The 144,179-nt window shown below is 35.8% G+C and overlaps 1 protein-coding gene across 4 annotated transcripts; it reads left to right on the plus strand.

Moving 5' to 3' along the window:
• Window positions 1–1,020: 1,020 nt before the first annotated feature.
• On the plus strand, window positions 1,021–116,196 carry LOC149542732 (ubiquitin receptor RAD23b-like). 4 transcript variants are annotated; one of them, XM_089797613.1, is made up of 12 exons: window positions 1,021–1,187; window positions 11,652–11,813; window positions 41,635–41,691; window positions 41,838–41,920; window positions 56,641–56,679; window positions 70,712–70,889; window positions 88,462–88,614; window positions 88,697–88,768; window positions 88,959–89,006; window positions 89,091–89,200; window positions 115,511–115,589; window positions 115,669–116,196. In XM_089797613.1, exons 1-12 carry the CDS (start codon window positions 1,122–1,124, stop codon window positions 115,783–115,785), a joined length of 1,164 nt encoding a protein of 387 aa, XP_089653739.1. In that variant the 5' UTR covers window positions 1,021–1,121; the 3' UTR covers window positions 115,786–116,196. The 4 variants fall into 4 exon arrangements, with proteins under 4 accessions (XP_089653739.1, XP_089653740.1, XP_089653741.1 ...); XM_089797614.1 differs by having other exon boundaries at window positions 41,859–41,920; XM_089797615.1 differs by lacking the exon at window positions 56,641–56,679.
• Window positions 116,197–144,179: the final 27,983 nt, after the last annotated feature.

Consider the following 144,179-nt stretch of genomic DNA (forward strand, 5'->3'; position numbering starts at 1 on the left):
TATTCTTAGAAAGTAAATATATATAGATTGCTACAATTTTAAGATGGTATCATTAATGAGTCCATACATTGCAAATAAAAGTAGAATTAAATTTACTTTCTCATGATGAATATCCCCTAAATTGAGGACTTGTCATAAGTAAAAGGTTGTAGAAAAGATAAGTATCATTAATAATTTATCTTATTGATGATAATTTCTTTCTCAAATTTAAAGAACCCCTTCAATTGTTCTCTTCTATCTTAGCTCCATTTTGCACATCCCAAAAATAAACATAATTGACAATTCAAAAAATCAAAACTTCTATTAGTTCATTGTTGTAGTACAAAAGTGTGCAACTATTAGTTTAATTCTTGCTTCCATCTTTTCGTATAGGAGAAGAGATCCAGTAATCGATAGGGGGTCCAATAACTGCGACAAAGTAGATGTCATAGATACTTCCCAATAACCAATGACACATGTACTAATAGCCAATCATTTTTAACTTTTTTGGTTGGTGATTGACCCATTTGTGCACCATTATTGGGACATTCCATAACTACTACTTTAACATTTTACCACAAGTAATGGTGTTTTTCAGTGAGAGATTATTGGGGGGTGAACCTAACAGGGTCAGACAAATGTTTTAAAATGACAAATTTTGACCACTTTGCATTCTATTGCCTTTATTGAGAGATACATATATGCCCAAACATGAAAACCTTAGTTTTAAGCACTTGAATCACCTACAAAGATACACCAATTTTTTTTTGACATAATTCATCCTACGATTTAGAAAATCCAATGCACAAAAAATAGCCTAAACAACTACTACAATTTTGCCCGATATATGTTCAATGCAAATTCAAACAATCTTCCACTATTTAATACATTAAAAACAACTAAATCGCCCTAACCCAAAATATAAAAGGGAAACAGCACCTTTCCGGTGAATAAAACAAAACCAAATGGGCAGCAACAGGGGCTCATTGAGGGGTTTTGACGAGTGCATATAAAAAGGACTTAAATTTGTTTAAAACGGTCAAGATTATCAGCTCATTCATCTTGAATTTTGTTTTGGTTGTCATACTGGGAAGAATACCAGTCGTTTACAGGACTCGCTGGAGCACATTTTGGTGGCGAAGATGAAGATAACCATTAAGACTTTGAAGGGAAACATCTTCAGCATTGACGTACAGCCCTCCGATACTGTGAGTTCTCTTTTCGCGCTTTGTTTTACAGGTAAATTAAAACCCTCAGTTTGTTAAACAGGCTTTCTAGTCTTTGTCACCATGCTCGCCATCTAGTATGTTTAGCGTAATTCACTCTAGATTCGGTCTTTTCTCGTAAATTTCAAATTTGATGTAGGGTTTTCTAGGGTTTCTATCTTCTTTGATTTAGGGTTTCGTAAACCGTTATGTGCCAACATTTTTCAGGTGGGAATGTTCAATTAATGTATTCGCTACGTTTTTGCTCCATTTTTAAAGTTTACTCTGGAATTCAAACCCGAGAAGTTTTGGTTTATAATTGTTTGTTCTTTTTGAATGTGTGTCCGATTGAGTGCTTTTCTACGAGTGTCCTTACGAAAGGGACAGTGTAAGAAGAAATCCGTCAAATTACCAAGCTTTCTTAAATTTTCTCTTGGAAATAAACCATTGTGAACAAGGATAGAGGTTACGAAATTAGCATGAGCTGATGTATACTTATCTGATTCTGTAGAGTTGAGTACACATTCCAAAATTACGCTTTTCATCTATCCATCTATCCAGAGCAATTAGTAATAAGGTTTCTGTGGAAGAATTATATAGGCGAATGCTTGGGTGTGGGGTTCTGAAGGTGTTTTTATATTAACATAATTTCAATAACATAAATTGTACTGCATTTGGCACCAAGGATGTGCTTTTATATCAGTTTGAGTAGTTACTTTTGCCATGGTACAGGGTCCAGGCTGTCCAATGCAATTATATGTGACGAGTTCTGATAATGTCTTGCATCAGATTTGGAAACACCAACCTTATTAATCACCACAGATGAAGCATTATTTAAATGCTCTGATGATAACTCTTGTTCGCGAGGTAGTGGCTAGAATTATACCAGGAAGATAGGTGGTTAATTAAGTCACATAGTTGAGATTATAAGGATTTTTTTGATATCTGAATCTGATTATATTACTTCACAAAGAATTTTGTTTATCATTTACATACAGATTGGAAATTAGGTGCGTGAAAATTCCCTTGAATTGACTAATTTATAAACTTTGATGTGCCTTTATCCGATGACAAAGTTCTTAACAAAATGAAATCGAATTTGCCTAGATGTCAATCAATCAGATGTCATTTGTTTGTGACGCAGTGCAAGGCAGGAGAATCACCAAAGGAGATGTCCTAGCCCCCAGCTATACAACTATGCAGCGAAACACAATAATAGGAAGCAATAACACAAGGACAAGGAGCAATAATGCAAGATCTGATACCAAATCATAATAATATATTCATAAAATATAACTGATTACATGCAAGGCCTTCCTGGTTACAGCCAAATACAAAGCAAGTAATAGTTCTGCAAGATCCCTCAAGATCCAAACCCAAACCCGAGCTAGTCCAGATCCACACTCTTGTAGAAACCTCCAAGGAAGATCTCAACTTGTGCTCGCAAGCCCACCAAGCAATCTCCTTGTTTTCCAAGCCGCAGCTACTAGCCCTTCTCAAAATTCGCTCTTCCAAGCTCCTCCACTTCTCCACGATGGATCAATAATGCCTAAAGACTTCCCTACAACCCCTACGTATACCAATCTAAGCCACAGGTCGGCCCAAAACACAAGTTAAATACAAATACATAAATTAAATGCCAAAGTCGGCCTCCTACAACAATTAAATTCTCAAAATCGACGTCTTAGTAAAATTGTGATATCTCCTAGCTCTGAATGAATTAGAACTCGAGCTTCGAACCGTAGTTACAAATCTAGGCCCTCTTCCATCCGTAAAATTTTCATCCTCTAACTCATTGTAGAAAATTAGTTACACGACTTGCAACAGGCACCAAATTTCCAAACCATGCCGAGCTCGCAAGACCATGCCGAGCTCCCAATGTATGCCAAACACCAGTCCAAACACCCTCCAAAGAAACTACTGAGCCTCCTCCCATGAACTCCAAAGTAGTCACCAAGTAAATCCAAGATGCTCATGCATCAGTTTGTGCTCATGTGCATGACATAAAAAATGAAAACAGTCAAATAGAAACTAGATCTCTTAGTAATCTTTGTTGTTATGGAAAACCTATTTCGGTGTAGATATCTTTTCCATGGATGTATGTTTTGGGACTCCTGTGTTTATATAATTGGTTCTCCTTGGATCTTGTGGAATATATCATGCTTCTCATACTGCATGTTCTTTCTGCAGTTTACTATCATTGGACTCTTAATAATGCTCCTGATTACAGATATAATGGTTACTGTTTATAATGTTGTACTTGTTTTATATCGTCATCATTGATCACTAAATCTACATTTAGGACAGGGCGAATGTGATCAGGTGATCATCAATGTATATACATACATGTTAACAATTGAGTAGGTAAAATTGAGAAACCAAACTGAAAGATGGTTTTGGATATACTCATTGTTGAAAAGAAAGGTGAATCTTGATGACGAACCACACAGAGTGTGATCTGAAATTTTGATGACTTTTTTTTTTTAACACAATCTACCCAGAAGAAATCTCAAATAACCTATATGGATTGTGGAAATTTGCTATCATCAGAAATGTGAACTTACGCCTTCTGGAAAAATTGTCAAATGTGCTATTTTAAAGTGTTTAAAATGAATAAAAACCATGTTTCTTGACTGCTGGAAGATATTTTGTCTCAGTATTGCCATATCATTGTGTGCCTATTGAAAGTAATTTTCAATTTAACCACATCATTCATAATGACTCTGGTGCTAAAAGTTGGTAGCTGTGTCAAAATATTTTGATTCAAAGAAGATTTACTTAGTGAGGGTTTATCTTTGTGTTTGATTAATGAAGAACTGCTAGTTGGATTTTCTGCAATTCCTAGTCATCTTATCTCAATATCGTGGTTGCAGTAGCAATGTGTTTAAACTTTAAATGATACTTTCAAGGATCATTTTAGGTTTATAAAAATCCAAACTTAAATGGATCACTGTGAGCTCCTAAGCAGGTTGGTGGCAGGTGCTAACCTTTTCAAATCTCTAATTTTAGAATAAGTGTAAAGCCTATTTTATAACTAAGTATTCAATTTTCTTAAGGAAAAGTTTTGATTGAAAAAATTCATCCTCTTTGCTTCCATCTTGTTTGTCTTTCCATTGATGCTGATTTTTTGGGTTTGGGCTAATGCATCATGCAAATAAATAGTATATTGACCAAATTTCCTGCCAAAAATGTGAGATAAGTTGTCCAAAAAGTCAATAACTATGTTACCGGGTTGGCTGCAAGAGGCCTCTATACCTAGCATAATGGGTCCAGGTTCATGTTCCCTAGGGGTCTGCCTTGGGCACAGCATTGACTATAGTTAGGACTCAGGAGCCTTGAATATATATAGGAAATGCCATTAAAATAATGCTTTTGTAACTTGTCAATAAAAAAGAGATTTATATAAAAAAGAAGATGCTCCCGGTGTTGTGTTTCTGGGTCTGGCCGCAGCTATATGCAGGTGGTTGGATGCTTGCTGTTGGTCCTCTTCTAATGAGTTTTTAAAAAAGCTTTTACATAAAATTCTTGTGGGCATTGAGGTTGATTGAGGTTTGCACATACGATTTGGGGTAGCATTTTGTCCATATTATTATTTGGATCGGCATCTCCATTATGATTGTTATATCATTATTAATTATATCTATAAAATTTCAATAGAATTCTATTTCTGGAGGATATGGTAAATTGCAATGATACAAGTGGTGCGGGGAAACAAAATGAGAAAAGAGAGTGTAGAGAGCAAAATGATCTTGTATTGGGCAAAATGATGCTTTTAGGGCATTTCAGGGTTTTTGGATGCAAAGACAGTTGAAAAACGATTTGTTAATAGAATGTCCTTTGTATGCATCCAGGAGAACCTGTACCCGGTACAGATGCAGGATGCCTTAAGGGTGTTCTCTGTGTCTAAGATTTGACATATTAATAATTTTATTGATATTGATATGTTATATTTATGTCATGACATAATTTTATAAATATAATCTTAGGTATTAAGAGACAAATTATATTCACACACACACACACACACACACACACACATATGTATACATATATATACACATGCGCGCGCGCACACACAGATATATATAAAATTGTCCGGCCACACCCAACTGTACTAGATCTGGAAAACAAACTCTATTGTCCTGGCAAATCCTACTCTAAACTCATACCTGAGCCATCAACATAGGTCAATGAATAATTTGGTTAACTGGTTGTGGCTTGCACTAGTTGGAGAATGATATTGTGGGAATCAGTTTGGGCAATAGTCAGAGAATGATGTGCACCTTGGATTTGGAAGGATGCTGTTTTGGTGTATGTGCCTGAGTAATTTCTTTTTGAAGTGTCAGTTTTTACCTTCTATTGTTACTCTTCCTGTTAATTTGTTGGGCAATTATTAGCTGATAATTGACATTAAAATGACAATATTTAAATATTAACCAAAATGTTGAAAAATTCAAGACCATAAGAAATGTACAAAGTTTAATGGAGAATTCAGAATACAGCGTATAATTGATTATCAATGCCAATTGTCAAGCCATAAATGTTAATAGATAAATTAAAATGGTCTATTATTGTACTTGCATTACTTGGAATTGGTACTATGAAATTCTGACTAGAATTTAAATTGGAAAAGTAAAAATGTGGAAAAATTTATGAAAAAATGAGGATACAATTTTTTTTGTGTTCAAAACAGATTACTTTTATTTTTATGGCATTTTCATCAGATTATGCGCATTATTCCATTTTAAAGTTTTTTTGTAACAGTGCTGTAGGTTGATGAATACAAATATTTCTTAAGAACTTGGGCTTCTTTTAGTGCATTGTTTGGTTACCAATTTGGCACTTCATTGTTGTAATTTGTTTGGCTCATGGACTTTGAACTTCTTTCCACTTCTACTTAATCATTTATCCTTGTCCAGCTTCTGACATTCATCAGTGTTGATATAATTCTTTGTTGTTAATTTCCTTTTTGGGATAGATCAGGCTCTCATAAGCAATCTCTAAGGTTGCAGACGATGCAACCCAGATCATCTTTCTTAGGATTTCCCCAAAAAGATCTATTAAGGTGGCTGTGCTTGTAATATGCTCTTCACCTTTTTTGATTGATAAGCTCTCCATTTGGGTTACCTTTGTCTGAGATGCCACAATATCGGACTTGCATTTGGCTCTGTCCATTTGGGAATGCCACACTTTGGACTGAATGCAGTACTTTTTCCCATCATATTTGAACATTTAAACGTGTAGTGTGTTTTGTTGGGAATTTAAACATGGGGCTCTACTTTAAAGCTCCCATCACATATGAACATTTAAATGTGTAGTGTGTTTTGTTGGGGATTTAAACATGGGGCTCTACTTTAAAGCCTTGATAATTTACATTGCGAATATTATTGGCATCATATTTTAGACATGAGGGAAATCATTGAATATTATTGTAAAGTGCAATTATTAAATTATTACATAGGTAGTTAATGCTTACTTATAGTACATTCTTTGTAAAGTTGAGTCTCACATGCCTCTCTAAGTATGTCTTCTGTTCACTTGTGAGCACGAGTTGATTAGAGGGATTGATTTATTGTTTTAGTGGTCTTGAGAAGATCTAGGAGGTTAGAGGTGTGAACTTTGACCTGAACTCTTGCTAAAGGCAAATGAGACCATGTTTATGTATTTATCAGTTGTGATACGCTAATGGAAGCTTCCAAGTATTGTGTGATATCTTCATGAGTACCTGATTTGCATCTGTATGTTTGTATGTAATCTATATGGCAGCACCAGACTTTGGTTTTTGTATCTTTGTGCACTTCAAGTGAGATGAACTTTCAGATTTGCTGTTGTAGCAGGCTGGTGCAAGGGCTGGAAGGCCATAGAAGAAAATTGACCCAATCTCTTTTCATTTGATAATTGTTAGGTTAAACATGTGGCTTGTAGAGAACATGGGGGTGGGATTAGATCATACACCAAGTTTCTTTCATGGAAAAACGTAGGGGTGGGATTAGGTCCATGAATTGTAATAGATGCAAACACTGCCTCAAGGTGTTCCTGTGAATACAAGGTGCCCTGCCTGTGGGAATGGAACTTCTATTATCTATTTCTCTTTCTGACCCCATTGGACTACATTCATCATTTTGTTTATTGATTTTATAAAGTGATTATGTTGGGAGGTGTAACTATGGTGGCAGCAAGGATGGAATCTAATGTGGTTTGCACGTTAAAATTTTATTAAAGAGCTGTCATATTTGAAGAAAAAACTAATTTTTTAAAAATAACTCGGAAATAAAATAAAATGGCTCTTAGTAAATAAATTCAAATAAAATAATCCCTAAATAGTTCTAAACTAGAACAATATTTCCTCTATATCAATAAAATAAAATAACTTTCAGTAAATATTAATAAATGTAGGATACCTATGATCAGAGGAATATAGGTAAAGTATGCTGAAAGATAGCCTAGTTTTCATTATTGTACTTAAAATATTATTACATTGTAATTAATATTAAATAGTTATTATATTATGATATTGCAATCTATATTAAATTATTTTTAATGTACAGTTGTTTTATTAATTTTTAATATATATATATTTTTGCTATATTGTTATGTTTCCATTAATCTCTTTACAAAAGCAAAAAAATATTGTAGTATCAAATTATCATTATATTATTATGTTTCAATATTTTTACTACCTCTTGAGAAAAGCAAAAAGTCCTATCAAGACTAATTTATATCTTATTGTAGTATATTATCGTATCTTTATATTTTTATTACACTGAGAGGTGTATCTATACAATGACATCACACTTTATTACTTGTGTCATAGGAACAAAAAGCCCGATAATTATAATAAAGTCTTCTCGACAATGATATCTCTTGATGTAGTTTACCTGTATTTTGTTATATAGGTATTAATATTAATATAATAGTTTATTACATATATTTTTAAAGGTTAAGAATGTTATACTTAAATATTTAAAATTATGCAGATAATATAACATTCTGTTAAAGGATAATAATAACATTAACAATAACAATAAGAATAACAATATTTCTGAATGTATTTTATTCAATTTTTAAAATAGAGCCATGCTAGTTCTATATTCAAATTTCATTCTTATTTTTGAGAAAAGAAAGTAGATTTTATTTAGGAATACTATTAGTGTAACATGAGCACCGAGGGACATCAGGACAGATTTCCCGGATGGGGAAAAGGGTTTCAATTTGGGGACGGCGACAGGGGGTGGTGGTGGTGTAGTAATATACTATATATATGCTACTTGAAATGGTAGTTATGGAATGATGTATAACAGTATAAGAACTAATAAACTTTAATACCAAATACTTGAACATAGCAAAATTGCAACAGGAATATCAAAATGAAAAGTATCGTAAAGATGATTACAATGAGTAGCATGATATCAAAACAAGTACAAAATAATGTACATACATTCACAAATATGTATATTGTGTGTGTGTGCGTGTGTGTGTAGCAGTGACCTTTATATTAGCCAATAAATTCCCTTTCTGTCACAAGTGCTGCAGCAGCAACTTTTGCTTGCAGAAACCCCAAGTGGCAAGATGGTGGCATGGATATTAGCATACCAATCTTGTAATAAAAATTATATAAAATAAAAAATAGTAATAAAATGTTAATTGTTTTTCATGCATGACGTGTCACAAATACATCAAATTAATGCATCTAGTTTTCATTGAGAGGACACTTTGCATCCATATGCTAGTATAATATGCCTTTGATTTAATAATGCTTAATTAAAATAAGACACTCTGTAAGTGAACAAAATACTGTAAAATAACTCTGTTTAAGTTAAAAAAATAGCTCTTAAAATAAAAATAAACTAGACTAAATAACTTTTTAGCAAATAAAAGGAGTCTTCAGTAAATATTTCCATAGTTTGCAAACTCTGCATGTACTCTTGGAGTTTCTGAGTGTTTTAATATAGTGGGTGGGGGTGCTGTAATATACTATATATATAGTACTTGAAATGCTAGTTTGAAATGATGTGTATTAGTATAAGAATTAATAAATTATAATACCAAATACTTGAATATAGAAAAATTGTGACATGAATATCAACATTGAAAATTTTCATAAAGCTGATTACAATAAGTGGCACAGTATCAAAATAAGTACAAGATGTATTTACATACATTCATAAATATGCATATGTAGTGTGTGTGTGTACCAGTGACCTTTACAGTAGCCAATAAACCCCCTTTTTATCACAAGTGCTGCAGCTACAACTTTTGACTGCAGAAATCCCCGGCAGAGAAATGGTGGCATGAATGGTAGCATACCAATCTTGTAGTAAAAATTAGAGATATATAAATAATAATAAAATGTTCTTTTATTTTTCATGAAATTTACTGTCACAGATACAACAAATTATTGATGGGACACTTTGCATCCATATGTTAGTATAATATGCCTTAGGTGTAATAGAGCTAACTAAGTTCTAAAGTAAAAGAAGATAGCTCTTTAAGTGAACAAAATACTGTATAATAACTCTGTTTAAGTAAATAAAAATAAACTCTGTTTAAGTAAATAAAAATAGCTCTTCAATTAAAAATAAAGTAAACTAAATAATTTCTGTAAATCAAATAACTCTTCGGTTAATATTTCCATATTTTGCAAACTTTTCTAGTACTTTTGGAGTTTCTGAGTGCTCTACTTTTTTGCTCTGTAAGTTCTTACGATGTTTTACTTGCTAGTTTTTATAGACACATTAAATCTGAAAAAGTGGGCGTAAATGTCTACACAGGTAAAATACTGGTTAAAACACATTTTCACACATTTGTTTGGTAATCTATGCATTTTCTTTTTTTAGATGTATAATTTTAAGTATGTTTTTTTTTAAAGAAAGTTAATTTTTTTAGTACTTACTCAGTTGCCGAGTTTTTGCCGAGTATTTTCTGAGCCATAAATTTTAGGCTTCCTGAGTGTTCTCTGAGTCCGAGTGTGCAAACTATGAATATATTTATTGAAATAAAGATAATTGAAGCAATGCAATTAAAATAAAATAAATTTCAAATAGTTCAAAAGTATATAAAATAAGATATTAATAAATATGATAGCTCATAATTTACATCTCTTGGCATTTTTAAGATAGATATATGTAAGATACCCATGCTAGTTATTGTTCATGATAATATGTGCTACGCCTATGATGAGGGTAGCATGCAATTTTAATTTGCTGTTAAGGCTCTCTACGATGTTTTCTGATTTTTAAAAAATACTATACTGAACCAAAAATGATACATACATGGACATTTCTGTTGATTGATATAAAAAAGAAGGAACTGTACGGTCAATGCATTAATCCTAAAGAAATAACAAAATGCAACTAAACTGGCATGCTTTTGATTGTTACGTGATAATTTGGTTCTGCACAAATACAGATATAAATCAATGAAGAAATCATGTCATATTCATGGATCATGAAAGTTGCCAATTATTGTTGAATGATATGGTTCACTACAAAATTAATTATTTTCCTGAAAGTCTGAAAAAAATAAAAAGAAAGGGGAAAAGAAAAGGGACTATACGCAGTGAAAATGATTTTTGCCTAGTGGTTTTGTTGAATCTGTATCTGTTAGATAGTGAGTGGACATTTCTGTTGATTGATATAAAAAAGAAGGAACTGTACGGTCAATGCATTAATCCTAAAGAAATAACAAAATGCAATTAAACTGGCATGCTTTTGATTGTTACATGATAATTTGGTTCTGCACAAATACAGATATAAATCAATGAAGAAATCATGTCATATTCATGGATCATGAAAGTTGCCAATTATTGTTGAATGATATGGTTCACTGCAAAATTAATTATTTTCCTGAAAGTCTGAAAAAAAATAAAAAGAAAGGGGAAAAGAAAAGGTACTATACGCAGTGAAAATGATTTTTGCCTAGTGGTTTTGTTGAATCTGTATCTGTTAGATAGTGAGCGGCAAGAAGTTTGATTTTTGAGTAGTTGATTTCTGAATTGACCATTACCCACATTGTGAATGATGGTGTACTCTGAGGGAGCAAACAATGTATCTAGTGTGTCTATGGAAGTGTAGCTTGTGCATCGCTCTGAGTACTTAGTACAGATGAGTTCAAGACGGTTTCTATAATATGCTAGTTTTAGTTTCCAATAATGTGATTGCTCACCATTCTAATGGATTTCCATAATTATTTTTCTTCAAACTCTTTTTGGAATTTCTAGACCATGTTTAGAGTTTTACAGAAAACTTGTTCTTTTTGTTGGCATGTTCTTTTTCTCTTCATGTTGGCACTTATATTGTGCTTATTTCTTTGTTCTGATGATTTGGTGACATTGCAGAGTTTTTGCAATAACTAATATTTAAGCCTCAAAAGCTTATGTATGCTTCTCTTTTAATATTACTAAGTGTAAACAATAACTATTAATTGAGTGTATATCCTTTTCTCAGAAGCTGAGTTGTTCCTTGACAGGTTATTGCTGTTAAGAAACGCATAGAGGAAACTCAAGGTAAAGATGCCTATCCATGTGTACAACAACTATTGATACATCAGGGTAAAGTGTTGAAAGATGATACAACAATTGAGGAGAACAAGATTACTGAAAATGGGTTCCTGGTTGTTATGCTAACTAAGGTACGATTTTTAGGAACATAATTTTTTTTGAGTAATGCTATTAGTTTCATCTCTTCTTGTTTACAAGTTGTAGCTAATAATTAGGAATTTTCATTTTTTATTTGGATTTGTCTATTTTATGTCCTTATCAAGAATAAGGAACATTGAAGTATTGTATGTTATGCTGCAATCTCAAGCAAGCCATATAAAGTAGTTATTAAGATTATCACAAACCATGGAAATATACAGGTTTTGGCGAATATAGATTGTAAATGTGTAAGTGCTTTTTAGCTTATATGCATAAGGGATATTTGGATGCTAAAAAGATGGATGTTTGTTTGGTAGAAAAATCCTTATCATTTGATCTGTACAATTAAATAAAAAGGAAGATTTTACTTTTTTATTTGTCAACAATTAGACTGTACAATATTTGGTGTAAAGAACTAGAAACGTAATTGTTGTGAGAGTTTTTGAGAAAGTTTTTGGTCGCAAATAAGTAAGTGGCATGCCATAACACCAGAGGCGAAGGGAACTCAACTCCGATCACTAGGCAAGGGGGTCAAGATTCCATCAGGATCTGTTAGATCTTGATTAGCTTTTTCTGGGATAGGTTTAGTCTTCGCCACTTTTCTTCGTGGGGATATTTTTAAGTTGAAAATTAGTTTAATCAACAGAGATTCATTATTATGATCACTAATTTTGTATTAATTTGTGTAAGATAGGCTTCTTTCTGCTTCCTCCTTTGCTTTTCAAACAAGGAGGCAACAAATCTCAGGGATTATTGTCTTTTGAATGCTCTGATTACTCCCTACCTTACCAGCATTTTTCAATGAAGGGTTTCGAGTATACTCATTGAACTCTTGGTTTTTAGATGACATCCTACCACTGAGTTGCAAATTAATTTTTTGGGGTTGATATCATCCCATACTCTATGGGGACTGAGTTGGAGTACAATATCCTAGAGTTGGGTGGGGGTGTGTTTATCAGTGATATGAGGCAATGCATCAATTTTTAAAGCCAAATTTATATAACAACTCGAGTGAAATGAATGTAGATAACAACTTAAAGACAAGACATGTACATGTAATTGTAACGAAGTTGCCAATTTGGATTTGGGGACGGGTTTGGGTTTGAGAATCCGATTTGTGGATTTGTGATTTTCCCCCCAATTATGATTCATACAGATTCGTGTGTTTGTTTTTATATATATATATATACACGGATTTGTATCTTTGTTTATATATATATATTCTGATTTTAAACCTCTTGGTGAATAAAACTGCTTGAAGTGCCTCACTGGCTTAATCTGAAATGTCAATTTACCATGTCTCACTCACAATTCTCTCACTCACTGGCTTTACAGCTCACTACAATGTTCCATATATATATATATATATATATATATATATATACACGGATTTGTATCTTTGTTTATATATATATATTCTGATTTTAAACCTCTTGGTGAATAAAACTGCTTGAAGTGCCTCACTGGCTTAATCTGAAATGTCAATTTACCATGTCTCACTGACAATTCTCTCACTCACTGGCTTTACAGCTCACTACAATGTTCCATATATACGGAGTGAGAAAATCTGATCTTGTATAGTTGCTACTATCTAGTACCATACGTCATTGAACACATCGAGATTTTGTGTTGAACAATATATTATACAAATTTAAGCTACTATAGCCTCAATTAGGTATATGTGATCAGTATATCTTATTGTGCACAAAAAACATAAATGTATTTTATCAAAAACCAAAATGCCCTGTCTGCATCTTCTCAATATCCTTCACTGCTCAAGATATAGGATATCACAAAACAGATAAATTGAAATAAATCTGATCATAGGAACCGAATACAACCGTCTGAGAATGCCTCATCACATCTAGGAATGTTTCCATATCATGTCTTTCAAATGTCAATGTATAAATGTTTCAGGTTCATCATTATAAAATATAATGATTACTAGTCACTTATTCCAAACTTAATAAAACCTTTAATGCCTTGTTTTTTAATATAAAATATTATCCTTGTATAATGTATCTCTGTCATAATACTATTTTTCTTATTGAATAAACATATGCTATCTGCAACTTCTAAATTTCCTGTCATTAATTCTTTCCAAAACCAAATTCTTTAATAACTGCTTTGAACAACTCTAAACAAATTTTAAAAATCTCATAATCAAACTCTGATCAAAGGTTTGTTTAAACAAACTCTGGCTCAAATAATATGAAGATTGACACAAACGCAACCATAATCCACACTTGGGTTTGACAACAAAGACCTTACATTGTAACAGTCAGATAATACTTGAAGGACACGATTAATTTGAATGGTCATAGACATACAAGAGTGAGACTAAATAAATTCAACAGTTACAGAAAGACTATTGACATGTATGTATGACTGTAGCATCACATAGTGAGGGAACTAAAACAGTTTACATCCTTTGAAAACCTCAAACCCTTGACTAGGGTTGTTACTAAAAACAATGAATGAATATAACATATGCCGGGTTAGGGTATTATAAGAAAGAACTATGATATATCTTTAGCAAGATTAAATTGTAAACAACTATACCCCCAAAAAACTTTCAATTGGCTCAACCCATGAACAGTGACTTTTCCAACTTGAAATATGACACATCGAACTCAAACATGGGTTAACCAATGACAATAATAAACCTGAGAAAGGCTTCTTTTCAAATCAAGAAACGTTAAGCACATATCTTCATACATAATGACATAATAGCATGTAAAAACCTTTAAAAAAACTTAAATGTAGATAAACCGAGCAGGGTAGTGGAAATGAGTACGCTTGGTGACGAATCTCAGGTACAAATCTTCTGCAAATCTCGGTTACTTTGCCTTCACAATGCTTCACATTAACAAATGCAACCATCGACAACATGATCACTGATAACTGCTCAGCTGATTCTCTGTCAACTTTCTTTCAAGAATTGCCGATAACCAAAATTGTTCCAGTGTGTTGTGCCCCAGCTCGACTGAGTTAGGATTTAAAAAAAATGAAACCCAAATATGAATAACACAAACAAAATCTTTGCTGTTTCTACATACTGTAACAAGTATGGTCATTTAATGCTTCACTAAGCAGTACACATCAACTGCACTTTGAATATTGTTGACACATGAAGGATTGCTAGGGGGGCGACCAAAAGGCATTCTTAGCATAATAACTGAATGAGTGCCATGGTCACAATATTGATGCTTAGTCACATTAGTGACTTTAAATTTGAATAGTTGATACACCCTTAACATCATGTCAATGCTTTATACACATACAACCAAAATTTGAACATATGAATGATGTCTGCAAACTGAAATATATCTCTGTAAGTATGTTTCTTCATGACTGATTGTGCACTAATGTTCGCACAACACTGAATGCACTAAATATGATACTCAACTTTATTGCAAACTGATAACTGATATTAAACAACTGATCAAACTTGTTCGTGTATCCATAATGACTTCAATACGCTATTTTTCACTGAATGATGCACTGACATGCACTGATCATGATGCAACATGAAACTGAATTGTAACTTTATTTATATTCTGATGATGATGCAAATTCAATGTATCAAGGTGCAATATCATTCCCATGTATCCACTGATCTCATAATCACAATATACAATAACTGAACCAATATACATAATTACATATGCACCGATCATAATCATAGTGATCCTAATCATCATATGCATTTGATCAACTGATTTTATTCAAGTTATCCTATTATGTGCTTTTGATATTAAGGACGACTAGGAGAGGAGCAACAAACTCCCCCTTTGTCCTTGGTGGCAAAACTCTAATCTTCTCCCCTATTAGACCGTGAGGACAAAGAAGAGGAAGCAGAATACTATAACTGTGAAACCATGAAAAAACATCAGTATACCTGTAGCCCGCCAAAGGATCTGAATAAGTTAGAAGTAACCCTGTAGCATCATGAAGTTAAGAACATCAGTAGTCATCAAATCTGAGAGAATCATCAATACAATCATAGTATTGAGACCAACTGTCAAAATCTGAATGATTCTATGCTGCAAGAAAATAATCAGATAGCCAACCAAGAAAACTGAAATGCTGAGAACCAAACACGTGTCCTGAATCTGACCATGACTACGTCTGCTAATCAAATAAAGCAAGAATTGTAGAAACTAGAGAGATATCTTATAGACTGTGATGAGGGGCTGAAATAATTAATAGTAAAGAAACCCCCCCCTCAATGTATTGCCTGAAAAGCGAAAAGATTGTTGCAACAAAGCAAAAGCCAAGAAATGTATTAAGATCCAATATAACAACTGTGATAAATAACTCATCATAATGTGAAGATAACTGCATCATGAAATGCCAACCAATAGTATCAGAAACTGCACTATGCTAAAAATGCAACAATCTGTCATCATTGTGTTCCTGATTTTTCATGTTGTAATCAATGATATTCTTGTATTATAAAGTCAAGATACATAATCACGGAACAAAGAAACTGAAGAGTGGATCTTAATAAAGCATTCACAGAGTTAAAAAATTTCAGATGAAGACTTAAAAATACAGACACTGTTCTTGATATCCAATCTGATCACCCCTGTCATGCTATTATCACTAAATTGTAGCAACTGTCACTAGTAGATCCAAGAGTAACGATTACTTATGTAATGTTATGTCTGATTAAACCTTGATTTACAAATTTTATTGATTATTATAACTTACTGATTGTAAGTTTTATAAATAACATAGAGATATATGATAGCTTTGAAGACTACGAGTAGAACATTAAATAATCAATTTTTTGAAGAATCCAAGATGTAATAGAGTAACAATACAAAGTGTGATCACAAAACGAGAAAGAACCACTTAGATTTATTCCAAAAATATCCTTCCAAAACTGCATGTAGGTGTACATGGGATGGAGGATTTAGTTCCCTTGGTATATATGCATTTTGATTACATGATGGAAGACCATTTGACTTTGTGTCTTGAATAAAATACAGAGACCTTTTGATGTGGACTGTTTATCATTAAATGATTCTTCATATTCTGTGTATGTTCCTTCAAAATATTTGAATTTCCAGCATATTTGGCTAATATTGCTGTTAACCAAGAAACATCACTATCAAACTGTTTACATTTTTAGGTAAGCTGCTGTTTCAGATTCAATTTTGACCTTGTAGCTTCTATTCCATTGCAAAGATACGTTTTTGTGCTATCCAAATCATTTTCTGTATTCTGACATTCTGCTAGATTAAGTTCCAATTTTCAAATATGTTCTCTAAGATTTTTGATTTCCCTTTTTGCATCAATTAGTTGCCCTTCATAATCAATTGTGATAATTTTTACAAAACAGTCACTCTGAAACAGATTTCATCATTGGCTTCTGGTAATACAGTTTGTAAACTATAAACACTTCCTTCAGTCTTGAATCCTGTAGCAACAGCTTTACCATTTGTTTCCATAATTTACACCTAAGAGCTGTGAAGACAACTGTAAGATTTTGCCCATAAATTTGACTAACGCTTAGCAAATTATGTACCTTTCCTTCAACATCAAAAGCATTATTACTGGTGTATAATTGTCAATTAGAATACTACCATCTGAAAACATTCATTGCCACCAAATCTGACTGATCCAGCATCAAATAATTTGAGTTCTACAAACTTATTTTTATTACTAGTCAAATGGTGGGAACACTCACTATCTAATATCTAGACATATTCTATCTTGGAAAATGACATGTTTGTGCAGCCATAGCAACCTTTTTAGGATTCCAAACAAATTTTGTTTTGGAAACTGAATTAGATTGCTTTAACATGGATCCTTTACAGAACTTTGCAATGTATCATATTTTACCACATTGAAAACATTTAAGTTTTCCATTAACTAAACTTGTATTTCTTCTAGCTGGAACTTTGTATTCATGAGACATGTTTCCACAAGGCCAGGAATGTCCTTGGGCCTCAAAGGCCTCCACTCGGACTTTTATGAAAGCGGTGACATTGGTGCAAAAAATTGTAGAAGAAGCCAGTTGATTAATCACAAGTTACTAAGATTCTGTATAAAGAGGTTTAATGTGCCTGCAAAGTGCACATTTGAAGTTGTTGTTCCAAAGTCTTTTGGGACTACCCATAGTCCTGCAAAATATGCCAATAGGTTGGCTGTGGAAAAGTTCACCAAATACAAGAAGTGCACCATATACTTGCATTTAGCTATTATCCAGACACAATGGTGAGATTGCCAAGGGTTTTTTAATCAAGCAAGACACAAGAAGACTAGTACTAGAGGTATAGCTCACATAGATTTTGCATGCAAAAATTATGACCTGTAGAGGTCAAGAACCAAAACAAGTTGGAACAATGGCAAGATTACTGTCATTTAATATTGATGAAGAAAACATGTGTGGAAGTGATAAGGTGATCCTGTGCTGACCGTGCATGTGCTCTGATCTGGAAGGATACTGTACTTGTTAATTGAGTAGTGAGGTAGTTTTTGAAAGCCAGAATATGCATTGATGTAGACAAATAGCATGACATGCAGTGCTGATGTGAAGAGTGCATGCATGCATAATAAAATGCCTTCCTAGGTTTTGAGTTATATCTCGTGTTGCTAATGCATTTGTAACTTTGTCCTGAAATCTTGAATGTCCATTGATGTACATTGTAGACAAATAGCTATGATCTGCGGTGCTCATGTGATGAGTGTATCATACATGAAAAATGCCTCCCTAGGATTTGAATTATATCTCTTGGAGTTGCTAATGCGTTTGTAACTTTGTCCTGCCAAACTGATCTATGAGGTGGTTCCTGAAAGCCTGAATGTGCATTGATGTAGGCAATTAGCTATGACATGCGGCGCGGATGTGATGAGTGCATGCATACATAAAAAATGCCTTCCTAGGATTTGAATTATATCTCTCGGGTTGCTCATGAATTTGTAACTTTGTCCTGCCAAATTGATCTGTGAGCTTCAAACTCGTTTGGGGATTGAGTTCGTAACTTGCTTGCCACTTTTGAAATTGGGTTGTGCCATGCTTAATGTCTTGTTTCAGATGTGCCAGTCACTCTGGCCAGTGGCTGTGAATACAAGGAAAATGGGATGCACAAACATTGTAGTAGCTTGATTTCACTGAAAAAATTTGGATCAAATTTTCCCTCATTTGACCATTATTTTATCTGATAACATAGTAAAATAATGACACAATTATGGGTTTTAAAATCTATGTAAAGTCCAACCCATGATGAGGGGAAGGCTTAAAAGGGGCTGTTGATCAATATAGCAATTTGTCATGTGAGCTCTCTAGCATTGGTTACATTGTGACAATGTGCCAAAGCAATTCTTATTGATGTGACGTGGTAAAACAATTTCTGTTAATTACTGATTGAGGAAGAGCCTCTTCAATAAACTTCCTAAGTTGCTAACTGGGGTAGAATCCTGTACAGAGAGTTGATGACCACGAGGGAATCCCCTTAAACTGCTAATTTCTGCACTACGATGTATGATGCAAAGCCATTCTTGCAACCACAGCTTCCCGTTCTACCTTGTTATTTGTTGGGTGATTGATTATAAATAAATTTTTATGCACAAAACTATCCTCCTCCTGATGAATGATAATTCCTGCTTCTGCACATTTTGGATTTCTTTGAGAAGCCTCTTCAAAATTCAATTATCCAAGTTTAGGTGGGGGAGGGCACCAAGTTCACTTTCTAACTGATTCCTTCTTCATGCACTTTGAAGGGCAAGATGAGTCTTTGTTTATATCCGATTTGAGTTACTTAACCTTTCAATGGGTGATTTTATTTAAATACTTCAACTCAAAATTTAAATTTACAGTTTTAAGTTTATATTATTTTGTTTTTGTAATTTATGCAATTGTATTGTAAGTTTTTTGAATTTTTGCGGATTATGTATACTTAATTATTGTGGTATATTTATTATAAAAACTATTTTTGGCTATATTTATTTTTTTGATATTTGTATACATTTATTAATTTTTTATTAATTTTATTTTTTCAAAGTCAAACTTTGGCATCATTCTTTTCTCCAAATTTTATTAACTTAGGCAGGTGTCCCATGAGGGGGGCTTGGGCTCTAGTTTTAGGGAAGAGAGGTCCCATGATAATTTTTTTGCAGGGTTAAAGGATTGTTGAGAATCTTTTCCTCCAAAATAGGAGATCCTCTTTTTTAGCCCTCTTAATTTGAGCTGGTGAAAATGTGGTGGGCGTGGAAATAGCTCCACTTGTTTAGGAAAAAGTTCTGTCACCTATCAAACGAAATAAATAAAATTTAGAAGGAAAACAAACTTTATACTTTATAATAGTTTAAATTTAAAATCTCCCCAACTTTCTTCAATTTAGAAGCTGAAATTTTTAATCTTCAATACACTATATGATTCATGGAACCACTCACCTTTAAACATTTCTAAAACATCTCAGCAGTCACTCCCCCATTTTTAAGGAAGCCTCCTCCATGGGGACCCCAGTCTTATAGGCTACAGGTTTGGGATGACTTTCTTATTCTGGTTACATTCATACAATTTTAATTTTTTTATAAACATATACATAATTGCAGTCTAGTGTTGAGACATGGTAGCTTCGGTCAGATGTGAGTGTGACTGTTTGTATTATTTGTATATGTGCATGTGTGTATGCATATAATGCACTCATACAGAGTTCTCTTACACAGATAGAATTATCATGTCACACACCTTGAATCCTAACAATCATTCTTGCATCAAGTCGAAACCATATTTGTCACAGTAAGTAATTTGAAATCTGATGTCGCAGATTAATCTTCCCTTGGTACAGATCATGGAATAAACTGATATTCAAAAGTTGATCTAATAATGATTGAACATGATATTATTCTAACATGATTGAGCCTGGTTAAAGATTGAGCAAATGATGTATAATAGATCGGTGACTTGGTATGTGTTTGTATTGACGAAGTCCTAACTATCCGATTAGGATAATCATTAGTATTTGTTTATTTAATAAAGTCATGTCATGAGCGGCCATGAGACATGTCCACTCATGACATGTCTTTTGAACACAAGTCTATTGGAAACATATTTATATCTAGTCGATTAGACCAAGAGGAATATAGAAATCGATTAATATTCTCTCCTTGGAAGTCGTCTCTTACAGATCTGCAAGCAAATTGCATTCTCAAATACAGATCAGCAATTTCAGAATAGAAGGCAAATCAAATATTCAGATTTAAACTTTTAGTCTTCATTGTCATTCATTGTAATTCAAATCCACTCTAGAATCAGTCTGATCATCATCTGCAAATTGAAATAAGAAATTAATATTCTCCAATCTGAAAATTACTAATACTATACCGGTCTGATAAGAAGTTTAGTATACATTCACACCTAGCCTTATAGGTTACAGGTTTGGGATGACTATTTTATTCTGGTTACATTCGTACTTTTTAATTTTTTTTATTATAAACATATACATAGTTGCAGCCTATACAAGAATTAAATTGAGAATATCACATAGCATGGGAATAATAAACAAGAGTAGCATAAAATAAAAAGTACTACTGCAATGTCAGTTTATCAAACTCAAATGGCCTGTTAAATATTCATTGTTCAATATAAGATAAAGAATCAGAATCATATATGTTTTTAAAGAGCATCATCATCATCATCATTATCCTTGAGATTATTTAGTGTAAGTAGATTAGAAGAACCATGAGGAGTGTCAATAGCAGCTGCACTTAAAAAATGTTGGTTGTCTAACTTCTTCAAACATAAAGATTGATAGGCAGTGGAAGCAGCCAAGTTAGCTTGGTCTCACAGCCTCATTGTTTCTTTGCCTGTAGTCATTTTGTTTATATGGAAAAAGGTGAAAGTTGGAATGCTTTAAGGTCAATCATATACCTTTTTGATGCTAATTGGGTATGCTCTATAGACTGGACGAAATTGCATGTGCTACAGTTTTGCTTAGATGCAGATGAACTAGCAATCTATTGAGAAGTTAGAGTTGAGAACTTAAGAGTTATTACAAATAATACTTTAGACAAAAGTTCTAAAAAAATGCTTCGAGAGGTCTAGCTAAAGAATAAAAGGCTCTCCAAAAACTTTTATCACAAGAGGCTAGAGGTGCTAGAATGTTCAGACCACTAATTGCTAGTATGCTCCCTATATTTGTCATGAATCACAAAAATATTTTGATTGTTGGAGTATTCAAAATTGTCAAACTAATCCATAATTATATCATCTATTCAAGATCAAGGAAAGGTCTATCAAACACTAGTTTGTACCTTTTAATTGAGTTTGATGTCTTTGGGATTCCAATCCTACCCACCAATTAAAGAACCTTAGCATTTTATTATTTGGAGTCATTGTGAAGCAAAAAAGATGCAATGCGCTGTTTTTTATATTCCACCACTCAACATAAATTGTGCACACTTGTTTGATCAAAGTTTCCTAAAGAATTATTCTTTCATATATGGTGGTCATCTCTTCCATCATTCAGTAAATGGCATCATGTACCTCTTTCAAGCATGGTTTATCCCTGTTATAGTAATAGATCATATTCAAAACAGCCTCGGTGAAACTAAGAATGTGTTCTGCATAGTTGAACCAAGATCCATTCAGGATCATTTGTTTAATAGTCGCCGTCCTCTCAAAACAATAATGTATGTTAGAGGGAAATTGGGTCTCAACAACTTATTTGAAAATTAAATAAAAACAAATAGAAAACATGCATATAGGTTAATGATTATTCAGTTGAACTATTAAGCTGTATTATTTTGCTTAGCTTATACATCTACAAAGTTGATAATGATTTGAATATGACCAGCAACTTGTGGCTATTGGGGATGAACATACAGATCTTACTAGCTACAACATGCTTGATTTTGTCAATTTCGTTGCCAATATTTTTTTACATAAGGTTGAAATGAATGGATTGTAAAGTTTAATAGACTGTGTTTGGTGTAGACTTATCAAAGTGTTTGATATGTATTCTGATATATAACAGACTGGTGTCTTCTTGTTGATAAACTTAATGTACTTGCTATAAAATATGATTTCCTTGTCTGAGATCAGTTGATATGATCTGCAGTTGTAAATGATGTACATTATATATGTGTTGAGACATGAATATGTAGGGGCATGACCCTACGTAGTCATGCCTTAACACATATTCATTATGTTTCAAGAATACACCGATTGGAGACTATCGGTGATTAACATAACAAAGTTAATGACCGGCATAACCATAATGCCCGATCATGAGAAGTGCTCGAATATATTATAAGAAATGTCCGATTATATATTCTAAGTAATGCCCGATCATATATCGTATCACAAATACAATCGGTGATAATTACAAACAGAACTGATACATATAAAATATGATCGGTATCATTATATGATGCTCAGAAATCAGTTTATATATTAATTACAGTTTAAGGCAGACGTTAGAGTACTCAGCTGCTAACTTTCTTAATGCTCCCTCTTTAGCAATGAGGGATTGAAACTTCTGTATACAATTGTGTAGACTTGATTATATCTGATGAAATATGGTGTCTGGCAAAGATCCGGTCTAAATAACCACAATAATTGCTTTTCATGATGTTCAGACAAAATCCAGCCTATAACCATGATGGATATCAATGTGTCCGGCAGGGTCCGGCCTATAACAATGACACCAATAATTTTCATGATATTTGGACAAGATCCGGTCTATAATCATGATGGATATCAATGTGTCCGGCAGAATTTGGTCTATAATAATGACACCAATAATTTTCATTATGTTTGGACAAGATCTGGCCTATAATCATGAAGGATATCAATGTGTTTGGCAGAATCCGGCCTATAACAATGACACCAATAACCTTCAATACTTTTGGTATTTAAAGGTTGGTCATCTATTGAAAAGATTGTCACCTTATAATAGAGACTTTTAACAAAGAATATGAAAGATCATCGCTTTTCATTTAACAAGTCTGCAAACAATAATTTAATATAATATTCATGAATAAATTTACAAAAATGTAATTACATACTTGTCATACCAAGTTTAGATCTAAAATACTCTATTTTCACTTTTGCAAGAGGTTTAGTGAAAATGTCAGCATTTTGATCATTTGTGTTAAGATAAATCAGTTTGATCACATTCTCGTCAACCATGTTTCTGATGTAATGGTAAGGAGTCTCAATGTGCTTTGACCGATTGTGGAACACTGGATTTGCTGAAAGTTCGATGCAACTCTGATTGTCAAAATGGATCACAGTGGAATCTAACTTCTTCCCAAATAATCCAAATAATAGCTTCCTTAACCAAAATGCTTCACGTGCTTCCATGGAGGCTGCCATATATTCTGTTTCAGTAGAACTCAAGGCAACTGTAGGTTGTTTTCTATTGAACCATGACACCATTGCTGATCCGAGATTGAAGCAACATCCTATGGTACTCTTTCGATCTAAGGAACAACCAGCCCAATCTGAATCTGTGTAGCCTTCAAGTTTGATTTCTACATCTCTGTACTTTAGTCCAAGACCAATAGTGCCACATAGATATCTCAGAGCATGTTTAGACACCATCAAGTGTATTTTCTTAGGTTCGCACATAAAGTGACTTAGTACATTCGTAGCGTAGCAGATGTCAGGTCTAGTGTTTACCAAAAACATGAGAGATCCAATAATTTGTCTGTAGAGTGTAGGATCAATAGATTTTGAATGTGCTACTTCCTCTTTTAGCTTGTGTAGATTAGTTTCCATTGGAATTGCAAGTGGTTTGTTGTCCATCATCCCAAATCTATTCAAAATATCCTGAGTATATTTTCCTTGATTTAAGAATATGTAATCTTTCTTTTGACATACTTCTAGGCCCAAAAAATAATGTAGCAAACCTAGGTCTTTCATGTCAAATTCAGCAACAAGGTCTTGTTTGCATTTAGCAATCAGATGATCTTCACCTGTTATTAAGAGATTATCAACATAAAGAACCGATATAATCATATCTCCATTAGATATTGTTAAATAGATGTTAGGATCAGCTTCATTTTTAGAGTATCCTAATTTGATGAGATAATTGTCAATTCTTTCATACCAAGCTTGAGGGGCTTGTTTCAGGCCATACAATGCTTTCTTTAGTTTACATACATAAAGATTTTCATTTTTTATCACGAAACTTTCAGGCTGTTCAATATAAACTTTTTCATTTATGACTCCATTTAAGAATGCAATTTTTACGTCCATTTGATGCACCTTCCATCCTTTTGCTGACTTTAGGTCTAGGTACAATGTCCTAGACATCATTTTAAAGTATTGATTGATATTCTTCAACCATAGCATCTTTCCATGCTTGACAAGTTAGAGCTTCTTCAATAGATGTAGGTTCAGATTTAATGAGCTCAGTTACTAGTGTAGTATAACATGATTTGTTTCCAATTTTCTTGACTTCCTTAGTAATTTCATTTGGTTCAATATTATTTTCTTCAATCATTTTTCTTGCCCACAATGGTCTCTTTTTGGTATTTGAGAGGTTTCTATCTTCTGTATCTAGTACTGAACTCGTTTCTTCTAATATATTCTCCCTCTGAATTTCAGGATGTGGACTTTCATCTAAGTTTGTTGAAGGCTCATCACTGTGCTTATGGATAGTTTTAGAGCAGTGTTTTCCTCAAATATGACATCTCTGCTTACTTCTACTGATCTTTGTCCTGGAACATAGATTCTGTATCCTTTTGAATTTTCACTATACCCAACAAATATTCATTTCTTTCCTGAAGGTTCTAACTTAGTTTTTCTTTCCTTAGGTATATGTATATACATAGGTTAGCCAAATATCCTGAGATGACTTAAGTTAGGTTTATTCGTTGTGAAGACTTCTTCAGGTGTTATATTTTCTAGGATAGAGTGTGGACATCTGTTTTGAATGTATATGGCAGTATTAGTGGCTTCTGCCTAGAATGAAAAGTGTAGCTTTTGATCATGAAGCATAGCTTTAGATACCTCAACAATAGTTCTATTTTTTCTTTCTGCTACACCATCCTGTTGAGGATTATAAGGTGCTGTATACTCCCTCTTAATCCCAATAGATGTACAAAAAGCTTTGAAATTCTCAAAAGTATATTCTCCCCCATTGTTAGATCGTAGAGTCTTAATTTTCTTTGACACTTGATTTTCTACCAATTCTTTGAATTTTGATAACACTTCATTTGATTCCTTACTTTTAGACAGAAAATCCAAGTCTCCCTAGAGTAATCATCGATGAAGATTATGTAGTAGGAGTAACCTCCTAGGGAGAGAGTTGGCATGGGCCCACATAGATCAGAGTGAATTAGTTTGGAATTGATTTAGACTTGTGTTCACTAGTAGTGAAAGGTTTTTTAATGTTCTTTTCTAGAGCACAACCTTTGCATATACTTGTATGGGTAGAATTTAAGTTTGGAATTCCAAAGGTGATTTTGCCTATCTTTGGTAGTGAACTGAAACCAATATGTCCAAGTCTCCTATGCCATATTTCATTAGAATTTGTTATTTCATGATTAAGAGCTTGATTTTGAATATTACATAGTTTATATAAGGTCCCATCTCTAGTCCTGATAGTGATAGCACTTTTAAGACTTGTGTTTTTAGGCCAGTACAAGACTTTGTCTTCGTTGAAAGTAACTTGAAAACCTTCATCCGTTAATCGAGAAATTGAGATTAGGTTTCTTTTTATTCCAGGTACAAATAAAACATCTTTCAACTTTAATGTAACTCCAATCCTTAATTGAATAGAGCAAGTCCTAATGCCCCTCACTGGATGAGTGGAGTTGTCTCCAATAGTAACTCCTTCAGATCTGTAATTTTCAAGTGTTTCAAATTTGCCTTTGAATCCTGTTATATGTCAGGAAGTGCCACTATCTATTATCCACACACTTTCATTAGAGTTTATCTCACTTGACAAAGCAGAGTAGAAAACTAGATTTTCATCTTTCTTACTTTCGGCTAATGAGGCTAAGATTCTTTCCCTTTTAGGACATTTGTTGAAGATATGTCTGAATTTATCACATTTAAAGCATTTAACTTCAGAGAAATTAGTATTGCTGACCTTATTATGCTTTTTCTTATAGTCATGTTTCTTTCCTTTAAATTTCCTTTTCTTTCCTTGATGATTTGGAGCTGAGAAAAGAGTTTGATTTTCTCCCTCTTGATTTGATACAATACCTTTGGAAATTGATCTTGACTCTTCTGATGTACAATCAGTTTTTAGTTGATCAAAAGGAGGGATTGAAGGTCTACTGACAACTTGAATGAATGCTTCCCATGATAGTGGTAATCCTTCGAGTGCTAATATAGAGAGTTCTTGATCTTCTACTTTGTTTCCAATGGAATTTAAGTGATTCTTAATTTCAGAGATCCTTCCAAAATAAGATGAGATTTATTCTCCCTTATTCATTTTAGTATTCATCAATTGATTCTTTAGAGTGATCAATCTGCTTGAATTGTTTATTTCAAATGCATTTTTTATTGTTGTGAATACTTCAAATGCTTTCTTCAGATTTGAAATGGAAGGAAGAATGTGATGCTTTACGGAGTCTATTATGGTTTTCTTGGCTTTATTGTTTTGCCTTATCCAAGTGATTTTTTCAGTTTCATCTTCATGAATTGGATTATTAGATTCAGTGAATGATTCTAGTTCTTGTTCTTCAAGGATTGTGGTAATCCACATTTCCCATGAAAATAAATTTACAGCACCTTCGAGTCTGTCTTCTACTCTCACGTTATTTGACATATTTGCAGTACTTTTGATAGTCTCTCTACCAAGTAGTCTCTGATACCATGTAAAGTTTAATAGACCGTGTTTGGTGTAGATTTATCAAAGTGTTTGATATGTATTATGATATATAACAGACTGGTGTCTTCTTGTTGATAAACTTAATGTACTTGCTGTAAAATATGAATTCCTTGTCTGAGATCAGTATTGCCGATTTTATTGATATGATCTACAGTTATAAATGATGTACATTATATGTGTTGAGACATGAATACGTAGGGGCATGACCCTACATAGTCATGCCTTAACACATATTCATTATGTTTCAAGAATACACCGATTGGAGACTATTGGTGATTAATATAACAAAGTTAATGACCGACATAACCATAATGCCCGATCATGAGAAGTGCTCGATCATATATTATAAGAAATGTCGGATTATATATTCTAAGTAATGCCCGATCATATATTGTATCACAAATACAATTGGTGATAATTACAAACAGAACTGATACATATAAAATATGATCGGTATCATTATATGATGCTCAGAAATCAGTTTATATATTAATTACAGTTTAAGGCAGACGTTACAATACTCGACTGCTAACTTTCTTAACATGGATAACACCTGGTGTCCAAGAGATGTATGTGTTTTTGAAATTTTAATGAACAAACTAACTTGCTTCGTATTTTTTTGCATTGTCCATGAGTAGGTTAATAATAAATTGTGCATCTGTCACCAACCCCTTAAAATCTATGTCCTTTAAAGCCACTCTTCTAGGGGACATTGCAATCACATAGATCAAGGGCCAATTTTTTGCATCCTCTTGCCCATTAGAAATGATTGATAACCTTGTTTATTTATGTGGATCCTTGATGAGTTGCACTTAATCATGTTCTCAAAAGCTTGATCCTCGAACATTTTTGGAGCTTTATCAAATTTCATCACATTTGTTTTGCCAGTATGGTGATTAATTAGTGTTGAAAGTTAAAATCCTTTGAATAGATGCATATAATTGGATGGCATCGTGATCCCCATGCTCGCAATTTTGGAAAACAACAAATTCCAAATGAAGGGAAACACTTATTAGTATTTTCTCTCAAACATATTCCAACCAAATAAAACAATGCATGGAGGGAAGAAAAGCATAAAAGCAAAAACAAAAGAAGAGAATTTGTTTGCCGAAGAAGAGTAAAGAATAAGAACCAAAAAAGTTTTAACTTTTAATGCAAGAATCTTCCTTGATAGTTTCCTTGGTAGCCAACAGGTTCGTGCACTCATAAAGTAACAGCACTCCAATCTCTTAGGAACCTTAAATAATGAAACTTCAGCTATATCTGTGAAATGAAAAGCAAGTATGATAGTTTAGCAAGTGGACTGGTTTGTATATTTGTTTCGAAAATGAGGTAAATGTGCTTGCTTTGTTTTGCTGGTAGTTTTGAGGGTGAATTACAGTGCTTTTTTTCCCATTGTTCGTTGACAAGCCAATTTAGGTCAAAAAAACCAAAAATAAAAAGCTGAAGTAAAAGACTTAATTTGATGCACTATTTTGCTCAGGTTTGCCAGGAGCTGTCTCCAGCATTTGCAGATGAACACAGGTATACTTTGCAGGGACCCCAATAAAAATCATATAGGGGACCTGAACCATGACCATGACCTGGACCTGGATCAGGGTCATTTTCTAAGTGAACCAGTGTAACGTGGGAAGAAATTAATTCTTATTTCATTCCTACAGCCTACCTTAAATCTGCAGCTTCTGCAATTATCTTAGGTTCACTGCTGCAACTACATAACAACTGCTTGTTTGTTGCTTTCTCTTATTGCAATCTTTGAATGTATGATGTATATGCTATATGAGGAGAGCATTATATTTCATAGTAAGTAAAATATATTTTGGACGTCTACATCAATGTTTATAAAATTATATAAGTATGATAGACTTGTACATCAAAGTTTATAAAATTATATAACATATCATACATTTCTCTGTTTGTGTGATTTTGGACTTTTTGTGCTAAAACATGGGTATAAAATCTTTTCTTTTTGGTTTACATTCTTAAACTTTTTGTATGGATGGTTCTAGACACTTATATCCAGGGTTCTTGGAAAATCAGCATTCCCGATACTTGTGCACATAGCTTCTTTATGAATTCTCAGACCATGAAGGAATACCTGTGCATATAGCTGTACATAGCTGGCAAAAGCCTACTCAAAAATAGATTTTTGGCATCATAAGAGCTTCTTCTTCCCTCTGCAACTTCTTAACTATTTACAATTGAGTTTTGAATGGTCTTTTCTGTTAAATTCTAGGATCGTTTCTGCAAATGTAGAATCATAGCCATTGTTATTGATGATGTCCAAATGCAGATTTGGAACTCATATAAATATGAGAGGAGGAGACATGTCTCTATGGTGTAATCATCATTTAAATAATATTATATTAACATGAATAATAATAATATGTATAACAATATATATATTATATACTACAATATATATATTATGTACAATTATATATATATGTATATGTATATGTATTATTAACATGGATAAGTATATATAGGAAATGATGATTACCAATAACAATAATGTATATTAGATTGAATCAATCCGACTCAAGGTACAACTTTAACACTCCCTCTTTGTTAGGGAGGATTGATATAGAACACATTATGCTCTCATTTATATGAAGAGATATCATCTCACATTTTTATAACACACAATTGAAATAAATTCCATAAATTTAATATAAGCTTAAACACCACCTTAAGTGTGGTCTATAATAGTAACTATGTCATGGTGTCTGACAAGATCCAGCCCAAGAACCATAACAAGTTGGTTATCATGGCATCCGTCAAAATCCAGCCCAAAGAATCATGATGAGTTGGTTATCATAGTGTTCGGCAAAATCCGACCCAAAGAACCATGATAATAGGTCTACCATTTATAAGATCACCACTTTACAATGATTACCTTTTGCCTATTTGTTATCATGACTTCCAACATTCTAGGACAACAAATTAATGAAGTCTGACATGATAGCAGGTCTACCATTTATAAGATCGTCATCTTATAATGATTATTTTCTGTTTATATATGTCAATGAAAGATCGTCACCTTTTATTACATATCATATGTGAAATAGTAACCACCATGAACCCATTTAGAGGGTGGTACAAAGGCTTTCACCTTAATTTTCTCTCATAGAGAAGAATTCATTACAAGGAGTTTCACTTGGAACTTTTCCTCATAAAGAAGATATTATTCACAAAGGATTGTACCTCGAAAAATTCTACCTCTAAACAATAAATCTTGGGAAGTCAAGTCTAGTAGTTACTCCCTTAGAAACTCTCTTCCCAAAGAATTCTTGTCAGACTCACTCTGAATTTGATATCTAATTTTTCGGTGATAAGTCATCACTTCTCTTGATATACATAGGAGTGGGCCCATCAAAATATTGCAATTACCCACATGTATTTCTAGAGTCCCTCTGAGGATCAATCTTCTAAGCTCCTGCGTTGCCTTAGAAGAAGTGTCATACTCCCTCTTAATGTAGAAGAATCTCATAATCTCAATCATCAAAGATGTTTGCTTCAAGTACCAAACTTTATCCATCTTGATCATTAGGGTCTTTGAAGCTACTATCATTGGATTGAGTCTGCACAATATTTGGTAGCATATGTAAAGTACCAACCTTCTTTTCCTGTAAGAATATCCTCAAACATAAAGGAAAAGATCAAATATAGAATTACAAATAAGAGAGAGACTACAAAGAGTAAATAAATGTAAAAGACAAAAATATTTATCTACACATGAAGATTAAAAAATTGTCCTTTTAGATTTTGAGAATGGAACATCTCCCCTCTAACTGAGGTTCAAGTGGGAATGAAACATTGACTATTATTCCCCCCAAAATGTAAAATTTCCACTCGTTCTTATATTGTTTGAACAATTTTGTATCAAATATGACAACTCCTTTATAAGTTCCAACTTGCATTTTTCGTCCATTGAAGGCCCAAACATTATTTAGTTTAATAGTAGAAGCAAACATGTCCTTCCATTTTGTCAAACTCGTCCATAATACGCCAATATCTTGATTAAGTATGATTGTGCCACATGAATGACTCTTCAACTCATACGTCAAGTTTCATTCATCAAGGAGAGACTTGTAGATGGTTGAAATGAATTCTTAAAAATTTCATTAACATCTCACAACAACTCAAATTTGCTTACAGTGACTTTTGCAAATATAAGTGACATCATTTAGAAGTCATCACTTCCTCATGATGTACACAGGGGGTAGGCCTGCTAGAATCACATGGTTACGATGTATGAATCACTGCCTTCATGATAGTGGCAATTTATTGATCACTAGAGAAATCCATCTCAACATTCTTTACTCCATAATCAATAACACTGAGATTACTGAAGATTAACTAAATAACATCTTTTGTCTTCTCCCTCTATTTCAAGGTTACTTGAAATATCAACCTCCCGTTGATTCTCAATCTCCCTCTTTTTCCTGTAATAACATTCTCGGAGGAAAAGATCAAGGCACATAGCTCTTATAAAAAAATATAAGAGAGAGGGACTACATTAATAGCTAAATAAAATACTCAAGGATAAATACTTAATTGTACATCAATATCCTTTTATATAATCTTTTATACCATTAGACATTAATGTTGTAATAAAAAATAATAATTTATTACGTTTAATGTCTCCTATTAGGTTGCTTAGAATGATCCTACAAAGGATATGAGATTCACTAGAAGTTGAAACTTGATTTAACTAATTGTATTTGAACCAAGTTGTAAATATCATCACTAAATTCTTTTAGAAATTCTAGATAACATCCATTTTCTACATATGTCACATCACATAAGGGATGGTAGATTTACAACTGCTCAAGGTTGGACACGACCTATGTGGAGCTCTCTTACCCCAACATGGGTGTTTTACTCTCCCCCTTGTGCACACTCCCTATCCACTACATAATTGATGCAATGCTTCTTATAGACTTATCTGTCATTAACTAATAGTATTAATTATTAAATTAGATTCCTTGCAAGAGAACAATGTATAATCACATTAAAAACTAATCATTTTACCAATGCATATTTAGACTCAATTTGATTGTTATAATGATATTTCATAACAATATTATAAATTTTTATAATATTGAGGATTAGTTTATTATAACATGACAATTCTCAATAGTAATAATCTAATCCTTCATCTCTTTATAAAATAAATAACCTAATTATGAAATGGAATAACAAACATATAGAATTTAATACTCTTCTCATACCTTGTAACATCCGCGAGTGAGGTTACCCTTCACAATATATAGTTGAGGGTCAAATATTCCTCATACCTTTTGTATTTACACATCACCCCTATCTTATTTGCCTAATCTTTTCGGGAGTTATGTATTATTTCCTTCCTTACTTGCCTCTTGCTCAGTATCCATAGAATGTACCCTTGGACCATTATCTAATAAAATAACCCATCATATTTATAAGCATTTATTCTCAACCCGAAGAGCCATCTTGGTAAATGATCATATGGTCAATTATGAAGGAATGAGAAAACATAACATTATGGATTTTCTATGAATTTATTGTCCTTCATGAAATATATTCCTCGTCAATATTTCCCATATCCTTTAGTCCCCTAATATGTATTCATTTATTCATACGGTCATGACTTTATAAATATTCATTATAAAGTTCCCCACGTATAGATAATGATCTCTCCCTAATTTCCTTAGAACGTCTGTGACTCTTCTCTGCTCAATCCACGTGCTGATTGGTGGTGGGGTCTTCAATTTCTTTTTTAGTATTTCATCCACGTGAGTCCTCCCATGTTTCCAACTCTCAATATCCTTTCTCCTTAATATTTGCCGATAAAGTTTTCTCGCGATATGCTGAATGGTAAGAATTCGTGTCACTTTGTAATTTTCTTGATGCATATTAAATATCCCCAAATTAAAAACTTTAGTAGAACGATAATAGTAAGGTTGGGTCAAATATCTTTCCTGCAATATAGAGTAAAAAAGGAAACTTCTCGCTACATTTCTCAATATGACATTGAAACCAAAATTGTAGTTTCATGGTAGCTTTTCGTCGCTGTTGTTAATTGAACCATTCCTTCAACCATGACGATGGAGAATTTTCCTGTCAGTACCTTACTTTCAGAACTCCAATCAATACATTCAGATTTTATTTTTTATTTTTTATTTTATCCACTATCGCCAATTTATATTCCCTGCTCAAACTTGGCCATCGTCAGAGCACTCTTAGTATTTACGAATTTGCACTTCTTAGCATTCTTTACTTGGCAATGGTCAAATTTCATGGTAGCAATATTATAACATGTCACTAGACTTTAAAAAAATCTCTTTGAAGAACATCCCGATGGACGACAATGTGCATTAGCGGGAAAAAGAAAATGATATTGCTCAGCGATAAATTCTGAATCCAGCGTGAACAATGTTGATATCATCGTCCATTTTACTTCAGGTATGTGCATCCACGAACATGAATGACTGGTCAATTAAAAAACTTGACTGTATCAGGAACAACACTTGAAAGAGGAGAGAGCTTCTTAAGGTGCGCTATATTTTTTCAGCACTTCATTACTTTGAAGCCAACCCAAATTAATATAAATGATTATCTACTACTAGAAAAATTTCAACTTAAGATTCTCATAGGTGCTACGAAAACTTTTCAGAAAGCCATTGGAAAATTTTTAAGACTCCGTTTACTTCTCAATCTAATATCTTCAAAGTGCTACCTTCGATAGATCTGATTATTTGTAATTTGCATCTATCAAGATGTTGCCCCTTCAATATTTCTTTTATTCCATATGCAGCCCTGTTCTGATACCATGTTAAATTCTAGGATTGTTTCTACAAATGTAGAATCATAGCCATTGTTATTGATGATGTCCAAATGCAGATTTGGATCTCATATAAGTATGAGAGGAGGAGACATGTCTCTATGGTGTAATCATCATTTAAATAATACTATATATATATACAAGAATACATATATATATATATATATATATATATATATATATTATTAACATGGATAACTATATATATGAATTGATGATTACCAATAACAATAATGTATATCAGATTGAATCAATCCGATTGAAGTTACAACTTTGACATTTTCAAATCACATCACGAAGGTGTTGGGACTCAAATTTGAAGCCCTGATTTGAGTACCATCCCGACAATTGAGCCTCTATAAGTGCTTTTAATGCATGTGTACCAGACCATCATTCCGAGGCCTATAAGTGTTTAATGTTTCTAACACTTTGCATTCAGTATATGCACATGTCTTGTGTTGATAAATTGCCATTTTGAATCATTTTGTGAAGTTTCGTTTCGAGCATTGTTCAAATCCTCAATTTTTGCCTAAGTATCAAACGACGACTGGAAGCCTAGTTTGCAATTGAATATCATGCACCCGGTTAAGTTTCATGACTCGTTGCTTTGGGAGTGTTTTGTATGCATATTAGAGAACCTATGTTTCAATATTCAAGTCATTTTGATATGTTTTGACTAGGTTTTGAATCCCTCAAAGTTGGTTGTTTATTGTTATGAGTTTGATGCATAATTCTCAGAATTCTGGAAGCCTTGTTTGACCAGTTATAACTTTGATCCAATTGATCAAAATGAGAAATTTACTTTTGCATTGCATTCTAGGGTTTAGACATTTGTTATGTTCCAGATTTGAGCCTATGACGAATCCATTTGACTAGTTTGCAAACATGATTCCAAATGTAATCTATAAAGTTCTATTGGTGTGAAAAAGTGCAGATTGATCAGAACCCCTGTTCGGGATGTCATAACTCTGAATCCGTGATAGATGAGACCAAATGGATTGTACCACTACGTTCTACTCTGAAAATACGTCAAGTGTGCCAATTTTCAGGTCTTGACGAATCTGTATGGACACTTTCTCAGGTCCATTTCGTTTTTGAAAATCTGTTTTTTGCCAATGTCCCCAATTCTGCAATTCTGAGTACCCCACTTTGACCGCTTGCCGAATGCGCCCTACTGTTCGTCATGATCCCAAATCAAAGATTTATACTCATCTCATGACAGTGAACTAATGCCCCAGTTTTCATGCCGCCAAATATCCATTTGACCTGTTTTTGAAGCCAAAATCCAACACATTTTATTATTTTTTGACATTTTTGTTTGCAGGCAATTCAGAGAAGGCAACTTTGACAGTCAATCTTTTGACCCCAATGTCGTCATAAGATGCAATCTTATAGGGTACAAGAATGTTGAACAAAGAATCAATATGTCAGATCTTAGGGCTCAGTTATTGGTCTAAGTTTGTTTTTAAAGCCAGTTTTAGAGACTTCTTGGCAGAAGATCACAACTTGCATGAAGTGTTAAAATGAGTTTTAAATGATAAAGCAGTGATTGATTTGGAATCTAGTCGACATGACAAGCTCAGTAAATCAATCTGACAGTTTAGATGTTTCAGTTCATTTTTCTTTTTCGCTGGACCCACTTTGGGGTCCAACAAACTTCACCAAATAGTGGAAGATGTTGCAAGAGAAATCCCACTTGATGATGGTATTTTTATGAGAATTAAAGATCTTAGCATGTACTCGGGTCCAAGCATGTGGAATGTTGTTGAAGAAGTGTACCCAATGTCATATGAGCAATTGCAACCACGTCCTAACATCTTATAGGCTTAGTGCATCATAAATAATCCTAATTATTCAATTGAGAATGCAATATTGAAATGTCAGTCATCGGTTCATGGTTTTAAATTTGAGGATATTTGATTATGCAAATGCCATGATTTGTAGAAGAGAAGTCAGGTGATAAGTATTCTCGTGAGCAAAATTGTGTCGTTCGTCATGATCAACATAGACTAAATGCACAAATTCTAGTTTGGTGAAAAAGTACTGGTCTATTTGCAAAGAAAGATTGCAAGGCATTTCATGAAAACAAAAGGTAGATCAATGAATAGTTGAGGAATATTGGAATGAGGTTGGACTAGCTGAAGTATGAGAAGATCTTGTGTCTAATTAACATGCATCGATCAAGGTTGGTTGAGCCTCCATAACTTGATAAAGGGGATGATGTTGTAATGCCAAACATGGAAGATTTTGCACCTGAAGGATTGACTGTGCTAGAAAATGATGTTATATTTGACAAAAAGGTAAAACCAAACTTGATGGGGTGATCAAGAATTATGGTTGATTGGTTGAAAATACGAGGTTTCAAGCAAAGCAAAATAGGTTGAAAAGAACAAATTCCTTAATTTGATAAGTTTGTGAGCTTTTTGGGACTAAAAGCCTTTTGGTAGGGTGATATGATCTATGAAATGGATAGTCTATGTTGGACTATTCGGTCATAGATAGAGTCAAATAATATTTGGCTTGAGGTAGGTGAAGATGTAGGGGATGGTTCCGGATATTGATGCCAAGACATGGAATAGGGATTATAGGTGAGTTCATACCTTCCTTTGGCGGTCAATGCATGAGATGCTTTGGTGAATAGATCGTGAAAATTGGTAGAGTCATGCTTTATATGTGTGGGAAGACCAGAATGTTAACAACTTGAGGTTTGAAATCTTCAATGGGCTGCCCTTTGTGTTTCATTGGCCAAGTAAGTGAATGGATGCCTATAAGAAGAAAACGAGAAGAACAAACACAACTTGCCTTACAGTGAAACAAATTTAAATCCGTGAACTTCAAGCCACGAATTGACCAAGCAAAGAGGAACAACTCTATTACCTATCACTGTACAAGTCAGTACAAGAGTGTTAACATATGGTTGCAGCGTTAGACCTTAGTAAGCAAGTGCTAATGAGTCATATGGATTATGTTTAAAACTCACACAAACAAAACATTAAAGCAAGCACCAATGATTCCCTTGCGACATTTTTTGAGAGAGCAGGTGTGAGGCAAAATACAGCTCGATTACTGATGGAGAAAAGAATCGTCTGTAGTCTCATGTAAAGGCGGAGAGCATCACAATTTTAATTGCCAATTTGAAGTGAGTTTCCTCATCCATGGCGTTGAATGCAAAGATTGGATGATTAGTTTTATTGCCCACCAAAAAACGTGAAGGCAAAGAAGAGTTGGATGTTGAATACAAATGGAGCGGTGATATTGAAGAGTTGAAATTTGTTTGGGTCTCCTTTTTGGACATGCCTGCTCAAGTTTTAAAGTGAAGATGAGGGCGTCACGCTTTTGGAAGTGTACCAAGTGGGCATAATGCACTACTTTTTGGGCGTAAATACGCAGGGCAGGATACGTGTTTTGCGAGAGTGGGACACTCTATGGATTTGCAGAGTCGGGCGATCAGTATGAAAGAAATGCATTAGCCATTTAGTCCCACATTGCTTATGTGAACATGCGTTTTAGTTTTTAAATACATGAAGACAATATTGTATAGTGTCTTAAAGACACTTGGCTTTTGGAAGCCACAGACTGTGCGAGGGGTCCACTCAGCTAGGCTGGAGGGAAAGGTAAACAAATTTTGGCATCCAAACACATTAACCAAGATGATGACGTGGATCCGAGTGGCGAACTAGAGGCTGACAAGTGGCGCCCTGATGGACAAATCACAACATGACAAGTGGCACAGAAAACAAGGAGAGATGATGTGGCAGTTTCCAGATTCGTCTCACAAGATTGCGACATGTGGTGGATTCGATGGCGAGCGATTGCTCGCAATTCGAAGATGTAAGGTCGTTAATGAATGCGAGGAAGCGACGATGCGCTAGGTGTCATCAGCGGTGAGGTGGTGCTGAGCAGGAGCACTCCACCAAATCGAGACATGTGGTGGATCTGATCGCTGGCGCTTGCCCAAATTTGAAGATGCAAGGCATTTAAGGAATGCGGGAAAGCATGGTGGGCCTAGGTGACTGATGATGTGGCAAGGTGATTGTGTGTGGAGGTCCAATAGGAGGTTGCCTCGTGGCAGTGTGTCAGGTACCAAGCAGCAGTTCAGAGACCCAATCAGAGGGTGCCATGTGGTGCCCAGGGGGCAGTGACGGAGCAGAGGACAGACCAATCACGTGGTGAGATGTGGCAGAGCCTAGTCAAAGCAGTTTGATCCAGATGAAAAGTTGGAGGGAAAATCCAAAGTGCATAATTTTTTTTAAAAATTATTTCTTCTCTAAACGTATGTGCATATGGTTTTTTAAATCTTTTGAGGTTATAAGTATAAAGTTTTAACTGTAGGGAAGAATTAAATTTTTGCAAAAAATGTAGTCTTGAGAACCTGTTAAGAACCTGATCTTCAAATGGACATTTTGGGCATTTCTGATAAGCTAGTATAGGACTATCATATACCGATGGAAAGCTCTCGGAACGAACTTTCCAAATTTGTAGTTTGTTTTTGCACAAGAAGTCATATGTGTGAGATATTCAGGGTTTTGTCCGAAGTTCTTGTTTTTCAATTGTATTCTGGTAGGGCAGTTTAGACTTAATTTTTGGTAAAATAGTGAATTGGGTGTGTGCCAAAGTTAGTAGGGCTGTAGTTGGTGATTTTTTTTTTCACCTCCAAGTCAGTTTAGTGAAAGATTTATCAGCATTTCAGATGCATACCTGATGTTTTTATCAGATGAGGTTTCACATCACTTGGAGAAGATATTTTGAGTTTTTTGGAGACATAATGATGAGATTCCTTTTAGATTTTGGTTGTAGAGAGAAGAGAGAGGCTTTGCATCAACAAGGGATGGAGATTCAAGTGGACATGTGTCACTTCCAGATTAGATCCGAGATTTCTTTCCTCTCCTATATCTTTCTCTTCCCTTTCTTTCTCTAGGGTTGGTTCCCAAGTTTTTTGAGCAAGCTCTTCGCTGGGTTTTCACCATTCTTCAACATTCTCTCTTATATGAACAACAGTAATAAAACTAATATAGATAGTTTTGGTCTATTTTGTGGTTTTATGACTTATTTACATGCATCTTGAATGTATAGTTGCATAGAAATGAATACAACGAACAACAAACTTCTTAATTTCATTCTGATTCTCGTCTGCTATCTTTGTTATCTACAAAGTTTTATGCTTTAGTAACAAAGAACTTAAACCCGTTTACAACTCCTTAAGGTTGTACGTCTAGATATGTTTTGCCGTCAGAACAAAGTGCCAAGTAAATGCTTGATATATTTGACAGGGTTGTAGGTTATATGAGAAGGATATTTCATGATTATTCATGGTCTTTATGAACAATGATGTCTGATTCACGAAGTGATAGGATAGATTTGATATCTTGATGTATGGAATATGTTACTGGTATCGTGGACATATGTGTGTGATTTATGGAACTGCCTAATAGATAAGGCACTGATCAGCTATAGGATCAACATGTTCTTGTTGTTGCATATTTGGGTTTTGCTGATATCAAACTTAGATCGATTATCCATTTCCCTTTCCGTTTAAGAGTTGAAAGGATGCCTTCACTCAACTTGTGGATTTCATAGGATTTGCAATTTGCTACTGCATACCTTTGTCATTGCATAAGTATAGGAGAAATAAGGGTTTTATTTGCTTTGTCTAGATTCAGTTGTATGCTTTGAAACTGGTACCATATAAAAGAATCCGAGGTAACACCTACCTAGGTTTTGCAGAGCCTTAAGAGAAGGAGTATAGCCTTATAGTTAGCCCCGGTGTTTGAATAGGTATGTTGAACATGGGAAATAGCTGCCCCTAGATGTATTTGTCCCTATCATTGGGTTATTAAAAAACTGTTAATTTAGGAGCCAGCAAAAGGAATACGATCCTTTTTTGGGCTGCCAAAAACCTACTCAAAAATAGCTCTTTGGCATCATAGGAGCTTCTTCTTCCCTTGGAACTTTTCAACTATTCACAATCAATTTTTGAATGGTCTTTTTAAATCACATCATGAAGGAATATGATGTTTTTTTGGGCTTGCAAAAACCTACTTCAAATAGCTTTTTGGCATCATAAGAGCCTCTCTTCCCTTGCGACTTTTCAACTATTCACAATGAAATTTTGAATGATCTTTACAAATTGTCTGATGCCTCAGATTGACAAATTAATTCCTTTTGATATAAAAGTAGGCCCTAGTTATTGAGCCTTTCGTGTTTCAATATGCCAATGAGAACTTATCTCACTCAAACATATATTTATCTTAGGGAAAATTGACAGTTCTGTTCCATGTTTCTTCCAATCATCCATGTTTGAGTTGGTATAGATGTGATAATGACCTGCACACGCTGATGCCATTTTTCCCCTCATATTTCTCTGTTAAGGGAAGTGTTAATCGTTTTTGATCTAGACATGTTATAATAGGATTAATGACATAGATTATGTTAGAATTATTTATAAATGATGAAAAGGCATCTTTTCAAGAACTTGCATACATGATGCAAAAGGAAGTAAACACAATTAAAGAAGAGTGATATGAAGACCAGCCCTTCTCTATTTATAACTTCAATTGAATCGGATGAAACTAATTCTACGAAAAGGGTAAGCGAATTTTTATGACAAGTTCTTTTTTGAATAGCCAGAAATCGTTGGATATGTGTTGTATAATTTGCGTGTTTTACACCCGTTATAGATTTGAGCCCCCAAGGGTTTTTTGTTTCGGTTTTTAGCTCATGGTTTTATATCTATTGTATGTATTACTGTTTTGTGATTTCTCATATTAATGTGGTTGATACTCACTCATGGATTAAAGATGTGCTGTCGATACAGTGAGTGCTGGTTTTGCTGCTATTGTTTCCTTGTCTGTATTTAAGATTATGCTATCATTGCTTCTCTTGCATAGTTTTATAAGTATTTTTCTCTTCCTAAGTTATACAGATGTTTACTTGTTCCATTTCTTAGTCTTGAAATTTTCGAATGAGAGACTATTGCATGGACATCTGAAGGCAAGACATGCCTTTTGCATTTCATTATTCTGTTCTGAAGATTTTTTGCTATGCATTATGTCAATTGTTTTACATGCAGGCATATTATATTGATATCTTGTTAATCTATGATTGATTGTGTTCCCCAATATATTTACATTACTTGCTTATACGATTTCTTTGCATTTGACTGTCCATTTTCTTTTCCAGACGAAGTCCACAGGACCAGGAACAACCTCATCAGCAGCAGGTGCGACAACTACTCAGGTATACTAATAATTTTCTAACAAGCATTGGCTTTTTTCTTTGTTTCAAAGCTTCCTAAATTTGGTACCTATTTCAGTGTGTGTGTGTATATATTTGTGTTTGATTTATTTTGTTTAATTTTTTGCTAATACCATTTTAAATTTTAGCCTTTGTCTACAACCACACAGACAGATCCTACACCTAGTACAGCAGTACCTACATCACCACCCAGACTTCAGCCTGCAACTGTGTGAGTGCCATCTATACCGAACTCTTATGTTACTTGATTTTATCCTTTATATTAAATCTTAGTAGAAAGCTACTTCTATAAACTATTTAATCCTGAAGGAAAAATGTAATGGTGTCCCACATAGAATTAGAAGTCAACAATAGATAATTGTGAACTGCCATGTTTGCCGCCTTTGCCCCCAAAAGCACATGGTTTTTAAAATAAAATGCCAGCAATGAGTTTTTCACCTTTTACCAAGAATAATCATAAAGACTGAATTAATTGTCAAAATCGCATGTATATGAGTTTGACTTGGGTAGGCAATTTTTTTGGCTCAAAAATTTGTTAAGTGTTGGTAGATTGTAGATTTGGCTGGTAGATTGCAGAAGGTAGGTTTTTGGATAATTGCTCGTGTAAGTTTTTAGTTCTCTACTTCTGGTGCTCAACATTTGCCTTTTCTTCCTCCAATTGGCAACCTTCCAAAGAAAAGTGACTGAATTCATTTCGTTTTCTCATGTTTACTTTGTTTTTTAAAACTAGAATTTCCTAAAATTTAAAAATTTTAAATAAAAATTGAAGGATTTCAAAATAATTAATAATAACCAGCTTTACACACTAACCCAATTGTTTACCAAACAAAAGAGAGCCCCCAAACCAAACCACCCTTTAATGGGCACAATAACATTAGAAACCCCGAATGCATATTTAGGTTTTTGCTCCACCTTTGCCATGGGAGCGAAGATGAATTTTAATGTTAACCCAATTTGTCATCCTTCTTCTTTGCAATTCTATCCAATTACATTATGTGACCTTGTCACCCTGAACCCTAGCCAGATTCCCTTTGGTGTTTTAATCACTTTCAACGGTACTGAACTCTCATCTTTTCCACCTGAACTTCTACATTGAGGCAAAGCTGACTTTACCTGAACCTTTCCTATCGGAGTGGGTTTCATCTCTAGATAACTTCTTAGAGGCATCCATGCCAACGCTACCTCACACATGGCTTTTAGATTTTTTTTGATTAACCGCAAAACTTCCTCTCTTAGCTCCATCTTTTGGACATCTTTAATAGGAAGAGCCACAAGAAGAGTGAACAATGAATTTCAGAGATGTTTGCTTCCATTCTCTGGAAATGCATTCCCTCTGTTTTCTCTATAGGAAACCCATAAATCTTGTTACTATTGGAAGGAGGCCATGTCGAATTGGATGGGACCATAATCCTTGTTCAATATTTTCTCCACAAGTATTATCTGGACCTTATCCCTAGGAGCCAAGGGCAAATAGAACTCCCAAAGCCGTTTACACAACAAAAACCTTAAGGCACATTGCAGGGAGGGGGCATGATCTTTGATGTAAAAGACGGTAGATTGGGTGAATTAATCCTTCAAATGTAATCACTCGCAAGTCTTGAGAAAGTGCCAACAGATGCCTTAGGCCTCAAAGGCTAGTAGGATCATTATCTCTTATGTTGCACTATAATAAATATATGATATATTTTATAAATTACTTATTTATTATAATTGTCAAGTTAATGTTTTTCTTGAATATGAATCAACAACACCTTTGCCAATTTATTCATTCGCCACCAATTTTGTTAGTTTATTTTCTATGTTGTAGTTCAGGTCTAGGTTTGAAGAATTGGTTCGTTGGTACGACAGAAAATTGAAATGGGATTTGGGTTTGTTAGTATAAAAGCATATATAAATTTCAAGAATCTGTTCACTTGAACGATTTACAGAAACATACCTTGGTGTTCTCTGCTCTTCCCTTGGTACTTCAATCTGAACATGTATCCCATTGTCAATCTCAAGGAATTGCTCTTGCTCTGTATTCTAATTCTGATTCTGATTCTAAATTTGATTCTGACTTTGACTAGTGCTAGCTTGATTTGCTTCTTCATCTGATTTATAATCAAATGTTCTCTGTTCCTCCTGAAATCTTTCATCAATTTTTACATTTGCACTCAACAATCTTCTTCAATCTCAGATTATAACATCTGTAAGCTTTTCTCTTAGTAAAATAGCCAAGAAATATCCCTTCATCACTTCTAGGATCAAACTTTCCTATCTCATCATTTCTTCTAATGTTACATTTGCTTCCAAATTTTTTAAAGTAAATAATAGTACGCACATGAACAAAGCAAATCTCACAAGAAGTTTTACCTGTTCCATGTCTTATCTAAACTCTGTTCAAGGTATATACTGCAATATTTACTGCATCTTTCCAATCAACATGTGGCACTAGGTCAAGTTATGACCCCACCAAGTTGGGGTAAATATATTCCTAGTTTTTGAAATTTTTAGATAAATTTTGTTATTTTATTGCAGCCAGATATTCATTTTGAATTTTTATGGCTATGGCGACTTTTGATGATAGGAAGATGGCTTTTGGATTGCATACAACTGTTTTGAGTTTTGCAAATTTTTCCAAATTGAACATAGATTTAGCAGGCTTTTGGTTCACACTAGATAGTGTTGTTTCAGCCCATTCTTAAATGATTAGTGGTATCAGAGCAGGGACGCCCCTGTATGCCAATTCTATCAAAGATTAGGATTGGACACACAAGATTTGTCTAAATACCCTCCTTTGAGACGCACACAAGCAAAGATGTCTGATAATTCATCAGACACTGTTAGGAAAATGGTGGGAGAGGCTTTAACTAGGCAACAAGAAGAGATGATGAATCAGTTTTCACATAGGTGAATTTTGATATTCCAAATTTTGAAGGAATAGTTGATGCTGATGCTGTTGTTAATTGGTTATCAAAATTAGATCGATACTTCTCTGTATATCATTTCTCTGATGTAGAAAAGATAGCATTTGCTTAAAGCTGAAAGCCATGTGAAAGAAGCGTGGGAAACTAAAATATTGAATAAAGATAGGGAATCACTTGCTGGAGAAGGATTGGGATTACTCTCTGATAAGCCCAGATGGGGATAATTTGTGGAATACATAAAAGAAGCATGCTTGCCTAAAGATATATATGAACAAAAATATATAGAATGTCAATTGCTTAGACAAAAGAGGGACCAATTTGTCCAAGATTACACCAATACATTCCATGCACTTTCAGCAAAATTTGGTTCAAAATGAGATGAACTGCCTTCAAATATGCTACAAAAATTGAAGAGAAATTCAAATAGAGAGGGAAAAGAAACTGCTTTGCAAATAATGAGCCAAGGGCTGAAGGTAGCAATAAATTTATTGGAAAATAAGTGGTTAAAAGCCCTTCCCCAAATCCACCGAAGAATATGTGGTGGGCTGTTAAAAAGATACAATACATATAGGCATGTGGTGGGAGATACATAATACCCCAACCTGTAACACAAAGGATTGTCGAAGCATTAAAAATTTGATGACAAAAATATGAGTGGAATTTGTGCCCGAATCATCGCCAATAGAAACTAGTGAGAAAAAGGAGAGTGATTCAATTAATAGAAGCAGACCCGTATGCCATAGTTGCAACTACCAAAGCATTTCCACGTGAAGATGAGTAGTTGTTCCATTCAGATGTCGGTTGATGGAAAGCCTCTACATTTTATTGTTGATAGTGGTAGCCAAAAGAACTTAATTTATATGCAGATAGTCAAAAGTTAAAATTTGAAAATGACAAGACACCCAAAACCATTCTCCATGGGATGGGTTAATGGAAAAGATATTTAGATAAATCAACAGTGTCGTTTGCCATACACAATCAAACCATTCAAGGATGAAGTGGTTTGTGATGTAGGAACGTTAAATGTATTGGATGTCTTGTTGGGAAGCCATACATGGATCAAAGGCATGGGGTGTATGAATCTAGACCCTGTAGTGCACAATCAAGCTTGGTGAAAAGAAGTATCGAATACTAGAGGTATGTCCAACTCAAGTTGCTTCTTTGATTAGTGCTTAACAATGTAAATGTTTAATTGCTCAAACTATAACTTTTTTCTGCTCATGATAACAAAGTCAGTTGTTTATAATACACATGCTATGGTGGCCATAATAATAGACCAGAAAAATGATATGGATAAAGTTTTGAAAGAGTATCATAGTGTGTTTAAATCAAAGTAACAAGAACCAGAATCGGCAAAGCCGAATTGAATCGTGAATTGACCATGAATTGGTATCGAATCGGCCACGAATCAACAATATAAGAACCTTTGAAATTTAGTGAGTAACTTATTTCATAAACCCTTTATCGCTGATTCGATTCACCGATTCACAAAAAAAAGTTTGGCTTGAATTGAATCGCCGCAATTCTTGTTATTGTGGCTTAAATCACTATTAGGTGTCCCAACACATTGTCAAGTCAAGCACTCTATTGATTTAATTCCAAGGACACCACTACCATATGAGCCAATATATAGGGTGTCAGTTTTGGAAAATGATGAAATTAGGAGATTGATTCAAGAATTGATTGAAAAGGGACACTTTAGGCCAAGTGCTTCATCATGTGGTATTCCAATTGTTCTTGCTAAGAAGAAAGATGGGATATGAAGACTTTGTATTGATTACATGGCACTTAAACAAAATTATTGTGAAAATTAGATATCCAATTCCTCGAATTGATGATTTTTTGGATCAACTTAGTGGGTTAATTGACTTGAAATTTGGGTATCACTAGGTACCAATTGATCCAACATATGTATGGAAGACCACATTCAAGTCCAAGGAAGGCTTGTTTGAATGGTAGGTTATGCCTTTTGGTCTTACAAATGCTCCTGCCACATTTATGAGGTTGATGAATGATGTGCTTAGGCCATTCATTGATTCTTTTGTGGTTGTTTATTTGGATGATATACTCATTTTTAGAAAAATTTGGTTTGAGCATTTGTAACATGTTGAACAAGTGCTTTTAACTTTGCAAAAAGATAAACTCTATGCTAACATAGCAAAGTGTTCTTTTGGTATGCAAAACATCCATTACTTAGGGTATGTTATTGATAGTGAAGCTGTTTGTTTGGACTATGCAAAGATACAAATTATCAGAGATTGGCCACCTATAAATTTCACAGTGCTTCGCAGTTTCTTGGGTCTAGCCAACTTCTAACGTAGATCTGTATTTGGTTTTATACATTTATCATGCCCTCTTAATCAGTCACCCAGGGGTGGAGGTCAAGCAACATTTCAATGGACAAAGGAAAACTATCAAGCATTTGAGGAATTGAAACTAAGATTATGTTCAACAATAAGATCTGCAACAATCATTTGAAATAGAAACAGATGCATTAGATTATGCTCTTGGTGTTGCACTAGTGAAACATTTTCTGATACGGTACATAGGTACCTCACCTATGACAAGGAGTTGTATGCCATTGTTTAGGTCTGCAAACACATGGAAGCATTATATCTTGTGAAAGAAAACTGTGATACATTCAGACCGTAAACCTCTTCAATTTTTGCAAACACAAGGGAGGTTGCAGAATGATAGATATCAAAGGTGGTCAGCTTATTTACAACAATTTCACCTCAACATTCGTCATAAAAAGGGAAGCAATAAATAAAGTGGCAGATTGTTTGAGCAGGCCTCCAATCATAGGTTTGACAATGGTGTTGGATTTGTGTGGCCATCAAACAACAACTTGGGCTTAGCTATATGGTAATGATCTTGCTTTTTGTGATATTTACAACAAAATTCTATAAGGGAAGTACATTTTTTATTTTCACTTGTAGGATGGGTTCCTTTGTGATGTTAGTCACATATGCGTTTCCAATGAAAAAATAATGAAACTGATATGGGAAGCACATTATAGTTGGGTTACAAGACATTTTGGTATTGGATAGACTACTACCGTTCTCCAAAAGTATTTCTATTGGCCAAAAATGAAACAAGATATCATTTTGTATAGACAAGCTTGCGCAACCTGTGCAATTGCAAAGTCGACAAATTGTAAATCGTAAATAGGGCCTCTATTTACCATTACCTATTCCTAATAAACCATGGCATTCTGTTTTAGTGGATTTTATGTTTAGACTTCTGCAACATAGCTACAATCGTGCAGTCCATAGTACTACAGGGCATAGTCCATTTGATGTTTGTCTTGTTATCAACCATTGACACCTATGGAGGTAGCACTAGTTGTTTTGCAATCTAGTACATTGAACATTGAAAAGGAGGCAGACAAAGCAAAAAAATTATTGGAAAGATTAGACAACTACAACAAGAAGTTCATGATATTTTAGAGCAGATAAAAAAGAAGTACAAGGATAGACATGATCGACATAGAACTCCTCATCACTTTTAGATTAGTGACAAGTTATGGATACATCTTTAGGATTGTCTTTAAGTTTCTAATAGAAAGCTTTGTCCTCTTCATAATGGCCCGTATACTTGATTTGGCATAGTTTTTTGGGGTTGCATCCTGTTTTTAATGTTGAATTGCTTTGAACTTATTTTCCTCCATTATTGGACATTTCTCAATCTACTGAACATATTCATGCTATAAAGTTGAATCCATCCACCACTACCCCATTACAGTGTGACCATGTCATTGAAGTCATGCTAAAAACTTTGAGAAATCAGAAAATTATTCTTTATCGGGTGGTTTTAGCTGGTCAGTTCTCTCATTAGGTTGAGTGGCTAACCAAGGAACACAAAGTTCAAGGTTAAACCATTTAATTAAGTGACTAGATCCAATGTATTTGAGCCAGAAAAGATTAATCGACAATTGTGGTTAAGTGGCAAAATTTGTGAATGAGATGAAGCGAAAAAAATCTGTCTATTTGAGGAAGAGACAAGAAGGTAAATGTTGATGGTCCAATTGATAGTCGAGTTGATGTGAAGTGCTGAAAGACATCATATCGAGTAGATCAAAGTGCGAAGTTGAGCTGAAGCGAAGTGTTGATGTGATGGAGATATTGAGCAGAATGGAGATCTAATCAAGCAAAGTGAGTTGCTATTTTTAACAGATCATTTGACTGTTACTTTCTAACTATTGTTTTTGAAAATCTCTTAACCGAGTAGATTTAATAGTCTTAATTTGTAAATCGATTTGTATTAGTTTTTTGTTTGTCTATTAGCTTGCTGTTTATCAAACTTATTTCGATATATAATCACCAATCAGTTTGAAATTTTGGTACATTGATTGTATGATATTTCAATTTGTGTACTTAATCTTCAAAGTTAATGTTTGACAGGAAATTTTATCACTCAATATCACTATATTTTCAGATTTTTTACTATTATTAAATATATATATATATATATATATATATATATATATATATATTGATGTATCCAAAGTACCCACATCTCCTGTTTTGGAAAAAAAAAATGTACCCATACCCATCTCCAAAGTACCCAAGTACCTTTGTCTTTGTGCAAACTTGGGTTTAACCCATGAAATGTAGTAAGATTGATTTTATTGTTTATAGTCATATCAAAGAGTACATTGCATTGTACAAAACATACTTCATAGTGCTCAAATAATAACTAGATGATTAGAATTGATGATATTTCAATTAGAACTCAGTTTGTACAAAGTTAACCAATAAACAATGTAAAAAATTTCAAACATAACCAATGACTGTTGCTACAACAATAATGTTCCCAAGACAATCTTATAGCCCAAGGGCAATCTCTATCCAAAGGACTATAATGTTTCGAAGGCGATTTGTCTAAAGGCTATCTTGGTCTAAAGACAATCTCGGTTTGAAGGCGAAGGCTATCTTAGTTCGAAAGCAATCTTGATCTGAAGGGGATCTCTGTTAGAAGGCAATTTTGGTCTGAAGGTGATCTTTGTCTAAAGGCGAAGGCTATCTTAGTCCGAAGGCAATCTCAATCCAAAGGGGATCTTGGTTTGAAGGCAGTCTTGATCTAAAGGGGATCTCCATCCGAAGGGAATCTCAGTCTGAAGGCAATCTTGGTCTGAAGGGTATCTCGGCCGAAGGGAACTCAATTCGAAGGGAATCTCGGTTCGAAGGCAATCTTGGCCCAAGGGTATATCAGTCCGGAAACAATCTCGGCCAAAGGCTATCTCCGTCCAAAGGCAATCTGGAAATGATTGTAGTTGTAGGTCCAGGAAATGAAGATTGAGATGCCTAAAATAGATGTGTAGTATTAATTGAATGGCCTATACAAACAAGATATTCACCAACAAAGATATTTACCAAGGAAAAGTAATATATGCAAACTGTCATCGAACATTGAATTTATATTAGCAGACAAAGACGATGCTCCATATATGCCAGATCAGAAGCAAAGTAATACAGATAATTGGAATAGAGCAAGTGTTTAATCTCACCGAAAGTGAACTAACCAAGTAGGGAAGATCTTCCACTTCCGAAATGGCGAACAATACTCAACTACAACAAGAATTCGCAATGTAATAAGATAATCCAAAATCACATATCTACAACAACTAGCCGGAGTGGCTTATATACCCCATTAGAGGAAAGCTCTCGAGGGAGAAACAATGTGCTGACGCAGGACGCAACAAGCACCTACGCCTATGGAAAATTAAAGATGGGCTCAAGATATACATAAATCAATTGGGACCCCAAAAAAGTTTATTAATTTATTTAATAACGGGGATATTATAGTCCTCCTGTCCCAAAAAATGCTTGCCCTTAAGCAATTGTAAATCAGATTTTGGGAAACTTTCTGTAATCAACTTCTTTTGTTTGGAATTTGGCACCAAGTAGATCTTATGGCCATAGTAAATGATATCATCAATCACTTTTAATCTTTCATCTTGTATATAACCATCCATTAGTTGACATGCAAAAGTATTCTTGGAGTATTTGACCAACAGATGTGCCTTCCAATTGGTTGGAAACTCTGATAGAGACCATATGGCATCGTTGGGTGCCATAGTGTGATCCAAGTACAAAATCTCAGTTCTCCCAATAGGCTGGTAGAATCACCAAATTTGATAATGTTGCAATATTTCGAAAATGATCTCAGCCCGAGGGCGATCTTTGTCCAAAGGATTGTAATGTTTCGAAAGAGATTCTGGCCTGAAGGCGATGTTTATCTGAAGGCAATCTCAGCCCAAGGCAATGTCGATCGAAGGCTATCTTGGTCCAAAGGCAAAGGCTATCTTGGTTTGAAGGCAATATCGGTTCGAAGGCAAAGGCTATCTTGGTCTGAAGGCAATCTTGATTTGAAGGGTCCTTTGTTTGAAGGCTATCTTAGCCGAAGGGTATCTCAGTCCGAAGGCAATCTTGATCCGAAGGGGATCTCTGTCAAAAGGCAGTCTTAGTCCGAAGGGTATCTCAGTCCGAAGGCAATCTTGATCCGAGGGGGATCTCGATCAAAAGGCAATCTCAGTTCGAAGGGGGTCTTGGTTCGAAGGAAATCTTGGTTTAAAGGGGATCTCAGTTTGAAGCCAATCTTAGTTCGAAGGCAATCTCAATCCGAAGGGAATTTCGGTCTGAAGGCTATCTTGATCGATGGGTATCTCAGCCCAAAGGCAATCTTGGCCAAAGGCTATCTCACTCCGAAGGCAATCTAGAAATGACTGTACGTGTAGGCAGAGGAAATGAAGATTGAGATGCCTAAAACAAATGTGCACTGTTAATTGGATGCCCAATATAAATAAGATATTCACCGAGGAAAATGAATGTATTCAAATTATCATCGAACATTGAATTTCTATTAGTAGACAAAGATGGTGCTCCAGATGGTGCCAGAGCAAAAGCAAAGTAATATACATCAAGTTACTGATGCCTCTAGAAAAGGGCAAATGCGTTTTGATGCTTGAAGGCGTTAGGATGCGGCATGGGTGCTGGCAGGAATCTTGATTCCCTCCTGTGGATGTGCGTGAGATGCTTGGGAGAGCATCCAGAGAGAATTTGAAGAGCATCCGGGAGCATCTCGTGAGCATCCAACCATTTTGAGCGCTCAATCACTTAAGGAGATGACGGGAATGTGGATTTTTTTGAGAATCCTTATGATTTTGATTGATTGAATTTGATTTGTGAATCTTGAGCCTTGACTCTTGATTGATCAACATTGAATCATGAACTATATTTTGATTTTGTAATTCAAATTGCATTGGAATCTTGAACTTGAGTGATTATGATAATTGCTACAAAATGGTTTGTTTTTTTATATTTCTTGTATTTCTTTGCATTCATAAATTATAGTATACATACATACATATACACACACACACACACACACACACACACACACACACACACACATATATACATACATATATGGAAGTACCCAAACAAATCCAAAATCCCAAAATAAAAAAATCCTCGCATCAACAGCCCGCACCTGCATAATTGCTACAAAATGGTTTTTAAAAAATATTTCTTGTATTTCTTTGCATACATAAATTATGGTATATATATAAATATATATTTATGTATGGACGCACCCAAAAGCATCCAAAATCCCAAAATAAAAAAATCCCCGCATCAACACCTTGCACCCACATCAACATCGGTAACTTAGGAAAATAGGAATAGGGCGAGTATTGAATCCCACCGAAATTGAAGTAGCCAAGTAGGGAAGATCTTCCACTTCCAAAATGGCAAACAATAGTGAACTTTAATAGGCATTTGCAGTACAATAAAATAATCCAAAATCACATACCTACAACAATTAACCCAATGGACATATATACCCTATTAGAGGAAAACTCCTGAGGGAGAAACAATATGCTGACACATGAAATGGAAAACACATATGCCTATAGAAAATTAAAGATGGATGGGCCCAAGATATAAATAATTCAATCGAGACCCCAATTAAAGTTTTTATTTTATTTTATTTAATGACAGGGATATTACAACTACAGATAGAGCCATGGCTGTAAATTTTGATGATGAAGCATGTGGTTTAGATCCTCTCCTAAATCATTCAACTTCATGACTATCCAAGTTGGCCTTCATGACCTCAAGACCCTCATGCTCAAGAAAGTCATTAAAAAAGACAAATTTTTTTTTTTTTTTTTGAGAAGACATCATAAATTACAAAATGGGAAATCAAATTGGTATATGATTTAACAATAATTGCAATTTCTAGAATAGTATGAAAGAGAACTATATTAGGAGATTGGGAGGGAAATTATATGACAAACAAAACATTTGCAAATCTCAACTTAGTATGTTGTGGATTGAACAACATAGGATATAGCATTGCAAAATGCTTTTAAAAAAGAATCTTACATCTTGAAAGACCATAATGATATTGAAATGTTCTTATTGATAACAATTTTTTTAGTTAGAAAATAGAGATATACTAGTACAAAAGAAGAAACCAAGTATTTGAGCCACAATTTTTGGTACTATTATTCAAATAAAATTTCCTTGACTTTGCATTAAGTGGGTAAGCATTGCTAATTATTGAGTTGAGAATTTGGGAGAATAACAGTCCCTTTCAATGGGATACTTGTTGAAATCTTTCTGGATCATTAAAGAGAAAATATTTGATGTCTTTTTGGGAGTAATCAAGCTAAACCTATAAGACTAGGGCATGCCATCTCTAAGGCACATATTAGTTTGACCTATTTAATATACACAGAATGCTATGGTATATGTGTCTAAAACATTCATGCACTACTATCATACTCTTTGCAAGTCTTTTGAACCTCCATGTAATGATGAGCTTAAATGGAATATAGTTCCCTAACAAGCGCTGAGCATGCATGTAAGCAGTGAATTTTGGGAATTAAGAAAGCATTAAGCCTGCAAAATATGTAGGGAGTTTAAATATAGGAGCTTGCTTCTAGTTCCACAATGTCTATATATTGTTGTGTATACTTTTTTGCTTCCCACTTGATTATACTTAACTGAAGTGCCAAATTATCATACCTTGTTCGATCTGAAAAAGAAATTTGTCCCAACCTGAACCTGATAATCTAAACAACCACCTTCGCATTATTGTTGACAATTGAAATGCTAACACTCATTTGAATAGTTGTGACCACAAGGATTCCAATAAAACAAACCTCTTTAGTTTGGTATCACACCAATACAATTTCTTTTTAGTTTAGTCCATCCTTCCAGATGCTTTTGGCAAGTGCTCCTATTAGATTCAAGTGCGTCGAAAAAATCAAGTAGAGACTTTACTTAGTAATATTTATATAATCTACTACTTCTCATCAAATTGTGTCTTTAGATCTATATGCATGGAAAACATTGCTACAAGCATAAGGCAAATGATAATAGTATGGAATACTGAGATAAAATTGCGTTTAGACTTTTGTAATGTGTCGGTGGCCAGTAAATGAGTTTCTTGGGCATTTTTTTCATGATCTTTGTGTTAAAAACCGTTGAACATGATTGAAATTTGACTGATTGAGGAAAAAATGTTTCGAGTAGGGATTTATAACAAATTGCAAAAGTCAGGATATTTTGAGGATTTATGCTTCTATGGGAGCAAGGACATTCATACTTGATGGTACTTACTTGGATGCTTTTGTTGCATGATTTTTCACATCATGTATGGAGCATGAAGGGTAGAAGTCTACCAAGTGACTGATTAGCTTCACATCATGCCAGGTCCATTTCTGGTTGAAGAGGAACTAGAGATGGCATTGACATTTGACATTGCATTATCATTTACCTTTATTGCTATTGTTTGTGTTTTCAATCCAGTATCTTTGATTTTCCACATTATCTAATGGAGGATGAGTGGTAGAAGTCTACCATGTGACTAGCTACAGATAATGCCAGGCCCACTTTGGTTGAAGAGGGACAAGTGATGGCATTGAGAATATCATTGATGAGCAATATCAAGATTGTTACATGTAATACTTTATTGGTTTGACATTTGACATTGAGTTGTCAATTCCGTTTACTGTTATCATTTGGGTTCTAAACAGGGTTGCATCAGATTAGAATTCTTGTACAACTTCACATCTGCCTTCATTATAGCTTTACAAGATTGGTTGTGAGATTTATAGGTAGTCATCGGTCTGACACGATAATCCGTTGTCTAGAAGGCACTTTATGCTTGAAGATATTCTTCCAGCTTTGAAGAATGTTTTATGTTTTCTAACAAGAAGATTTGACAAATGCTCAAAGCTCTGGACCAGTTCAAATGCCTTAATACACACACACACACACACACACACACACATGAATCTTTTTATTTATTTATTTGCGCCTTATATATATAATAAATATGAGGTGAAAATAAATAAATAAAAAGATATATATATATATATATATATATATCGTTGTGTTTATGTTTGTTGTCGTCGTTAATTTTTTTTCTTTTTTACTTGTATTTTCGTGTGTCTCCTTTAATAAATATATAGATTTAGATATTTATCCATGCTCGTTAATTTATTTTTGATTTCTTCTTCTTTTATAGGCATGCATATATAGGCATATATTTTTATGAATAGGCATTTATATACATTTATGTTTGTGCGTGTGTTTATGGTGGTTGTTGTCGTTGCTTTTGTTTTTGTTTTTTTGCTTGTAATAATTGTGTGTGTCCTTAAATATATGTATAGATTTATATCCTGCATTCTTATTCTTTTGATTAATCTTTATAGGCATGCATTTATAGGCATATAAATATGAAGAGGCCTTTATATATATATATATGTAATATTTTATGCCTTATTTTATATAGAGATTCATATTTTTTCACATTCACTTATATAGTTGTATATATATATGTTTGGGTTTATATATATTTTAGTTTATTGTATATATAAATATATATAGATGGGTGGGGTGTACATATATATTACTTATACATATATGGGTTTTTATATATTTATGTATTTATACATACATGCATATACCTATATATGTATACTTATTTATTCCTACACACACTCATAGTTTATATGTTTTTCAGTTTCTTTCCTTTTTAATTTTAATTTTTTGTTATTGTTCCCTCATTTGATGCTTTTTTCCCCTGCTTTAGTTTTTAATTCTTTCCCTCTTTCTTGATCTCCTTTTCCTTTTTTGTTCAATTCCCTCTTGTTTTCCTTTTTTCTTCGTTGTTTGATTTTCAGTCTTTTCTCACTTTTATTAAGTTTTAAGGTTTCTCTAACCTTAATATATTCACATTTGTATTTATTTTTATTTATTTATTATTTGACTGACTCCTATTTTTTGTCTCTTAGTTTCTAATTCTTTTTATGATTTGATTTTTTGGCTTGTATTATTAATTCTTTTTATTGTTAGTCATGTCAGCCTGATTTTGCGTGCCCCTTCCATCACCTCATCCTTTCTTTTTTATCTCCCAACCTGGGTCTGCAATCGATATTTCAGTTTTCCTTGACTCTCATGCATCCTGATGATGGATCATGTAGTATGATCCGAAATGTTGATGACAAAAAAACTTACATAATCTTTCCCAGAAAACTAATAGAATATGAAAGAATATCATTAGAAGCTTTCTGATTAATGGAAACCTTCTCAACTTTCAAAAGGGAATGTGCATACTGTGCTTGGAATCGTCATCCAGGGGAAAAATGCTTTTCTGTGATTGTCCTGCTAACAGGCAGTTATAGTTTGCTTCATTGGGTACTTGGGATTAAGTATGATTGGGAAAAGCCCCAGGGACTACAATTTTAATTAATAAGTATGATTGGGAAAAGCCCCAGGGACTACAATTTTAATTAATCCTTACTCCTATTCTCTATTACTTCATTTGCTGCCTGGTCAGTAATTGTTAACATTTTTGTGTGTTAAAGCTGAGAGCTGCTAATCTCAAAGTCTCATTAGTTAATTTGTTTTATGAAAAATGGCCAGTCTTTTCAATCAACTTGTTTTCATAATTTTAAATTCAACTTTATTATTAATTTGAATTTCTTTTTGTATGTTAATGGTGGCAGGACTCCTTCAACTGTGCCGTCTGCAGCCACTACTGCACAGTAAGCATGTCCTTTTGGTTCTATCATCTTGTTTACATTGCTAAAGTTTAGTAACATTTGTTAAAACTTTTCAAATGTTCTTCCTGGATTATTAAGTGTCCCACAATCTGAAATAAAACCTATGTTGCATGGATTTTCTCTAAGATAGAAGTAAAGATGAAGCACCTCATATGATCCTATCCAGCATTGCAGAAAATTCTCTAAGAGAGCTCTTCTGATTTTAAGACAACGCTAAGTCATAAATTTGAAGCTATGAGCAAAATTATCACCGACTCTGATAATATTTCTATTATTTAGGGCCACATTGTCATCATGAGAATTCACAAACATGATTAACTATAAAAAATATTTTATTTTTATTTTTTTACATATATGCAGCAGCAAATAATTTCATAATACACCGCTATGCTAACAAGTAAAGTAACATAACAAAATAGAAGACCATAAATATTAATATTTCAATCCAAATAACTTAGAGAAATGCCAACAATCATGCCAGCTTTAACAATCAGCTATCACTGACAAATATCATCGAAAGTCATCAGATTCTTCACTAGTTCTTGCTGAACCCACAGGATTCTTGCAGGACCCCGTCTGAACCCAGGGTGAACCACATCTTGACCCATGATTGGGCCGGACCAGAGCAGGACCTTGCAGATTTCCAGAAGAATCTGGTAGTTTTTACATGCTCTTTATATATCTGTAATTTATTATCAATCCAACAAGGGCTTCTTATATTTTTGCACCAGTTATTAATTTGGCCCGTTCTCAGATGATAAGGAATAATATTCAGAGTGACTATTGGATCCGATATAACCGTAATCAGGCACTGTTCATTATAATGGATATGTACAATCTGCATTTCCGTTATTTGTAACCTCACAGGCTTCTGGAGGCTTACATATCCGAGTATTATTCGAGACATTATTGTGAATCAGACATGTAAGACTCTTGAAGCTAATCTTCAACATGGGCTGGCTGTTAAAAATCTTTCAGCAATAATGTAATTAGATCTACAAATTAAAAAATCAATCCAACAAGAGCTTCTTATACATTTGCAAATCTGATATAACCGTAATCAGGCAATTTTCATTATAATGGATATGTACAAGCTGCATTTCCGTTATTTGTAACCTCACAGGCTTCAGGAGGCTTACATATCCGAGTATTATTTGAGACATTATTGTGAATCGGATATGTAAGCCTCCTGAAGCTAATCTTCAACATGGTCTGGCTGTTAAAAATCTTTCAGCAATAATGTAATTAGATCTACACATTAAAAAATCAATTCCTGACTTTCAAATAAATTGAATTCGATTGCTGTTCACTATTGTTATAGACTAAGGGCATTACATAGACCAATTTTGACTTGAATAATATTACCAATCCGTTGCAAGGCACTATCTGAAGCTGATGCGAAGAGTATGCTGACAAACAAATCAGAAATACATACATAAACAGACCTACTTCCTTTGGGTACTTCCTAGGTGCTTAGATTTTCTGTAACCCAGGCAGAAACCTGGAAGAACCAGTAGCTCAAGTGTACTATTACCAGGACATGGGCCTAAATAGCATAACCCAGTAACCAAGACACAAAATTAGCTGTAACATTTGATAATCAAAATGGCATCGCCAAATACTTAAAATGCCCAATTTGGCACTTGAAAACTATTTTGTGCACATCCTGTTCTTGAATCTGAATCATATGGTACCTAAAATCAAAATTTATTTACGAGAAATAAATAACTCCATATAACTCATCTATCAGCTTATCAGCATGTGGAATAAGATGCTTGTTCTTGTTGGTTCTTATATAGTATAGCATAGTCAATGCACATCCCCATGGTACTGTCCTATTCTGCATATTAGTAGTCCCTTTTCCTTTTCTGAGATGAAGGTGATTAATGGTATGCGGATTTAGATACAAATACCTTAGAAATGACCTCAAACCAGTGCTACCTTGAGTTTGTAGGATGTGGACGGTAGGGGATGGGTTTTGGATATGCCATTTGTTTTGCCAAGTTTGGGGATGGCAAGGGGGTGACTATATAAAATAGAGGGGAATTTTTAAGTATATAGGAATATTTTTTTTGCTCGGTGATAATTAAATTTTTTAATTAAAATTTGAAGTAAAGTCTACTATATCCATCACAATAGGATAGTCACAACTCAATCTCCATATCCTTCAATCAAAGGCCATCAAAAACTACCATGCTACCACCTACCTACATACTGTATTTGCACCTAAGAACTGATTAACAACGACCCAAGTTTTGAGACTGGGCATTACAACTGACTGTTTACATTCAATGTAATTCTGCACATTGTAGCCCTACTGATTACAAAATGGGCAGGAATTATACTATGCACATTCACTATCTCTATAATACAGAGCATCTATCCCAATAATTTGGACCATCCCACCTTACCATTGGGGTAGAACACACAGGTGCATTAACCACATCCCTTCCTCCCTTGAGCCTAGTTGTAAAGCCCGTGCTAGAAATGCAGATGAAATATCAGTGTTGTCTTAAATTTGTAGTCTATTTCCTAAACTCTTCTCCAAATATTATGTCCACATTGCCATAAATGAGGATCGCCAATCTTAAATATTTCTCATCCGTTTAACACACACTTCCCCTCTAAATGCTTGCAATTGATTGTGTGTGTAGAGAAAAATTCACCTCCATTTTGCTCTCATGGCCCTTCCATGTGTCCAAATACCTCGTAACTACTAGCTGCCTTGCCTTTACTTCCACACGTTCATTCATTTTTATTTCTAGAATCTTCCTTCTCCTTGAAGGCATTAATATTTGCCAGCGTCACCTTGTGCAGTCATTTAATGATGGAGCCGATACATTACTCCATTGATCACATGGCCTTTTTCCCTTAAGTCATCTCAGTTCCTTTCTTCTACATCTTTGCTAGACATGGTCCTTAGTGGATCCTTGTGGAGGGAAAAACTAACATTTGAATTTGAATTGAAATTGGCTCTCTGCTAGCCCTTAAATGCATTCTTGTTATTACCTTCCAGCATCAAATGCCAACCCTTATACCATCCCATGCCTTCTGAAGCCTGGCCCTACTTAGCACCACGAGTCAAACTTTTCTCCATGAAGTTCTCTGAAGTCCTCCACCAGTTCCTCTTTCTCCTGATCCTTCAAGGATGCAACCTTTGACATAGTATCAACAACTTTAATGGCTTCTTGCCTTGCATGGGTGACTTTAAATTCCTCAAACAAATCCAGCAGGCACTTTATCTTACAAATGTATTCATTTAAATTCCATACATTGCATTCTCCTTTTATTATGTTGTTGATTATAATCTGTGAATCCCTTTCTAGGCGAAGCTTCGCCACTGTTAACTCTATGGGTGTCTTATAGCAAGGAAGGCTGCTTGAACCTTAGCCTCATTGTTTGTTCCTTCCAATAGACTTTTAGCATCTATCAATTGTATGTTTCCTTTGCAATCCTGCACTACAAATCCAGCCGCTGATGGTCCAGTATTGCCCTTTGACTCACCGTCAAAGTTGATTTTTGTCCATCTAGTGTTCAGAGGTTTCTAAGATATCTGTTTTATCCTTTTGGGAGGAGTTTGAACCCTCAAAGGCCCATTAGCAAGCCAATATATAGGAAAATTTGCAGATAAACATTACTTTTATATGAGAATATGGATAAAGCATGCTATTTAAACATCACAGAACCTTAACATACAACATTTTATTGTTTAGTACTAAATACTAAATAGTCAACCGATTCAGTACTCAATATGCATCCATAATTCATAATTCTTTGTGAATATGCATGTGATAACCAAAAAAACAAGTTTAACATACAAAATGCTCAAAGGCTAACAATGTTCCTGTATAGCTTCATGCTCAATATAAAAATCAAAATGCTGAAAAACAAAGCACATTGCTGCTGCTATTTTGCTTTTGCTAACATTGCATCAAAATCAGACTCATGTGAGTAATTGCCATTGTTATGTTCCATTGCAAGTGCATCCTCATACAATGGAACCCCAACCAATCTTGATGGTGTCCCCTCCTTATCAACTCGGGCTACACTTTTATTATCAACATCCCATCGTAAAGCTGGAATCTCCCTATACTATGGAGTTTGATGACCCTAAAGTCGAAGAACACTGTGCATGAGCACTAACTTCTCCACTTGTCTAGAGGTAAGTCTAGTCCTCTCGAGGGAGTGCATAAAGGCATATGTAGAGCAATTTCTCTTTGTAACAGAAGAAAAGAACTAGCAACCTGTAGAAGTAGGCGAGAGCTAAGCACCTTCAACTATGGTGTTTCCCTCCCATTCCATGTCCATCATCCAATAGGATCTCTTTGTGCCAAATGACTCTATCCAACCTCGCTTGTTTTGTAAAGTCAAGCAATCATTTGTGAGGTATGGAAGCTTCCTTCTAATATCTCTGGATCATCACAGTGAGGCACCCTTCCATCCATATCTGCGTACCATTTGGGATTTAGAGTGTAGGCTACCTTATGAAGCAAGTTATTCATAATGTTCCAACTCAGCATCACAGTGAGCCTAATATGCTATTCATATAATCCCAAAGTAGGATCCTTGAATGATTTTTTTTTAAAACCTTCCTAAGCACACAGACTAGAGAGTTTGTATCAACATATCTAATGACATCTATATGATGGGTGAGATGATAGAGCAAAGAGATCTGTAAATTGTAAACAAAAAGTCTTGAAGATATATAACATTATAATCAGAATTTTAATATGAAAATGAATAGTCTAACAATCAACATTAAATTTTAATTTTAAATAAAATCAATAACCTTCCTCATTGTGGTCTACTGATTGCATCAAAGATCTTTTGCATGAGCGATCTTCCTTCAGGAGACAGAATTAGACTATCGTGTCCACTTTAGATTCATTACCATCATTTCTAGAGGTTCTTGCACCTCATGTATTCTCTCCTTTAAGATGTGGAAAGTTTCATACCTATAATATAAATAATTATTAGACTCAATGTAATTGGAAAACAAATGTAACAATAATTTAAATAACTTATTTAGCTAATAAAATGAAGTAACTGGCATACTGTTCCTTAGCTGGTTTGAGGACACCTTTGCGAAGGACCTAAAAAGAGCAAGCGACATGTGGTGGTTGGAAATGAACAGAAAACCCTCTCTAGCTTCTAATACTATTTATTTCACCTACTCTGTCTTCTCTAGGCCTTATAATGCATTGTTCAGTGCATGGACACAACCAGGGTCCAAAAGATGTGTCTGTAATCACCCTTTACCATCAAACCCGCTGATTTGCACACTTGCTGAATCTGTGGTTGCCTATACAACATTAGCAGACTCAATGTCTTCTATGTCACTTGTCAAAATGGTGAACTTGAACTTTACATCTTTTTGCTTCCTTGTGCAATCGGGGACTTTTAGAAAGTAAGAACCAACAAGGGATGTGACAATGGTATTGATGAGAGGCTAATGTCTAATATCAATCCACCCTTTCATCACAATAGAGTAGCCTATCTTCATCCAAGTCTGTCTCATATCCTCAAATAACACATCTTTGAAGTACTGTTTGTCGAGAAGGGTAGTTCGTAGCTTACAACTAGCTATATTTACACCTCTTCATTAACACTTGAAGAGGTAAATAAGGTTTTGTTTGTTTGATTAACACTTAAACCATAGTTTGCAAACTCGGACTCAGAGAGTACTCGGGAAGCCCAAAATTTTCAACTCCACAAGAACTCGGGAAAAACTCGGCAACTTGGTATGTACTAAAATTAAAAACCTCTTAAAGAAACATAAATTGTTTGTAGAATTCAATTACAAATTTGTATTAAATTAGAAATTGACATCTCAATAGAGAAAACCTATAGTTTTATAGCAGTAACATCATGTGAAAAATGCATTTATTGTTTTCCTTGCATCGACATTTTTACCTATGTTTTTTTACATCTATAAATACGCAAGAGGTAAACTTGAGAATACTCGCCCAGCAAAAAAAATGAGAGTACGTGGCAACTCTGAGAGTACTTGCAGAGTTTGCAAACAATGACTTAAACAACTCAGATTGCTGCTCACTACTAGTCTTAACACTTGAGTTTGGCTTTTATTTTCACCATCGATTCCATTTCATCCTCGCTACTACTACCCTTATTGCTGCTCATTTTGATTTTCTTTGAGATTGAAGAATAACAGTAAAAACTGAAACAGTGCAACAAAAAACATAAATCAAAGAAAAATACAAACGGACTTTTTCAAGCTTCTTTCTATCACTTGCTCACTAGCACTCTTCTCTTCTTTCAAACCGCTTGCTTCGGCTCCTTTAAACCCCCCTTTGCTGCCATGAGAGCTCAGATAGAGGATGAGAAATAAAATGCAAGTAAAGACTTTTTAGTGCCACATTAGTCTTTTAGGGCAAACAGGGAGGGCTCACAATTTAATCATAAACAAGCCACATTTGAAACGTTTTTCTTTTTTTGAATTGTTGTATGCCTTTCCTATTGGGGATAGTTGGCTGTCTTGGGGAAAGTCAAGTGATGGCTAAGGTTTCCCAAACCATCCATGGGACGTACATGTGGGTCCCGCAATTTTGGATAGCGTCCCTTGGTTTCCAGAAGCTCTCTTGTCATTTAAAAAAAATAAGGGATGGGATGGGGGCATCTCCTGGCTGTTCCCTTGCTCCAGAAATGTCCCCAGAATGGAGACGGGGGCTTTTAAGGCTGGGGGTGAGTCCTCGGGTAACATGCCTTCAAACCCTATCTGCCTTTGCCAAAACTTCCATAAACTTAATGCTCAGTTTGTAAACTTGTCCATGTTGTTGCTATCTTTAATAATGCTCAAATATGTAGTTTATCTAGTCTGAACGTGAATGCTTGAATCTCACCACCAAAAATGGCTTCAAAGCTCGATAAAGAATCACAGCTCTGAAAATGATGTATTAAAGCATTTTAGACTAAAGTTCTTCAGTGAAACACATTCTTCTGATTGTTGCAATTATATATGTTCTCCAAAACCAAGGCACTTTACCTAAAACCTAGCTGCTGCTAGGAAAATCCAGCTGCAAAAATAGTTGATGAAAACATTAAGTTTTATCTGTCAACTACTTGTCCGAGCATAAAATCACAGCCAGGAATATTGTTTTTTCTTAAATAGTACAAAAGAAACTATCATTGAAAATATCCTGGCTTGCAGCTTATTTCATAAATCTTGCTGCGTTTTTGGTTATTTTGTATGGATGCTTTGCATCTCTAAGAAACCTTGTTAGATTGTAAAAAAGTCTCAATTTTGACAACTGAAATCTGTTAATGAAGGGTGTTGGGGGAATCGCTGATTGAAAAAAAAAATGCTCTGATTTTTTGTTAATCTTATTTATTGGTTTTTTGGAACAAGCTCGGTGCTCTTCACCATAAAAAATGGTGCATTTGTTTCCTCAAAAGTGGATGTCGTTTTCTGTTACAAAATAGCTGTGGTTTAAACAAAAAATCACGGTTCTATGCAAAAGAATTGGCTGTGAATTTTTGTCACCCCTTGCTCCCATACCTCATGAAAGGAAATAGAACCTATACCTTTTGAAAGGAAATAGAACAGAAAAAATTCTGTTAGATTCAATGTATTATTACTGAGGTTGCACGGAGATGGGGTATAGGTATTTTTTCATATATAATCTATAACGTCTTATAGAAAATCTTAAAATATAAAGACATTGAGTTTTTAAAACAAGAACAGTGATAAAGTTTACCGTGAAAATTAATTTTGAAGATTAAGTATACAAATTGAAATGTTGTACATTCATTATCCAAGTTTCAAACTGATCAGTGATTACATATTGGAATAAGGTTGATAAACAGCAAGCTGATATGCAAATGAAAAATTGAGACAAAAATCTGAAATCTGAATTAAGGTGATTAGCTATGATGCTCTCCACTCAATACCCACTCAGTACCCGGTACTGTGATATGTGTACTCGGTACATGTCCCAAGGGTATTGGTACGAGTACCCACACAACATAGATTATCACATTTATGATACATGGAACAAAATAAAATCTGAAACCTGAATTAAGGTGCTTAGTTATGATGCTCTTCACGAAGTACCCACTCAGTACCCGGTACTTTGATATGTGTACTCGCTACATGTCCCAAGGGTATTGGTATGAGTACCCACACAACATAGATTATTACATTGATGATACATGGAACAAAATAAAGTGAACATAAAAACAATGCATGATGAATAGTTTATAAATAGAAAACTAATAATAGAAATAAACTGAACTCTAGATATTTCCAGCCCCTGGCTCATGTACTGTGATCCAAGTGGCAAGCAGTGTTTGTGTAAGTTGACTATTCTTTTATAGAAATTCAAATATTGTTGTGTATACATGCGCTTAGACCTTTAGAATTAATAGTGTGATTGGTTAAGTATTGCTTATCTTTTAATTGTTTAGTATTGGCGTTAAAGCATAGACAAGACAAGGGTTCTCTAGTGATGCATCTCTGAGGTTTCTCAAATTGACTAAGAGTGAGGGGACAGGAAAAGAAGGCATTCTTGCTGATTTTCTGCAAGATCTCCCCAATATGGGGGACATTCCCTAGAGAGGGCTGCAATATGCCCCATCATTTGATTCTTTGTCAAATTGTTGTTTAGTTTTAGAGTAACAAAGACTGTAAAAGTAGGTACGTTCCTGTTTATAGGAGTGTAAATGGAAGATTTATGACTAGGAGATGGAAATGTGAATGCTTAGGACCATTTAAAAACTTTGGACATCCAAATCTCTAAAATTGTACTTGTCTGTTTTCTTTTTTAAAGATTTTTTTTAATGGTGTTTTTTGATGAACCCATAGAGGGGAGGCCACCTAGTTTGGACAACAGTGCTGGTTGCCAACTGTGAAGTTTACTCCTAGAAAAACCAGGGAAAGATCAGATTGCTGCAAGCTGAGCAGTCTTATCTTGAGTAAGTCCTGATAATGAACACCCAGCAACGTGCTCTCTTCTTGTTAACTGCTGGAATGGTAATACTCCTCTATGGTCATTACCCGGTCTCTTTCATGATGCAGTGGGTTTTTTTGACATACTTGTCGTCACTGAGTCTCACGAGAGTCTTGTGCGTCCGCTTGCGCTATTTACAAGTTATCAGTGGTTATCAGTTTGTAGATAGGAAGTCCGTGCTTCTGGTGGGGTCCGTTGGTCCGGTGGCGTTGCTTATTTGATTAGAGATGATATTTTCAGCTTTACTTCTGTTGTTCAGTCTGATTTGTATGTCAAATTTATGTGGGTCCGTATAGATCGCAAGAGTCACCGTCAGAGAGATATTTATTGTTGTTTGCTGCTTTGGGGAATATCATTATCCTTGGTGATTTCAATGTGCAGACCAAAGAGCTCCAGCCTCCACTGTATGACCGATGCTCAGATTCTATCTGTACCACTGCGATCAATCCGACTTTGTTGGGGCTTCAACGTGTTTCTGATGATGCTCTTGGGCCGATTTCCTATTATGGTTGCCATCTTCTGTAGTTTTGTGAGTCATCTGGGCTTGTGATCTTGAATGGTCTCTCATGCTTCCTTGGCTCCGAGCTCTTCACCTGTTGGCCTCATTGTGGGGGAGCTAATGTTGTTGACTATGCCCTCACCTCTCCCTCCTTCATTCCCTCCATTCATAGCTTTGCCATATTGCGCCTTCCTCTCGCGGATCATGCTCTCCTCAGTATTCGTATTTCTCCTCACTTGTCATCTCCTCTCCAACCTTCTCACCTTTTGCCTCCTAGTACCTGCCCCTCGATGACGATAGTGAGCTCTTTTCGTCTCATCTGTCGAGTCTCCTTAATCTTGCTTGTTTTAGTGATTCTTGTGAGGCCTCCTCCATGCTACAACCATTTGGAGGTTTGCCACCCTATCTATCTCTTACTGCTATTCGCTCTCCCTTAGAAGCGAACACCATAAAAATTGTCCCATGAACCAATGGTTTGATGTTGACTGCAAAGCTTTCCATTGCTCTTTGCGTCTCGCTTTTAAGGCTCATTCCCTCGCTTTTTCTCACTTGCGTTGTTCGTACCTCCATTTCCTTCGATATAAGAAGTGATCCTTTATCGCATATTAGTAAAAATCCCTTTGCTCCACGCTTACCTGCAACCCCTAGCTTTTCTGGCGTACGTTGCTTCTCCGTTGTTCCCCCCGTCCACTGCCCTTGACTTTCACTCCCTTACTTCTCACACCACTGCTCATTATGACATTTCTGGGCAGCCTTTTATCCACCCCACTTTGCCTCCTTTTTGTCACTTGCTCATCCCTTTTAACATTTACGAGGCCATCAGATCCATGTGATGCAACCAAGCGGCGGATGAGGAGGGGTTTCAAGCTGAATTCTTCAAGTTTGGTGCTCTGGTTCTTGGCCCCTATCTCTCTATACTCTTTAATAGAGTAGTTTGTTTTGGTTTTCCCACTTGTTGGTCTAGGTATCTGATTTATCCTATTCAGAAGACAAGACCTGTTTTTGACCCTGGTAATTATAGGACCATTATGATCGGACACACATTTGCCAAACTTTATGCTCTAGCCCTGAACGCTATGTTATCCAGAGAGCTTGACAAGAGAGGTTGTAGAGCTAGGGGCCTCGTTAGTTTCCGAGCTGATTACTAGACCATAGATCACATTTTTACTTTACGGGCTATTATTGAGGAAGCTAGACACAAATCGACGAAAGTATATTGTTGCTTTGTTGATTTCCGCAAGGCTTTTGATTCTGTTCCTAGGATGGCTCTATTTCAGAGGCTTCGCATGATTGGGATTTCAGAGATGCTACTTATTGCGATCATGAGATTATATGAAACTGTGATGGGTAGATTCAGGACTCTTGAGGGTTTCTCTGTTCTGATCCATAGTACCATTGGGGTTAAGCAAGGTTGCTCTTTCTCACCCACTTTGTTCGGTTTGTATTTTGACGAGCTTGAGGATTTTGTTTTGAAATCTTGTCTTCTTGGGGATGGATGTTACTTACATCAGGTCTTGATATACATTCTTCTTTTGCGAATGATGTGGCTCTTCTTGCCTCTTCTCCTGAGAGTTTACAGAGGCTTCTTGATGGTTTGGCTACCTTTTGTGATCAGTGACAGCTTGTGGTTAACCTGGGTAAGACTTGTGTTATGGTCTTTAATTGTTTAAAGACCTCTCATCTTCATTTCTTCTTTTAGGGATGAGATTGAGATTAATTCTTCATATATGTATTTGGGTGTGAAGTTTTTTGGACCCTTGCTTCAGTATGAGACTTGTGATCTAGTCCAGAGTTAGTAAAGGGTATGGGATCTCTAGCTATGCTTGAGAAACAATGTTTTAGACACCATTTCTAGGATACCCCGTCCAAGTTATCCCTCTTAGACTCTCTTGTTCGACCAACGTTTCTTTATATAGCTTAGTGGGTTGGGGGCCTTCTCTCCTTGTCTCTGATTGGGCCTCGATCGAACAGGTACAAACATTGCTTTTACGACTTATTATTAAATGTTAGAGGTCCATTTCACATAGTATCATTCTTGCTGAGTTTGGTGCTCATCCTTTCAGACTTGCGGCTATTTTTGACTTGATTTGGTTCCTTCATCGCCTTCATGGTTTTGCGGACTCGGCTGATGGTCATGATAGATGTTCTTATTTGGCATATTGCTCCTCATTGCGACTGTGAGATTTGATGCTAGTTCTCGCGCTTGTTGCTGGTATATGTAGGCATCCTCTCTATTGAGCTCGATCGGGATTGATATTGATTGTCTCCCTCCATATCAGTTTTCGCTGAATGCACCTGCTCATCTCCCCCCCTCCTGTCAGAAGTTAAATGAGCATGTCAGATTGGATATCTATAGACAGTACATTATCACCACTTGGAATAACCCCCTTGGTGGTTTACATCCGAGGATGGCCTTTTATGTGGAACACTTTATGCAGATCTATGATGTAGTTATTGTTTGTCCTAGTTATCTCTCTTGACGATGGTGTCATGCTCTGCGTATTTCTCTAGGGTCTTTCAGAGTTGGTTCTCACCGCCTTCGGGTTCAGACTGACCATCACATTGACAACTGTGATCGGATTTGTCAACTTTGTACTCTAGCGGAGGTCGAGACAGAGACACTTTATTTTTCGTTGCCCTATCTTCTATGAGATCAAAGGAAGATTTCATTGTTGGTTCCAGGACCGTATCTCCATTTCATCTTTCTTCAACTACACTGATTAGTGATGTATTGCGCTTTATCTTCAGGAGGCCACCCTGCTTCAGGATAGCACTTTGCCGTCACTTTTTCCTTCCCGGCCTTCCTCGGATCAGCTCATTACCACCTTTTTCTCACCCTTATCCTCATTATGGATTGTGAAAAGGCCGTCCAACTCTATCAGTTCTACCGGTCATTCCAGATCTGTCAGACCTCGCAGCAGTTTCTTATGTCAGAGACACTCTCCAGGAGTTCACAACAATAGATCAAAGCTTTTGTTGCCCCATAGTCTTATCCTTATGTGACTGATTTTTTTTAGGCAGCAAAGGATTCCTTGTCTTTGCCTTGACTTGTCAGTGCTTTTCTTCTCTTCTCCTCTTGCTCTTGTTGTTCGTTTTTCTAGGACACCGTTTGGTGTTCTATTGTAAACTTTCAGTCCCATAGACCTTTTGTGGTCTTTTGTTGGACATTAATATTATTATTTTATCTTATCTTATCTTATCTACCATCTACTAGAAAGAGGCCAAATCAGATTGTTTACGTCCCTTGCATGGCAAGTTAATGAACTTGCAAAAGTAGGTGTTAATATATGCCTCTACCATGTTTTTTGGGCACACTGAATATTTTGGTTTTGCCTTTGTGCGCAGTTTGGGTTTTGGGACGGAATCCCCAAGAGATCACCTCTGCTGTTATGTGTTTCTGTTAGAGCTCTATATGGTCTTGGGACAAATCCCTCAAGGGCTATTCTTTGCTGTGCATTACTGTTCAAACTCTATATTAAGTTTTGTGTAGTTTGAAAGCTTAAATTAGTGTTGCGAAGAAATTCTATGTCAGTTTCAAGAACAATTATATTGCTGAATTTACAGTTGTTGGGTCAAACTTGTTATTTAACGCATTGAATCTGCGTAAGCATTATTGACTATTTATTTCCTGAATCAATATTTTGCTATCAGTTATTTATTTTGTGGTTTAAATAGTTCAGAATACCAAAGTATAGATCATACAGACCTTAAGGTCTTTACAATGTTGATTATCCAAACCTTCAAGAATCTATCTTTTTGCGGGCAAATTTTGGATTAAGTTTTCTTTGTTCAAAGAATTTAGAATGACCCCTTCTCTTGAGTGGGACTTCCCCATTGTTTGCATGGATGGCTTTGCTAACGAGTCAAACTGATCTAAAATTTGCAGCTTATACCTAACTGAATCTTGATTGTCAATGCGGAAATATGAAAAACCAATGGAACAACTCGGGGCTCAAGGAAACCTTAGACACATTTTGCTCACTGGCGCTGTATCTTTGACTTAGTAATGCTGGCAGCTACTAATTATGATGTTGATATAGTTTTGAACCTTTTTGAGCATTCATCAATTATCATTAACATTTATGATCTCTCAATTGACTGCTGTATAGCTTGTTCTTAATTCTGTATTTAATCGTTCTTCATTTTATTTTCTACAAACATATAGAATACCCTACACAGCTAATATTCGAGAACCAGCTACACGGCTGATTATTGACAACAAAATATAAATCTGTGGCCCCACTATCCCCCAAGCAGGTACATTTTTCTGTTATCTGAATAACATCATCATGCCCCCGTGCCCACCATCCTGGAAAGTAAGCATAATACTTATCTTTTTGTGTAGTTAAGTGAATAGAAGCATGTGAACTACATACTTTTTTTCCAAGTTACTTGATTAGAGAAAATAAGCTCATGGCAACTATGGTTTTTTTTCGTTCTTGATCATGCATTTGTTTGTTTTATTTATTTTCTTGCTGTTTTTCTGTTGATGGTTTTCTTTGAATATTTTTTTCCTCTAAATACTTTATACTTCTTTGGAATGTTGCAGAGAAAATGCTGATAATTATGGTGATGCAGCATCGAATCTTGTTTCTGGAAATAACCTCGAACAGACTATCCAGCAGATTCTGGATATGGGCGGGGGTAGCTGGGACAGGGAGACAGTCATTCGAGCACTTCGAGCAGCTTTTAACAATCCCGAGCGAGCTGTAGAATATTTATATTCTGTAAGAAATCCATTACTGCTAGTTTTTTGATGTGGGGCACATTATAGTATCATTATCTATTTTATGGTTATATGGTACAACTATATAGGAAACAAAGATACTGAAATACCTTAAATTCTAAGGTTATTTAGTTCTAGCTTCTAAAATAATCATGATAATGCAGCTTAGAATCTCTCATGCTGTACATGCTCTTCCTCACTAGAAACTCTTACCACATTCCTTGGAGCAAGCTGGGATCCCTGAAAGCCCCCTATTCAGTGATCCATGCTTTCCCTGCTCAAGGGAGCCTATTGGCTTCTCACTGATCTTACTTTTTTAAGGTTCCAACCCAAATTTTATTAAGCTGCCTCACAGGATCCTACTTGTCTACAAAATGGGAAACTTTACTTTTCATGCTACCATGTGCAAAGTACTTTACCTGGGTGTTTTTTATCCAATGTAGCAAATGGTATATTATGAGGTATGGAATTTTGATTAGAAAGGCTCTGTTCTCTGGACTTTTGGAATTTCTGTAGGCTTAAAACCTCAATACGTAAGTATAAGAGAACCAGAAATGCTTAGGACTGGTAGAGATATAACAGAGACCAAAGTCTACTTAATGGGTGTTTTATCCTCCATTTGTGGTACGGACTAGGTCTTCCAAGGATGCCCTTGATTTATGATGAATTGGTACTCCTGGGTCTACTTAAAAGTCGGACAATTATGCTTCAGCATATGTTCTGGTCGAAATATATGGTTCTTTACAGTATTATCGTGGCGGAGTTTGCATCCAGCTCTTCATCTTGAGAGTATTTTCAGGCTCCCTTGGTTCATCTTTGGGTCCCTAGAAATGACTGTGTTGCTCTGAGGTCTGGCTGAGATCTGTTTGTGGTTTTGCTTTATCTTGTGGTAGATATCTTTTTTTTAGCACTTAGTTTCTCGAAAGAGATTGTCTCCCTGGGTGACCCCAAATGTTGGTGTTGCTAGTTCTTCAAGGTCTGTCAATTATTCTTAGTGTAACACGGGGACTTGCACCCACCTCCCAAACCTTGAAGTACCCGTAACTATTGGATATGTAATATGTTACTATGTTGAATGTTCAATTTTTCTAGTTCATGTTGCAACTATGATCAAGTATTTTAATTTGGTATGTGCTATTGAAACATCATTTCATAACAAGCATTTCAAGTTCTATATGTATACTTTAAAACACCTGTCCCTGCTCTGTCCTCCTCTTGCCACCGTCCCCTAGCCGTCCCTTGACTGTCCCAAAAATGAGGCCTCGTTTCTCCCTGTCCCGGAAACTTGTCCCAATGTCCCCCCATCCTGATGTACCCCAGTACTGGGGTTACATTGATTGTTTTAGGTGATATGCGTTTCTATGGCACAACTTTGTCCAGTTTATTATTTCTTATTCTTATGTGCTCCTTGTCACCTTCTTATAGGCAAAGATTCACAAAATAGACTTTTGTCAGAGAGGACATTTTCTGTGGCTACATCAAGGTTACTTGTTAATGTTGATAGGCATTCTACAATGTTAGAATGGGTGGAGTGGGATGGTGTGAGCGCGTTAATGTTAACTTTTATTCTTCTAGTTTAAATTTGACAACCATCTCTACATGTCAAAAGTTTAAATCTTATTATAAATAGAATATACTTTCTAAAATAATTTAATAAATGCCACAAAATATTCATTTAAATTATTATATTTGGAGATATAAATCATCCATTTTTTTAGAAATTAAAATAAAGAGTTTAAGCTAGTAAAAAACTAAATAAATCGTTATAAATAATTTTAGATGTAGTAAATTAAATTATAATTATTTTGTAGTGGATATCTATCGGCATTTCTTTAGATAGATTTATTTACGATATCTATACTAGTACTTCTCTAAGCCCCAACCTAGCTTGTTTACTACTTCAGGTAACATGTTTAACACAGAGAATAGATAGTGATTGAAATTAATATAATGCAAGACAACACAATTATCAGAGAACCTGCCAACTTCTTTATTAATCTCAGGAATTGTGTACTTTCCTATATTTAGGCTCACAACATCAACATTACTTCTTCATTGACAAATATGATGATGATTGGATAAGAGTAGATAACATAACTAGTGCTGAAGTGGTGCCACTATCAACCGTTGTGATCATCCAAACTACCAACCTGAGTAACCTACCTCTTTGAGCACACTAATGAAATGTTAACAATTAGTTTTACCGACAACAACATCCCTCACACCTCCCCTTCACCACCCAAAAAAAAAAACAGAACAATAAAACCAAAAAGAAGAGAAAGTCGTCTTTGGATGACACAAAACAAAATTGACACAACCCTCTATACAAGAAAAGACATCCCCTTGAAGGAGGAGTTGGTGGTGTGAATATTTACTGTTGGGACCATCCAAACTACCAACTTGAACTATGTATGCCTTTGGACACACTTGTCAAATGTTAACAACTAGTTTTACTAACAACATAGCTTTCTATGCTGAGTATTTATTACAAATTTTTGATGGGCTAATTGTTTGGCTGGCCTCTCTTTAGTATGTTTGGTCTTTCGAAGATTCACCTTTGATCAGTTGCACATGTGCTTCTAGTAGTTTATTGGATTTACCCATAAGAGGGTCTGAACTTGGACCAAATGGGTCAGAGTTCTGAATACTAACAAGTATGCATATGGTTCCTATGTTTTTGAACCGAGATTAACCTAGAAAAGAGTTTTATTTGCTTTTAAAAGCATCCATGTCTAATTTGTATGAGCTTGTGCTAGCATGGGCCCACACCAACTCTTCTTCAACAAATACAAAATGAGAGAGGTGCAAAAGATGGTTTGGTTGTATGGGAAAGGCATTTTTGTCTTAAATTGTAATAAGAATCAACCAGGGAATTGAAAAAGTGACAAGTGTTTCCTTTGGCCCGAAGTTTGTTTACTTCCTTGTTTCTATAAAATTAAATTCAATGCTATGAGAATAGGTTCCAAAATTAGGTTTTGTTAGCAAGTCTAGGTGAAATGAGCAAGTTGTAAAGTCAGCTGTATATTGAATAGTTGAAAGTTTTAGTGTCAAGTTTTGTGCAGGTCTTGGATGAATGAATTGTATTTTGTCTTGTGATAGGGACATCAATTGATGTAATGTCCCCTTTGTGAGCCACGCCAAAGGATTAGATATTAGCCCTTATTTTTGTCATGGGGCCTAATTAAGTATTCAGGAAGAGTTAATGGGATGTCTTCAATGTTGTTGCAAAATGATGCTTCTTGCCATGTTATTTCCAAAGAACCTTGAGATTCCAAGGTCGTTTGACCACTGTTTTTAATGTTATAAGTTATGTCCCTTATGGTCTTATAATTAAATTATAATATAATGTTGAGACTGTTGGAAATTGTAATTTCCCCCTCAAATGAAATGTAAATCATACTAGAGGATTCAAGAAACCCCAGCTGGATTATCGAATAGGGTTAGGTCAAATTAATATTTAGGTTTGTAAAGTGCTAGAAGTCATTTATGTGTAGATAGTTCTAGAAAGGTCTATTTGTCTTATGACGGTGAATTTAGATGTTTTCGGATACAATCAAAGACCTCTATAAAAGAGGCACAATGTAATGGTTTTTGTATGAAGCAATGAAATGAGTTTATAATTTCTACAAGTGTTCGTATTGTGTATTCTGTGTTTAATTATCATTGTTGATCCAATTCATCCACCCCCATCAGATTGGTATCAGAGCCTGGTTGAATAAGCAGTTTGTTCTGATAGAAATAATTGTTGTTCTTGGAGTTCGAAGGTCTGAAGTCCATATGTTCAATCAAATAGCTATGGTGATTACTGACAGGGCAAAGGAAATGCTGCTTAATGTTGGTGGATGTAGAGCACACATGCCATACGAAAAATGCAAGGAGAGTGTTGCTAATTGTTGAGAAGTAAAGGATCGTGGAGATTGAAGAATGCATTAGAAAGAGCTATATGCATTTAAAGGAAATCACGGTTGTTATTTTCAAAGGTATTATTAATCTGCCCTACCACTAGTTAGAAAGTTGTAAAAAGGTGATCGTTGGAATTCAAAGAAAATTTGCAATTGTTTTTCTTGTGATGGTCATAATAAAGAAGACTGAATATGGTTGTAGATTGAAAGTCATAACTAAAGATCTACATTAATAAGGTGTGTTTAATTGTTGATTCAATGGGAAAAGTTGCTAGAGTTCAGAAAGAGAAGACAAATAAGTTAGAAGAAGAATTAGTGATGGTGAAGAAAGAAAATGCAAGATTATTGTGTGAAAAGGATATTTTGCAAAAAGAATTGGCAAGTGTAAATTTTTAAATGAAAGTAGTGTCTATATAGAGTTAATTAAAGAGCTAGAAAACCAGTTAAAATTTGTGGAAGAAGTACATAATTGGCAGGTGAAGGAAACATTCAAGTTAAAGAATTTAAAGTTTAAAAATTAGAAGAGAAGTTGAAGTTATTTGATGATGCTGAGAGAAAGAACAAAGTTTTAGAAGAAAATGTGAAGAAATTGGAAGAGGAAAATAGTATGTTAAAGAAAAAATTGTCTACTTTGAAACAAGAGAAAGAATGTTTGAATGTGAAACCATTTGTATGTGATGTATCATGTGACACAAATGATTTGAGTGATTATGGGATTGAGAAATGTGATTTTACTGTTTGTGATGAAAAGTGTCAAAGAAAATGACAAGAAGTTTGCAGATTTCGTTTGTTATGATAATAATAGTACTGGTTTGAAGAATATGGAAAGAATGGGTTTCAAAGGTAAATGTCTAGGAAAGGATGAACAGGGATGAAAGAATCCGATTGAGACTACAATCAGGCCAAAATATGTAGGTCTTGGATATGCTGCAGACATTGGAAAGATGAATAAAGGTTCAAGAGAAGTAAATGAAGGAATAAAGATTGTGCAATGTTCACATTGTAATAGGAAAGGGCATACAAAGGATAGATGTTGGGATTTAAATCTGTGTAGTATTTGTGGTTTGAAGAGTCACTATGCAAAAAAATGTTGGAATAGAGAGTGCAAGAAGGACTCTATGGAAGATTGTATAAAAATGGATTGTGGATGGAGCTATAGATCAAATTGGCAGAAAATTGCAGGAATAATCAGAGATTTATTTAGGTACAAATGTTCAAGTGTAAGAAGGAATGCAACAACATTGGGAAACATATTAGAGAAAGGCATCAAAGAGGCAAAAGGTTTCAATGTCTACCGGCATGGATGTGGACATGAAAAATAGGCATAGAAAAATAAATAGTAATCATGGCACATTGGAATTTGTATGCGACAACATTTGAGGTTGAAATTAGGGGTGAGTGTTGGAATGTGTAATTTCCCCCTCAAATGAAATGTAAAATCATACTAGAGGATTCTAGAAACTCTAGTTGGATTATCGAATAGGGTTAGGTCAAATTAATATTTAGGTTTGTGAAGTTCTAGAAGTCATTTATGTGTAGATAGTTCTAGAAAAGTCTATTTGTCTTATTTCGGTTAATTTAGATGTTTTCAGATACAATCAAAGACCTTTATAAAAGAGGCACAATGTAATGGTTTTTGTATTAGGCAATGAAATGAGTTTATAATTTCTATAAATGCCCGTAGTGTGTATTCTGTGTTTAATTATCATTGTGGATCCAATCCATTCACCCCCATCAGAGACTTGGTAGAAGGAACAAAAATATTACAATTGCAAACTTATGATAATATTGCACTGTGGTTGGGCAAGTATTATAATATTATAATAATATGATATTGCACTGTGATATTATGATTATTAAAGGGAAACACTATGAAAATGAGGGAATTAAAAAAATATGAATCTAGAGAGACAGGTGTTACGTAGGAATTGTAACGGGCAGAGTCTGTTAGGAACCTGTGTGTTCCTTCTGTTTATTTTGTTAGAGTAGTGTTGTTGGACGCATATGCTTTGTAAGTCGTCCCGTGAGTATATTTTATTATCCCACATGCATAGGTAGTATTACTTTTCTAGATCGTACCCAGTATATAAGAATAGGTTGAGGCCCTTGATGGGTACGGACGAATTTATTGTATTGAGCTTGCTCAAAGGAGGTTACCCCCTCGAAGTGGCCTGCGATCAGTAGATTCATTCTGAGTTCTGCTATCATTTTGTATTCTGTTATTTCGAGCATTCTCACGATATTGCTATAAGGAGGTTCTTCACATCTGGTATCAGAGCACTCTCTTGGGCTCGCTGGGTGGAAATTACATCAAATTTTTTTTCTGTCGTGGCCTTCAGGTTCCTCTCACTTCTAATATCTCTTGTTATTGCAATAACTCTTTTCAGTTGTTCTGTCTGTGAGTGAATTTTTCTAAGTCGACTGTTCAAAAAAAAAAAAAAAAAAAAAAAAAAAAAACTTTCTGTTTCTGCTCATACTTCCGCAGAACGTCTGCAATATCATTTCACATACTTCCTTCCTTGGCGACCCAACCCCAAATTTTACATATCAAAGCCCTAAATCCCTCATTTATCTAATTTTAGGGTTTGCCCTATCTTTTTCACCTCTCATCCAATCGCCACCAAACTGAGCCACAAGATTCGATTCCTCATTTTGCTCCCTTATCCCTCTTGGACTGTTCGCCTCATTTCGCCTCCCTACCCTTGAAACCCTCATTTTTCTTTTTCCCTTGTCCCCAGGTAGTCTCCCACCACCCGTCGAACACCCATTTCCTATATGAGTTTTACCCAAATCCAAGTTTGCCGTAACTAAAAAAGTTTTTGTTTCTCATCTTCTACCCATTCCAAAAAAAAAAAAAAAAAAAAAAAAAAAAAAAAAGTTTTTGTTTCTCATCTTCTACTTGTTTTATGGTTGTTACGCGTACAGGAGCAAAAATCATGGAAGAGGAAATTGCATCCCTCAAAACCAAACTTCAAGATCTGGATGACAAAATTCTGGGTCTTAACTTTCAGCAGTCAGCCATGAGCCGAAACCATTCAGGAGATACTGGGTCCTCTTCTGGCAATTTCCGTGGACCAAAGCTTGATTTTCCACGCTTCGATGGTTCTGATCCGACTGGATGGATCTATAGGGCAGAGCAGTATTTCAGCTTGCATAATACTTTGGATAACCACAAAGTCCCCCTTGCATCTTTTCATTTGGAACATGAAGCTCTTCAATGGTTCCGTTGGTACATCAAGGCTAATGTAGGCCCAACGTGGAGCGAATTGTGCACCCTCATTTTGGAGCGCTTTGGCCCTAGTTCCTTTGATGATTTCACAGGAGCACTCACTAAACTGCGTCAAACAGGCACTGTAAGAGAATACCAGACAGAGTTTGAAAAATTAGCTAATCACACAGAGGGCTTGTCTGATGAATTCTTCCGTAGTTGTTTTGTCAGTGGTCTGAAGGATGCACTTCGCTCAGAAGTCAAAATGTTTCGACCTACTACAATGATGGAAGCCCTTAGGTTGGCTAAGTTAGTGGAAGACAAGATTAGTGCTCTACAACGCTCCAGATCTAATTTTGTTCCATTCAGAAATACAGGTTCTCACAACCCTCCAGTCATACCAGCTCCCAGAACTACTCCGATCAAGCACTTGTTTGAAACAGAGATGCGAGTCAGGCGAGACAAAGGGCTTTGTTATAATTGTGATGAGAAATGGTCTCGGGGCCATAGATGTGTTCAGCAAAAGCTCTATCTCTTGGATGTGGATTCTCCACCGGAACTGGAAGAATATGTAGATGCTCAGGAAACAGTGGATGATGAGGTTGAGCCTCACCAGCCTGAACCTCCTTCACCAGAAGCTCCACCAGAGATATCTGTCCATGCTTTGGCAGGAGTCACTACTCCACAAACCATGCGGGTCCAGGGTTTCTTCAAGAAGATCCCTCTTACTATACTCATTGATTCTGGTAGCACTCATAACTTCATTGATCCACGAATAGCCAAACAGGCTGATTGCTTTATCCATCCCTGCTCTAGCTTTGAAGTCATGATTGCCAATGGGGGCACTTTACCTTGTAAAGGGAAATGTCGCAATGTGCGTCTCTCTATTGGAGATTATAACATGCGCTCTGACATGTTTGCCTTACCCTTAGGTGGCTGTGATGTGGTTTTGGGTGCCCAATGGTTACGCACTCTTGGCCCCATTCTCTGGGATTTTGCTGAACTTTGGATGCAGTTTTCAGCCGAGGGGCACCAACACACTTTGAAAGGCTTACAACCAGGGTCTCTCAGCATCATCAGTTCACACCGTATGGAAAAACTTCTTAAGAAGAATTCACATGGTGTCATCGCTCAGCTCCATTCCATTCAGATGCAGCCATCAGCAGTCTCTAGCACTCCTGCCGATCTCCAACACATTTTGGACAAGTATTCTGGTATATTTGCTGAACCTGTGGGATTACCTCCTTCTCGTCCAGAGGACCACCGTATTCAGCTCCTTCCTGGCAGTGTTCCGCCCAACATCAGGCCCTACCGCTACCCATTTCATCAGAAGACCGAAATCGAGATACTTGTCCGTGACTTACTGAAGCAAGGTATTATTCGCCCTAGTACCAGTTCCTTTTCTTCTCCAGTTCTGCTTGTTCGCAAAAAAGATGGGTCATGGCGACTCTGCATTGATTTCCGAGCACTTAATCATCTCACTGTAAAGGACAAGTTTCCCATTCCAGTTGTTGATGAACTTCTTGATGAACTTCATGGGGCTCATTTTTTCTCCAAGTTAGATCTTCGTTCTGGGTATCATCAAATTCGGGTTCATGAGGAGGATATACCTAAAACTGCCTTCCGCACACATGATGGTCACTATGAATTTTTAGTCATGCCCTTCGGCCTCACGAATGCTCCTTCAACATTTCAGGCAGTGATGAATAACATATTTCGACCATACCTCCGGAAATTCATTCTAGTCTTCTTTGATGATATCCTCATATATAGCAAAACTTGGGCTGAGCATCTCCATCATCTGGAGCTTGTCTTGCAACTTCTCTCTGATCATCAACTCTGTGCAAAGCTATCTAAATGTGTGTTTGGCCAGGAGGAAGTGGAGTATCTCGGGCATATTGTTGCACACCATGGAGTGCGGGTGGATCCTACAAAAATAGATGCCATGAAAACTTGGCCGCATCCTAAAACTCTCAAGAGCCTTCGGGGTTTTTTGGGGTTGACTGGCTACTACCGCAAGTTTGTCAAAGATTACGGGAAAATTGCAGCACCATTGACAGCTCTGTTAAAAAAGGATGCCTTCTCCTGGACCCTTGTTGCTGAGACTGCATTTGAACAACTGAAACAGGCTATGTGCAGTACACCTGTTCTCGCGATGCCAGATTTTTCCAAACCCTTCACTATTGAGAGTGATGCTTGCGGCAATGGCTTGGGTGCTGTTCTCCTGCAAGATGACCATCCTATTGCGTTCACTAGCAAAGCCCTCTCTGGTAAGAATCTAGCCCTCTCTACTTATGAAAAAGAAATGATGGCTATTTTGCATGCTGTACAGAAGTGGCGGCCATACCTCTTAGGGAGTCATTTTTGCATCAGAACCGATCACCAAAGTCTGAAATACTTCCTGGAACAACGGGTATCCTCTCCTACACAACAGAAATGGGTCAGCAAACTCATGGGGTATGATTATGAGATCACCTACAAGAAGGGTAAGGAGAATATTGTGGCAGATGCTCTTTCTCGCACATTTGATAATCAAGCTTCCCTTTCCGCTATTTCTATGCCCATTCCCAATTGGTTAGCGTCTGTTCAGCAGGGCTATGACAGTGACTCTTCTTTATCTCAAATCATTCACCAGCTAGCCAATAATCCTTTTGCTATACCACATTTCTCTTGGGATGGTGCTTCTCTTCGATACAAGGGTCGGCTAGTGCTTCCTCAGAACCCAGCTCTACATCAGGCTATTTTTTATGAACTCCATGCTTCTCCTTCAGCAGGGCACTCAGGCTTCCTCAAAACTTATGAGCGAGCAAGGAGAAACTTCTTTTGGAAAGGGATGAAACAGACGATTCAACAGATGGTGGCTGAATGTGATACTTGCCAACGCCACAAGGGTGAAACGACCCTCCTTCCTGGCTTGCTCGAACCATTGCCCATCCCTACACGGATTTGGACTGATATTTCTATGGATTTCATTGAAGGGCTTCCTAAATCCGGTGGCAAGATAGTGATCTTGGTTGTGGTTGATCGTCTCTCGAAATATAGTCATTTTTGTGCCCTCAGCCACCCCTATACTGCCTCCTCTGTTGCACAAATCTTCATGGACCAGATATTTCGTCTTCATGGACTCCCTTCTTCCATTGTCTCTGATCGTGATGCAACTTTTACCAGTCATTTTTGGACTGAACTGTTTCAGAAAACTGGCACCAAACTGAAGATGAGTTCGGGCTATCACCCACAAACTGATGGTCAAACTGAAATTGTCAATAAATGCTTGGAAACTTATCTTCGTTGCTTCACTTCCGAGCAGCAACATCAGTGGGCCAAGTGGCTCCCTTTAGCTGAATGGTGGTACAATACCTCTTACCACACTGCCTCTAAAATGACTCCATATGAAGCAGTCTATGGTCAGGCACCTCCAGTGCTCCTTCCCTACACTCCCAACAGCTCACCAGTCCAGGCAGTTGACATAGTTCTCCGCAGCAGGGATCAGATTCTTCGTACCTTACAGGATAATCTTCACATGGCCCGTAATCGGATGAAACAACAAGCAGATCAACACCGTTCTGAGCGATCATTTCAAGTTGGGGATATGGTTTTTCTTCGTCTACAACCATACAAACAATCCTCCCTAAAGCTGAAAGGGCGTCATAAGCTGGCCCCAAAATTTTATGGGCCTTATAAGGTTCTGCAGAAGATTGGTTCAGTTGCTTATAAACTGGAACTTCCTCCTTCTTCCCGCATTCATCCAGTCTTTCATGTTTCTTGTCTAAAGAAAGTTCTGGGTACCACTGTCAGAGCACAAACTACTCTCCCTGAAATGGATACGGAAGGATCCATTATCCTGGAGCCAGTGGCAATCATTGACCAGCGCACTCGCCAGCTTCGCTCTCGCTCCATCTCTGAGGTCTTGATTCAGTGGCATGGCATGCAACCAGAGGATGCTACCTGGGAACCCCTTCTTCAGATTCAACAACAATTTCCACACCTTAAGCTTTGAGGACAAAGCTTTTTTCTAAGGGAGAGGGGATGTTAGGAACCTGTGTGTTCCTTCTGTTTATTTTGTTAGAGTAGTGTTGTTGGACGCATATGCTTTGTAAGTCGTCCCGTGAGTATATTTTATTATCCCACATGCATAGGTAGTATTACTTTTCTAGATCGTACCCAGTATATAAGAATAGGTTGAGGCCCTTGATGGGTACGGACGAATTTATTGTATTGAGCTTGCTCAAAGGAGGTTACCCCCTCGAAGTGGCCTGCGATCAGTAGATTCATTCTGAGTTCTGCTATCACTTTGTATTCTGTTATTTCGAGCATTCTCACGATATTGCTATAAGGAGGTTCTTCACAGAGTCGAGTTGTTATGTGTGGGAGTGAGGGTGAGATAAGGCATGGATGAAAGAAAAAAAATGTTCTTTAAATTTGGTTAACGAGTAACTCTACTAATTTTGGACTATAGGGATGAAACCCCCGAAGTTGACATTCTTGACACCATATGGAAGTGGTCTTGAGACTTTGTGAGCAATTCCAAGGAGGTGATGTTGGAACGGTGACTCTCTTGTAGCCACAATGGCCTGGGATGCATTAAACAGGGGTGATTTGGAGAGAAGGATCACTAAGGAAGTTTGACGGTTGCGTTGTAGCTTAGCAAGGATCAAGCAAAGAGATTGGAGTTCAATTGCTGTAATGTCCCCGTTTTAGAGGTAGTTTGATTTAATTAATCTAATTAATTAAGTTGTCCAAAATAATGATTATTTTATGAGGATGACTAATTGATTATTTTAATTAAATTTAAAAGTGGTATTAAGTTAATTATTTATAAAGTTATCAAATAAATAAATATTAAAAGGTAACTTTATATTTAATTAATTTAATAAAGTGACTTAAATAAAATAATATATCATAAAGTCACTTAATAAAATAATAAACTAATATTCCTTCTAGAAGGTGACTTGGGAAAGTTCTAGAAGGAGGCCGACCTCTTGAGGAAAAAAGTATAAATAGACATCATGGGCTTCATTCTCATTAGGTAGATTTGATGTTGTTGTTGTTGTTGTTTCATCTTGTGGAGCCTAGGGTTTCTACAGATTACTTCTGTGTCATAGGAAATGAAAACTTCCTATTGATAGCAATTTTGAGGGTGTGAAATATCACTTGAATTATTGCAGCTGGGAGGAAGATTCTTCAGTTTTCTATTCGTGCTACATTGAGAAAAATAATTGATTACAATAGCTGATGTATTATTGTACTTTCTGAATAAAGGGTTTAAGGGTTATTACTTGCTGATCAGATTTAGTGTTGGCTGCTACAGTACCCGTAAATAGTGTTGCGCTACAGCGATCTGCTACAATGTTCGCTATAGTAACTTGGTGCATCATTCAACATTCTCAGCCTAGGCACAATTTTGGAGAAGCATTACACTCTTCCTTGGTATCAAATATTGAAAGGAGGAGGTTTGATATTAGCACATTAGGGATGCTTGTGGAGACCACGATTTTGTTTGTTACTCTCTCATCTTGGTTTGATTTCCCTTCCTACTTTGGGTGCACTATATAGGAGGATTATTCGATGAAGCTGGTTGCATTTTGGAGCCCATAACAGCTGGGAATTATTTTATAATAATCTTTTATATCAAAACAGGGGTGGCTGCTTCAGACATTTACATTGGGCATTTGAGGCCATCACTCTTTGGGACATTGCTTGCATCTTCATTGGAGAATCAAGGCGACTCCAAGAACCAGGTTCCTTTGTTCAATTCATGCTATTATATGTCATCTAGTTGCATTTTAGGAGGTACTGCTGTAGGTGAAAGCTTATATCAGATTTAAGCATATGTATGTAAGCCAAGAGTCTTGGCGTCTCATCTCATTGCCATTGTAGAATTGTTGCACTGTCAATAATATGTCTGAAGTTGGGAATTCTCTATTTGAGTTATTGTCTATTTGAAAGTTTAAAAGGGATGTATGCCAACTATTTGATATAATGACTATAGGCTGTAGCTGCACATTTAGGTCATGATACTTCATCTATTGCATTTCAAAATACAAAAAGAAATCTGCATTGCATCTAATACCTTGTCTAAACATCATAGGACTCTTTTGCAAGTAGTATATACATTGGATATCATTGGGAAAACATTTATGCACTCTGACCAGCAAGTTACAAGGTTGCACATGAATTGTTTGACAAAATTACAAGCAACAAATTAGGGCAAATTGTGGTCAGTTTGAGCAAGGCTCATTACACAGTAGGAGTGTGTCAGCTGTTGGGAGGTATAGGGAACCAAATTCCAACTTTGCTACTATAAAGCCCAATTAATATTAAATGAATTATGTGCCGTATTAACGTGGGAAGGCTTGCACTTGCCATTTGGCATCGAACAGGAGATAGTTATATTCATGAAAGATAAGGTTTCTAGCTGGCTACATATACAGATTAACTTGTATTAGTTTTCCTTCTATAGCATTTAAGGAATGAACTTGTTATTGAATTCAATAACAATAGTAGTAGTGCCTTGTTGAGTTATTTTTTCTATCTCTTTCATTATACATATATTACTGCAATACTCAACTCAGAGTTAAGAAGGAAAAAAGAAAACAACAACAAAAAAAGTAAAACACTTTACTAGACAACCATTTCTGCAAACTGAACCTGAACATTAGGAACATGAAAGCGAAGTATACTCAGCAGAACAGAGGAGTTCTTTTTTGAATTATTTGTCAAAGAAGAGGTGGGTCATTTCAATTGAGTTAAATAGAATTGTGATTCAAATCTCTCTCTCTCTCTCCCCAATGAACAATTCTATAAGATTTTAAATGAATAAAATTAAGGGTTTTCTCATTCAATGCATTGTTGTGGTATATGTAATTTCCTATTCATATGCTTTGATTCAAGGGATGAACTAAATGATTCAGTAGAGTTACAAATTGGTAGAACTTGTGTAGCGATTCTGATAAGTTGTATGGGTTTGGATCATTGATAAGATATATTATAAGGCGATATAATCTTAGATCTTTATGTTATCATTTAAAGTCTGTTGTCTCTCATTTTTTTTCATGAATTCAAGTCCCCAAAGGAATAAGGCATTGATCATAGTACGCAATTGTTTTACTGTTAGTATTGTGTTAAGGTTTACCCACAATTTGCTATAAAATTATTAATTCAAGTAGAATCTTTATATTTTATTTATGTTGTGTCATCTCATGATCCAATTGGTTGAGGATCACTGAGGAATTAGCCATTTCTAAGAATTGTCCTTCTTTATTGAGCCTTCACATACGATTATGTATTTTATGTTATTGTTATTTACAAGTGGTGTGTAGAGATTGTAAATGCATTAAGGGATCACCCTCCTGGGTTTTGTAGAGCCTAAAGTGCAGAAGGGTTTGTGATATCCTTGTTAGTTGGTCCAAGTTTAGGACTCCATAGATAATTGAATGATCAACTTGGTTTCTATTGTGTAGTGTAAACCCTTTCAATGAACCAACAGAGTGGGGGAAGGATAATAGAGCAACTTCCCAAATGGCAACGGAAGGCAGGAGAACAAGGTGCAAACATCGACAAAGGGAGGTGGGGTGAATGGATTCGTCGAAAGGAGCTGCCTAAAATGAGAGCAAAAAAGAAATGGGTTACACTCATCAATGTGAAGGAGGGTGCGAGGAGGGGGACAAATGGAATGGGTAAAAGGGGGAGGACATGAGACGAGGGAGGAGGGGGCATGGGAGAGCATGCGTATGAGATGGTTAGGTAGAGGAATGGTCAACCAAGGAGATGGTGGCGATAGAGAAATGGTGGATGAGGGGGATGAACGATTGAGAAGAGAGGACATAATCCACAACACTAGCCCTAGAAATATGAGGTTTGCAAGCGAAGAAATGGGAGCCAAGGAAATGTTGAAGCCCATTAAAGACCACAAGATCAGATGACTTGCGAAAATGAAGAAGATGCCTTCCATACTAAGTGAGGGGGCCCATGAAATCATTGGGTGCCCTATGGAGGCCCGACAAGTTTGGTTTGATATCCTTAGTGCACAAAGGATCAGTGACTCTATCACAAAGAGGTGTCTGCATTGTTTGAGTACGGTCATTGAAATCCCTAAGAATGAGAATGTCACCAACATCTAGAAATTGTGAACTGTTGTCAAAAAGATCATTGTATGGGTCCCCATTAGTGCCATTCTTAATGGTATAAAAGGTGGCAAGTGGAAGGTAATAGACTATAGTGAACAATTCTCTGAGATAGAGCGACAGAGGTGGATCCACAAAAGCCTCACTCAGGTATTAGAGAAAGTCATCAAAATCTGACCCCAAATCTTGTCTCTAACAAAGTAGGCAACCCCACTAGGACCACGAACACCATTAGAAAATCTAGTGTCCACCCGACAATCCGACAACCACAACTAACCTGAAATGCTTGGAAGATGACATGCGGGGCTCTCACGGATCACTGTGAGACAAGAATATCTGAAGAACCCATGGCATCCAACAACATACCTAGATAAGACCAAAAGGAACCATTCCCGTTCCAACAATTGACCTTGAGGTTAGGTTCCATAACACCTCGAGACACCCACAAGTTGTGGGAATGACATTTGGAGCCACAAGATGACTCTTCACCCAACTAGGTGGGAAAGAGTCCTCAATGACAGCCTTAAGATTATGTTTAACTGTCCACGTTCCATTTTTTCAAGCCTTAACAACAAGTATTCTAAAGTGTTTAAGCTATGCTATCTGCGCTTTAGTGAAATACTCATTAAGGAATACATTACAGGGAAGCGGAAAGAGACAAACTGCAGCTAGGAATAAGAAAAAGACAAGGGAGAAATCTCAATTGAATATAATTTCCAAATATTTGAAGATTTGTAAATCTAAGCACTTCTTAACCCTCAAAAAGAAAAGAAAAGAATCTTTGGAAGCACTGAAACATACATATGTGAAACTTGAAAATAACACACTTGAGTGAAGGCACCTTAAAGTGAAACAACTCTGCAAATTTGAGTGTCTTTGAGATGTAGTTTCTCTCATAGAATAGCAAGAATATATGTATGCAATAAACCCCAAAAATACCATATTAGCCTTTTACTCTTTTTATCTACAATCTCATGTAATACCTCAGTGGTTTGATTTTGATAAACAATAAGGAGGACAATGCCATTCTAATGGGTCGCTGTTTCAGGATAAAGTGTTAGTTACCGATTTGTGAAACAAATCCGATTTGGGCGTGTGAATTGTATCCGTTGATTCGGGGTGTGGCTTGGAGCCTCGGGGTGTGGCTTGTATCCTTGAGGATCCGGGCAGGATCCTTGATTCTGCCCGGATCCTCAAGGATCCAAGCACGAATCAGGATCAGGATCTGGATGATTTGGATCCGGCCTGTCTAGGATGAATCCAGCAACTACAGATAAAGTCAGTGGAAGAAAATTCAGGTGCTTAGTTTGATTAAGATTTCTTTCAAGAACAATTAAAATAATCTTGCTATTTCTTTTATTACATGAGCTTTAGATGGTGTATGCACATGGACTTCAAACTTGTAATTTTTGACAATGTGACAGCCGCAATGTAAACCTTAAGGCCAAGCTTTGTAATATTAAAGTTGTAAATATATGAATCTCCTGGAAGAAAAAACAAAATACATTCCAGATTTGAAAATGCTGCTCTCATACTGCACATCTGTTCAAAAGCTATAAAATGGTAGAAAAAAGATGAATCATAGAACATGAAACTGACAAATTAACATGAGATTGAAAGCTTGGATTTTAGAGGTTCTTATAAATATCTCTCTCAAGTCAAAATCTGCAATGTACAACTGGGCTGAAACCGAGTCACAGGACATGAAATGCACAAACTTATGGGAAAGTATTCCCAAATTTGAGACTAAAACCTTTGAAGTTGGAGATATTTATTTTCTCAAGTCAAATCTATCATATGAAACCTGGTATCACCAAAAGAATCAGAGACTTGTGTTTCCTTTTATATTTATCTACACAAGAACGTAAGTCAAGGCAGGAGCTAAGTACAACCTAACTTGAGAAGAAATGCATGTAAATGTTTAGGAAATGTTTATGTACAAACAGATTAATCTCAAGGCACTGAATGCAGAGAATATAGAAAAAAGGAGAATATTTCTCATAGAATTTGGCACAAGAAATATCAGTAAAATAACACAATTATGTACTTCTTGAGTAAATTTAGTTTGTTTGATGTCAATTTCAATAAAATTTGGTGCTTATTAATGTGAAGCAAGAAGTTTTGAGATCCATGCATTTGAGATGATACATTCCAAAGTGGGGAATAAAAATCAATGACTATAATAAAATAAAGAATGGTTATGCAATTCTATTCTAAGAATCTTTGATTCTTTGCACTTGAAATTGAACGGAGGAGAAATAAAGAGATTTTGTTATTGTTTAAGATGAACCTTTTTTCAACTGTTTGTATTATATTTGGCTATAATGCATTCTCAATCAGGGTATTCCCGAGGCATCTGAAGTGCCTGTACCAGTTGCTCGACCACCGGCTTCAAATCCATTGCCAACTGGACAAGTTCCAACAACTGCACCATCGCAAGCTGCACCTCCCTCAGGAGGGCCAAATGCTGCTCCACTTAATCTTTTTCCACAGGTATACTTTTTGGGCCTTGGCAAAGATGGTTATGGTCTTGTGCATCAATTTTATATTCACCTTGTTGCTTTTGTGTCTTTAGGGTTTGCCAAGCATGGGTGCTGGGGCCGGAGCTGATGGTGGAGCACTGGACTTTCTTCGCAATAACCAACAGGTTTAATATTTCAGTGTAGTTTGTAATGAACACTTCACAGAACAACTTTTGTTTCTCTTCTCAGCTTGATGTTTATTTGATTGAAAAAAGAAATTGTTTGTCTGTTTCCAAGTAGTTATCAATGCTTATGGGATCTCCAGCATTGAATTTTGTCACCGTTTTTTTATTGATTATATTTTACACCGTTCAGTTTCAAGCCCTGCGCTCAATGGTCCAAGCGAATCCCCAAATTTTACAGGTTTGTTTAATCTACCGTGTCATGCTTGAGTTCCACAATTGCTTTATCTACATATTATTGATATGACTGTTGTTTGGTTGTTAGCCAATGCTTCAAGAACTTAGCAAACAAAATCCCCAGCTAATGAGGCTTATACAAGACCACCAGGCTGATTTTCTTCGACTTATCAATGAACCTGTTGAAGGTGCTGAAGGGTATGTTAATGTGCAACTCTTTGATCTAAATTTGTCGCTAGTGCTCATTCGAATTGTAGTTTTAAGATTGCAGAAAGACTTGTATTTGTGACCATGGAAGAAGTAATGTGCCACATTATTTGGTGGTTTAGCGTTCTGTTTGAGCTCTTCTAAAATAAGGACAATATATTTATATGATTTCTTCTTAATTATGATTTAGCCTTTTACATATATTTAGGTTTTGAAGTGGTTATATCTGTTATAATCTATGAGCTATCCATCTGCCTTCTGAAGGATATTGATTTCTATTTATAGATACTGTGATATTAAGATGTAATTAATAGTTCTTTTAATTGACATTCCATATTGATATAGATACTGAGATAGAAGATGTAGGTCCTTTGATATTCCTTGTGTTGAGTATATTATATATCAAGCAAGACAGGTGGAATTTCTGACTACTTTTTGCATCATCCATTTTTAAGCTTTCTCCTCCATCAAAATCTAATGAATGATTCCAAGCCATTTATACATAGCCTACCATGTTTTTTTCCTCAAAAGCTGGCATAGGAACACAGAAATTTTAATAATGTCCACAAGTGACCAAAGTATGCCAATGGCACTAAAATAACCGCAAGGTACATCAGCTGATTGGGAGTACAAAAACGAACAACTCCTAAAAATAAACTTGTTAGAATGAGTAACTGTGAAATAAAACTAGAGGGTTCAAATTCACAGGCATTTTTTGAATAAATTGCTTTTATATACAGCAATGAAATGCAGCAATGTTGTGAAATGAAAGCTCTATATCAAATGGGGATTCCCAAAATTTGATAGGCTTTGGCTGAATTTTGCATGTATTATTGGATCTAGAACTCAATGGTGATAGACAGTTGAGAGAACTTGTTTTTCCTTCAATGGGAACTGCCAGGGGATTAGGAACAAGTGCAAGATGATAAACAATACAGTTTGCGTAATTATTGTCTTGACCCCTTTCTCTCCTTGTACTTCTAGTTTGCAAGTCCTATAACCAGTTGGTGGAGTTGGAGAACTCCTTGATGGTGATAGCCAGGTGAGGAAACTTATCTTGCATTCCAAGAGAACTGCCAGGGGGGTGGGAACAAGTGCTTGATAAAAGGTCATTTACACTTGTGGCATTGGAAACTGTGCGATTACTTTTGTTTTAAAATTTTTGTTTATAGAGATGCAGGGAGATAAAAATTCAGTTATGATTTTGCTTCATGAAAAGGCATGCTTCAGAAAGAAATACTTTCAAGACCATGCATACAATGCCCTTCTATACTTAATTCTGTTCTTCAAATGTCGAATATGCTTTTCCTGAAATTTACTATGGCGGGAATATATCAATCTAAATGTTTTTGAACTTAAAGTGATATGCCGTTGTAATCTGTAAGCAGGCGAGGATTCTCCACTGTAAGAACCCCAAATAGGCTCTACGCTGATCACTGTTTGTTTCCCTGGGTGTAATAATTGTTTTTGGTTTGTTTTTGAATGTTTTAAACTGTTTTTGGGTTTTTGAGTTGATGAAAAGAAAATACAAATATTGAAAACTAATCTACCTCAAATTATAACTCAAATCTGATCAAATTCATTTATTCAGATGGCTCCTAATGTTTGTACAATACTTATTGCTGGAAGCATACATTAAAAACATCATCATTAATACTTGAAAAAAACCTAATTTTTGTCTCCGATACGCAACCACGCTGCTGGTTGCTTCCTCCTTGGGCAGCGCCTATCAAAAACCGCAATATTAAATCTCTGATTTTTAATTCACTGTAGCGCTGTACTGTTCACAGCACTGTAGCTGCTGTTATAACCCCTTCCAACCTGTAACAGATTCATCCAATTCTTTCCTACTAAACACAATATTGACTCCAGAATGAAGTCAACTCACAGGCAAAATTCAAGTGATATTTCACACCCTCAAATTGCATCAACTCTGAAGATACTACGTCCTCCACAGTCTGAATTCTTCTCAAACTTGTAGAAACCCTTGTTGCCACAACTTCAAGAAATTTCACAAGTCAAAGTTTTTAAGCACTTCTCATAACCTGCTCTTGAAGGAAGACAAGGTTTGTTTATAAGGACTCCTCGACTCCAGAATGAGTCTCCACGCTCAATGTGGGATAAAAGATATAATAATAACATAAAAAATGTTATTACATTAAAACTTAGAAAATCCCTTTTAATTTTTCCATAAGCTTGGACCCACAATTAATTGAAACAATGGCCCCTTTTATGATATCATGACCCTCACTTAAGTTATATATTATAACTTAACAATATAGGCTCAAAACCAATAATGTTTATTTTAACTAAATAAACATTAATATCTCCATTATTACTCAACATTTTTGAATGTCGTTTGGACTGGGAGCTAACATGATAGAATTGCATATGACCATACCCCTTTTCTAAAAATAGCAGGGGTCTATCTTTATAACTCCAAAACTGCTAAAAATAGCCTGACCAAGCCAAACTCAAAGGAAAACTCATCATAAACAAACTCTGGCAACCCAGAAGAGTACTCTGCTTTGGTCCTTGGAGGATCTCCACACCAAGGTGACCCTCTATCCAATCCTATTAGCCTACGAGGGTCTCTGATAGGCTAATCACCAGCTAAAGTGATGTCTCTAGCTAGAAGGGGACATCACAATCCGCCCTCCCTGAAATTGCTTGTCCTCAAACAATCTCAACTCTGAATGCTGTAAAATCTCCTCGCTCTCCCAAGTAGCATCCTCTACCGGCAAATCCTTCCACTTCACCAAATATTCTCGGATGGTACGTTTCCTCAAGTTCCTCTCTCTAAAATCAATGATAGCCTCCGGTATCAAAACAAGTTTTCCCTCATCATCCAGGGGTGGTAGTACTGTAGAAGGCACAATATGATGCCCTAGTGCCTTTTTGAGGCGTGACACATGAAAAACATTGTGCACCTTGCTCTCCGCCGGCAAGTCTAACTCATAAGCCACCTCTCCCACTTTCCTGATAATCCTAAATGGACCATAGTATCGTGACTTGAGTTTCTCGGCACCACTCTTCTTGAGAGTGGATTGACGGTAAGGCTGCAACATAAGATACACCATGTCTCCAACCTCAAAAGTCCGCTCAGTCCTCTTCTGATCTGCATACTGCTTTTGCTGATTTTGTGCCTTAGATTATCCTTGAGAGTCTTAACAAGGTCTTGACTCTCCTGTAACAAATCACCTGCACTGGGCACTCTACTGTCACTAAAAAGCAGATCCATAAAATTGGGTGCCTCATACCCATACAGGGCCATAAAGGGTGACATCTGAATAGACATGTGATAAGTGGTATTGTAGCAATACTCACAGAGATAAATCCATTTTACCCATGCCCTCTGTTGCCCTGCTATATAATTTCTGAGATATCCCTCCACCCATTTGTTTACTATCTCTGTTTGACCATCTGTCTGAGGGTGGTAGCTAGTACTCGGAGTGAGCTCTGTCGCACACAACCTGAATAGCTCCTGCCAAAAGTGACTCATAAACCTGCTGTCTCTGTCACTTACAATGCTTCGGGGTAAGCCATGTAATCTGAATATCTCTTTGAAGAACAACTCTGCCACCTGTGTAGCAGTGTATGTAGCAGTGATCGGAAAGAAGTGTGCAAACTTTGTAAGGTGATCCACAACCACATATATGCAGTCTCTGCCTTGGGTTCTAGGCAGTCCTGTGATGAAGTCCATAGACAAACACTCCCACTTCCTATCAGGAATCGGAAGTGGCTGAAGTAAACCGGCTGGATAGGAGTGTTCTTGCTTATTCTGCTGGCAAGTGGGACACTCCCTAACATATTGAAGTACCTCTGCTTTGAGCCCTTTCCATGTGAATCGCTCTCTAATCTGTCGGTATGTCTTGTAGAAACCAGGATGTCCTGCCATAGGTGAATCATGAAAAGATTTCAAAACCACCCTCCTCACTACTGATCCTGGGACCAAAAATATTCGTCCTTTGTAAATGATGAGCTCATTCACAAGGGTGTATCTGCTGTCCTGAATAGTCCCATCTATGAATCCAGCTGCCCAAGTGTCCTTTGCATACTCTGCGAGGATCAAGTGTCTCCAATCCTCCGATATGTCTGTCAATAAGCTCAAATGGGGCTTACGTGATAAGGCATCAGCAACTACATTCTGTGTCCCCTTAAAATGTGTAATGTCAAAGTCATAGGACTGTAACTTTCTCACCCACTTTTGCTGCCTATCATTGAGATCTCGCTGCCCCAAAAAGTGTCTTAGGTTATTATGGTCGGTTTTGATACAAAATTTGCTACCTACCAAATATTGCCTGAATTTGGCCAAAGCATGCATAATGGCTAACATCTCCTTATCATATATGCTGAAGCTCCGCTCTGGCCCTCTCAATTTCTTGCTCTCATAAGCAATAGGGTGCTTCTCCTGCATAAGCACCGCTCCAATGCCCTCTCCGGAAGCATCACAATGTAGCTCAAAAGGTTTACTGAAATCTGGTAATGCTAACACTGGACAAGAAGTCATCAACCCCTTAAATTTCTCAAAACACTCCTGTGCCTCAAGAGTCCACAAGAAAGCTCCCTTTCTCATCAAATCTGTCAAGGGTGCCGCATGCCTGGAATATCCATCCACAAACCTTCTGTAGAAACCACATAGTCCTATAAAGCCCCTCAACTGTGTAAGGTTCACCAGTGAAGGCCACTCCACAATGGCACGAATCTTTTCAGGATCGATGCACACGCCCTCTGCACTGATGATGTGACCCAAGTACAACAACTCTGTCATGCCCAAATCACACTTCGACTCCTTTGCATACAAGGATTCTCTGTCCAATATACCCAGCATCGTGTCCAGGTGAACCAAGTGCTCCTCCCAAGATCTACTATATACCAAGATATCATCGAAGAAGACAAGTACAAATCTCCTCAACTGAGGATGGAAAACCCTATTCATTGTTGCCTGAAAAGTAGTAGGTGCGTTAGTTAGCCCAAATGGCATAACTACAAACTCAAAATGGCCACAATGACATCTAAAGGCTGTCTTCTCGATATCCTGCTCTCTAACTTTGATTTGGTGATAACCTGATCTCAAATCTATCTTTGAGAAGAAGCAAGCTCCATGAAGCTCATCTATCAACTCATCGATCCTGGGAATGGGGTATCTGTTTTTAATCGTCTTCCTATTAAGCACTCTGTAATCAATGCACATCCTCAATGTCCCATCCTTCTTCTTTACTAACACCACTGAAGAAGCAAAAGGAGACTTACTTGGTCTAATGTGGCCCATAGCAAGTAACTCCTTTATGGTTTTCTCAATTTCATCCTTCAACCTCTTCGGATGCCTGTAAGGTGTAATCATGATGGGCTTAGCCCCCTCCTCTAACTCAATGATGTGCTCAATACCTCTGTCTGGTGGTCTACCTGGTGGAATGTCACTGAACACCTTAGAGTGTTTAACTCTAAGCTCTTGAATATCAGGAGGATATTCAATCTTATGCTGTCCCTCCTGTGATGGCATCAACATGCACTCTGCTGCCCACTCTACCTGATCATGTCGAATCAATCTAGCCATTCTACGAAAAGAGACCATCCTGAGATCACTGTCCTTGATTGCCTTAAGAATATGTGTCTTCCCATTCACTTTAAACCTCATCTCCATCTCCTTGAGGTTACGAGTGAACTCACCAATATCGTGCAACCAACTCATCCCAAGAACTATATCTGTATCTCCCATAGGTACAACATAAAAATCTGCCTTAAAGTCATAATTATTAACTTTCAATGGGAGTCCAGTGATCCTACGATCACATTTGAGGACATAGCCATCCGCTACCCTCACTCTAATTCCCCCAAACTCCTCTGTTTGTATGCCACGCTTCTCCACCATCCTAGCATCAATGAAATTACGAGTGGCACCTGTATCAACCAAGGTTATGACTCGCTGTCCAGCGAGTACTCCTCTCATCCGGAATGACCCTTCTTGCTTAATACTAGTGAGACGAGCTTCCCTAAGTTGCCCATCTCCTTCCCCATCCTTGGACTCCATTTTAGACAAGTTTTCAGCCTTGTCTTCCTTTTTTTCACCATCTATTTCCTCTATATCAGACTGCTGATCTGAATTATCCGATTCTGATTTCTCATAGTATGCCCACATAACTCTGTTAGCTTTTCCCTTTGGCCTAAGAGGACAATCATGGTTTGCATCATAGGGTCCCTTACAGTAGAAACATGATTTTTTCTTCCTCAAATCGTTTAATGTTTCCTTGTCAAAAGGTGCTGGAGTTTTATCTTTAGAATCATTTTTAAAATCAGTCCTCTTTGATTTTTTATAAAATGGTTTGTTATCCTTACTAGAAGATGCTCCTTTGGATTGAAATTTGTTTGTTGGGACTGCATGTTCTATACTTCTTGCCTTTTTCATCGCTTCTTGTAAAGAAATAGGATCAAATGCCTTTATCCAACCTCTCAGTGGTTCGGATAGGCCCTCAATGAAAAGAACTATTAATCTATGCTCTGAAATGTTTGGCACCATGACTGCCAACCGCTGAAATTCACCAATGAAGTACTCCAAGTTGCCTGTTTGTTTCAGCTGTGCTAAGTCCCGGAAGTAAATCTCTGGATCTTTTTTGTCAAATCTTTCAACCAACCTATCCACGAAGTCCTGGTATTCTGTCACTTGGTTATGCTGAAGTGTTACCATACCATGGTACCACCAATCATGTGCTATTCCCTCCAAATGCAAGGTGGCATATTTGATAGCTTCAATTTCTGTCATTGGCCTCAGTGCCAAAAATGTGTCAAGCTTATGAATCCAAGCTTGAGCTGTCATCTTACCACTCCCATCAAATGTAGGCATAGTAAGCTTGCTTGTAGCCCTCTTCAGCTCACTATTTTGACCTCTAGGCCTCCTATCTTGTCTGAGTGACCTGTAATGCTCTCTCCTCTGATTTACAAAGCGTTCAAAGGTCATCCTCTCCCGAACCTATGGAGCTAATAATTCCCATTCATCATTTGCAGCCATGAGTGCATCTGCGAATATGGGGTCTCCTGTCGCCTCCTCTACCAGAGCTTCTTCTGGCTCGTCCGGAACAAATGTAGGGCGTGTAGGCCTATCAGCTGTTCTGGAATGGGTCCGTTGTGGTCTCTGATTACCTGTAGCACTCCTGTTATCTCCCTGTTCTCTCGGCTCCCCATTTTGTCTAACAGGTGGGTTCATCCTTTCTACCATAGTAGTGAGTGCCTGTAATGCCTGTGCCATCTGCTGCTGCCCTGTAACCATAGCACGGTAGAATTCTCTGGTATCCTGATCATCATTATTCCTCCTGTTTCTAGGTGGACTACCATCATGCCTCTCTTCCATATTTCCTGTTTCCTGTAACTGTTCTCTTTCAATCAGAGCTCTCCTACGAGTATGGTACCTGTGTGGTCCAATTTCCGGTGGCTGCATATGACTCCCCAAACCCTCAGGATGGTAGGAATGAGGCTCTGATACCAATGTAAGAACCCCAAATAGGCTCTACGCTGATCACTGTTTGTTTCCCTAGGTGTAATAATTGTTTTTGGTTTGTTTTTGAATGTTTTAAGCTGTTTTTGGGTTTTTGAGTTGATGAAAAGAAAATACAAATATTGAAAACTAATCCACCTCAAATTATAACTCAAATCTGATCAAATTCATTTATTTAGATGGCTCCTAATGTTTGTACAATACTTATTGCTGGAAGCATACATTAAAAACATCATCATTAATACTTGAAAAAAACCTGATTTTTGTCTCCGATACGCAACCACGCTGCTGGTTGCTTCCTCCTTGGGCAGCACCTATCAAAAACCGCAATATTAAATCTCTGATTTTTAATTCATTGTAGCGCTGTACTGTTCACAACACTGTAGCTGCTGTTATAACCCCTTCCAACCTGTAACAGATTCATCCAATTCTTTCCTACTAAACACAATATTGACTCCAGAATGAAGTCAACTCACAAGCAAAATTCAAGTGATATTTCACACCCTCAAATTGCATCAACTCTGAAGATACTACGTCTTCCACAGTCTGAATTCTTCTCAAACTTGTAGAAACCCTTGTTGCCACAACTTCAAGAAATTTCACAAGGCAAAGTTTTTAAGCACTTCTCATAACCTGCTCTTGAAGGAAGACAAGGTTTGTTTATAAGGACTCCTCGACTCCAGAATGAGTCTCCACGCTCAATGTGGGATAAAAGATATAATAATAACATAAAAAATGTTATTACATTAAAACTTAGAAAATCACTTCTAATTTTTCCATAAGCTTGGACCCACAATTAATTGAAACAATGGCCCCTTTTATGATATCATGACCCTCACTTAAGTTATATATTATAACTTAACAATATAGGCTCAAAACCAATAATGTTTATTTGAACTAAATAAACATTAATATCTCCATTATTACTCAACATTTTTGAATGTCGTTTGGACTGGGAGCTAACATGATAGAACTGCATATGACCATACCCTTTTTCTAAAAATAGCAGGGGTCTATCTTTATAACTCCAAAACTGCTAAAAATAGCCTGACCAAGCCAAACTCAAAGGAAAACTCATCATAAACAAACTCTGGCAACCCAGAAGAGTACTCTGCTTTGGTCCTTGGAGGATCTCCACACCAAGGTGACCCTCTATCCAATCTTATTAGCCTACGAGGGTCTCTGATAGGCTAATCACCAGCTAAAGTGATGTCTCTAGCTAGAAGGGGACATCACATCCACATTGCTGCTTCTCAACAACGGACAAGGCTAGCATGATATTACACCAAAACCAAAAGTCTAATATGAAATACTAGTGGAAACGATAGAATTTAGAATTTTTTAAGCCGCTTATAGAAAACTGCTCTAACAACCTTTGTGCACACTTGCAACAACTTACATGCTCATACCACATGCTTCAGAGCTCAAACCATAGAAGCATAAATCATGTAGGGGTAAAAATGACAAACCAGAGCACGATTTTTTGGGAAAATCTGGATTTATAGATAAGCCTAAAAAATTGAAGAAAGAGTCAAAACTTACTTAGAAAAAAAAGGACATTTTCACAACAGAGCAAATAGAATATAGAGGTCAACCCACTAATTTTCATATTGCGATTACATTGCACAAAACATAACACAATAGCATAAAAGAACTAGATGGAGACAAATGTCAAAATGTTAATTACAATATAGTTTTTGACTTTGTACAAAGTCAACCTATAAACTAAGTACAAAGTTCCAAAAAAGAAAATGGAGCCAATGGCATGTTAGGGGGCTGGAGGCCCTGATGATTCTTTTCCTTTGGAAGTCTTTGACCCGTTCTTCAAGAACACTACTTGAAAATTTGGCCATTCCCAAGACTTCCAAATCTTTAGGGTCAAGAACAAAATAATAGACATCATCATCTTGAGGCACAGCAGTCCATTCAGAGACTAGTCTTTGCCTACAATCGAAAAACACATTGAATACAACTTTAATTGAGTGCAAGTTATTGAAACTCCTACCTTGAGTTTGCTTTAGATCCTTGCGAAAGTTGTGGCGAACAAACACCAAGTCAGTCTGTTAAAGTTTGTAGCTACAGGAGATATTTGCATACTTGATACAGATCTTCAGATGAACGGGTTGTGTGTATATGATGTTGCCGTGTATACGATGCTGCTTATGTTCACTGCTTTTATATTACTGTTTCTTTTCTATTGTACTATATTGTTATGAAAAATGAAGTGCTTCATGTCCAGGTTGTGATTTGGTTTATTTCAGTAACAACAGAACTTGTTTATGGCTCGAGACTTTTTCTCTTGTGCTGCTGTTGATTCACATAGTGGCTTCATTTCAATTCTTCATTGTAATGGCTGCCAACTAATGTGCCAACATTTTAATCCTGTACCTCTGGGTGTTGGAATTTCACTGTATTTCTCTTAATTTGGGTGTTATTTATTATTGATCGAAGTTTATGTGTAACCTTAGCGTGTTGATGTTATGTCGAGTGGATGGAAGAGGAGTCAGTTTTCTTGGTCTTTTTTGTATTCTTGTGGAAGTGTTGACTCTCAAGCAGTGTTTGTAGTGAATATTCGATGCTGGTTTTTGGTGTACTCATCCCGTCTTGAAGAAGAGCAAGGGTGTATTGAAAGGTCATGACAGATATTATGTATTGTTGTTTTATTCTCCAAGTGTGGAGATCACAGCATACATTCTGTACTATTATATTATTCTCAGACATTATCATAAGGTGATGTTGTTGTGTTTGGCTTATTGAATGCAATTAATATTCCCGCATTTTGGAATTTAAATGCTAAGTCATGTGCGTTTGAGTCTCTCTATGGTGTTGATGGTGTATTCATTCAGACAAGACAGGAGTTGTCTGTTTTGCTGCTTTTGTGTGGTCTTCAGATTATTGAGTGATACATCTCTCATTCTTTGTCTGCATTTGCTGGCTCCAGAAGTTGAGCCCGTGAGTTGTCTTGATTCTGGAATGTAAAGTGCTGGATATATTTAATTGATTAGATCAGTGTGGATCTACTCTGTGATTGAGCTCAGTGATAGTTTTGCTTATGTTTTTAGCGGTATCTCATTCTCTCTGTGTAATCACCATGTGACTAGTTTGTGCATATGATATGCGTGATCCATAGAAGAGCAGTCCATTTTCTGTAGATGTTTAATGTTATAATGACATTCAGCTATTGTCCGTTATGTGATAACAGTTTTAGTGAAGAAGTGATTCTTATGATTAAGCTTGTGAAGCTTTGTATTGAATGTTCTGTTTATTCAATGGATCTACTTTGAGTGTGGCTGGGTGTTTTGCAAGTGAAATAGGATATCTGATAAAGTTACAAAAATTCAGAAATATATTGCCTTTTTACAGATTTCTGAGATACTGTATTACTATATATATATCAACAGTGAGAATCAAATTCTGATTAATAACCTTTAACAGTACTGTTATATTGTAGAATAAACATATATTTATATATTACAGAATGTAACTGAAAGAAATCGCTGAGTGTAATTGCCGCATTAGGTATTTGGTGGTTTTCCAGCAGCCACTGTTCATAGCATATATATATATATATATATATATTAGATTGGATGATTTTAATCTCAAATATGTGTGTGTGTGTGCGTGTGTAATTAAAACATATAGAATTATCCAAGTGCTTCAATTTGACTGAAGCTACAATTTTAACATTTTTCCCCTCTGGCTGGAGGGTTTTCCCAGGATAAAAATTGTCATGGTCATTTTTTTTGTGTGTTTTTAAGTTTCTGTGGTTCTAATTTCAACACATTCATCTTTTTTTTGTGTTAGACGGTTGCTTTTCTTGGAATGCATGTTAAAAAACACTCCAATTGCACCCACAAGCGGATTAGCTGTACAACTGGGTCAAAATGTGTATCACCATCCACCTAAGATTTTTGCAATCTTGACCAAAAAAATCCCACTATTGAGCTGGAAAACACATTATGAGGAGATGATATCAGGTAAAAATATTTTTAGTTCTCAGCAAATTTATTGATCATGTTGAGAAAATAAATGGAATCAAAAGTCTAGAGTCTACCTGGTTGGATGGTCGTACTGCCTTTCTTGACAACCCTAGATGATATTGTACCCCTTGCTTATACATATGCAACCTTAATATAGCCGCTTTCAATTGGTCTTTTGCTTGGAAACCTTTTTTCCATGCACTTTAACAAGCCTTGTGTGATCTCATCATCAATCTCTCAGAATTTAGTGCTATAGAACAATGATGGATTGAGAAATTAACTAGCATGGAGGGGAGAGTGCATTTGTCCATCCCATCTCCTATCAACTATGTCCCATAACAGCTCATACCCCACCCTATCATTTTCAAACCTACCCTTCATTACCTCCTTGGCCCTATCCATGGCCTCACACAAATATATTTCACTGGGGATTTAAACCATCCACTAGTCTCAATACTTTTACTAGAGGCTTTGAAAATTGCACCACTTGTTGAATTGCTTGCTAAAGATTGGTAGAATACATGTGCTTTGCTACCCACACAACATAGATTTGATTTGTTAAGCCTGAGTGCACTCATTTTTTGTTGAAGATTGGTAGAAGAAATTTTCTTTGCCACTCATTTTTTGTTGAACTAGAGTCTGTAGTGCAAGGAAATGGGTTGCAAACCTTATCACCCCTGCTCGAACGAGTTCTTTGCCTCCTGTGAAATTGTATATCACACTCAAAACCCTTGTGTGATTGTAGATAAATTTGGTAACCATGCGAGCCTTTTGCCATGTCTCTCCTTAACCCATTCAATTTTTCCAATGTCCTGTAGGGTTCGATCAAAGCATTATGCTGCACATGGTGTGAAAAACATAAGAGGGGTATTTTTCTGTCAGCTTGTCGGGGTTCTCCTAGCAACAACACAAACAACAACATTGTCTGTAATAAATTGAACCACATTTTGTTGCCCCACATCCATGACTACCGAGTCATAAATCTTGAACAATACAAATGTAGTTTTTATTTTATCCGATGCATCCACAAATTTCAGAAATATAGCGGCTCTATGACAAGAGATGAGGAAGTTGATGAGGGTTCAATTCCTTCTATCGCTCTATGCATCTGACATAATGGTGTACACATTACTAGCCCACTCTAACCAAAGCTCTTGAACGACATTCTTGAACATATTTTACTGCATCATTGAGCATACCTGCCCTCATTGAATCGTAAGGCTTTAAACCTAGGCCCTTTAGCTGCAATGCCATTCGTCATTGCTTTTTAAGTTTTTAATATGGAAATCTTTGCAAGCATGCAATGCCAAGGTAGAGGAGAAAATAATGAAATTGACTACATTGCTTGTTCATGGGCGATCTTCTTCCACCCTGTGCTCTCCAAAGTGGTTTGTGATCTTGGTGTAGTATGAGATCTCAAGAATTCATTAATTTTCACTCTACCCATGTTTGGGCCACGTGCTATAGTAGGTGTTCTCCTACTAGTCTTAGGTTCTCCAAAACACTCTCCTCTCCCATCTTCCTCGTCCAATTGATTGCATGAATCACTTGTAGAATTGGAACTTATTTCAATCTCGGTTCTTACATTATGTGCCTTGTTCTTAGTAATTCCATCAAGAGCTTTTTGGGTCTAGTTCGGTATTTAGCACATCTTGTGGTGTTATATCTTGCTTCTTTTGCCAAATGACATTTGAAGTTGTAAATTCCACAACTGACTTTATTCATACACCAATTGCATTTAAACTACCGGCAACTGGTATGCCATGTGTCCATGCAAAGTCTTTCACAGGTGTCATTGTGATCTAGAATTTGCCAAAGCATTTAAGTCCAGTCTGTATTTTTCACATAAATTTATACACATTGACTATAAATTTATGAAAAAATACAAGTTTTGTATTCTGTACAGAAAATATACAATATACATATACAAAATATTTACATAATATGCAGAAAATATCCATAGTACATTAGAAAAATTATACAGATTCCAGAATATACATAATATAGAATATGCATACCTAGAATTACAGAATATATGCATATACAAAATATAGAATATGCAGAATACAAAATAATTCACTTATATACAGAATACAAAATATTTCACATATATACAGAATATAGAATATGCAGAATATACAATTTTTGTTATATTTGTTGCCCATGAATATCCCTTGCGCTTAAAACATTGTTTCTGGATATGCATAGGAAAATAATCAACCATTACAATACAAGTATGTGCTAGGGCTTTGTGTGATGCTAGGGTATGTTAGTGCATATATATTTGACACATTGTGATCAAATTACATAACTAGTGAATACATGCAAATGGTGGTGTGTGTTGCATAGGTATAAATATTAGTGGTATGCTAAAAAAATACTTGTGTATGTGCCCATAAATTATGAATTGCAAAATTAAGAACTCTAGGAATATGCTCAAAAAATTGAGATGTATCAAACCTGACCTTGTAGTGTATAATGCGTTGTATAATACTTGGATCTGCTTCCAATGTCGAACTTGATTCTTCCTTCGCCAACCTCTCTGCTCTGTGCTTCTCAATTACTACCTTTGCCTCAATCAACCTGCACCTCGCTTTGTGCTTTTTGACTGCTACATTTGCCACTTCTATAATAGATGTCTTTTGTTTTTTTTCACACGTATTAGGTTTTCGAAAAACTTTTTGGTGTCGTCTTTTAACTGAATTAATCCATATTTTTTGAAGGTTATTCTCCATTAAAACACGATATTTTGTAGACAAATCATTGATAGGGTTTGACAGACTTCTCTCATTTTTTTGGGGGAAAAAATCGGTTGGCCCAGCCTCCAAATATAAGGGTAGAGGAAACATGAATGATTTATTCGAACTTCGTACTACATGAGGATAAAATACCACTTTAGAGAGTACGGGGGGAAGGACAAATGTCCATGAACAGGTTTTGAAGTCAATTTCAATTCCCCCCCCCCCCCTCTACCTTGACATAAGATGCTTGCATATCTACATATGGGCAAGCTATGATGGGGTGTTGCAGTTGTAGGACCTGGGTTTAAATATCTGTCTTATGATACAATGAGGGCTGGTGTGCTCAACATTGCAGTAAATGATGTTCAACGTGTTATTTAAGAGCACTGGTTAGAGTGGGCTAGTAGTGGGTGGACTATTGTGTCATATGGATGGACAAATAGAAGGTACCAAACTGTCATCAACTTCCTTCTCTCTTGTGATACGGGCACTATATTAATGAAATATGTGAATTCATCAGATACAATGAAAACTGCAACTGCATTGTTTGCGATGTATGACTCAGTAGTGATGGATGTGGGGGCCACAAAATGTGGTTCAATTTATCGTAGACAATGTTGTTGCTGGGAGACTCTTGACAAAGAAATACCCCTCAATATTATTTACTCAAAGTTTAGTACTTTGCCTTAATCTAACCTTTAATGCCCCAGCATGTAACGTAACCCTTTGATTAAAGCCAAATATATGCAAACAAGATGGTAATAATTCTTTTAAATATTAAATACATAAAATTCGCATCCTGAACTTAATTTAGCATAACCAACACAAGAATAACATATCATTAACACACTCTTACAGAAGGAACATCCATTCAGAACATCCAAGGGTCTAATGGCAGTGAATTATGGAGCTTGAGATAATATTATGTCATGAGGTTGTACCATAATTGGCTATTCGAAAATAAATGATTTGTGTAAGAGTCAACTAGGAAATTCCAGGGTTGTGAGTTAGAAACACCTCAGAATCCATGAAGCTCACAAAACAAATCTTGTGGGAGATGCCAAAGCAGGCACATGCATAGATTGGCGGAAACGCTATTCCTCAACATGCAAGTGCCAAACACTAGAAATTCCTTGGCAAGATTGAAAAGTCTCAGTCCAATAGACTAGGACGCTGATTGAGCGCCAATTGGGGAAGCAAAGACATTGATTCAAAGTTAGGAAATTCTCAGGGTCGAGACAACCTCAAAATAGTGAATTGGAGGTGCTAGGGCAGGCAAAGATGCTTATCTAGGTTACTTGGCCCCAAAACAAGGTTTGAAATAAAAAGATATGATTGTAAAAGTGCCTCTAGTGACAATCCCTATGTTCTTATGGCCTTATGTGTAACAATCATGGTAGAATTAAATCAAATAGTCCTTATGAATAGGTATTTGGCCTTAGTTTTTAAATATTAAATACATAAGTGCACTCTTACAGAAGCAACATCCATTCAAGAACATCTAAGGGTGATTTAGTATAACCAAAACAAGAATAACATATCATTAATGCACTCTTATAGAAGGAACATCCAAGAGTCCAATAGTAGTGAATTATAGAGCCTAAGATAATATCATGTAAGGAGTTTATACCATAATTGGCCATTCCAAAACAAATGATTAGGGTAGTCAACAATGAAATACTAGGGTTGCAAGTTAGAAACAACTTAGATCCACAAAAGGGTTCAAATTTTTTTTTTGTAGAGGTGCTAAAGTTGTTACAAGAATTAATTGCCACAAATACCAATCCTCAACACACAAGTGCTAATTGCCAGAAATTTTGTGGCAACATTGAAAAGTCTCAATCCAATTGGTGAAGACACTGATTGAGGAAGTGGAGGGGCTGATTAGCTCAGATGTTGATTGAGGAAAGCAAAGGTATTTTCAAAGATAAGCAATTATTCAGTGTCTAGACAACTTTGTAACAAGGAAACATGCATGTGAGGGGTAGGAAAAGATGTCGATCTAGCTTCTTTGGCCCTGAAACAAGGTTAAAAAGCCTTAGTTAAGGACAAGTACATATTCATAAGGACTATTTGATTTAATTCTGACATGATTGCTACAAATAATGCTGATATGAACACAAGGATTCTCACGAGCGCAATTTTACGATCGTATCTTTTATACTAACGAGGTGGTACCGAAACCATAAAAGGAATCCATATGCATCCAAATAGTGTTATGACATAATCTACAATAATATAGGTGGATGATAGCATAGTTGGAAAACTCTCACTAGACAAAATCTCGCCAAGCCCAAAAAACAAAACTTGGGAAAAATTAAACCATTTTTATTAAAAAACTCGAGAACCTTAAAAACTACTTAAAATTTAATGAGAAGATGCATCCAATGAGTTAATTAAAGAGAACACAAAAGAAACAAGCAAAGTTTAGATATATATAAATGCAAAGTGGGTACAAAATCGCACTCATGCAAAATGCTGATGGCGGGAAGCAAAATAGTAAATAGTTTGTGTCAAACTAGAAGTAAATACATCAATACAATCACATCTTCCTCTTCCTAGGTCTACTAGCATAGTGTAATTCTCTATTTTATATAATAAATATAGGCATTTTGCCTTTAGTTAATCATTTTTTTTTTAAATTTAAAAAAAAAGAGTTTTTTTGAAAAACTTGCCGAGTTTTTTTGGCAAAAAATAGGTGATATTTTCCTTTGTCTAGTTGTGAGTTTTATGGGGAAAACTCACTGAGCAGAAAATTGGCAAGTTCTTAATCCTCGCCATGTTTCCAACTATGCATGTTAGTAAGCTACTATTCTATGTTTTCAAAGTCTATGCAATCTAAATAAACATTACAAATCAACATTCAACTGAGCAAGTGCATATCATCAGAATACAACATTAAGGATACAATGCATCGAATTAGTTATGAGGATACAAAGTCATGAGTTACAAGTTCGAGTAGGATATAAGTACTAGATGGGACTACTTGAAACCTGTACATGTGTCCCTAACGATGGTTGGTCACTCCATTGAACCATGAGGAATTCTCAACCTCTCTCCCACCATGCTCATAGAGGTAACCATATGGCCCACACATACACACAAACAAGGCACACGAACATGGTACGCACACTAGAGACCACAACGCCATTCATCTCATAGAGGCATGATCTCGCTGAATCCAAGATATCACATTCACACACATCCAATGAATCACAAACAAGGTCAAGACCATTACCAATATGCAAGTTTTCACAATCTCAACAACACATGTCCACACACTCATAGAGTAGTCCAATTTGAGTTTTTAGTCCAAGAAAAGGAGTGTCATTGCAGTTCATTTGGATCTTGCGTGTCACTAAGCAATCCTCTTGTGGAGATGAGGTGCCTGATGTGCTGGTACACCTTGACATATCTCTACTATGTCCTTGGCTTACAGGTGCCCAAAAGGCACACATGACGAATCTGTTGGCTAGTACACACCTGTGTCTAATGTGGCCATTACACCTAGGCCCATATATCCATATTTATCTTGATTAAGTGTTTTACCTCATTTTCATTTATGTTATTAGTTGATTAAAAGCCCTCGCAATGGGTTACCTTGGCGGTCCCTTTGTGCCTTGGTACCCCCATTGTGAGTCACTCCCACAATTGGCTACACATCCACTCCACACACACACAACAATACAATGAGGTCACACACATCCACACACACATTGCAATTGCAGGATAGTTCCTTGACATCCATGTATCTATCTCGACTATGCGAGGGTAAATCCGTTGGTTTTTACACGCACTCACAATAACTAATTCTCATTTTCAAGCATTCTCATGCACATACACGACGTCATTAATGAGTGAGAAACAAATGCAATTGGACCATGGGCTTGCCATGACCCTCGCTTGCCATGACCCTCACATAACCACAATGGTATAATTTTGCAATGGAAGAGTCATTCAAGGTCTCACAAGTGCATAAACTCGGAGTTGGGAATAACATGGACTAATTATCATTAAAAAATCAACTTTCAAATAAGAAATGGCAAAAAGCCATTTGAGTCTGCATATACACATGCGAAAAACATATTTACATATTCCTTAAATGTCAAAATGAAGGTTCTAGCCCTAAAAATGTGTAAAATCCTCATTTGCCAATAATGCATACAAAATAAACACATTCCCAAATTTCGTCTACAAATATCTCAAATGCACCCATAGATATCATTTTTCAACCTCTAAGATCAATTGCAAACAAAAAATGCAGATTGAAACCGATTGAAGAGAATAAGCAACCATAACTTTCAAAAGCCAAGAAAACCCTTCAAATGCTTGGAGAAAGTTCCACAAAACAAGATAAAATTTGGAGGACAAGTAGAGTTCGACCCTAGAAATCAAATGGAAGAGTACCCACAAAATTCCAATCCCTAAGAGTTGCCCCCAATATCAAACTCAAATTCCATGTGTTCCTAAAGAGAAAACCTCCCTAATTCTCATAAGACGAGTTATTAAAATGAAGCTAGAAGTCACTTTTTATCCATGATAAATAATAAAATTCACTAAAAAACTGGTTAACAAGAACAATTACTCCACACTCATAAACTGACTAAATTGAACAACATAGACAAAAGAACATGGGGAGTGGTTATGATGCAACACAAAGATACTACGTAACATATATCCATCTAAATCATGCTACCAACATAGTCTAACGTTGCAATTGGCAGGTGAAGGCATCACGAGAAAATTGTCGTCCTCAAAACTTGAAATGACAATTCTTGTCAGCACATATTGGCCACACGACTAGCTTTATATTTAACCATCGTCAGGGGTATGTTATATATCTTTTTCGACACACTCATCCATGGCAATTTAGGGGATGATAAATCCTGATAGCTGCCCATGTTATTACAATATCCGAAGCATATATGCATATTTATTATCAAGCAACGAAAGGGAGCGAGATGTTGTGTTGATCTCATGAATGACTAACTACGACTTTGTCCCTCTTCGTACCAACACATCAAACAAGATCCATAAGATAGTAATACAAGCATAATAGTAAAGGAACATCAGTAAGTCATAACATAAAAGTAAACATCATCATATTTCATAAGAAACGGATACACTGATGAATCAAGTATGTCCATCACATCATTTAGTCGCAATATTATCAACCTCTAACCATGACAATATCATTAATCCCATGAAACATAATGCATGCGAAGACAATGGAGTATCAATCTATTGTAGAAGATAGTACACCAAGTCATAAGAATGTAAGAACATATTGCATCATCATTATGATATGAATGCATCTAATCATCATCATACAATATCATGGGATCCACTAGCATACACATCATGTATATACGATTTACTGATTCACTTTAATAATCACTACTTACATCAGTAATGATATCATATGGCAAAAGAAAAGATTAGTGATTGAAAGTATTATACAAGCCTATCAAGAGTCTAGTTCAGATCAAAACAATAAACACACAGCAATATGCAAACATGGTAGGCACTATATAACCTAAGAGGACATTGGAAAAATTGAATGGGTTGAGGAGTCGTCGCAGAAGTCTTGCACAATTCCTAAATTTATCTGCAATCATACGAGGGTTTTGAGTATGATGTGCAATTTCACAAGGGGCAAGGAGTTAGTTACAACATGGTTAACAAGGATTGCAACACACTTCCTTGCACTACAAACTCTTCAACAAAAAATAAACCTGAGACGCATGTTTGTTTCAGTCAAGTGGATTTACTCAGGGTTTTGAAATCAACTAGATGACATGAGAGTGTTAGAGTACATGCATTCTACCAATTTTAGGGAAGCAATTGAACAAGTGGTACAATATTCAAAACCTTTGGTAAAAGTTTTGAGACTTGTGGATGAGGCTAAAATCCCCAATGGGATATTAGTACGGGGCCATGGATAGGGCCAATGAGGTGATGAAGGGCGGGTTGGAAAATGACGATATAGAGAATGAGCTGTTATGGGACATAATTTTTTTAGTAGTGGTTGTTGCACCAAAATATTGATTTATAAAAGACGAGGTTGTGAAACCACGTCATGAATTCTGTGAAGGATGTTGGCCCACTGCCAACAACTCCCCTCCTAGTGTTATTTGTCGTGGCCTATGAGATTCAAACCTTTGGCCACATTTTGATGCCACTTGTTAGAAGTAGTGGTTGTTGTTGCACAGAAAGATTGATCTTTTAATGCCTGATACAACCATTAGACATATAGAAGACATAGGAGGCTTTCAAACCATGTCACGAGTCATGGAGGGACATTGGCCTACTGCTTACAAATTTATAGGAGATGGGATGGATAGATGCACTCCTTTCTCCATGCTTCAAGATACTTTCTCAATTCACCATTGTTCTACAACACCAAATTCTGAGAGATTGATGGTGAGATCACGAAAGGCTTGTTGAAGTGCATGGAATAAATGTTTCCAAGCAAAGACCAATTGAAAGCCGCTATGGGAGAGTTATACATGTATAAGTAGGTAAATGGTATTCTCTCATCTAGGGCTAGTGAGGAAGGTAAACAACCTCCCAACTAGGTGTACACTATAAAATTTTAATAGTCTATTTATTTTTGTGAATGTGATTAGTGAATTTGAGAAGATTTGGAGATATTCTTACATGATATCATCTCATAATGTGTTTTTCAGATCAAAGGTAGGATGTTTTGGGTCCCAATTGCAACAATTTTAGGTGGATGGTGATACACATTTAGATCTAGTCGTGTGAACCATCACACCTGAAGGATGGTGATGACCATTTTGACCCAACCTTGTAGTCATCCACTTGTTAGTGTAATTGGAGTGTTTTTGAGCACATACATTCCAAGAAATGCAACTGTCTAAAAAAAAGAAATGAATGAATGACTTGGTGTTTGTGAGTCGGATCTCCTCTCCATCTCGCAATGCTGCTACCTCCTTTAGTCCCAAACGCTATAGTACTTGCCCTATGAACCAGTGGTATGATGATGATTGTAAAAACTTTTACCATTCTTTGCGCTCAACCTTTGTTGCTTGCTCCCCCTCCTACACTCCTCTGTGTCTGTCTGTCTTACCATTGCTTTCTTCGCAATAATAAACAATTGTCCATTGCTTCCCAGTGTAGATTCTTTTATGACACACTTATCTGCAACCCCAAGCTTTTCTGGTGCACTCTGTTCACGTGCCATCCCTTCCATACCTCCACCCTTGACCTTCGCTCCCTCACCTCCCACACCTTTGCGCTTTATGATATTCCTGGCCAACTCTCTATTCACCTCACCCCCTTTTCCCATTGCAACATTTTCACCACCTCCAACATTTGCAAGGCCCTCAGATCCATGAGATCTGGTAGGGCAACAAATGAGGAAGGGTTCCAGGCTAAGCTCTTAAAGCTAGGCATCTCGATATTGAGCTCTTTCCTTCCCACGCTCTTTAATAGAGTGGTGTGCACTGGTTTCCTTGAGTTTTGGTCGAGGCACATGATCTATATGATACATAAGTTTGAAGTGACTTCTAACCCCGACAACTACAGGACCATCGTGATTGGACACACCTTGCTGAACTTCATGCCGCAACATTGAACTCTATCTTATCCGAAGTGCTGTATGGGAGACTTTGTTGGACTAGGGGCCAAGTGGGGTTTCGTGTAGATTATAAGACTGTGGACCATATTTTGACCCTGTGTGCTACAATTGAGGAGGCTTGGCACCATTCGGCGAAAGTCTACTGCTCTTTTGTGAACTTCCATAAGGTTTTTGAGAGACTTAGAGATATTGGGATTTCGGAGATGTTATTGACAACTATTATGAGGCTCTATGAGACAATTGAGGGCAGATTTAGGTCTCCAGAGGGTTTCGATCCTATTCGAAGCACCATTGGTGTGAAGCAGGGTTACCCTTTCTCGCACACTTTATTCAACATCTGTATTGATGAGCATGAGGCTTTTCTCAAGGACTCTTCACTCCCCAATGATGGATGCTACTTACATTAGGTGATGATCTCCATCCTTCTCTTTACCGATCATGTGATTCTTATGGCTTCCTCTCTGGGGGGTCTTCTGAGACTTCTTGATGGACTTACATCCTTCTGTGACTTACGCTAGCTTGTTGTGAACCTAAGTAAGAATTGGGTCATGGTCTTCAACTGCTTGAAGACTTTGCATCTGCATTTTTATTGCCAATGTCAGGAGTTTGAGATTGCTTCCTCTTATAGTTATCTCAGGGTTAAGTTCTTTGGACCTTACTTCAACTTGAGACCAACCATTTAGCCTAGGATTAGTAAAGGGATGGGTTCCCTTGTCATGTTGGAGAGACAATGCTCCAGACATCATTTTCAGGACACTAGGTCTAAGTTCACTGTTCTTTATGGCTCCGTGATGTGGGACCCCTTCCTCCTTAATTCAGATTGAGCATCGATTGAGCGAGTTGAGATGCTTCTTCGACAGATTATTTGATGCCATCAGACCACTCCTCAGTGTTATTCTTGATGAGTTTGGGGCCCACTCCTTTACGCTGGGGGCTACCTTGAATTGGTTTGGTTTCTCCACCGTCTCCATGTCTTTGCAGACTCCATGGCTGGTTGACACCATGATGTGGGGCCCCTCCCTTGATTGGGATTGGGCATCGATCGAGTGAGTTCATACACTTCTCCTTTGAAAAATTATCAGATGCCATCGATCCACTCATCGCAACATTATTCTTGTTAAGTTTGGGGCCCATTGCTTTATGTTCGGGGCTATCTTTGTTTTGGTTTGGTTTCTCCACCGTCCCTGTGGTTTTGCAGACTCCACGGTGGGTGGGCATCGCTATTCTTATCCGACCTATTGCTCTTTTGTTTCCATAGCCGACGCTAACACCGACTCTGCCACCAGGGCTCATTGTTGGTACGCTCAGGCCACTACTTTGCATGGTTCTATTGAGATTGGGATTGATAGCCTTCCCCCCATCTAATTCTTGTTGGATGCTCCCGCTCACCTCTTTCACAACAGGAGCTGAATGGGCATGTCAGACTTGAAATCTATAGATGGTACATTGTCACAACTTGGAGTAATCCCCTGGGGGGGGGTTACGTCTGCAGATGGCCTTCTACACTGAGTAGTTTTTGGAATTTAGAATGAGATTATTACGCACCCAAGTTATTTGTGGTGGCATTGTGTAGCTCCCTAGGGTCCTTTCAAGTTGGTTCTCACAGACTTCGGATCCAAACCGATCACCACAGTGATAGGGAGGACTGGATTTGTCGGCTATGCCCCATGGTGGTAGCAGAGACAAAGACCCACTTCATTTTTTGATGCCCCATCTACTATGAGATTAGAGGGGGATATTACTGTTTATTCAGAGATTGCCGCTATCTCTCCACCTTCTTCAGTTATATGGACTAGGATATCTCGCGCATTATCTTTGGGAGACTGTGAAACTTCGTGACCATATTCTGCAGCTTCCTTTTCCCCAGTGCCAAGCTTTGGATAAGCTTATCACTGCCTTCTTCTCGCCCTTGCCACCTGCTCGGGGTGTGAAGCGTACAATTGACACTTTTGCCATTGGTCATTCCAAATCTCCGATACCTTATAGGAGAACGTAGAGACGCACTAGGATTCTTGGTTGCCCTGGGCCTCACCCTTCTATTTTGGACTTCTTTACACCAAGGAAGGATCCCTACTACTTGCCTTGGCGGTGTTTGTGTTCATGTTATTGTTCTTGTTCTTGCTTGTACTTCTCTCTCGCTTTATTGTTTTCTTTCGCTTTGCTCTTTTCATACACCGTTTGGTGATGTTTTTGTTGTTAGGCTCCTTGTTTATACGCTTTCAGTCCCTTAGATCCTTTCTATGGTCTCTTGTTGGACATTAATACATTTATCTTTAACTTATTTTTATCTTTATCACCACAACCTTCTCTTGATGCTGAAGAAAGTTCAAGGTAGAAGTTCCACTGACTTTCTTTTAATTGAAATTGTATTCATTATGTTTTGTAGGTAAAGACTACTTTCTAGTGGAAAAGGTAGGAACTATTGAGGATCTCCCCAAGATGATGATGTTGATGATTATGTTCTTGACCATGAAGATGTGGAAGTCTTCTGAATGGCTAACTTATTGAGTAGTGTTTTTGATGGACTTAGGTCAGGGACTTTCTGAGAAGAAGCATCATTAGGGCCTCCCACCACTTAGCATGCGATTAGCTACTTTTGCTTTTTGGCCTTCAAACTGAGTTTATAGGTTGACTTTGTTCAAATTCAGAAACTAGTTCATTTTTATGCTATTGTGGTATGTTTTGTGCAATCTAATGATTGATATGAATATAAATGATTAAAATCTGTTGTCCACAATTAATGAGTTGAACTCTATATCTTATTTGCTCTGAATATATCTATTATGCTGTGGAAATACTTCATTAAATTTTTTTTGTAAATTTTGACTGTTTAATCTTCAATTTTAAATATTTTTTTGTAAATATGATTTTTTCAAAAATTAGATTCCTCTGGTTTGTTTATTTCTTTCCCAAATGATTTATACTTCTGTGGTTGTAGCCCAGGAAGATAGACAGTCTGCCAGTGATTTGATAATGGCCTGCCAATGATCAATCAATGCCAGTGACATTTGTAGAGGTTTTCCCACTCGCGAGCCCATGCCATGTGCTGTTTTGGCACAATAAATTGCTTCACAGCTTGTGCAACAAAAGCAGTTGCATAGCCTAGAGAGAATTCCAAACTAAGACCTTTCGTAATAACTAGGGTCTTGTTTCATAGCAACAACATTTCTCCTGAACAATTGAGATCGTCTTGCACATAGAAATACCTGGATTGAATTCCTTGACTGATGTCGAGAGGATTTGATGCCTTGATCATCAGCACGATTGATTTTTAGATCACCTCAATTGTCCAATGTGGCTTAATCTGATTTTTTGGACAGGGATGCCATTTTCAGAATTGGGGGATTTAATTACTTTGGTACACTTTACTATTAAAATTTCAAATAAAGTGGTACTGGGAAGGGTATCTGTGTTACCCATGGCGATTTGACTCTTGACTGCTAGCGAGTCCTCTCCAGTTTATTAGCCCTGGCAGTTTCAGCATCTAGCCAGATTTGCAATTAAGCATTCAGTGAAACTAAAAACAGGGAAAAAATGGCTAAAAAAAGGGGAAAAGAAATGGAAGCAATAAATTATTGGAAAAATTTATCAAATAAATTCCATATGGTATGTCTAAAGAGAGATAATTTGGCTGAGGTGGACTTGGATCCAAAAATCATTTACTGAGTACTCTTTAGTCCGTTTCCTTACTCCATGTTTTCATGAATAAAAGTCCCAATCTGTCTTAAAAACCTCTCAAATTTTATACAATCAGGGTCTCTCAATCTGCTGATGCTATTAGGATGCGTAATAATCAATGTATAAACTTCAAATGCATACTGAAGACACAGTCCCCTAAAATAGTGAGATTTCGTTTGAGGCATTTTAAAAAATGTAAGCTATATTTATTTGAACAGTTAAAAATTGTAAGATTTATGAACATGAATACTCGTCTTAGTTTTATTGTGGTCATCAATGGTAATACAAACTAACATTTAATATTAATTCAGAATTTATAGCAGTTTAAAGTTTAAACTTTGTTGCTGATAGCTTTCCTCCAAGTTTAGTATTTGATGATTTGAATCTCAGTGTTTTTGTATGTTAACATATGTGCAACAGCTGCCTGTATTGTTTGTTTTCTTTTCTTGGTGTTCTGGATCCAATTATAATATTGAAGTTATTGCCAAACAAATTTATCCTGAAGTTTTCTCAATAGAATTAATGTTGCTTGTCTATTTCAGAAATTATATCTTTATTTCTGGTTGGGTTTGTTCTTTCTTTACCTAGGTGCTGTTGATATAGTGGAAATTTCACTGTTAATATGGGTACTTGTTGCAGATGTTTTATTGCATAAATTGTAGAGCTTCTGGTCATAACTGCTATAGCTTTTCTTCCTTGGAAGCATTGGGTCACACTCTATGCTGCACCACCAGTGAAATTTAACAGTGTACATTCATCGTTTAACAGTGTACATTCATTTATGAAGTTTTTCAATGTTTTCTTTTGCAGAGACTTACTTGGTCAGCTTGGAGGTGCAATACCTCATTCCATTAATGTCACACCAGAAGAGAGAGAGGCTATTGAAAGAGTAAGTGTCTAAACATTGTTTAGGTGGTTCAAGAGCTTGAAGGGAGTTATATGCTCACAATGTCTTCTTGTTCACACAGCTGGAAGCCATGGGTTTTGAGCGTGCCCTTGTTATAGAAGCATTCTTGGCATGTGACAAGAATGAGCAATTGGCAGCGAACTATCTTCTGGAGCATGCTGGAGATTATGATGATTGATTTTGAACGAAATTTTCGTACTCCCTGAATCGTGTACTGAAATGTCAAATATGATATTGTTTTAATCTTTATGTTGTATGTCTACATAGTCCAGTTTTTATTTTTCCCATGCTGAGCAGTTTCATAAGTTTTTAAGCTATATTTGGTACAGATCTATAATTCAATTAGTGAGCTGGTGTTTATAATTCTGGGATGTTTTCTCCCACACGTTTTTTTACCATTAGAAGTTGGCGAACAACTCTTAGGCAAGATTCTTGTTTTAGTGATCGTTATTTGAGGTAATAATCGGTCTAATAACTGTCTGTGTGACAATGATATTGTAAAGTAGGCAGTATATTGATTGTTTCAAGGTTAAAATGTAACTGTATATCACTATCTAGACATGTGAGGAATTTGAATACATTTGGTTTACGTCTTGTGTTATTTAACCAGTTTGGGTTTAATCTATATTAAAATTTGGACAAATACCAGAAAAATTCCTTAATGATTTTGCACCCTTGTAATTATTGGGTTCCTAACTAGTATACGAGGATTAATTTGAAAATATATTAACATCGAGCAGAGGGGTATAGTTCACGGGACCTTTTCCATTCTTCCACCCATTGTAATACAAGTCTTAATAAGGAGAACCCATTTTAATCCTTGTACATTGCTTAATTAACATCAAACTTGTGGGTATCAATTCACCAGTTACTAAGTGATGTATATCATGTATGTCAGGAGTAAACTGAAGTAGTTCAATATGCACTGTGATTGCCTCTCCACCTTAAAATTTTATCTACAAGTATTTGTGGACTACAAATTTGCAAATTGATGTGGAGTTGCTTGCACCCACCCCAGTTGCCATTTAAAGTCTTCAACTATTGCAACAACATTTCCCAGTATCGTTTGAAAATCAGCATTCTATGATGGCGATAATGTCTCAAGAAGCGATGCCATTAGGAGGTACTTGGAAGCTATAATATGCAGAGCTCTTTGGAAGTGAAATATTTTGAGTTAGTTGGCAGCTGCATTATGTTTACACCTGGGAGATGCATTATTGGAGCTAGTTGGAAGTTCAATATTTTGGTACATGTTCAATTTGGAGCTACTCATTGTCATATATGGTTTCTTACATTTAATTATCTGAAAATGTTACCATATAATCACTATGAACTGTAATTCACGTTGTTATTACTTTGGATTTGCGGCATGACACAATGGTCAGATATTGGATTTTAGGTGGTGAAAACTTTATTAATCTCTATTTATTTATTAAACAGGATATTTTAACTACATTGAGCGGTGCATTCTATTATATACAACCATGGTCTTACAATTACATGGCTGGATGATTTGATTTCTTATTTTTACTTTGATTATCAATAGAACAGTTGCAAGTTATGTTTGTTGGGGAAGTCGAAGCAAAAAATCAAGACAATAAAATATTGCAGCACAAATTAGTCTCAAAGAAATCATACAAAAAATACATTGGAAAATAGAATAACAAGAAGATATTGATATATGGAGTAAAACCTTGACAAAACATCAAGGAAACATCCACAGAGCAATGTATTGGCACTCCTTTGCTCAGAAAAACCAGTGTATCTGGACAGTTGCTGCTAACATAGAAAACTATTTTTATTTCTTTTTTCCAAGAAACCATGAGTACCTCTGACTGACCAAACCATGCTAAGCTCCAACTGCAACACTGCACTCTCATGAAGCTTGTGTAAATGACCAATGTACTCTACATCAAGAGAACTTCTCAAATAAGATCAACATGGTGATCTAACCATCTAAAACGAAGATCATATGCTCCAATGAACATGCCACCTGCGATCACTTGTGTGAAAACTTTGATACACAATCATGAGTTGACCATGGCACTGTTAAGTTTGTAATTCCAGTCAGATTGATATGACAACGAGTTTCATTATTGATGATAATATAAACATTCCTTTATATATATATAAAATATATTAATGTATATATTGTACATATGGTTGGTTATATTATGTTATACTAACTAATGATGTTTAACCTTGGAGAAGACATGTCTCCTCTTATGTGAGATCCAAATCTGCATTTGGAACATATCAATAACAATCACAATATAATTACATTTGCAGACACGAGCCATGTTACTTAACATGGTATCCGAGCCTAATTGCAGATGTAAATCGAGTGTAGACTTAAAATTAGAATCGACTCCAGAGTACTCAGCTTGTAGATGTTAGAATCTATGGAATCTTAAAATTAGAATTAACTCCAGAGTACTCAGCTTGTACATGTTAGAATCTATGGAATCGATTCTCATAATAAATTCTGAACAAAGAATAACTCATTGCTCAACCTTAGAGCGGGAAGTCCTCAAACCTTGGTCAAAGCTTCGTATGGTGGATATAAGGTGACAGAACATGAAAAGAAAAATGTTATTGTTGCGTCACCATGGAGAAAAATTATATTAAGAATTCCCTCTATAGTTGTTTGTGCATGCATGAGAAGAAGAGGTACGTATCACAGACTCTCAAAATTATATACAACTAACTAATGTAAACAAATCAGGGTAATAAGTGAGCCTATAAATCTATATATGATTAGAGAACTTGTACAGGAAGACAACTGTTAAAGAATGGAGCCTTCAAGCATTAGGAGATAGTCGCCATAATTACACCAGATGTTTAATAAGTTTTGGTTGCAATTCTACATAATTCCTGATAAGACAAGACAAGATGCGTGGATCTCTTGGATTTAATATGGTGCTCCTTAAAATGTGCTAAAATGTGTTTAGAAATCTGAAGACACAGATGAGGGATCTACTGTTGCATCTCGCAAAAAGAAGAGGGCTGCTAGTATTCAATATTAGTGACCACGTGTATTCACAGCTAATATATTAACTTGAACGCAAGCACAAAACAAGAACGCAAACACAAAATAAATGTTTCCAAAGGAAAGGGATGCCAAAAGGTATCATCTGCAATCTCTACACAGAGATTTGCAGTGGGGTTTGGGATATCTGATTGCAATGACTAAGAAGGTCATTCTAGTTGGATGCAATTACCCGGGAACAAAGGTGGAATTCAAGGGATGCGTGAATGATGTGAAGAGAATGTACAGTTGCCTAATTGAATGGTTTGGATTTCCAGTAGAAAGGTTTTAAATCAAATTCTTTACTTAAAATTATCGAGCACATGCTGCGTGCATTCAATTAGAGAATTATTAAGCGAAGGTCCATTAGAATGTGTGTGGCGTGAAAGGACTAAAGCATCATCCGATCAAGGAAGTTTGAAAGGATAATATGTTTTGACCCGAGCAGTCAAAGAATGTGATTGAGGAAACCACGGGAGATGTGTATGTCGCCAGCCATATGGATGATATACTCTGACAGGAAGATACACGTGATATATCCCACCAAAGTAAGCATTGGTCAATATTTTGGGATTATTATGAAATTTGAAGCATAAGGTCGGTGGTCCTCATAACCTTATAAACATCGGAGCCCACACTTATAATAAGTTAAGGCAAGGCAATGCACATTCAAAGCTTTCCTTACATTATTGTCCAAATGGAGATGGACATTAAGTTCCATTGATATTATAATGTGGTATCAAGTATTGTATGTATGTATATCGCTCTTATTTCTAATTTCTAGACATACTATAAGGGTTATTTGTCTTGATCTTTTCCTTTATGGTTGAGGATGTTCTTCTAGGAAAAGAAAGTTGGTACTCTAAACACGCTACAAGATATTGTGTAGACTCAACCTAATGATAGTAGCTCCTAAGACCCTGATGATCAAGATGGATAAAATGCGGCTTTCATCTTTGATGATTAAGATTACGAGTCTTCTACATTAATACTTCTTCGAAGACAACGAAGGAGCTTAGAAGATTGATACTTAGTGGGAGTCTAGAAATACATGTGGGTGAACGCATGATGTTGATGAACCTACTCCTACGCATATTATGAGAAAGTGATGACTTATCACCATGAAATTTGAAATTTGATATCAAATTTAAAGTGAGTTTAACATGCATTCTTGGGTAAAGAGAGTTTCTGAGGGAGTAATTAGAGGACTTGACTTCTCAGGATTGATGTTCAAAGGGAGAAATTTTGAGATTCAATACCTTTTGGATGATATCTTCTCTATGATGAGAAGTTCTAATAGAAATTCTTTATACTCTCATCTATGAGAGAGAAGTATGCAACGAAAGCCCTTTGTTCCACTCTCTAGCAGTAGATATGGTGGGTCCACCCTCTAACTTGGTTCATGGTGGATATCATGTGAGTTACTAAATGATGCTGTTATAATTATGTCATAAAAGATGACGATCTTTCATTGATGTATATATTTAGAGGGTAGTTATTGAAAGGTGACAATCTTTTCAATAATTGGACCTATTATCATAATAGACTACATTAAGTTGTTGTCCCGGTGTGCGGACAATCATGATAACAAACAAAAGGTAACTATTGTAAGGTGACGATCTTATCAATAGCAGACTTATCTCCTAACACCAAAATGTGTTTGAGCAAGTGTTACCTTGGTTCTTTGGGCCGGATTTTGTCGGAGACCTTGATAACCAACTTATCATGGTTCTTAGGGCCGGATTTTGTCGGACACCATGAAAGTTGTTATGATTCTTCGGGTTAGGTATTGTCGGACACCATGAAAGTTGTTATGTTTCTTCGGGTTGGATACTGCCAGACAACTTATTTTAAATCTATTATAGACCACACTTAAAATGTGTTGGAGCAATTGCTATCTTGGTTCTTCGGGGTAGATTTTGTCGAATAGCTTGATAACCAACTTATCATGGTTCTTCGAGCTAGATTTTGTCGGACACCATAAAAGTTGTTATGGTTCTTTGGGTCGGATATTGCCGGACACCATAACTTAAATCTATTATAGACCACACTTAAGGTGGTATTTAAACTTATATTAAAATTATAGTAATTGCTTAATTTCCCTCCTTGCTAAAAGAAAGTGTAGAGAAGTTTAGTCTCATTATGAATCATAGCAAATTCCATATGTAATATATGTGTGTTGATGGACTTATGTTGATATCCTTAAAAAATGACATTCTAGGAATATCATACTGAGATGATCTCTTCAAATACTCAAGAACATAATATGTTCTGTATCAATCCTTCTTAACTAAGAGGGAGTGTCAAGTTTGTAGTTACAGTCAGATTGATATTATCATGATAATATAAATATTCTTTTATATATATAATATAATATTATATATTAATGTATATATTATACATATGGTTAGTTATATTATTTTATACTAACTAATGATGTTTAAACTTTGGAGATGAGACATGTCTCCTTCTCTCACACTTATGTGAGATCCAAATATGCATTTGGAACATATCAATGACAATGGCAATATAATTACATTTGCAGACACAATCCATGTTACTTAACATGCACATGATACCAAAACATCCTTTAAACCAAGGATTACCACATCTTTTTGAAATAAGAAAACTACAAAACCTCTCATGTAACCAACAACCAATCATCTAGTGCTTCCATGTCACAACAAATTGTAACTATGGATTCAACGTAAGCACTTCATGGTGTAATCTAAAAATCTTTATGTAATCGGGATGTCAATAGCCATCCAAAATGAGCACCTCCTTATTACTATTGTTTCCTCTTTGACAATATTGAAAAGGAAAATAACCAACACCATATCTTCCCAATCCTCATGAGAGTTATCTATAGGTTTCTTGAACTTTGATACTGATTCCTTATGCAATCTTGCTGCACTAACAAGTCAAACATCATAGTTGATAAAGCTATTCCTTTCATTAATTTCTCCACCTTGAACCTTGCATTCAAAACTTTTCCTCTTTGATGTTACAATTTCATCACCCAATTGTAACATAACTATTCCATAAAATAATTGTTTGGATACCACTTGTGGAAGCAAAAGAAAAAAAAAGCCTAGATGATAAAATATTGTAACACAAATTAGTAGCAATGAATAATACAAAGAATAAGTTTGAAAATAGAATAACAAGAAGACATTGATTTGTGTTCAAATCTCTTGCCAACATATCAAGGAAACATTCATTGGGCAAGGCATTGATACTCTTCACACGTGTTCAAAGCTTGTGGTAGTAAAGTTTTTAGTATTGCACATTTTATGTGATTTCATAACCTTTCAATCATTCTATTATGGTTTGTAATTTCTTTTTGCTCTCTCTTGGTTAAGGTTTAGGGTTTAGGGTTTAAATGTGCTTTCACGAGGAGAGATCATAAATCCTTATATTTGGTCATGACCTTTTTCACATGAGGATGGTTTATGTCATTGTCGAAGGGGATTAGTTTGTTTATTACCTAGTGCTTTGTTTGTTAATTGTCAACCCCTTTTCATATTTTATGAGTCTCTGCCTTATATAAGGCAGGGAACTAATGTTCCCATTGGCCCCGAATAACACTAGTTATATTGAAAAGATGAATGCTTTATTCCAATGTTTATAAAGTTAGATTAAAAAAATCTATTATGCTATGTTAATTTAGATTTTCTAATTAGTCCTGTGGGAATTTTCCTAGGGTTTATTTACATTTTTGCAAACAAAAAATAAAGGAAAAACTAAGGTGGTGCTACCTATCATTTCTCTCCAACCATCCAATTGCTATCTTGTTTTTCGAATTTAATGAAATTTGTCATGTTTGTTGCTTTTATTCGGGAGAACTTTATTTTTAGATTAATTAATCATATATATATGATTTGAAATATTTTTATTATTTTGGTTCATTTCTATTATTAAATTTTGCTATTATTAATTGATTGAAAATTATTATGATTTTTTATTAACTAAGAATTTTTTTTCAATTACTTTAATTTGTTGTTATAAAATAAGATTTTTTTTTCAATAGTATATTTTTTAATTGTTTTAAAATTGTTAATAATACTTAATATAAATATTTTTTAATTCTTTAACCAAATAATTTCCATTTAAGTTTATACATTTAAAAAAATTAAATTAGAAAGAATAAAATACAAGTATACTAATAGTCATATAAATAAATAAATAAATAAATAAATAAATAAGTAAGTAAGTAAGTAATCAAGTATAAGTAAATAAATAAATAAATAAATGTTGTATATGTGTGTGTGTGTGTGTGTGTGTGTGTGTGTGTGTGTGTGTGTGTGTGTTGTATATATATATATATATATATATATGTGTTGTATATATCTTGATTGAGCCATTATGATATTTTTCCCATAAACATTGTTTAACATAAATAAGATCCATAAAAAATCAATTTATATATTATTAACAAACCAACATGACTTTACGACTCCAAGGAAGAGAGATAACTACAATTTTGCGAAGAATCATATTGTAGACTCATTTTACTAATTTCATACAAGATTGTGAGTTCTATCATTATTTCTCATAGAAAAATACTGATAACCATAATAAAGTTATGAACAACCAATGAGAAAAAAGTGGGAAAATGATATAAACATGAATTTAAAAATGAGTCACATGCACCCTCCTCTTCTTGGATGAAGCTTGATTAAATAACCTTTATTCTAAAATAGATATTTGATGCTTAGAATTATTTTATTCTTTTTTATAGTTTTCCCTATTCATAACTAGGCTTTAACCATTCAACCAAAAGGCAGGGAGTAGGGCTCTATTAGAGCTCTTGTTCCTTAAGTCCTTGTTTTTCGCAAGTCTTTTATGCCTTGCGTGATGGCCTGTTTTATTTTAGATGCCTAAGTTAAGGGTTGTGTGGTTGTGATAGGTGGGTTGTAAAGAATTCAAACTTCACAACATCAAATTTCACTTGGCAGAAGAGGAAATCGGGTAACAGTTTTGCTCGGCACAAGAGGGTGCCGAGTGAGAGGATGGTGGTTTTGAGTGACTCAGCACACGAAGAGGCCAAGTAAGCTCAACAATAAGGGCAACTCGACACAATAAGATGTCGAGTGAGCTCGATCATCGAAGGGAAGGTGGAGCTCAACATAGTGGTTGCCGAGTGAGCTTGGTCTCCAAAAGGAGGTGGAGCTCGACAAGCTCTACACACAAACAAAACCTAGACCAAAAGAACTTGGTTGACGAAGACATCGAGTGAACTCAATAGGAATGACAGAGGAAGATCTCGGTTAAGGAGTGAACTAAGTGAGTTGTTTAACAGACTTATAGTTTGAGCATTTCTGCCATTTAAAACACAGAGAGGACAACACAAAACTTGCAAGTATGAACTTCTCAAATACTAAACATGCAATAGCGAATAGAAGGAAGACAACAATAAGCCAAGTATGCTTTCTTGCTTGCTTTCTATTCAATTAAGTTAAAACTATTACAGAACCTGGGAGCATTCAACTTCAACCAGAAAAACTACAAAATACTTCAAACTGATAAAACTTAAACTTACAACACTAGGGGCTACATACAATAACACCTGGAGCAATCACTGCTTCTCAGGACAAAACAAAATGAATTTACAAAATGACAAAGAAATTCAAACATGTGCTGTAATAATGAACCTTCCTTCTCTCCTTTGAGTTCCTCTGATATGATATTCTGATCTTCTTCCTTCTTTACTTTGCTCTTCTCCTCTGTCTGCTCTCCTTCTCACTTTCTAACTAATAGAATGAATGAGATTCATTCCTTTTAGTCTACTTCAAAAAATTTCCCCCCTCAATTCTGATTTCAAAATCACCCATCGAGTTAATGAGGGTTAGGCAGGTAGGTGGGCATTTGGCTCCAGGGGCAATTGACTAGTCACATTAAATTTCTGACTTGGGTCCCTTTATCTTTTCAAGCAATGGGCTACGTGGTGTGTTTTGACACACAAATGATCTTGTGATGATGTTAAGAATGGACCTAGTTGATCGTGTGATAGAGTGGAGTTGTCATCTATCATGCATTGGTTGGACTATGATGTTATTTCACAACTTCTATTATATTTGGCAATTGTCATGGTTAAATCTTGAGCTACTAAAATGCTCATCTTTCAACACGTGCAAGAAATGAATAATGATCTTTTAAAGTAATAGAGAAGGTGCTTAAATTTCAACAAAAGGGCGAGATGCTTGTTTAATTAGAGGGTAAAGATCTGCCTAAATCAAACTCTGATAACCCTGCCATGGAAATTGTATGATCTTTGTTGATCACAGGATGAAGAGATGCTTCTATGTGTCTTAGGGAGTGTATGATTGAAGAGGTAGGGATAGGTGGATGCCAAATGGAGTCAGATGATTGGTCAAGGATGCTGGAAAAGGAATTTATTGTGTTAGTTGTTGACTACATTGATATTATCCACCACACAGCTAAAGTGATCATCTTTTTGCTCGTGGTAATATTGAATGAAGATCTTTTATTCTAGGCTAAAAGGTGATCAAGGTTTAATGTAATCCATGGTTTGATTGACTGATAATTGGGGTGCATGATCAATGGTGGTTATGGTCTTGCAATCAAAGTTGAATGATCTTCATTTACCATGGGATCATAAGATTTTGCAATGTTTCCTAGGTTGTCAATGGTTGAAGAGAGGCAGGGCCAGGGTGCGTGCTTCATTGTGTGATGTGGCTACTTCTCATTGGATGATACTTGGGCCCATTTGCAAGCTTGGTAGTCATTGTCATATTGGCTATTCAAGATCAAATGATGCAACCATTTTGGGTAAGATTGGCAACTGAAACTTAAATTTTAGTTCAAAAAGTTTTTGAGCCATTTCAATATGTTACATCTAGCATTAAATCAAGTTCTTGAAGTGTTCCTGAGTTGGAGAGGATCTAGTGAAGCTTTTCTATGTATAAATTAGGGTTAACTTGGAGCGAAAAAGATGGAAGTAGGGGTTTTCAACACTCTGTGCTATTTCATGGTGTTTGTCTAGTGAATTGCTTTGACTTGTGGGGAAAATATTATTTAGAGTGTAAAGATTAGGTCAGGCTATAAATTTGCTAATATTGTGTTAAAATTTGTTTTGAATCATTGATTTCGTAAGAAAACCCGTCTATGTTCTCTTGAAAATATTGTCAAGGAAGCCCTAGTTTGTGAAATTACCGCCACAGTGACACCTTTTGGGCAAAACAAAATAAAAAAAATCTATTTGATGATTTCCTAGACCAATTAAAATCCTTGATCAATGATAATTATCAAGGGCAGAAGTTGGTGGCAAAGAAAATTGTTGGCGATGGTCTATATGATAAGGTCACCCATATTTATGATGTAATTGTGCCAATGAGGGGATTGGACATGTTGAGTTCATGGTGCAAATAACCTAACTTGACGAATCCCAAATCAAATGCATGACAAAAATGGCAAGCTAGAGTTGCTAATAGATATGATCATGTGGCAAGGGTGGTTAGAGCCAACAATGGTGAGCCATTGTTGAGAATTTGTAGAGAAAAGATCCAAGAGGTGTTTGAGATCTATGGGTGTGTTGGATTTCTTGAGGATGTTGATATGAAAGAGATCACAAAAAAGTATGAAAAAGTACATATTTTTTTAGAGGGAGTTGACTAAAAAATCTTGTAACTAAAAGGTAGAAACTACACATTATATTGGCCCTAGCTCAAGGGAGCCTTTTCCCATTGATTCCTTTGTCCCTAATTTAAAGGCTACTTTCTACACAATATGCCTAGATTTAGGGAAGCATCATAGCACAATGATCCCTCCAAAATATATGTTTATAGCCATCTAAATCCAACTACCACATTTCATCGTGATTTATTTTTTTTCTCCATATTTGGTGAATAAAATTCATGAGGGCTTGTTCAATTTAAAGAGTGGGGGAAGAGCATGTTCTACTAGTACTCATTGTTGATGCACATGTTCCTTTTCAAAATTATTGATAATTTTGCACAATTCATGACTTTAAACAAAATCTTTGATGGTTAGGATATGTCAATACAAACTTGGAGCACAATAATGTCTAGGAATTGGAATGCGACCATTTGTTTACTTTTTGATAATTGGTTTGCCTTGAAGGTTAGGGTCAAATTGATAGCGAGTCCTCCAAGAATTCCTAAAGAGCTACTAGATTTCCCAAGGCTGAAAGAGAGGGTGCTTGAATTGGAATTTGAGCACAATTGGGGTGATATTACCCCTTATTCAATGAGCACAATGCTAAGAGTTTATGGTTTTGGTGGTATGCCCCATGTGCTCCCTTAAAATGTAACTTTGATACTTGGTTTTGCTGAAGCTATGAGAGAAATTGCACAGATTCAGGAGAGAAAATTGTCATGGAGTAAAGCAACTATTTTCCCTGATTATATTGTTATTTGTTTCCTTGTGACCAGTAAGGGTAGTTGGGTGTTTTTTGAAAAGGTTTTGGAAAATTACTGCTTGGGTGGCAGTGTGTCAAGGCTCAATGAAGCAAATCTTTTTATAACATGTTTAGATAGAGGATAAAGATGAATCCATTGTTTTATGATTTTAACTATCTAAAGGATTTGATAAGAATATTTATGATGAGGATAAACATGAGGAAAATAAGGAGAAATGAGTGGCCAACAAGAGAATATGGGATGAGGTCAAGAAGGTAGAGCCCAACTACGATCCTCTAGAGAGTTTGAATCCATCTTGTATGAAATTAATACTTTGGTGGGATACTTATAAGAGTATGTTGAATTTAAGACAAAAGAGAAAAACAATTGAAGTTAGGAGACAAGAATGATGTATTGTAAAAATTTCTAGATGCACTATTGACTTCATTCAAGTCAATTGTATCGACTTCTAGGACATCTCCAATACCACAACAAAGAGATAGAAGGGAGGAAGAGAGACCTCCAAATGTGCCCCCAAAAAATATAAAAATATGTAAGAGGGTAATAAGGGAGAAGGTTAGTGATAGTGTCCATGATAAGGATAGGAGAAAAAAAGGAAAAAGATAATGAGGTATGATAAGTCTTATGTTCCTCCTCCCAAATCATTAAAAGTGATCCATATCATTGATTCAAAAGATAGATTGTGAAGGGAGCCTTCTTTACCTCCATCACCTCTAAAATTAAAAGGAAAATACCATCCAAAAGTACAAGTTGTAGAGAAGGAGGTGTTGTTGAGAGTGGTGATTATAATTGTGTTGTCATTTCTAAACAAGATTTGCAAGTTGGGATGCCAACATTTGCACCACTACCCCTGTCGATGATTTCACTTCTTTGGAAATTCAGGAGAGCATACAAGTATACGAGGAAGGAAGCATGTGATTCCTTCTTCGAGGATAATATTTTTGTGAAATTTGAAGTAGTGCAACAATTTTTGTGGAAAGCACACTTGGGAGGCTACAACAAGAGATGTGAAGAGAGGAAGGCTCAAATGATAAATACATCTATGGAAGAGAACAAGAATGAGGTCAAATTGAAAATGGAAAAGGAATTTGAGGCCATTACTCTTGAAGAAGGAAAAACATTGTACATCAGGTAGGGGTCCTCATCTCGTCTGGGTGGAACATTGTAGATGAAATTTCCCTTAATGTTGTTAGGAGGGATGTCCTATTGTATGACAAAGAATACGAAGGAAATCATGCAACAAAGGGATCTTTTTACAATAGTGACTATGCAATATTGGTCATATGACCATTATTCTCTACATAGAATAATCCAAACATAACAAACATCAACATTAGGTTTAGGGAAAATGTTATTTTACAATGAGCAATTGATACTAGTGGGGTGGATGTAACTAAGATGATGCTAGAAACAACATAAATGGCACATGATATCACTAAGTGAGATCGAGATGAGAAGGAAGAGTACAAACACAAATATCAGTATGTATTTGGAAAGTACAATAGAGAAACAAAAAGGTGCATAAAATTGGAAACTAAACTGGCTTTATTAGAAAAACTAATTGCACAATTACAAGCTTTCAGCCCTGTAGGTACTATAGTTCCATCTTCTTTAGAGGCAGTCCCTCCATCTTCTAACATTTTTATTCAATAGATTATTGATAGAGAATGTTCCCCATCTGCTTTTGCACCTATAGTCACTAAAGAGTTAGAGTGTTCAACGTACCCCTCTAAGGTGCAAGTGTTATATAAAATTAGAGACAACAAATAAAATTTTTGAGAGTGAGAAAATGTTTGTTTCTCAAACAAAAAGAAAATTTAAAATAATCCTACACCATTTGAATGTTTAGGTAGATGAGAAGCTACCTAGCTTCCATTATTTCCATTCTTTTTTATTTGGAGCAATACATAATTTTGATAGAGATAAAGAGGTTTCTAGACCCTTATTTGATAAGTGCATGCAAAGGGAAAATAATTTGAGTTTGATCAACCTTGGTTGAATACATCATAGTGAGAGACCCTAAAATATTCAACTAACATTAGGGTTCATGAAGCTTTTGTAGATATTTTAGATGTTGCTAGAGCATATTGAGGGTAGGATGAGAGAATTGATTAACAATTCTAATGGAATGATTGATTCTCCTCCTACTAAGAATCATAGATCACAATGAAAAAATTAAAACATTGCAAACCTAGAAGGAGCATGCTCAAGAAAACATTAAGGCCTAAGTTAATCCAATTTGGGATAACCTTGATGTAGGGATTTTAGAGAGAAGCATGCATAAGATTATCAAAATAGGGGCATCTTTTGAAGTTTTTGAAAGAGAGACAAGACAATGTGTGACAATGTGTATCACTATAGTATCTTAAAATGAAAGCAGTTTATTTTGAGACCTTTTAGCCCTCATTCTGATCCCTTTCTCTTCTTTCAATCTTGCTCAAATTTCTAGGTCATCTTTGATTTCTATGCATGGCTCTTTAGGTGCTATTTTATCACCTTTTTTTCCATATCTTCTAGCACTTTTATTATTTCCTGAATCTTTCTGCACTTTTCCCAAGACCTGAAGGTCCTATTTTCTTGGGACACCCTTAAGTGTTGGTAATCCAGTAAACCTATACCTAGAGGGATTTAGATCTTGGGGCCTAAAGAGTCTCCGATGTGTAAATTATTTTATTCTATGGCTTGGCTGACTTTCTTTTTTTACAATCCTAAAAACTAGTATATAAGGAGGTTTGGGAATTTTATTTTTGCATATAAAAAATGTTGGATACCTTGTTAAATCCTTTTATTTGAAAGATCCAATGAATACGAAGTCCAAAATGTGGCTTATAGCTTCTTATCTATGATAGAGAGAATCAAAGAGATGTGATAGTGGTTCTCAAATAAACCCAATAAGAAAAATCTTTGCAAGGTGCACCATAGAATGGAAGATTCACAAGATATCAAGCAATAGAAGTTTAAGTATCCATGGTCTCCAAATGATATGAAAATGAAAGGTACTCTAAGATGAGATGCAAGAGTGCAAGGAAAGTAAATCCAAACTAACAAGATGAAAGATTACTAATTTATGCTTATTAATCTAGGTTATATGAGCTAAATTCAATAAAGGAAACAAAAACTAAGCTAGAATGAAAATGCAAGTACTCAAGGAAGCAATTGAGAAAGTGACAACATAACAATAGTTCAAGAAAATATGGTATTAAAGAGTGAGGAGAGAGCCCCCTTTTAAATGAATTTGGAAATAAGTTGATGATCAAGACGAAGAGGAAAAATAATTAGAAATAATGGAGATTAAGTCTTAGTTGATCCATGTGCTCATGTCTTTAAGAGACAAAATAAGTTACCTAGATTAAGATACAGAACAGTGAGTGGAGATAAAGAGGCAAAAAAACCTTTTTGAAAAGTGAAAAGATTCCACTCACAAGAAGGTGCACTTTTAAGTTGTAGACAATTTATTTTTATTTTTGTTTTAGAAAAATCTTTTTCATGTGCACATAGGATAAAGGGTATTTTTATTTAATTAGTAGAGGACATGTGATATAATCAAATAAATGGTTATGTGATGAGATCAAGGATTATAATAATGGTCTAGAATATAAATTAAAAATAATTAAAGGTGATTTATAATTTATTAGACCAAAATTGGGCTATTACACTCGTCCCTCTTGTCAGTGTATGATCAGACATATTGAGTCAAAGAATGATGATTATATCAAACAATTGATATGAAGCGATGCACTATCGTAAAAGATTTGAATCTAAACTTTGATTGAACAAGGAATGGTGATATTGAGCTTAAAGATAACTAACTTTGAACTTTGACCAAATGAAGGTTAGAAAGATTGATTGATTCTAAACCTAATTGAATATTGGATCAAAAAGTTGATAGCAAGATTTCTAATGCACAATTTGATGTGAATTGATGAGACTAAAACCTAAGCTCGAGATAATAGATAAGACAACACCACAACTAATGTAATGTGATAAGTATTGATATGTCCAAGATTAGATTAAGCTCCTACTTTGAGAAATTTGATGTGTTGTGATAAATTTGTTACCTAAATTTGGGGGGCAGTGGGGGGTTGAACCAGTTATTCTCAGGCCCTTATAAATAATTAATCACAGTTATAACAACTTTAACTTATCAGTAAATCAACTCGGTAAACACATAAACTTAATCAACCTTATGCATCCAAATCTTTTCACTTCCTATAATGAGTATCAACTTCATTAACTGACTTACATAAATAATTAAAATTTTAACAAGTTATAAAATCAATACAACTTTTATCAACGTTATTATACCTTGAACATGTAAACAATATAATCAACACCCATAAGAAGATACACATACACATTAACACCAGATATGTTAACTAGGGAGGTACTTGATTAGAGAAAAAACCTCGGTGGGGATGATACCTACAAAATGATATACGAATATATAAGTTCTTTGTAAGATAATGAATTTTTTTAGGAGCCAATAAAATACATTTAATACATATCAGTCCCTATTAGGAGACTTTGAATCCCTGTTAGGAGTTGTGGAAGGCAGAAAGACCCACTTGTACACTCAAAAGTTTCCTTCTCCAAACCCTTCTATCCAAGGGATTCACTTGAATTCAGAATGCTTGGATGTCAGCTTGGAGCTCCCTATCCATGGAGTGCAAGAGAGTGTGTTTCACGTAAAGCAGCTCTCAACCGAGTCTTAGGAATACACTTCTTGATAGTAAACCATGCAATGGGAGGTTCCAAAGAAAAGATGCAAGGGTACAAATGTCCATAAGGGATTCCACAATGATGAAATGCAAGATGAAACTAAGCTAAAATGAGAATGCAAGATGCAACTATTCTAAACAATATGCAAGTGTTACAAATCCAGCTAATTACTAGGTTAACTAAGCTATTGTAAAGGAACTACAATAACATGCAACTAGACTGGAATGCTATATGCTAAAAATGCCATGGATGAGAGAATGTAGACAAGAAATAGAAGTTCTCCACAAAGAGCTCTCAAGAATTCGAATAGTAAACCTAAAACATAACAATACTCAAGAGTGTGGATCCTTTGAGGGGGAAAGCTCTCTCCCTTTTAAAGTTGTATAGACAGTAGAGATCAAGATGAAAATGGTGGATGATCAACGGTAGAATTTGAAAGGAGGAGTAATCCATGTGCACACACAAGTCAACCAATAGAATATAAGTTGACTTGTCATATAAGACAAAAGTCACAAAGCCTTTTTCTTTTAATTTGAAAATTAGAAAAGGACTTTATGTGTGAACTTTAAGTGGGTTAGAAGAATTGGGTCCTTTATTTAATTAAAAGGGGACATGGTCTTTCAATCAAATAATTAACTTAGGATAACATACTCAAACTATAGGTTATAATCAAATTAATTGATTATTAGCAATTTGGTCTAGGTAAATGATTAATTAATTTAGCCAAAATGCTAAAAAGGGGGCTAATAGTCTAGATGACCATTTTTAGGTGATTACACCACTATCCAAACAACTTCAAAGGAAAGGCCACCAAACTCACTGTCCAACTAGCCTCTATATTATTCCTTTTAGAATAATAGAAAATGTAACTGATCTCAACAACTTGAACTCTTTCTCTTTCCTCTTACTGTGCCAATACTACACCAAATATCTTTCAAATCTCAAAACCAGTTCTCCAACTTCACAACACAATGATCCCTTTGATGACTTACTCGAATTTACCAACTTGACATATCCAATACAATTTCACTTAAAACTCATATATTGTACACATAAATACAAGGAAAATAAATTTATAACTTTCCTTTATACCATGTCCTCAAAAAACTTCATTGAGTCAGCCTTGAGGCTTTCCCAATTAATTACAATAGGACCTCATTAAGATAATACAATCCATTATATCTTTTCATAGTTACAAAACACTATTGGATCACATTAATTACAACTTTTCACATGTACAACCTTGGACCTTGCACACTCACTTACATCATCATCTAGTTGTATACTATGATTGTTTAACTTCACTCATTACTATTCTATCCTTGTTAGAAGATACAATCCGAACACCATAAACCACTTCTCAGGTACTCTATATGCACACTATCTTCCATAAATCACAAATAACTTTCAAAGTTCTCCAACTTTCTATATGTGCACTTGTCTATGTCATTAGGATATATTGTAGAACATATCCTCAACCAAACTTGAACTCATCATTAATGCACAGTCTGTACAACCTCATTCTTTGTTTGCTACTTTGCCAGACTTTATAGAAATAATACTATGTTGACATCAATGAAAAAAATAGTCATGAATGCAACATGTCAATCTCCCAAGTGTTCTAGCAATGCTTAGGATACTCCCCCAAAGGAATACCATCATTATTCATGTTAAAAATATCCCCCTTCGGCATTAATGGAAACATAGATGAAAAACATCTAAGTCCATGAATACCAAATCCAACCCTGTTGCTACTGCTTTCATCTTTTCAATTCCTCTTCATCAATAAAATCTAAAACTTAGAGAAATAATATTTATCAAAGCTTCATAATGCTAGCATGGATGGAAATAAATTGTTTACACTTCTCCCCCACTGATATAACTCAATGTGATTATACATCTCCCCCATAATATTAGAATATGTTTTTCATGTACTCTCTCCCCCATTGACACCAATGACAAATCATCATTATGTCAATCAACTATTCAAAGTCTTCAACCAGCTCAAGTGTCCAAAGAAACTATTTCATACAAGATACCAAGAGTCCTTGATGACTCATCTCAACCACAGACAATCCCCCATATAGGAAGAATCAACATTCAATCCAGATAAACAATAGTGCTCTATACTACTGGTTTGATGCAATCTCTGCATCATCTACTCTAAAGTAGGTAGAGACATAGTACAAATAATACATCACAAATACTCAAATTTATCCTTAGTAAAGGCTTTGTAAAAATATCTGCAATATGCTCCTTTGTATTAACATACTCTAATCTGATTTCATTTTGTGCATCTTTCTTAGAACATGATACTTAATCGATATATACTTAGTCTTAGAATATATCACAAGATTCTTAGACATACTTATTGTACTTGTGTTATCACAATGTATGATAATAGGTTCTAAAAAATCTATCGCAATATCCTTCAACATTTGTTTCATCCACATGATCTGATTACAATTGTTTGATGTTGCTACATACTATGCTTCTGCTCTACTCTATGAAATACAATCTTTTTTCTTGCTTAGCTAAGAAACCAATGTTCCTCCAAGGAAAATTGATCCACCACTTGTACTCTTTTTGTCATCCATACTACTTGCCTAATCCACTTTAGTATATGCACATAGAGTAAATTCATTTGACCTATCATACCATAACCCAAAATCAGGTGTACCCTTTAAATATATGAATATTCTTTTTACTACTGCATAGTGTGATTCCTTAGGATATTCTTGAAATCTTGCTACTATACCAATTATATTTTCTATATCTGGTCTTGTGTGAGTCAAATATTACAAACCTCCAACCATGGATATATACTTCTTTTGCTCAACTGTAGGTGTCTCACCTTTGCTAGATAACTTGTAAACAGTTATCATAGGTGTACTGACAAGCTTACAACTTTACAAGCCAAATCTCTTCAAAAAGTGTTTCAAATACTTAGTCTGTGATAGGAAAATACCATCATTGTTATGCACAATTTGTAAACCTAACAAATATTTCATCTCACCAATCATGCTCATCACAAATTCATTCTTCATTCATCAAAAAATTTGTCACTTGCTTCATCATTACCTCCAAAGATTATGTCATCCACAAATATCACAATAATTAGCAAGCTATTCTCAATTTCTTTCAAATATAAGTTATTATTTTTAGGTGCTTTAAAAATTCCTAATTTTGCCGAATACTTGTCCAACCTCACATACTAGGTTCTAGGTGCTTTCTTTAGTCCATACATTTCTTTCTTCAACTTGTATACCATGTCTCCTTCTTTTGTCAAAGGAAACCCTTCAGGATTCTCCATGTAAACTTCTTCTTCAAGTTTTCGATTCAAAAATACTAACTTCACATCTGTCTGATAGACTTTTAAATTTTTATTTGCTGCATAAGCTAAGAACATCTTTACTGCTTCAATTCTGGCAATAGGTGCAAATATCTCTTCATAGTCTATACCTTCTTGTTGTGAATATCCTTTACATACCAATCTTGTTGTATTTCTCACAACCTCGCCTTTTTCATTCATCTTATTTTTAAAAACCCACTTAGTTCCTATAACATTCTTATCTTTAGGTCTAGGGACCAATTTCCATGTCTCATTCTTCACAATCTATTCTAGTTCTTCCTTAATTGCTTGAATCCAATGATCATCCTTTCATGCTTCATCTACACTCTTTGGTTCAACTTGAGAAATCAAACATGATTCTTTATGAACTCTATTTCTTGTTATAACTCCTCTATCTTGGCTTTCAATAACATGATTAGCGAGGCAATTCTTTGTCAAATACCTATTTAGTGTTGGTGTCACTAACTCAATTCTTACTTCTACTCTAGGTTCATATCCTTTTTCTTCTCTCTATTCCACAAATTGAATGTCATTGTGAAAATCATTGTTAGTTTCATCAAATAACTCAATATTTTCTTAGTTAGCCTTTGGATTAGTCTGTTCATCAACAATAGTTACCAAAGCTATCTCTTCTATTACTTCCTCTTTCTCAACCAATCCAAGCTCATCATCTTCATCATCACTATCATTCAAGAATTCTTCTAATCTTGCATAAAATTTCTCATCATAAAAAACATAATCCATAGGAATTCTTGACTTGTAAGGCTTTCTAGCCTTCTTTACTCTCTTAGGACATTTGGATGAAAAATGAAAAAAATCTTCACATGTCCAACAAACAAAAATTTTCATACCTTCATCTCGCTTCTCATCTTCCTCTTTCCAATTGTCATAGTTGGTTCCATAAAATTTTGAACTATCATTTTTGAAATGACTCACCATTAATCTCCTTAAGCTATAAATTTTTACCTTCAAGGAACTGACGCTCTAATACCAATTGCTAGAAAGTACAATCCACCAATATAAATGAGAAGGGGGGGGTATTAGTTATCAGATAAATGCAAATTTTATCAACCTTATTATACCTTAAACATGTGAACAATATAATAAACAACCATAAAATGATACACATATATAATAACATCCAATATATTAACTAGCGAAACCCTTGATCAAAGGGAAAACGCTAATGGAGATGGCACCCACAAAATGATGTACTAATAAATAAGTTCCTTGTAAGAGAGTGAACTCTATGAGGAGCTAATGAAATACATTCAATACATATCAATCCCTATTAGGAGACTCCAACCTTGTTAGGAGTTGTGCCAACCTTTCTCGAGTTGTGGAAGGTAGAACAACCTGTTGAGCTGTCATTTTGCGCGATTCTTAATGAAAAAAATCCTTTTGAACTCCTCTCTTGAAAAGCCAATCTGGGATCAACTCCAAAGTTTTGAGTGATCTTGTGACCTACTAGAATCTACTCAGTAGAAGATAAATGTGAGTGTTCACAAGGAGGCCTTTGTTGGTTCTGACCAATTTTGAATAAGATGTTGAATGTACTTGCTATCTCAAAAAAAGTAACCACACAAAAAGAAATATATTTTTGTATTTTTTTCTGTTTATAATGAATGCAATGTTAACTATGCAACTATATAAATTCCTAAATTAACCAAGTGTTTGTAAAAAGAAAACAATGAAGATAGGGTAACAAAAAGTTTAAGAAAATGACTTGAAAAGTAAATCCCTAATGAACATAAGCCACAAAAAGAACACACCTACAAGTTAAGCCTTTGAAAAGATTGGTAGGTAATCAATGAAAATAGGAGCAATGCTTCCTTAATTCCACTAATGCAACCGTTGATGGGAATACAATAACCGTAAGATGTTTCACTTTTCATTAGATCACAAGGCCATGGCAAGTGCGCTCATGCGAGACAAAAAGCTATGCAGGAACAATAAGGTGATCTCTTCTCCAACTAAGTATGTCAACATAATTTGTAAACATGTAGCAAACACCAGAATTAAAAGATGGCTCAATCAAAATAATATAATAAAACTATTGGATTCATTACACTCCATGAACATATATTCACAAAATATAACACACTTAGGAAAGAATAACTACACTCTAAATGAGAGCACCAATAACATATATTATTGCATCAAAATAATGGCCTAGAATACATGTTACATTCTTGAATTTATAAGAAATCATCTCCTCAATTTGTGTTGAGAATGAGAGATCTCTTCATGCAAATATATGCTCAAAACTAGTAAAAATAGATCTATTTATGTACAAACTGACTCTCTAACTAGTGCTAAGTAGGAATTCACCCTTGTTTATATCGTTCGATGGGTGCATGAGCCTTTACACATCTTAAAACAAAGAAAACATAAGAAAAGAAGAAGAAGAAATCCATCAGACAATGTAGGAGTCTTTGGAGATTACAAAAATAGAAGCTCAACCTTCTCTAGATGTTAAAAGGAGTTAAACTATTGTTAGAATGCATTTCTAGTGCATGGAAAGCTCTAAATTTAGAATTTCTAGTTAACTGTTAGCAAACCTCTAACTTCTTCAAAAAAATTTGGCGCACCTTCAGAGAGGTGTACCTTGGGAGAACTGCACCTTACACACCTTGGAAGATAGGTTCAAAAAATGCAAAATCTTACCAAGTGTCAAAACTCAAATTCTAACTTCTAGGTTTTGTTCCCCCTCACACTAGAGCTATGTTTGGGTATTTGTTCTTGAATTTATCTATAATCTCAATCACTTGGGTTGCATCGAAAAAATATAAAGCATCATATTTATCCTTTACTTTTTGTCGATAGTTGCCCACCTCTATGCGAGTCTCTACAAAATCTCCCAATTTCACATCCAATTCTAGCAATGCCTCGTCAGTCTTAAATGCCTATCTGATATCCTCATTAGTGGAAGTTTTTGCAAAAGTCTTCCAAAATTGTTCAACAACCGCTTGCACAGTCATCACTTTATCCCTTGAATCATCTTCAAAAATGTCTAGGCAAGCATCACTATAATGTCTCTCTTCTTCCAAAATATGCTCTTGGGCTTGATCCTTGAGCTTATGAATATCTACGTGTAATGTTTCCATTACTTTATTACCATCCGCAATCTTCTCTATCCAATCATCTATCCTATCTTGCTCATTTGTAGTATATACATCCATCAATATTTGATATCTCTGACCCTTTATTGATTGTAATGCTTGCAAGGCTTTACCCCAGGTATGTATCTCATCCATCAACCCCAAATCTTGGTTCAATATAGCAACCAACTTGTCTACACTATCCTACATGTGGTGTAATAACTTAAGATTTCCTTGTATAATATGCACACCTTTCTCTTCAATACTTTCCCACCATTGTTGACAAGCCTTCAAAAATGGATCTAATTGTATATTCTGCTTATCCCTCTTATCAAGTTCTGCATTTTGAGTCTCCTTAGGATTTTTAGGATCTAGCGGACCAAATACTTCATTTAAATAACCTCTTAGGAGTTCATTCTACTTTTAGAGGTTTAACAATTCAGACTCATCCTGTTCTAAGTGCCTAAACACTTCTTTGATTCCCATAGTGACCATAAATTTGGCATTATCCACAGTGGGTTTTCCAAGAAAGACCTCCTTGATTTGATAATCTTTTGGGTTCAAATCCTCAATATCTATATGTGGAGGAGGGATAGCAACATGAGTGAACAAGTCCTAATTTTGATCACTCATAACAAACACCAATGTTCGTGCATCACCCACGAGTGGCTCAAGCTTCTTGAGAGCTTCAATTAATTTTCTCATTTCCTCTTCCTTAGTACAATACAATTAATTTTTATGTCTAACCATCACCTCTTTTCTCAACCATCTTGGAGTATCTTCCATTAGAGATTTATCTTAGATGAAGAGGGAGCTTGTACCGCTAGGCCCTTTCCCTTATCACTCCTCTCTGGAGTCTTCTCCTTTTGTGAGAGATCCACCTCAAGCATCTTTGTGTTTGTCGAGTCCATAATCCTCACCTCTGTATCTTGGGAAGTCTATTGAGGTTCTTCATATATTTGTCCCTCCTTTGATACTTCATCAATAAATTTTTTTTTCTGTGGCTCTTCTTCCTATTTAGCTTGCACCTATTCTTCATTACCCAAAGGGAGAGGAGTAACTAAACCTTTATCCAAGCAAGATAGCTCTTGACTTGATGATGGTGGAGAAATTGAAGGTCCTAGTGACTGAGGAAGAAATTGACTCCAATCTTCTAGTGGAGGTTAATTTTTTGTGGTATCCCTTATTTTGTCACCTACTAGCTCAATGCCTACAGGCATGAAATCAAATCTAACATCTTAAAAACATCACCCCCTTGATCCTCTTGCTCATCGATCCATTATTGTAACTCATCCTCTAAAGTCATAACCTAAATAGGTTGTGTAGGAATGGATGGTGGTGTTATAGTAGAGCTTCTTCTCTATTATACCTCTGTAGCCCTAGCAAGATAAGTCTTATGACTTAGGGAAAGGTTATCTTCTTCATCTTCATCATCCTATTCTTCCTCTTCTGGAATAACTTCTGGGACTGATGAAAAAGAAATAAACTTTCTTATCACCTTTTGTCTCCTTGTCTTTTTAATTGGAGTTTTCATCTTTCTTTTCTTTAGAGCTGATGGAGAGGCTTCTTCATCTTGTGTAGGTCAAGATAATTCCTATGCTTCTATTTCAACTCCTTGTCCTTGTTTTGGAGGTGGCACTAGCGAATTATCCCGAGTTTAGATGACGTCTACATTTTCTGCTCCTTGGTGCTCAGGTGCTTGAGTTACCTCTTCTTTAGGCTAAACTTGTTGAGGGGAAGTTATTTTCCTTTTTTTTTATGTGCCTTGAAGTATCCAACTTCTCTATCAAACTAATATGTTATTTCCAACCTTATTGGAGATTGAGCTATGAATGTTGGCACTATCACCTTGGCTCCTCTACCTTTCATTGTGTGAGCTGTAGCTTGGAAAACTATAGTTTGTGGAATCTGATCCAGCTTGAATGGTCTCTTGATCCATTCCTTAGTTAACTAGATGACATGCCTCACCCTATGATTAATATTTGTGTTTTCTTCTCTATCAATCTCTGCATTCATGATAGGTCGATAAGATATCTTATCTTTATTATACAAGGGATCTAAAACCTCTTCAGTGTCTTGCTACACAATCTTTAATGGGACCTTGATTTTCAAGGCACTACCTACCAAATAGAGAGTCATCCTAAAATAATCCCTTATTTAGATTTTTTAGTCATCCACTGCATTCATTCAATGATCCTCTATGGCATCTTCATGTTGGAATTGTTTTCCTGCTAAATACTGAACTCTGCCAATATTACCAAAATAGGGATGAGCAGAGTTATCATCCTCCAAGGGATAATGATCCCACTTATACTCAAAAGTTGTAACATCCTACTTCTATTTAACACTAAATAGACTTATAGTGATGGGCCATGCCCAAGTTTTCTTTTTTACTCTCATATGCAGATGAGAGTTGTCGTGCAATCTCTAGAAATATAAGTCTATCATAGGGAGACCTAGGGAGCTTCTTTAGATTCACAGTCATACCCGCTACCCTCAAATAGGTGAATGTCTTGAATTGGATGTAATAGGAACCTATTTATATAATCTTTGTTGCTTCCTCTTCTAACATCCTTTCACATAATTTCACTCAATGAACTGAATGATTACAAAAATCAAGGCATCATTCACTATTCTGTATTCCTTTTTGTGATCCGAAAGATTTTCCCTCACCAATTGGGGGTATATTACATAAGGCCATGCATTAAAATATTGCAAGTTGCCCTTTTTGAACAACCTCAGATAATCTGTTGCTCTTGCATCTAACAGGTACACCAAATAAGATGGCATATAGAACCTTTGGTTGTTTTGGACTACCACCAATTGTTCATCTAAATTCTCACTAAGAATTGAGGCCTAGTCAATAAGCATCTTTTTGATGGCTTCAATGAAGTGTACCATCCATATATTCAAATTTCCAGCTACTAGTAATCCCATGAATCTACTTACGAGCACTATAGAATGTATGATATCATCTTTCATATAGCCCCTCATCATATCTCCTTTTCTTGCTTTTTGTCCAAAAGGAGTCTTATCAGTGAGATACAAGGATTGAATGATTTTTGATGCTTCCTCTCCATGCTCTCTATACCACCTTTCTTCTTGATGATATGTCAGTCTTATATACTAATATACCCTCAAAAGATGAAATACTTTCTCAATATTCGTAGGCCTTAGATCCAAGATGATCTCTCCAGTTATGCTTTTTACAACTCTCTCTTCTGAAACATAGTTTTCTACCAATGCCATAATTAACTTCAAAGATTGTATTGAAACTTGGTGTGATGCTACGTTTACTAGTCCCCATTTGATAAGTGCAGATACCATAGGGGGTCTTTCATTTAGCTTGTTACATAGCACCATGAATGCATTCAAGTCAATGTGGCCTAGCTCAATATCTTAGGTCTCCGAATATGCATCTTGGAAGCATTACTTTGTTGGAACACCATGAAATTTGAAGACCACTAGTTTTGGAGCCATCTTTGTGGTGAGGGAGGATGAGGATGAAGCCATTTAATCTTCCCAAAATAGACATCCATTAATCTAGAATATTAAAAAAATTAATTAAAAAAAATCCTAGTTATGACAAAAACAAACCCATAAACCCTAAAAATTGAAAAATTGAGACAAAACACCTAAAAACCCTTTTTACACCTCTAGAAGACAAAAATTGGTGCACCTTGCACACTTTAAAGGTGCACTAGGTGTCCCTTTCCCCTTCAACACACTTTCAACACTAAGGGTGCACACCTAGCACAACTTGATGGGTGCGCACATATGCAAAATATGCCAAGTGTTGGGAAAAAAGGGTGCACACATAGCACACCTTTTGTGGTGCACTATGTGTGCACCCTTATTTTGCACAGGGGAATTTTTTTCCTTTGTAAAGGTGTGCATGTACACACCTTTGATAGGTGCACACATGCACACCTTTCAATTAGGTGAAGCTTTGATTAGTTTTTTAAGTTTTGAGTTTTTTTTGTTAAGTTCGTGCAAAAAAAGGTGTGCACCTTGCACACCTTTTCCTTAGTTATTTTTTTAATGTGTTTGTGTGTTGTGTGTAGGAGATAAAGTGAGGATGAAATGCACCTCACAAGGTGTGGAGGTGCACTCACTAAAGACCAAGAAGAAACAATGAAAAATAGGGGAGGGATCCTAGGCTTTTATAGGCCTAGGACAGAGCACACCTTTGGAGGTGCGCACCTGCGCATGTGCACACTTCCAAAGGGAAGTGCTCCCACTAGTGGAATTAGTGCATTAGCACACCATAAAGGGTGTGCTAGGTTCATTAAGTGCACTAGTGTACCCTTCTATAAAAATTAATCCTTTTTCCCTCAAAATCTCCAGTTCTTGAAAAAATGGGTCTTCTGGCAGAGAACCAAACTAAAAAAAAATACTAGGTAAAACCCTAAAAAGACTCAGACCCTGGACTAGGGATCTAGAAAGCTAAAAATTATACTCGGGTCTCCCTTTCTATGTGAAATGGGACATGTGTTGTGAAACCACAACAAGACCCACTGTCCAAATAGCTTTAGGGGCAAGACCACTGAACTCACTGTCCAACTGGCCAATGTATTACTCCTTTTAGAATAATAGAAAATGTAGCTGATCTCAACAACTTGAACTCTTTCTCTATCCTCTTATTTTTCAAATACCACACCAAATATCTTTCAGATCTCAAAACTAGATATCCAACTTCACATTACAATAATCCCTTTGATCAATTACTCACATTTACCAACTTCTCATATCCAATACAATTTTTCTTACAACTCATTTATTACACACATCATCACAAGGAAAATAAATTTCCTTTATACCATGTCCTCAAAAGCATTTGTTGAGTTGGCCTTGAGGCTTTCCCAATTAATTACAATAGGACCTCATTAAGATAATACAATCCATTGCATCTTTTCATAATTAAAAAAAACCATCGATTGATAGTAATTAAAATATTTCACATGTGCAACCTCAAATATTGTGCATTCATTAACATCAACATCAGGCTATATACTATCACTGTCTAAATTCTATCATTACTATTCTATCTCTATTAGGAGATACAATTCAAACACCAAAAACTACTTCTTAGGCACTCTACATGCACACTCTCTTCTGTAAATCATAAATAGCTCTCACAAGTCTTTGAATTTTTGCACGCACACTTGTCCACATCATTAGGAAATACTATAGAACATGTCCTCAACCATGCTTGACCTCATCGTCAATACACAGTCCATATGACCTCATTCTCTCTCTACTGCTACTCTACCAGTCTTTACAGAAATGATACTATGTTGACTTCAATGAAAAACATAGTCATGTATGCAACATGCTAATCTCCCAAGTTTTCCATAAATACTTAAAATACTCCTCCAAAGGAATACCACCAACATTCATGCTAACAAATTGATCAGAGGGAAAATTGCAGTGGGGATGGTACCCACAAAATGATGTACTACTAAATAAGTTTCTTGTAAAAGGATGGAGTCCATTAGGAGTCAATGAAATACATTCAATACATATCAATCCCTGTTAGGAGACTTTGAATTCCTCTTAGGAGATTCCAACCCTGTCAGGAGTTGTACCAACCTTATTAGGAGTTGTGGAGTATGAAACAAGGCATACTGAATATACAACCATTGTCAGTATCTATTGTAGAGACATCTTCAGAGAAAAGCATTTTATATGCATCAGTGTTAGATGTGCAACTTAGTGAGCCAAAAAGAAAATTTGAGAGATTGGTGGAAGCCGTGACCACTAAGATAAAAAGGGTAAAGCAATAAACCACCAGACTAGGTAAAAGGCAAAAGACATTGTTGACAATTGTTGAGTCCAGTGATGAAGAGGAAGAAGAAAAAGAAGTTAAGCAAGTAGAGAAGGTGACATCATCAAAGCAATTAGCAGGAAAAGCTCAAAAACCTTGGAAGTTGAAGATAGAAAAGATTAACTCAGCTATTTCTATTGAAG

This window comes from Cupressus sempervirens, chromosome 8 (genome assembly GCF_028749045.1).
Source record: "Cupressus sempervirens isolate cs-2001-9-10 chromosome 8, ASM2874904v1, whole genome shotgun sequence".
NCBI lineage: Eukaryota > Viridiplantae > Streptophyta > Pinopsida > Cupressales > Cupressaceae > Cupressus > Cupressus sempervirens.

What these genes read in the sequence shown, in the direction of transcription:
- LOC149542732 (XM_089797613.1), top strand. Translation starts at nt 1,122, where the DNA reads ATGAAGATAACCATTAAGACTTTGAAGGGAAACATCTTCAGCATTGAC. An exon ending in TCTGCAGCCACTACTGCACA is followed by an intron (nt 56,680 to 70,711) that starts GTAAGCATGTCC and finishes GGAATGTTGCAG; the next exon opens with AGAAAATGCTGATAATTATG. An exon ending in CCTGTTGAAGGTGCTGAAGG is followed by an intron (nt 89,201 to 115,510) that starts GTATGTTAATGT and finishes TTTCTTTTGCAG; the next exon opens with AGACTTACTTGGTCAGCTTG.